Source organism: Molossus molossus, unplaced genomic scaffold (genome assembly GCF_014108415.1).
Source record: "Molossus molossus isolate mMolMol1 unplaced genomic scaffold, mMolMol1.p scaffold_m16_p_3, whole genome shotgun sequence".
Lineage (NCBI taxonomy): Eukaryota > Metazoa > Chordata > Mammalia > Chiroptera > Molossidae > Molossus > Molossus molossus.
Genome location: NW_023425366.1, coordinates 15,257,602 through 15,401,780, shown reverse-complemented (window position 1 = coordinate 15,401,780; position 144,179 = coordinate 15,257,602). Strand labels below are relative to the sequence as shown.

Sequence of the window (144,179 nt, the reverse complement as noted above, 5' to 3'; positions counted from 1 at the left end):
AAAGCATGTGTAAGGGAAAACTCTTCTGTTTTCCTTCTCTGCACCAACACTGATCTCCAGATATGTGTTTTTTTTCCCTCCACACCAAGTAATTCTCCAATTCTCTGTGAATGCCAACTAAGTGTCACATACTTCAGTTCAATTCTGACACTACCTGGAGTGATCCAGGGGTTAAGGGCTTAGTCCCCCAGGACTACCCCACCCCCCTTCAGATGCAGGCAAGTCCAGGTGGTCACCTGTGCCTCTGTCACACTGGCTGTAAATGGAAGGTTGCATAATTTGCTAGAATGACTCACAGAAGTCAGGAAAACAGTTTACTTCCTCGATTACCAGTGTGTTATAGAAGAACACAGCTTGGGAGCAGTCAGATGGGAGAGAAGCAGAGGGCAAGGTGTGGGGGAGGGGCTGGGCCTCCATGTGCTCAGGTGCACCCTCCCAGCACCCTCACCTGCTCACTGACGGGAAGCTCTCCATGCTCCTTCAGTTAGGGTTCTGAATGGAGACTTCATTACTATAGGTCAGAGTGATGAAGTCATTGACCGTAGTGATTAATTCAACCTCTCTCCTCTGCCTGGAGGCGGGGGGATTTTAGAAATGGGATCCTGCAAATTCATGGGCTGGAGACCACAGAAGTCCATCCATGAGCTGGCCTCTTATGGACTGAATGTTTGAGACCTGGAAAAATTCACATGTTGAAGCCCCAACCCCCAGTGCGGCTGTTTTTGGAGATGAAGCTTCTAAGGAAGTAATTAAGGTTAAATGAGGTCATAAAGGGTGGGGCTCGGATCTAATAGGATTAGAGTCCTTACAAGAAGAGGCACCAGGCTGCTCTCTCTCTCTCACTTGGAAGAGGTCACCTACAAGAAGAGAAACTGCCTTCCCTACACCTTGATCATGGACCTCTCAGCCTCCAGAACTGTGAGAGCAACACCTGTTGTTTAAACCACCAGGCTATGGCGGGCTATGGTATTTTGTTGTAGCAGCCCAAGCTGACTAATCCAACCACTCCACACACGACTTTCTTGATTCAATACTGTTTATACTGCTCAGTGAGGTCTGTTTTTAGTGAGTGAGTTGTGAATAAAATAATTCCATGTTACATTTTTTCAATATGTAAAAATTGATATACATCAGGAATTATTTTATATACGTTTCTACATAAAAGTATAAAATTAGTTTCATATTAAATAATGATATTTTATAAGGAATTATTTTTATTTATTTATTTATTTTTTTTATCCTCACCCGAGGACATTTTCCCATTTTTGGTTCAGATAGAGTGGGAGGAAGAGAGAGAGAGAGAAACATCGACGTGAAGGGACACATCGAGTGGCTGCCACCCGCACGACCAACCAGGGCCGGGGACAAACTGCAACCGAGGTACGTGCCCTTAGCGGGAACCGAACCCGGGTCTCTCCGGACCGCAGGCCGACGCTCCAACCGCTGAGCCAAACCGGCCAGGGCCTTATAAGGAATTATTTATGTTTTTCCTCTTCATGTCAATAAGAAAGCCACAAAACCTTGGATGGGATTGTCAGAAACTGGGAGAGGAGTTATTCACCAGAGACAGAGGTCCCCAGCACCCATGTGCTCCATACATGGTAACTGGTATTTTGACTTCTAACAGTGGAGTTCAGTTTTGCCTGTTTTTAATGACATGTCAGTAGCATTGTACAGCATGCGTTCTTTTGCATCGGACTTCTTTCCCTCGGCATTTTGTCAACGAGGTTCATTCCTGTCGCGTGCGTAGTTAGAGGTCGCTCACTTTCATTGTTTTAGTATTCCGTCCTGCCCCATTAAAATGCCCTGTCTGGGGCTCACTCTGCACAGCTATTGGTGTGTCCCATCCCAATGGGATTAAGCCTGTTCCCCAACCAACCCAGTGCCCAGGACGAGCCCGGGCAACATTTGCTGCCTGTGGCACGGCTGAGGGGTGGGGAATTCTACCGTTGAGGGTTTTCACTTAGAATTGTTTCTCCCGGAGTTTCAGCTTATTTTCTTGGCCACCATTTTGTTCTTTTATTGCCACGGCTGAATATTGTGTTAAAAACATTAAAAAAATTATTTCTCAGGTGTTGGGGGAGGACTGTGCTCTTGTTTCGCCAAGTTGGCCTTGTAACAGCATCTGTTTTTAGCCACAACAGAGGCAGGTGAGTGACATTGTGCAAATCAGCGACATTGTGCAAGTTGTTACAAGTTGTTACATTGTTACAAGTTGGCCTTGTAACAGCGTCTGTTTTTAGCCACAACAGAGGCAGGTGAGTGACATTGTGCAAATCAGTGACGTTGTGCAAATCAGCGACATTGTGGAACTCATTCTAGGGAACAAGCATGAGATGTTCATCATTTTGCCAGAAGGTGGTAGCAAAGTTACAGTCAGACTTTGGGTAAAAATGTGCAGCGTCAACACTCAATGAAAACTGAAAGAAAAAAAAGAACAAACAAACCAGGAAAACAATGAATGTCACCTGCTTATTACTTGATTTTTATCTAATGGTCCTGTTTTTAGAACTCAGTATTATTAAAAGAAAAAAAAACTATAAAATAAATATGATTGTTATCCCTTCATTTTGATAAAATGAACAATTATTAAGAAATTCTTTACGAGTCCAAGCCTCTTTATCAAACTGATTTTCTACCCCGTTAATACTACTGTCTATTGAATTAAGAGGTCAGAAATGACAAGTAAAATGAATGGTCAACTCACAAAGTGCACTGCATTCGGTACATTTGCCCAGTGGCATGCCATCTGGTGTTGTCTTACACCATTCAGCACATTCTCCAACAGGAAAACGCTGGGAGAGAGAACACCTATTGTGGCATAGTCGCTGTTTCGGAAAGGAAAAGAAAAAGAAGAGAATTGAGAAGGAACCTGCACGTGTCCTCCTCTCCCACACCCTGGGGCATGGACGCTGCAGGACAGGAGGGAGCAGCGTCTCCCGGGGGGCTGCATTCCTCCCAGCCTTTGGCAGGAGTGCACTTGGAAGGTCTCCTTTGGCCTGAAAATCCTGTAATTCTGTTTCCACTGAACAAAATTCCACAGACTCCTCTGGCAACAGGGCCTCAGTGTTCAATGTCTCACAAGTCCGACGGGATTCGTGGAAGTCCTCCACAGCGGTGTAGCCGTGGCGCACTTCCGAGCGTGTGCAGGGGCAAGGGGGTGCGGGCTGCGGGCTGCGGGGTGGAGGGCAGGGAGGAGAGAGCTGCCCTGCTCGGGGGACGCGTTAGACGGAGCTGGCAGCCGGCAGCCGGCCTGTTTAAAGGGAAGGACGGAGCCTCTGCACGTGCTACCAGGGTCTGCACACGCTTCGCCCTGGAGCTGCAGGCCTCCCCGAATCTGCACTGGGAGACTGCTGCCGGGGGTTTCAGACACGGTGGGAGTGCCCGGTGGTTAGTGCAGAGGCCACGTGTCCACCTTGGTGCATTCCGTGGACCAAACTCACCTTTCAAGACTCCAGCGTGTGTAGCACACTTTAGAATTCACCTGAATAGCATCCATGGTGCTTGCGTTCAGAAATGGCTTCATGTTTTACAAGAGATTTGCTTTGTTGGCTTGGAGAGTTAGTCTTCTTTATCACTGGGACACACGTAGGATTTAGAGTCGGGGGGCCTGATTTCAGTCGTTGGTTGCCACTCTTTTTTTTGGACATTTTTGCATTTATCTTCAGATAAAGCAGGAAGGAGAGAGGAGGGGAGAGAGAGAGAGAGAAACATCAATGTGAGAGGGACACATCGAGTGGCTGCCACCCACACAACCCCAGCCGGGGCTGGGGACAAACTGCATCCGAGGCACGTGCCCTTCGCGAGAACCGAACCCAGGACTCTCTGGTCCACAGGCCGACGCTCTAACTGCTGAGCCAAACTGGCTGGGGCTCGGTTGCCACTCTTTAGCAGCAGGACCTTTATCAAGTTGCTTAACTCCTCGCAGCCTCGGTTTGGTCACCTCTGGAAAGAGGATGAGGTTGAAGTGGAATGAGGTTGAAGTGGAATGAATATCTTCCTCTTATCTGAGCGTGCACAGTGAGCACTGTGTAAGGGGCTGTTCTCACTTTTCTGCTTCTGGGAGCTGAGGACAAGGTAGGAAGACAGGCAGTAATCAGACTCGTTCATCATGTGGGGCCACCAGCGTGTTCCCATGCGCACCAGTGTTCGCCAGCTTGTCCTCCGCGTCCGTGTTGGCTGGACTCCGTTTTACAGCCACCCAGGAGGAAGGTTCGAGAGGAGCCAGACGGGCAAAGACACGCGTGTGGCAGGTGGGCCCGTGGGAGCGGGGGACTGGCTCGGGGGGGTCCAGGGAGCCGCTGATGCTCAGCTTCAGCCAGTCGTGGCCATTTGGACAGGCAGGCCCAGAGGTGACAGATCTTACTTTTTCTTGACATCGATAATGAATTTTTTAAAACTAAGCATTATATAGGTTAAGAAACTACAAAAGCCAAAAAATTCCCCCAAATCTAACCACATTAGATCTTTTACGTGGCCCACGAACCACCAAATTTCAAATTCTGCAGCTGGTCCAAACCATCGCATCCGCACAGCCTCTGTGGACTCGGCACCCAGGTGCAGACAGGAGACTGCAGGAATGTTGGCTGTGGGGACAGAACTTGGGTGTGAGCCTCTAGAAATGGGCAGACTAAATAAAGAAGACTGTGGTGAGGGTAATAAAACAACAACAAAATCCTTGCCTTTTTTTTTTAAGGGTCCAAATGTCTAATATACACACAAGCTGATAGAGAACAAGGGTGGGGATTGGCCCCCAAATATGAAGAGCCCTAAGTAGAGGCAGTGGTTCTCCCGAAAGTTTTTAAGTTTTGCTGTGTCAACATTTCATAACTGCTACGACTCACCCGCAGGCAAGGGACAGGAAGTGTGTCCATGTCCCAGGGCACATTGGTACTTGCCCCCAAATTTCATTGTACAACTGCAAAGTTAAAGCTTGGGAAGACTCCTCAAAATAACAAAACAAACATTTTGGTCAAAGGAATGGATGTGTGGGGAGTGATTTAGTTTATAAGGATGTGCGCTATCTCAATGCCTAGTCATTCTGCTCCTCTTCAGTGAGTCACTGCACGTCCATCCAGTTCAGCCACTGTTTTGACTCCCACAGGTTAGAGACGGATTTCCGTGATAGAAAGTAAAGAGCGTCATGCAGGAAGGATCTGTTTTACTATCCGACACTGCAAAACATTACTGGATCTTAAAGTTCCCATGTCTTTAACCATCTGTATCTCTAGATTGTATTTACCACGTACTTTTGGTTCAGACACTTGAAGAAAAAAACGGTTTATTTGCATTTCAAATTCCTGGGTTCTGTCTTAGTTATGACTCAAATGTTCTGCTGATTGTCTTAAGACTGCTGTTTTATAACGATTTTCTGTCAGGATGCCAGCAATGTCGCAAAGGAAAGACAGATTGAGAAACCTTAGTCAAACTGAGGCAAACACAAGCGAACTTCACCCAAATGAGAAAGAACTCACAGTGTTCAGCGGGTGTCTCATCTGGCTGGTTTTTTGGTTTTGTTAAATGTCACTGCATAAACCAACATCTATTGACTGACTGTTGCACACCCTCTGTGAAGTGCCCTAGGGCTGGGGTGTAGGGATAAATTCAACACTCCCATCTTGCCCTCAACAAGGCTGAAATGCAGCCGTCGATACTTTCTTCTGAAGCTCGGTTGAAGTGGACAGACGGGCTGAGGGCTGCTGTGTCCCAGGCCACAGGGAGCATGTGGAAGTCCCTTCGAGGTACAAACCGGAAAGCGCAGCTCACTGAGGAAGCGGTGAAACACCACCAAGGTGCTCACAGTCTCAGGAAACCTGCAGCACCGCGTTGTGATCTTTGCCAAGACGTGTTAAAAAGGAAGTTTGTGTGTGTGCGTGTGTTTAATAGGCAAAGATAGAAAACGCCAGGGAAACAGACGCAAATTTTCTTTGGAAAATTTTAATTTCCATGTTTCCAGTTTTGACTACCTGGGTACAGCAATAGCTAAGTCACTGACGTCCTTGAATCAAAACAGGGCTCTTTGTCATCCATTCATTCATATCGTAGGCTGTTTCCAAGGGCCCCCTGTATGCGTAGCCGTGTGTCAGGTAGGTCCGGAGGGGTGCGGGGGAGGTGGGGGGTGATGCTCTCCTTCCCTTCAGAGGGTGGACGGTCAGGACCTCCAGTGGTGAACGGTTCCCTCGGGGAGCCCACTTCAGTAGCGCAGCCCCTTGGTGGCCTTGGTGGGGAGGTTGTCTACAAGGTGCAGAGCCATTTGGAACGAGAGGGGTTGTGTCTTTTAGGACCCGACCTGGTGGCTGGTTTCAGCTGTAAGAAGTAGGGTGTGAGGGAACGTTGGCTATGTGGCTCCCCGGGTTCAGCAGGAGATGTCAGAAAATTACTTAAATGACTCAATATAAAGAAGAGACGGGAACCCAGGCTTCTCCATCAAGTGTGGCTCACTTGCAGGAGGCTGGGGCAGGGGGAGGAGGAGCGGGGAGAAAAGCGGACGTAGAGGGTCAGAGCGGATGCAGGAGAACCGCCCGATCTCAGCCCGAAGGCCGAAAGGCGATGCGGAAGAGTCCAAGGCAAGTGGAACTGGCAGGAAAGCAAACCTCAAGGTAAGTGCCAGGGGATGAGCTGAAGAGGACGGAAGGGCTGTGGTCCAGTGCCCAGTAGGTTTAGAGCATCTCTCCTGGGAAAGACTCAAAGGGTTTTGTGATATTATGCAATTAATTTTTATCGTCTGCAACTCTGTGCTTTTTAATCTCTGCAGCCTCACCTCTGCCATCACCTTCTACCCCCCCCCATGGGAATCCCCCTCATTTCACCTGCGTCTGAGTCTTCCGAGCTCAGCTGAGTCTTCTGTTTGTGAGGTGGCAGTGTCTGACACAGTCAGTAGATGTCACTGTCGAATAGTGAAGGTGTCCACCTAACCACCGCTTAGGTCAGGAGCCTCAGGTCCCCTTGGATGGATTTGCTCCCCACGGGGTTGGCTGTGCAAAGTCTAGAATCTGTGCATAGCACTGACTTTGGACAGCGCTGTGGCCACCTCTCCGTTTCAGATAGGACATTGGAGACATGATTTGCGTGAGGTCTGTGATCGCCGCGCTCACCAGCCTCGGCGGCAGCACATTGCCTCATGCACTAAGAAGCCACAGTTGCCCTTCAAGGCCGACTCAATGGCATTTCATGGTATCTACCCCTGGCCCATTGCCCTCTGGACTTAGATCTTTAGGTTGTAGCCAAAATCTTAGCTCCGAGGATGGAGACAGGATCAGGCACCACGCGGCCCTGAGCGCAGGGGCCAGTCTGAATGTGCCTGTCACTTGATAGCAGACAGACACTCCTCACCAGAGACTCAGGACTCCAGGCGCCAGGAAGCAAGTTGAGGTCAGGGAGTTTGTTTTATCTACTGATTTGGAAAAATATTTAGCCTCCCTGGAACAGGGATGTGCATTCCGGGTGCCTGAAGCCATAAAGTTGGGCAAGTCCCATATCAGGTGCTTAAAACTTGTTATACAACTCGGTCTGATTTGGGTTGTAAGGCTGCAGAAGAACCAGGTCACTCCCTTGGTCCCAAAGTCCCCTCTGACGATTCTGAGGGCCCAACAATCAATAGCAACCACGATGATGATGATGATAGTATCCATTGCCCAGATTTGACCTACAGTTCAAGAAATACAGCTTTGGATGACCAGGAGCTGGAATTCGGCCCCAAGGGGCTTGTGCAACAATTTGGCTGACCCGCAAATGAAGACAAAGGTGCTGGACAGTGTGGATTAGAGTGAAAACATCTCCCAGCCTCGTGTTCCTTCCACAACTGGCTCCGCCAACCAGACAAGAAAAGCCTCATTTCTTGTAGTTTTCCGAAGAAGAGGCTGTTGCATGCCTCAGATAATTTTTATTCAAAGTTGTCTTAATCATATATCATTCTACTTAATTTTGCATGGTCTATGTGACTCTTCAAGAGCAAGAGCTTGAAACTTTGTTCTCTGGGAAAGTAAGACTTAAAATAGATCAGCGAACTCAAAACCAGTGTATGTCACATTTCCCGCATGATGAACAACACTCACGTTGTGTGTGTTCCTGTGCACAGGACTGTGGAAAGCACACGCTTCCAGCCTGTCGCTCCGCCGATTCCTTGGTCTTCTCATCTTCATGTTCCATCACAACAAAGTGCATTTTGCAGAACAATAATTTTGCAGACTCAGAAAGAAAGATCCCAGGCAAAGAAAATGGGAACTGGAGTTAAATGAGGGTGGGAAGTACCAGGGTGAATGGAGCTTAGCTGGGTTTTCATTGTAGGGTGACTCAGAGCCCTTAATGTATTAACGTGTAATGAGACATCGAAGAGGGGAACAATGTGCAAAGCAAAACACAAGACTATCCAAGAGCTCCCCAAACTTATCTACATAAACTTTTTCTCCTTGAGTATCTCATGGAATTCAGGCATTTAGGGAAATAATCACAACGGGCCTCAGGCTCTTCAAGTTGCAGGTAACAGAAACCAAGCAGTGGTTTAGGAGAAAGTGGGGGCCGTTTGCTCAGGTGCCGAGGCCGAAGGCAGGAGGACAGCCCGGAGCAGCCAGCAGCCGAGAACAGCACTGACTGTGCGCCGACCAGGCGCTGGCCCCGCTCAGCATGCTTCACACGCGTCGGTTCGTTCAGTCATCACAGCAGCCCCGTGAGTTAAGTACTATTATTATCTTCTTGTCACCAGTGTGGAAACTTAGGTTCAGAGAGGTTATTCCCACGGTTACCTAAGCAGTCTGACTCTCAGCCCACACTTGGAACCTCTATGTATTGTGTGTCTCCAGGGACTCAAATGCTGTCAAAGTTTTTTTTCTGTGTGACTCTTGTGTCCTTGGGCCTCTTTCATTCTCTTCAATCAGGTTTCCCCAGGAGATTAGGGAGCTGGCTCCTGCCTCTCAGTTTGCCCCCTCACCTCCTTCCCAGAAAACGGCTCCTCCCCCTTACTGTTCTATTTAAAACATTTTGGAGAAAGGCTATGATTAGCCCCTGACTTGAGGTCATGTGCCCACTCTTGGTGGGCAGGTGGGTGGGGCATTCTGATCAGCTCAGCTCACATGTCGCCAGGTGGCCAGGAGGAGAGAATAATGATTCGCTGCACTGACTATATCAATGTGGTCTTAATGGCTGATGGGAACCGTCTTCTGAAGCAAAGAAGGTGTGTTTTCCAGAAGAGGCCGTGGGCACCGATCTTCCAAACCCTGGCACGCCCTGGGATCTTTCAGGATTGAATGGGATGTGTATGGAGAGCGGCCACCATGGCTCCCTGCACTGCACTGGGCTGTGGATTCGTTGTGGCTACTCTTTTATTCATGTTGCAGAAGAGAAAGGCCTTCCTTGTAACAGGAGTGCTAACCTCAGGTGGAACAACTAGCTAGGTAGTGTGCTTCGTGTACAGTCGCAGAGTTAGAACAAGACATGACATGACCATCAGGCCAAGCTGAGTTCAAGCAAGACCAGGTCAGAAGTCCAGGGAACGGGGCAGCAAGCTCCAGAACTGTCATAGAGCACAGACATGCTCAGATGGAACAGGCCAGGAGTCAACACCCAGAGGTCCAGTCTAAGTGAGAGGTCGCAGGCAGGAGTCCAAACAGGCAGGAGGTCCAGCCCGAAGCGAGGTCTGGCTGGACCCGTGGCGCTGGAGTGCAGGAGCCCCGCTGGGTGAGGTCAGGGAGCAGTCCTCAGCTATAGAACAGGGAGACAGAGAACAATGCCTCGGATTCCAGATCCCGGGATGGACCACAGAGCCAGGTGATGCCAGAAGTCCCTCCAGGTCCTGAAAGTCAACACAAACAACACACTGATGTACTGCAACCAGCTGTACCAATGAGTTCCGGAGGTCAGCTCTGACTGTTTGCAGGAACGGGTGGTGGAACCCAATGGCTTCGGTTCCAACAGATGGACCTCTTCAGGTCGGTCTGCATTTCCGCCGGCGTTGTTCAGCGTCAGTGAGGTGCGAAGAGCCTCCTCTTGTGATGACGCACCAGGCGGATCCTCACCACCTTTGTTGTTGTGAGTTTCCTGCTGCTACTATAATGAATGACCGGAAACTCAGTGACTTAAGACACAGATTTATCATCTCACAGTTCTGGAGGTCAGAAGTCAAAGTTGGTCTCAGGGAGGATTCCTTTCCTTCCCCTTCTCAGCGTCTGGAGACCACCTCCTTCCATGGTTCACGGCCTCTTCCTCCCTCTCCAAAGGGGGCAGCCTGGCATCTTCCAGCCTCTCTCTAACTGATCATCCTGCTTTTCGTTTTATAAGGTCCTTGTGATTACACTGGACCCCACTCCCCTTCCAGATAGTCCAGGATAATCACCTCTTCTCAACGTCCTTAACTTAATCATACCTGCAAAGTCCCTTCTGCCATGTGAGGAAACACATTTACAGGTTTCAAGGTTTAGGTGTGAAAATTTTCGGGGGCCTGTTCATCTGCTTACCGTAGCTGTCATGTTCACCTTTGAACCCTCAGACAGCTATGGCTATTTGTCATATGCACACATCATGTCCACAATGCTTCCATTGGTCTGGTCCAGATAAGCCCCTGCCTGGGTACCTCCAGAGCTGCATGCCCTGGTGTATTGGCTCACGTGGAGGACGGGACTGGAAGGTACGTGCTGTCCCCCCAGGCGGGCTTCTGTAAGAGCTGTTGCATATGCTAGAGGCCTCAGGCATCCAGCGAGCTCTACCAACCATGGCGTTTTTTTCTACGAGGCGAAGACTTGCCCAGCAACCTCTGGTCCCTGGCTAGAAATGCAGACCGTGGAAGAGCAAATGGAATGAGTCGGTCTCCCCGGAAGAGCTCTCGCCCCTGTGCTCCAGGGAAAAATGCAGCATGTTCATCACAGCCTTGTTTGTAATGGCGCAAAACTGCACCCAACTAAAATTCCCTTCAGTAGTGCAATGGATAAATGGACTACACACAGGCCCTGCAGTGACCACCAGGAATGAACTAGAAGTGTGCACATTGTTCAGGAAGAACATTAAAATTTAATACTAAGTGAAAGCAATAGAATTACACTTTTTGTGTGCATAGGATGTAAAGGTGTAAAAGTGGGCTTGGGGTGACTGCTCCAGCCTCAGAATCGCAGACTCCACCTCTGGATGGGAGGGATGGAATTCATTGCACAGGCCACACGAACAGCAGCCCCACTGGGGAATCTCACTTTTGTAACAAAAAGAAAAAAAAAAAAAGAAAGGGAAGTGAATATGGCAAAATGGACATATTTGTTTTGGCTAAGTGGTAGGGACTATGTATATTTTGAAATATTTAATAATAAAGCAGTAATTAATTTAAAGAAATCTAAGCATAATACAGAGTGGTTATTTGGATAATTTAAAAAAGCAATTGTTTTATATAATGTTAAAAAGAAATTTGAAATAGTCCCTTTATGGCTCTGGCTGGTGTGGCTCAGTTGGGTTCCATTCCCGGTCAGGGCACATGCCGGGACTTCCAGCTCTATCCCCAGTAGGGGGCGCACAGGAGGCAGCTGAGTGATGTTTCTCTTCTCTCTTTTCGCTCTAAAAATCAATTGAAAAAAAAAAAGGAAGAAATAGTCCTATTATGAAGTCAAACTACATTACTGAGCTAATGAATGAGTTAGTTTTTCACTATACGTCAGTTAAACATTGATTTAGCACTCAAAGTTCAAGCTCTTCAATTATTATGTAATGAATAATTTGTCTTCTTGTCTTTTTAAACAGCATGGTCAGTGAAAATTTATTCTCTTGTTTTCCTTTTATACCAATGCCATTTGAAAAGGGGAGGAGAAGGGTTTATACCATCACTCATTCTTACTATAAACCTCTCTAGTTGAATAATTTCAGCATGAATTGCAGGGTAAATGTTCCTGAATTCCCCTCCCCCTCCCCCCAGGACTTATGCAACAAACATTAATGGTCTCTATGGGACTAGATGAAAACATATGCTAGGTAAAGTTTTCATAATGAATGCAGAATTATCTCTTCACAATGATTAATATTGAGTATCCAAATAATGATATGAGAATCCAACTTCACCAGGTCTATGTTTCTGCCTTATACAAAATGTTACAGGCAAGTGTAAAAGAAACTGCCATTTGGGAACTTAATTCAATCCTCCGGCCCATTCTTTTCTAGTCACCTAATACTTTGTCAGTCTTTATTCTGCAAGTACCATCTTGTACTATTTCTTCAGTCTTCTCATCTGCATGAGAAACCAGGCCCTATTATCTTTATTTATTCCTTTGATCAACCCTGTATGTAACCAATCTACCATGTCCGCTGCCATCCCTCACCTGCCCAGATACCCTTACTCCTAGGGTGCAGTCAGTCAGTGTGCTGGCTGCCTTTCCACAGGGAGAGCCTTGTTACCCCGGTCCCTGTGGGGATGCCTTCCTCTTTGCACTGCACTCTGATGGCCCCCTGGGCTGTCCCCAGGGGTGGACACTGTGTTTTCCCTGCTGAGCTCGGACTCCCTGCTCCGGCCATCACCGCTCTTCTCTCTTCTGGTGCAGAAGGTCTATCTTGTTCTTCCTCACCTGATCACTTTAGGACTGAATCGTTGGAGAAGGAAAGAGAAGGGCAGTGTAAGGAGGAGTGGGGAGAGAAGAGAGGGGGAGGGGGAGGAGAGGGGGAGGGGGAGGGTAGGAGAGGGGGAGGGGAGGAGAGGGGGAGGGGAGGAGAGGGGGAGGGGAGGAGGGAGGAGAGGGGGAGGAGAGGGGAGGGGGGAGGGAAAGGAGGAGGACTTATATGGACTTTTTAATAATGAAAGCCCCTAACCCTAACTCCACTAAATAAATGTTGAGCCGCTCGGCCCGTGTGGCTCAGTGGTTGAGCACTGACCCATGGACCAAGATGTTGCAGGTTCGATTCCTGGTCAGGGCACATGCCCGAGTTGCGGGCTTGATCTCTGATGGGGGCCATGCAGGAGGCAGCCAATTGATGTGTCTCTCTCATCAATGTTTCTATCTCTCCCTCTTCTTTCCTCTGCCCTAAAAATCAATAAAAACATATTTAAAAAAGTAAAATAAATGTTGAGCCACTTTTAGAAGTAGCGTTTTGAAAACCTGCTCCATTGTTGGCCTTCCGGGAGCTCCTTGTGTTCCTGCTCGGCTCTGGCTGTCAAGCTGTCGTAGGTGAGTCTGTTCCTTCCTCTGTGCAGTGCAGAGCACAGTCCCAAGGATGTGGGCTTCTCTCAGCCTCCTCTACCTTCCGAAGGCTGCAGTGCAGGAATCCGCTATGATTTACCTTCATTTTCTATTTTCAACAACCCCACTTCCACCCCTGTTCTCCCTTTTCTTTTTTCTTTTTTTAAATCTTTACTGTTGAATGTAGAATGTATTACAGATGTTCCACATTTTACCCCCATTGACCCCCTCCTCCCCACTCCCGCCCCCCTCCCGGCTTTTCCCACACTATTGTCTGTGTCCATTGGTTATGCATATAAGTTCTTTGGTTTATTTCTTCCCACCCCCCAACCCCTTTCCCTTTGAGGTTTGTCAGTCTAGCAATGAATTTGTGCTTCTTAATCCCTTCACCTTTTTCACCCATTCCCCCAACCCCCCTCCCATCTGACAACCAACAAAATGTTCTCTGTATCTGTGAGAATGTTTCTGTTCTGCCTGTTCATTTTGTTTGTAGATTCCATTGTTGATAGATATGTATTCATTGCCATTTTGTTTGTTCATACATTTTATCTTTTTCTTCAAAAAGACCCTTCATCATTTCATATAATAACGGTTTGGTGGTGATGAACTCCTTTAACTTTTTCTTGTCTGGGAAAGTCTTTATATGGCCATCGATTCTAAATGACAGCTTTGCAGGATAGAGTAATCTTGGTTGTAGGTTCTTGCTTTTCATCACTCTGAATATTTCTTGCCACTCCCTTCTGGCCTGCAAAGTTTCTTTTGAGAAATCAGCTGACAGCCTTTTGGGAACTCCCTTGTAGGTAACTAGCTGCCTTTCTCTTGCTGCTTTTAAGATTCTCTCTTTGTCTTGAATCTTTTGCATTTTGATGATGTGTCTTGGTGTGGGCCTCTTGGGGTTCATCTTGTTTGGGACTCTCTGTGCTTCCTGGACTTGGATGTCTGTTTCCTTCACCAAGTTAGGAAAGTTTTCTGCCATTATTGTTTCAAACAGGTTTTCGATTTCTTATTGTCACTCTTCTCCTTCTGGCAGCCCCAAGATGCGAATGTTGGCACGCTTGAAGTTGTCTCAGAGGCTCCTTACACTATGCTAATTTTTTTGGATTCTTTTTTCTTTTTGCTGTTCCGATTGTGTGTTTTTTGCTTCCTTATGTTCCAAATCAAAGGTTTGCTTCTTGGATTTATGTACTCTACTATAGAATCTGTGTAAATTATTCTTTATTTCAGTTAATGCCTCCCTCAATTCTGACTGTGCGTCCATAATTTCTGACTGGTCCTTTTATATGCTCTTGAGGCCCTCACTGAGTTCATTGAGCATCCTTATAAGCAGTATCTTGAACTCAGCATCTGTTAGGTTGCTTATCTCCATTTCGCTTAGTTCTTTTCCTGGGGTTTTGTTCTGTTCTTTCATTTGGGATCTGTTTCTTTGTCTCCTCATTTTGGCTGCCTCCCTATGTTTGTTTCAGTGTATTACTTAACGAGCAGTATGGGGCTCGCTGAGACCAGATGCTGCTCTTTGAAAGGATTTAGGAAAAACCTGAAGCAGGATCCAAGATGGGCCAATCCTATGGTTAAGCAAGTGGCAACAGCTTGGGTGGGCCTGAAAGTTGGGTGGGGCGGGGTGGGGCGGGGTGGGGCGGGGTGGGGCGGGGTGGGGCGGGGTGGGGCGGGGCCTCAGGGAGTCAGCAGGGCGGGGCTACCAGTGTGAGCCAGGTTGCTGGAGTCCCAGATATGGTGACTGTCTGCCGCCCCAGGGAAGGGCTCACCAAAGGAACAAAGGCCTCTGACAGCACGTTTGTCCCGGAGAAAGGCCCTCTCCAGCCCTCGCTCCAGTGCCAAACAGCTCAGTTCTTCCCTGTATGTCTCTGGCGCCCCTCGAGCTGCCTCCCCTCCAAGCTTAGAGGGAGAGAATCCGCTAAGTCCATGCGCGGGCCCTTTAAGGAGCTGCCTGGGGTTCCAGCCGCCTCAGCCTCCCTGAGCCTCAGTTCCCGCTGGTTTTTCCAGCCAGAAGTGATGGGGATTCTCTTCTTGGCACTGGAACCCTGAGCGGGGCACCTGGTGTGGGACGGGGACCCCTCAGTCCTCAGGGAGGACCTTCCCAGCCGAGGTGTACTCCTGATTTTTATCCGCCACTCGTGGGTGTGGGCCCAGCCCGTCCCCTCCGCCCTCCTACCAGTCTGGATGTGGCTGCTGCTTTAATTCCGTAGTTGTAGGACTTCCATTCAGCTCGGTGTCAGGCGGTTTTGAAGGATGGTTGTTCTGTAGTTTAGTTGTAACTTTGATGTGGTTGTGGGAGGACGCGATACCGCAGTTACCTACCTGCCATTTTGACCGAAAGTCCTTCCCTTTCTAAAGATGCCTGTCAGGAACAACGTGGGTTTCCTGGAATCAGAATTCTCAGGCTTGCCAAAGAGAAGTTCATATAGCAGTGAAGGCTTGTTGCTAGAATTTGTTTATTGGGGACTGTGACTGAATGTTATACATGTTTATTACTGAGTCTGGAACTCTTTTTCTGTAATTCTTTTTTGTTTATATGACTTGGCATTGTACCTGGCATGTAACAGGCCATCTGTATGTTTGCTGGATTGTTGCAAGTGATGCTGATGGATATTATACTCCACGACGTCTGAACACTTGAAGAGCTGAAACTAGAAAAACTGTCATCTTTAGTTTCCTGGCTGTTATTTGACTGAGTAGGGTGTTCCTTTGCTCTGGGGAACTAGTCGGGACAGGCCTTTCGCAATGAAAAGTGGAGCAAAGTCCCTCTCCTGGAACGGAGGGTTCGAGCCGAGGGTTTGTTGACTTGAGCACACAGGGCTGGTAGTGGGCAGCTGCCTCGCTGCCGTTATCTTTCCTGTAGCAGAGGAGGTTTCTCTAGGTCTAGGCTGTGATGTTTGCATATCCCTCCTCCAGACGCCGGAGCAATGTGTGTTCTTGCTCCCATATTGAGAGCAGAGACCCCGAAGAGTCTTGGACCACACAGGGGCCACAGCTTCTCTTCCCTTCGCCGGAGGAGAGACTGTGCCAAAGAACTGTGCTCGGAGCAAAGGGACCTGGTGGGAGTATGGCTGTATGGCTGATCCCACATGGTGTTATTAAAGATTGAATAGCCCACTTGGCAAACACACTGTGGAGAAATGTGTTCTGACGTCTTTTGGGGCTAAAGAACAATGCTGTAGTCCTCGTGGAAGCTAGAGTTTCCCCTGAAAGGAACAGACCGTCTGACCACCAGTTGTCCTGGAGAGAGGTCAGTCCTGGGGAAGGAGGTGGGAGCATTAGAGGTGGGGGAAGAGCATCCTGGATTCTCTGAGGCCTCGGGTCAGTGAGGGCTGGATGCTGACAAGTGGAGGTGTTCAGAAACCTCCAGTGCTGGGGGGGTGCCCTGGGCCATGTGCTCAAAAGGAAGGTGGGGAGGAATCCAGGACAAGGTGCGGGCTTTCAACCTCTTCTCTGTTTTACTTTTCTTCCAGGATTTTGGAAACACACACACACACACACACACACACACACACACACACACACACACAATTTAACTCACTAGAAGAAATGCTTGGAGCTCACAGGGTAAATTTTCATCGCCTGTAAAATGAGGAGAATAGGACCTACGCAGCACACAGGGTTGCTGTGTGGATTACGTGGGGTAACCCAGGTCCGAGGACTTGCAGCTGTGCTCATTAGATGTGAGTTTTCTTTACTTTCCATAGTGAGCTACTTTAGGAAGTATTTCCAGGGAAGCTTCTGTCTCACACTCTCAGACTTGCCTTGAGCGCTCCACTCCAACCAAACAAGCCAATTCTTTCTCCATAATGTTTTATTTTGATAAACATGCTTGTGTGTGTCCTGCTGGCTCACAGCAGTTAATTGTCTGGTTCTTCCAGCATAATTGTTAAAAAAAAAAAATGACATAAAAGAAAATGATAAAATGTCAAAGTGGAAAGAACTTCAGAGGTTAGTTTCACAACAGGGCTATGTTGGTTTTTCAGATGAGACATTTATGGGTTTATGGAACTATCCTCCCCATTACAGGACATTTAACATTTTGGGTTCTCTTAGTTTTTGTGGCAACCCAAATGTGACACTCCACACATTTCCAAATGTCCCTGGGGTGGGAGAAAATAATATTCTGTTGAGAACCACTAAAACCTTTATTTTCAAAATCAACCCATGACATTTTGCTCAATTAATATTTGACAAAGGAGGCAAGAGCATACAATGGAGTAAAGACAGCCTCTTTAGTAAATGGTGTTGGGGCCCTGGCCGGTTTTGCTCAGTGGTTAGAGCATCAGCCTGCGGTCTGGAGAGACCTGGGTTCAGTTTCCACTAAGGGCACGTACCTCGGTTGCAGTTTGTCCTCGGCCCTGGTTGGGTCGTGTGGGTGGCAACCACTGGATGTGTTCCTTTCAAGTCGATGTTTCTCTCGCTCTCCCTCCCACTCTATCTGAACAAAATATCGAAAAATGTGCTCGGGTGAGGATAAAAAAAATAAAAATAAATGGTGTTGGGAAAATTGGACAGGTACATGCAAAAAAAAAAATGAAACTAGATCACCAAATTACACCATACACAAGAATAAACTCAAAATGGATAAAAGACTTAAATGTAAGTCATGAAACCATAAAATCCTAGAAGAAAAGGTAGGCAGCAAAATCCCAGACATCAGATATAGCAGAATTTTCACTAGAAACATTACCTAGGGCAAGAGAAACAAAGGAAAAAATTAATAAATGGGACTACATCAAACTAACAACTTGCACAACAAAGAAACCAGCATCAAAATGAAAAGGGACCCCATTGTTTGGAGAACATATTTGCCGATGATATATCAGATAAAGGGTTAATTTCCAAAATATATAAAGTACTCATACAACTCAACAAAAGGAAGACAAACAATCCAATTAAAAAGTGGGAAGAGGACCTGAATGGACAATTCTCCAAACAGGACAGACAAATGGTCAGGAGACATGAAAAAATGCTCAACATCACTAATCATCAGAGAGATGCAAATTAAAACAACTATGAGGTATAACTTCACACCTGTCAGAATGGCTGCCATCAACAAATCATTAAACAACAAGTGCTGGCGAGGGTGTGGAGAAAAGGGGACTCTAATACACTGCTGGTGGGAATGCAGACTGGTGCAGCCACTATGGAAAACAATGTGGTATTTCCGTAAAAAATTAAAAATGAAACTGCTATGTGACCCACTGATCCCACTTCTAGGAATATATCCTAAGAAGCCTGAAACACAAATCAGAAAAAATATATGTACTCCTATGTTCATAGCAGCACTATTTACAACTGCTAAGATCTGGAGACAGCCCAAGTGTCCACCAGTAGACGAGTGGATAAAAAGCTGTGGTACATTTACACAACGGAGTACTATAGAGCTTTAAAAAAAGAAAGATCTCTTACCCTTTGAGACAGCATGGAGGGACCTGGAGAGTATTATGCTAAGTGAAATAAGCCAGTCAGAGAAGGACTAACATCACTTATTTGTGGAATATAATGAACAAAATCAGGTGACGAGCAAAATAGATCCAGAGACATGGATTTAGGGAACAGACTGACAAACATCAGAGGAAAGGAGGGTTGGGGGCTGGAAGAGATAAACCAAAGAACTTATATGCATATATGTATATATGCATAACCAATGGACACAGACAACAGTGTGGTGAAGGCAAGGGGCTGGGGAGGAGGGGAACAATGGGGGGGAACTAGGGAACTAGGGACATCTGTAATACTTTCAACAATAAAGATAAATTTAAAAAATAAAAGCACTGGGAAAAAAGCACACCAAAAACCTTCATTTTCACTCGTAGACATGTAGGTCATATGACTTACCAAAATTGCAGGGTAGAGAGCCAGAACAGAAACAAGGTCCCCTAACTCCTGCTGGTAAGTCTTATTATCCTCTTCACATGGATTGAGACGCTGAGGTTCAGAGTGGTTAAGGACGTGCCTACTTCACACAGTTTATAAATGGCAAAGCCCGTATCCAGCCACAGACCTGATTGGTTTCAAAGCCCACCCGTTGCATCCCTCCCACAATGCTCAGCAGCCAGCTCACATCCAGTTAGAAAATGAAGACCCTGCATGCCTGACACTTTCTGCAGGGAAGGGATAATCCACAGATGTCCTGATAGTTCTAAAATTTTCCAAGTTTTCTCTTATAAGGTATTATAAAAGGTGACATTTCAAAGTTAAAAGTAATGCAGAATGGGTTATTATTCACCCATGAATTGTGCAAAGAATTAAACTTGCACCGTCATGACCTGTCCCTGCTGCCCCAGGGTTTCGGGGCAGATGGAAGGGGCAAAGCAGCAGGAGACCGAGTCACCCCAAGGCATGCCAGTGTTCAGCGACACCCAGCTCACAGCGGTTGATGTTCTATTCACGTTGGGAGCAGCAGCTTGGTTCCAGAAAAATACCAGCCAGCAAGTTCAAGTTACGTAAGTAATTTGAATGATATTGCTTCTGTCATTTTGTTTGAATTTTAAAATTAGTTGTGGCTTTATAATTGAGTAAGTGCTATAAACCCAAAGATTTTTATCCCTCTAATTTTATGTTTGTTCACATCTAAGGAACGTTGCAGTCCAAAGTAATTTTTTTTTTTTTTTTTTGGTACATGCCCCTAGCGGGAACCGAACCCGGGACTCTCTGGTCCACAGGTCAATGCTCCAACTGCTGAGCCAAACCGGCCAGGGCCAGTCCAAAGTAATTTAAGATAACACTAGATGGTTTGTGAACGCTTTTCTTTTAAAATCTTTTATTTTATTGTTTAAATTAAAAGTGATCCTTTTAAGAAACAGTGCTATCAATGTTTTGGACCTTTTCTTTAGGAATTGCCTTATAGTGAGTACATTGCTTCGAAGATTGTCAGTAGTAGAAATCTTTCTCCTCCGGTCATGGATGTGTCAGTCATTGTAGCTGACGTTTTGTATCTGCCTGCCTGGCACCCATGAAGCCTTCTTTTGGTGACTGTCCCTCTGTTTTCCTTTCTCGAATGCAGGCTTTGGGGAGCAGCCTCTCAGAGCACCCCCCTAGCCTAGCGCTGGACAGGGGTCCAAATGATGTCAGTCAGCTTGCAGCAGAGTGAGACAGGGCTGAAAGCAGTTTCATCCTAGTGTGGAGGCAGAGGCTGTCTCTGACTCCCTCAGCCCTGACTCCCTGCGTCCCCCTGCATTCCGTCTTCCTCCGCAGCTGATCAGCCGCTGCTTCAATTCTGTGGGCTAATCCTTACCTTTCAACAGACCCCTTCGTTTTTTATTAATTTAGCCAGAGCTGGTTTCTGTTACCTGCCACCATGGATAGAGTCATAAGTGTGAAGCCTGATTAGTGATAAGGCCAGGAAGTTTTGTTTGGGGTTAACAAAGAAATGTGGAAATAAAGTCGTACGTGTAGACTTCACTGGGGCTGCTCAGCCGGCGGTCCCTTCCATAAACACGTACTGAAAGAAGTCGTGGGGACGAGAGGCCTCGAGGCCGGCGGGCTGTCCCCTCACGCACAGCCGGGTCACCTCGCGCGTGCTGCTTCCTCTTTCCCAGCTTCAGCTTTCTCACAGGTCAGTTGGGAATCATCCCAGTTTGTACCACATGGTATTGTAAAGATTAAATAAGGCCTGTAAAATATGTAGTAAACATTCAAGATACAGGATGGGGCAAAAGTAGATTTACAGTTGTTCATATGGACAATAACACAACACTTAATAAATAAGAATTTTGCCCTGACCGGTTTGGCTCAGCGGTTAGAGCGTCGGCCTCCGGACTGGAGAGTCCTGGGTTCGGTTCCCGCTAAGGGCTTGTACCTTGGTTGCAGTTTGTCGCCAGCCCCAGTCGGGGTCGTGGGTGGCAATCAGTTGATGTGTCTCTCTCACATCGATGTTTCTCTTTCTTCCCCCCTCTCTCCCTTCCGCTCTATCTGAAGATATATGCAAAAAATGTGAGGATAAAAAAAATAGGTGTTTGTTGGTGATCGCTACAGGAGTGGAGTGAGGTGGTCGGGTGGATGGGGGGCTGGGCTAAAAAAAAAAAAATTCAGCAATAAACTCTGTGGTTTACATACTTACAACTGTAAACCTACTTTTGTCCCACCCTGTATAAAGTAATATTTTGTTATTTTAATTTTGATATGTTCTGTGTGACAATCATTAAACTACATGCTGGGGATGCAAAAACAATAAGAGAAGAAAAGTTAAATCCACCCATAATTTTCCTGTAAAACATATTGACTTTTTAAAAAATTTAATTTTTTATTAATGAATTAATTTTTGTTACAGATGTTTCTCCTTTTTCCCACAAGACACCCTCCTCCCTAAAACATTGATTTTGAAGAAGTACATTGGCATTCTGCTTTGGGTGGAAAGCAAGGATAAGCCCCCGCAAGGAAATGCTTACTTAATAGTCGAGTGCAGATGAGAAGGGAAGAGAAATTAGTTGAAGAATGACAGATTGGAGATTAAAAAAATTTTTTTTCTTTATTAATTTTTCAGAGAGAGGAAGGGGGAGAGAGAGAGAGAGATAGAAACATCCATGAGAGAGAACATTGATTGGCCGCCTCCTGCATGCCCCCCACTGGGGATCGGGCCCACAACCTGGGCATGTGCCCTGACCGGGAATTGAACTGGTGACCTCTTGGTGTGTGGGTCGATGCTCAACCACTGAGCCACACCGGCTGGGCCAGATCAGAGATTTTAGAGTGAAAAGTAATGTAATATGATCCAGCCTGTGTAAAATGAGGGAACCGTGGCCATCTGTATTTTATTTCCAGTATCCTGTGTGGGACGACTGAGTAAGAAACAACATTTATGTTAGTTTACTTTATGCTTAGAAAGCAGACCCTTGACACATGATTTGGGGATTGGGTTGTACAGAGATTACTTCCTTGACATGAAAAGAGGAGAATGGGACATGGGCAACTCATGGCATATGGTGGCATCATGGCCACTCAAAATGATCACTCTGTGATATCAAGAAGTGAAGTGGGGTAGAGGGCCAGGTGTGGGGAGACCACGTGGCTATGGGACTTAGTTGTTATGGTGATGGCCGTGTTTGTAAAGAGCGTGGAGTCACTGGCTTCTTCTGAGGACCCTAGATGATACAGAAGAAATGAAAAGCTATGAATGTAGACGTGATACCCATAGGGAACCAAAGGCAACTTTGAAGGAACCTCCATCTCAATTGCAGTGTTGCCACAGCTGAGGGGGAAAGGGTGAAGGAGTTACAGGGCCAATGACGTCGCTGAAAACCGCTGGGCTTCTGACCCTCAGGTGAGGCACTGGTGGGGCTGGAGGGGAAGTGAGGCATGGTTTGAAGATATCTGGGCAGACATGAACAAGGCTAGAACTCTGAACCTGTAAATTCCCCTTCCTTAATTCCTTTGCTAGCAGGAAAAACCCCACCCGTCTCCAAGGGAACGCGCCTTCCTCTGCTAAAAGCCTTTTAAATGGGAACACCTGGCAATTGCCTCCCAAAGCTAATGTCACCACGTATTGCCTCTAGGCCCCTGATGGAGATGCACAAAGCCTGGTCCAGGAAAAGAGAGCTTAGACACATGTCCAAGATGTCGCTGACCGGTGCTGGCAAGAGTCTGAGGAGCACACGTGAGAGTAGATTCCAAAGGTGTTAGACCAAAAAGGACAGCATTTCAAGCTCTTCTGGCCTGAGTTTATTAACACTGAAGCACTCTTCCAGGATTCCAGATTTAATGTGTTGGCCTTGGTGTGTTCGATCGGCTAATCCACATCTGGACGCAGTCATGCTGTGGCAGAGTGTACTTTCCAGGGTGTTTGGAATATACATCCTATCCACAGGCTTAGTCCAAGTGCTATGTCAGTTCGCTCCTCGCTATCACAATACAGTTTGGAGGGATAGATCATCTTGATATCCCACTGTTGAGGAAGCATGCTAGCGGGACTGGCTCAGGAAGTAGCAAGCTCCTTCATGCCTTAGCAAGACACAGGTGTGCTGCAGGATGGACAACAAGCCCCGAGCAAGGTCAGGGCTTTGGCGTCTTGGTGAGTTTCTGGAGTATAGTGACCTGGGCACTTGGGGATATTCCTTCTAAAGTGAGAGATGTTTGTATTTTGCCGGCTCACCACTGAGAATGAGGTACAAAGCTTGGTGAGCCTGCTTGGATTTTGGAGGCATAGATACCCCATTTGGGCATACTGCTTTCACCCATTCACTAGGCAGCCCAGCGGGTGCCAGTTTTGAATGGGGCCTGCAATAAGAAATGGTTCTTGCCCTGGCCGGTTTGGCTCAGCGGTTGGAGCGTCGGCCTGCGTTCCGGAGAGACCCGGGTTCGGTTCCCGCTAAGGGCACGTACCTCGGTTGCGGTTTGTCCCTGGCCCTGGTTGGGTTGTGTGGGTGGCAACCACTCCATGTGTCCCTTTCACGTTGATGTTTCTCTCTCTCTCCCTCCTCCTCCCACTCTATCTGAACAAAATATCAAAAAATGTCCTCGGGTGAGGATAAAAAAAAAAAAAAAAGAAATGGTTCTTGTCCTGGCCAGTTTGGCTCAGCGGTTGAGCGTCGGCCTGCGGACCAGAGAGTCCCGGGTTTGGTTCCCACTCAGGGCACGTACCACAAAAAAAAAAAAAAAATTGCTTTTGCAGCAAGTCTCAGCTGTGATCCCAGCTGCCCTGTGACTTGAGTTTTATGACCCAGCAGAACCAACAGTAGGAGAACATTTCGTTGGGAAAAGAAATTCCAGTATTATAAAAATAAACATTTTATTTTCTCAATTTTGTAAAACAATGCATACTTAGTATAGAAATTTTAAGAATACAAATACGGAGAAAGAAGAAAATAAATCAACTATAATCCCACCACCCATATAACTGTGGATCTTATCTTGGGCACATCTTCCCAGTCTCTTATTTTTAATGCTTGTAAATACTTTCTTCAGAAAAGCAGATTGTATAGAACATAGAATTTTGTAATTTACATTTATCATGACATATATTGAACACTTCCCATCTTACTCATTCTTCAGTAACATTATTTTAAATACCTGTTTTGTGTTTTGTTGTGTGTATATTTTAGGATTTACTTAATCTCTTAGCTTTGGATATTTAGTTTGTTTTCACTTTCTAGCTTTGGTGACAGGTTTTGCTGATCAACACATCTTAATTTTTATTCTATTAAGTTAAAATCACAACCTAGAAAAGAAAGAAAACTGTTATCTGAAAAGTAATACTTTTTTTTTCCCCCCTCACCTGAGGACATTTTTCCATTTTTTGTTCAGATAGAGTGGGAGGGAGAGAGGAAGAGAGAGAGAAATATCGACATGAAAGGGACACATCGAGTGGCTGCCACCTGCATGACTCAACTAGGGCCGGGGACAAACTGCAACTGAGGTACATGCCCTTAGTGGGAACCGAACCCGGGTCTCTCTGGACCGCAGGCCGAAGCTCTAACTGCTGAGCCAAACTGGCCAGGGCAAAAAGTAATATATCTTTAAATAAAAAAATGCTAATGTGAAAAGAAATATATACATATACTTGTAACTGGGAGAAGGAGGGTGAAGCAGCTATCTGTCCTGACAATAATGTACAACTTCCTGAACTATTATACTTCTGTGATCGAGGTGATTCGTTTAGTGACATATCCTATCAGCATTGAGCAATGCCTGGAACAGAAGCACATGTAAAATCCACAGATTGTGTAGATTTCCTCTTGTGTTTTCCATAAAGTTCTGTGGTAGGCAGTTAGACAGACATGAGCAGAGCAAGGATGATGGGCCAGGTACAGAAGGTCACCAGGGTGGAAAACCCTGGGTCCTAGCAAAGGACAATTGTAGGGTGGACCTCACCCCAGAGTGACCTTTCCTCCCCTAACGTATGGCTGGTCATGCAGTTTGGAGCCCCTGACCTTTCCTCCCTGGAGATAACATCTAGGCCTCAGTTGTAGTTCAGCTCCAGGCCCAGAAAAGCAGCAAAACCAGACAAACGATGCCATGCTGACCTCAGGACCAGCTGCCTTGAATAATGACCCTCTGCCCTGATGGTGACCAATCAATCAGTGAAGACCCTGACCCTAAAAGGACACACCTGGAAAACTGCTGAATAGTCTATTGAGATCTTTCCCTGGGACCCCCCCTAAAATCTCCACCCTTAAAACCCTTAGGACGGAGGACTCACTGTATGCTCCCCGTCCTGGGAGTGTGCTCAAGCCGCTCCCCACCCCCAAGGTGGATCACCTGTGCGCGCCTCACTCCCCACCCCCAGGTGGATCACCTGTACGCGCCTCACTCCCCACCCCCAGGTGGATCACCTGTACGTGCCTCACTCCCCACCCCCAGGTGGATCACCTGTACCTGCCTCACTCCCCACCCCCAGGTGGATCACCTGTACCTGCCTCACTCCCCACCCCCAGGTGGATCACCTGTACGCGCCTCACTCCCCAGGGCCATTCCTTTACCTCTATAGCTTGTTTCCACAGCCCATTTCTTCTATGAATTACTTCTTCTACCTCTGCAGTTTTCCAAATAAATGTTTTCTTACAGTTTGTGTGTTGGCTCTGAATTCTTTCCTAGCTGGACTCAAGTACCGAGGTCGCTGAACCCAGGTCCGGTCGGACCCCACTGGTCTAACACCTGGTGTCATTCCCTCTGCCCCCAACACTTGGATTTCACTTCTGCACCCTTATGATCTTGTAGGATTAGGAAAACTGAAGAGAAAATGAGATATGATTTATAAATAAAATAAAGTTGCGGGAAAGTAAAATGTCTAAGAGATGAACTATTTTGCAAATGTAGAAAGTAGATCACAGCAGAGTTTGCAAAGGCAGAAATTAATTTAAGACATGACATTAAAAAAACAGCATCAGCCTGGCTGGTGTGGCTCAGTGGACTGAGCGTTGTCCCATAGACTGAGAGGTCCACTCTCCATTCCCTGCCTGGATTTTGGGCTCGATCCCCAGTAGGGGGCACGCGGGAGGCAGCCGATAGATGGTTCTCTCTCACATTGATGTTTCTATCTCCCCCTTCCTCTTTCTCTAAAAACAAAACAAAACAAAACAAACAAAAGAGCCCCTATAATCTTAAAAAACAGTATCAGAGTGGGAAGGAACATAGCATTTTTACTCTCATGAAAATTTAATGCCACAGATATTTTAATAAGCAGAAGGCCAGCAAGGGTCTGAATGTCATTTTTGTTTTTGTTAACCCTCACCTGAGGATATTTTTTCATTGATTTTTAGAGAGAGAGGAAGGGGCCTTCCGGTCAAGATGGAGGCAGGTAACTGCGGTATCGCGTCCTCCCACAACCACATCAAAGTCACAGCTAAACTACAGAACCACCATCCTTCAGAACCGCCTGACACGGAGCTGAATGGAAGTCCTACAGCTACGGAATTAAAGCAGCTGCATCGAGACTGGTAGGAGGGGCGGAGGGGACGGGCTGGTCCCACACCCACGTGTGGCGGATAAAATCAGGAGGACACCTCAGCTGGGAAGGTCCTTCCTGAGGACTGAGGGGTCCACGTCCCACACCAGGTGCTCCGCTCAGGGTCCCAGTGCCAGGAAGAGAATCCCCATCACTTCTGGCTGGAAAAACCAGCGGGAACTGAGGCTCAGGGAGGCTGAGGCGGCTGGAGCCCCAGGCAGCTCCCTAAAGGGCCCGCGCACGGACTTACTTGGACTCGCTCCCTCTAAGCTCGGAGGGGAGGCAGCTCGAGGGGCACCAGAGACATACAGGGAAGAACTGAGCTATTTGGCCTCGGGTCTCGGGCTGGAGGGGTAGCTTTATCTTGGACAGACGTGCTGTCAGAGGCCCTTGTTACTTTGGTGAGCCCTTCCCTGGGGCAGCAGACAGTCACCATATCTGGGGCTCCAGCTACCCAGCTTGCACTGTTGGCCTCGCCCTGGTGATTCCCTGAGGCCCTGCCCCACCCAACTTTCAGGCCCACCCAAGCTGTTTCCAAAGGCTTTACCATAGGATTGGCCTGTCTTGGATCCTGCTTCAGAGTTTCCTAAAATCTCTCAAACAAGCAGCATCTGGTCTCAGCAAGTCCCATACCTCTCGTTAAGTGGCCCAAGGCCTGGCACTAGAAGCAGCAGCCTTGGAGAAAAAGCCTTGGCTTTTTCTCCAAGCCCAGCACAAGAAGCAGCCATCTGCAGATCACTTTGTAGCTTATGCTGGGTGGCCCTGGATAAAACCAGGCAGTGGCTGACCTTGCCCCAGCGCCAGCACACCCAGTAGACAGCTTCAGACCACGTTGAAACACCACCACCCAACCACCTCCACAAGTGACACACTCAATGAGTGGACTCAGTGGGTACCGAGCCCTGCTGAAGTAAGTCTTGCTCTGTGTGGTGGGCCCCTACACAGCTGATTCTCCAAGGGAGTCAGAGGCCAGTGGCTAGTGGGCACAACCAGTCTTTACAGCTGATCAGCTGAGTAAATCCCTCACACTGACGTGCCAACAGCAATCAAGACTCAAATACAACAGAAGGGTATACAGTCCACACTAGGGGTGTACCTGGAGGGCCCAGCTGGGGTGATCAGGGAGACTGTGCCACTGGATACTATCACACCTACAACAACAGGCCATCCTATGAAGCCTAGGAGACATAGCAACTCTGCCTAATACAATCACAGGGAAGCAGCCAAAATGAGGAGAAAAAGAAACATGTCCCAAATGAAAGAAAAGAACAAAACTCCAGAAAAAGAACTAAACAAAATGGAGATAAGGAATCAGTCAGATGCAGAGTTCAAAACACAGGTTATAAGGTTGCTCAAGGAACTTGATGAGACATTCAAGGGACTTAGAGAGACCTTCAAGGAACTTAAGGAGACCTCCAAGGAACTTAGTGAGAACATCAACAACATAAAAAAGGACCAGTCAGAAATTAAGGATGCACTAACTGAAATAAAGAATAATTTACAGGGAATCAATAGTAGAGTAGGTAAAGCCAAGAAGCAAACCATCAATTTGGAATATAAGGAAGCAGAAAACACCCAAGAAGAACAGCAAAAAGGAAAAAAGAATAAAAAAAAAAAATGAGGATAATGTAAGGAGCCTCTGGGACAACTTCATGCATACCAACATTTGCATCATAGGGGTGCCTGAAGGAGAAGAGAGAGAGCAAGAAATTAAAAACCTATTTGAAACAATGATGACAGAAAACTTCCTTAACTTGGTAAAGGAAACAGACATACAAGTCTAGGAAGCACAGAGAACCCAAAGAGGTCCACACCAACACACATCATCATCAAAATGCCAAAGGTTAAATACAAAGAGAGAATCTTAAAAGCAGCAAGAGAAAAGCAGTCTGTTACATACAAAGGAGCTCCCATAAGACTGTCAGTTGATTTATCAAAAGAAACTTCTCAGGCCAGAAAGAAGAGCCAAGAAATATTCAAGGTGATGAAAAGCAACGACCTACAACCAAGATTACTCTATCCTGCAAAGCTATCATTTAGAATCGATAGACATATCAAAAGTTTCCCAGACAAGAAAAAGCTAAAGGAGTTCATCACCACCTAGCCAGTATTACATGAAATATTGAAGGGTCTTCTTGAAGGAGAAGAAGAACAAAAATATGAACAATAAAATGGCAATTAATACATATCTATCAATAATTGAATCTACAAACAAAATGAGCAAGCAGATCAGAAACAGACTCGTAGATACAGAGAACTTTTTGTTGGTTGCCAGATGGGTGGGGTCTGGGGGAATGGGTGAAAAAGATGAAGGAATTAAGAAGTACAAATTTGTTGTTAGACTCAAAGGGAAGGGGGAAGGGAGGGCGGGATGAGATAAACCAAAGGACTTCTATGCATATATGCATAACCAATGGACACTGACAACAGTGTGGGGAAGGCAGCAGGGGGGTGAGATTGGGGAGGAGGGGGTCAATGGGGAAAAAAGGGAGAAATATCTGTAATACATTCAACAATAAAGATGAGTTAAAAAAATAGAGAGAGAGGAAGGGAGGGAGGGAGAGAGAAACATTGATGTGAGAGAGACACATCAATTGGTTGCCTTCTGCATGACTCAGCCTGGGGCCAGGGATGGAGCTCGAGAGCTGCAGGCTGACTAACTGCTGAGCCAAACTGGCCAGGGCCTGACTGTCATTTTTTTTCTTTTTTTTCCTCACCTGAGGACATTTTTCCTTTTTTTTTTTTTTTGTTCAGATAGAGTGGGAGGGAGAGAGAGGAAGAGAGAGAGAGAGAGAGACAAAAACATTGACGTGAAAGGGACACATCGAATGGCTGCCTCCCGTACGACCCCAATCAGGGCCGGGGACGAATTGCCACCGAGGTACGTGCCCTTGACCAGAATCGAACCCGTGATTCATTGGTTCGCAGGCCGATGCTCTAACCCCTGAGCCAAACCGGCCAGGGCCTGACTGTCATTTTGATGGTAACAACAGGAAACAGTCAATGGTGTCACACCCTCACGTCCCTGGAGAATAAAATGAAATAGATGTGAAGCAAAAAATAGGTCTTTTCTGCCTGGAGTGGACATTTGTCCTTTTGTTTCTGGTCTTCCGAGAGTCCAATCCTTGTTCGGAATAGCACCCAGCTTTCGCTACAAGTCTCGATAGGGGGCAGCACCCATCTCTTACCTTGGAAGCCGACGGGGACATTTTGTCTTTTCCAGCCTGCACTCACAGTTAGGCCTTGACTTGCGCTCTGCACACTGGACACATCTCTCAGACTTGGGCTCTTCCGTGAGGGATCCTGTGACCCGAGGCCTGGCCCTTCCAGCTGTAGGTCCTTGCCAGGCCTGCCCCTCTGGAGTCCTTGGACTGTCTATTCCCTGGTCCTGGTTGGGAGTGCCCTCTCCTCTCAATTCGTTGAGCCTCCAACAGCCTTCCAGTGAAATCTATTTTTTTTTCTTTGCTGAAGAGAACCAGTTTAGTTTGGTTCCCCCAGAAGAGACCCTGAGAACGGAATTTGAATGCAGGTAGTTTGGGAGGCGCAGAGACATTGGTTAGGAAAGTGAGAAGTGAGATGGGGAAGTGAAGGGAGCTCATAAAGGTGCACATCACCGCTACCCCAGGGAGCTCTGCAAGGGAGCGCTGAGCAGCGCGGGGACAGGGTCTTAGAGCTGCTCACTCCGTCTCAGCTGGGACGCACGCTGGGACGTGTGTACGCCGATTCGGTGAGTCCGAGCCTCAGGCTGCTCCTGGGTGCTCACCGCCTGGCTCCTCTGGCTGGAGTCGGCACAGGCAGCTCGCTGCTCCTGCTCTGGGGAAGCCTCCCAAGGCGCGTGGGTGCCGGCAATGAGCTCTGCGTTGGAGCACACGGAGGTGGTAAGGCCCGGCGACACGGGCAAGGTGCTGACAGCATCTGCCACCCGGCCAGAGCCCGTTCCAGTTGCTTGAGAATCAGAACCAGGCTGGTCACTCCCAGGTCTATGATGCCAACATCGCCTGCCTCCCTGACAGGGCCTATCTTCCTAATAGTCTCAGCCACCCAGGTGCCCTGCCTCCAGATTCCTGGTTCTGGGCAAGAACAAGCAGGAGCTGGGGGCTGGCCAGGGAGTGGAGCGAGGAAGGACGGACCGGCTTTCACAGTGGGAAGCAGAGCACTGAGTCCCACCGATGTCATCCTGAATCGGGAAGGGTAGGGGCTGAGGAATCTGTGGGTTGGTGGGGGACCTGACAAATACTCATGGCGGCCATCGCTTTGGCATCTAAATTTTCATCTTCACTAGGGTCCCCACAGCCAAACCGGAAAATCAGCTTCCTGCCACAATGAATTCTCCTCATGTAACTAAAAAGGCCCTCACTCTTTCTCCCACGGAAGACCCGAATCACAGCAATGTGCTAACCCGGTTCTGGATCAGGTTTTCTTGTCGGGGTCCACTATTTCTCTGATCTGTGGGATCCACCTCAGCATTTCACGACTGACTGAACACTCAAAGTTATCCGTGCAACACACCAGAAATATGAGAATAAACAGAGAAAAAAGGGGAAATGGGTAAAATATATAAACATACAGGTCTAGAGTGAGGAGAGAAACAGGTGTGGAGGTTAGAACCCCATCTCTCTACTAATTCAGGAGGCTATAATCGGGTTGGGCGACTTCCCCACACCACGGCCCTGTTGTCTTTAGCTAGAATCTCAGCTTGTCAGTGCTCTTTACCCTCTGAGTTGACACAAAACCTTACATCCTTGGGGATCTGAGCAGCACCCTGGCTCTGATACATTGCCTGTGCCCCAGGGGTTCTGGTGGACACCGCTGCCTTCTTATCACTGGTATCGTCATGTGAGGAGGCACCTCATGGTAACCCCACGAGTAGTAATTTCCTTCCTGTTTCTTGCTCCTGCCGTGTTTCAGCATGCCTAGCTCCGCTTGATGGTCAGAATCGACACATCTAGACAACTTAGCACCAATTTAGGACTCACCCTTGTTTGAACAATGGCATCAATTTCTCTTTTTCTAAGTAAGTTTTTTTATCCTCACCCGAGGACATTTTTGCATCCATCTTCAGATAGAGCAGGAGGGGGAGAGAGAGGAAGAGAGAGAGAAACATCGATGTGAGAGAGTCACATCGACTGGTTGCCACCCACATAACCCCAACCGGGGCCAGGGACAAATGGCAACCGAGGCACATGCCCTTAGGGGGAACTGAACCTGGGTCTCTCTGGTCTGCGGGCCGACGCTCTAACCACTGAGCCAAACTGGCCAGGGCTCTAAGTAAGTTTTATGGGAATACAGTGATATTCCTTGATGGCTTGTCTATGACTGCTTTCATGCTGCAATGGCAGAGTAAGTACTTGAGACAGATACTGCATGGCCTTCAAAGTCTAAGGTATTTATTATCTGGCCCTTTACAGAAACAGTTTGCTAACTCCTGGGTTGGAGAACTTACTTGATAGTCAATAATTGCATGACCATTTCCGGGGGCTGTTTGGTCTGCCAACATCTGTTTAGACAACTGCAAATGCTGTCTCCACCTGATTAAACATCAAATCATTCACGGTCATTTCTCCAAGATTAATTTTATTTTCATTTCAGCTGAAATGGACATAAAAGTGAACATGTGTTAGGAGTCATTCTCTTTCCTCACATATATAACACATTTCCCGTCCGGCTGGTGTGGCTCAGTGGTTGGGCATCGACCCATGCACCAAGAGATCTCCGGTTCGATTCCTGTCAGGGCACATGCCCAGGTTGTAGGCCTGATCCCCAGTGGGGGGCATGCAGGAGGCGGTCAATTAATGTTCTCTCTCATTGATGTTTCTCTCTCTCTCTCCCTCTCACTCTCTCTTTCTATAAAATCAATAAAGGAAAAACAAACAAACCCAAAACAAAACAAAACACATTTCCCTCCATGTGGGTCAGATTGCTTTATTGACAATGATGACTTTACTGTCTGTAAAGGAGGAATGGAGGAAGGAGAGGCAGGCAGGTGGGTAGCATACAAAATTAAGGAGGCTCTCCCTGTCAGGGTAACACGAGCCTAAGCCCTTCCCTGGCACAACCTTGACAATGATGTCTCCCGCATTTTGTGTCCAAGGTGCCCAGCTTGCCTCACCCTAGTAACCATGGTTTCTCCTTTACCTCTGACTGTTAAGTACTGCATCTTCATCTCCAGCATCTCTAACATACTGTGTTCTTTCATTCCTGTTGGCACTGAAGAGATCATTTCCATTGCAGTGTTTCCCTAGCTGCGGTGAATGTGCGTCGTGCCGTCAGAACCTGCTTTAGGACAGAGGCCCTCAGCCCACCAGTTGCTGGGAAGTCGGTAGCTGGGGGCTGTCAGCCGAGTTGCTCTCCAGCATTGCATTCAATGGAAGAAAGCTACCCCATCCAAGATTACGCCCATCCCTGGGGTCAGTCTTCAAGGTGGAGCTGGGCACCTTGCTTCAAAATTAGGCATTCCAGCTCCCAAGCTCTTGGTGGGCTTGCACTGCAGTGCAACCTACCCCTCTGCCTATTTCTCCTGTCTTCACTCCCCACAGATGGTCATCATGAGCACATTTACCAATAAACTTCCTGCAGGGTGTGTTTCCCAGAACACTGTGACAGTGGGTGCAGGTGTGGGATGAGGAATCAGTTCCTGCAATGAGATTTTGGAGCAGGATCATCTGCCTGCTGACCGGCGTCACTGGTGGCACACTGGTCACCCTGGGCTTGCTGTAGTGATACATTCATTAATACACTCACTGCTGGTGCAATGGGATGCGGTACCTATGGAAAGGAACAGATTTTTGGATTGTGGAAAGGAATGCAGAGGTAGAAACAACACCAAAGGTGTTTGGAAAATTTGGTTGGAGTAGCAATTATACGAACTGGGGAACTGGGTGGCTCTTCCTGGGGGCAATGAATGAAATAGAATAAGACAATGCAAAAGGTGAGGGGTATTCATCACGAATAAAAGGCTAAATGTGAAAGACAGAGGACTTGTGGCAGCAGAGAAGTCGACTCCTGCAGCTGGAGGGCAGAAAAAGCAAAGGATGCAGCCCAGAGTGTGGTTATGAGAAGGCTGGTGCTCCAGGGGTGGCTGAACTCTCAACATTGTAAAGTCTGTGCACCGAGTTCAGGGCCCTAATAGGAAAATAGTGATGCCCTGTGTATGAAACGGGATGGGGAAATCTGGGCCAATGCTTCAGAAAATCTTGAATCCCCAAATTCCTCTGAGCCGCCTGAGCTTGCAGAGCACACTACTCCTTGCCTCTGGATGCAAGATGGTAAGAAGCCCCCTCAGGATCGACACCCATCTCATCCTGGCTAGCAGGCCAATAATTAGGGTTCAGTCACAATAAAATTCAGCCGTGGAAGTTGTGGGCCTGGGAAGGAAAGATAGGGGCTCTGGGAAGGCCTGTGGGGACTCACCAGCATGGTCCCAGCAGCTGGGAGGATGCGCACATGGAGCTGGATCCCGAGGGTGCTGAATAAAGGGAAGTTAGAACATAATTAAGGGGAGTTTCTCGTGGGTGCGTTCTTCCATGGCATGATGCGACACCTTTGGCAATGACCTTGGAGAATGATGGCTCTTGGAAATGTGGAGAAAGGGGAGGCCCACACTCAGTGCAATAAAAGTGACAACTGCTGTGGCAGACAGTGGAAAAATAGTTCAGAAGAGTAAGAAAGAGGCATGCTGGAGTGGACGCACAGTCTAAGGCCAGGAAGCCCACACGCTGATTATGGTCTGGGGAGAGCCCAGACGTTTGTCAATGTATTAGAGAATGCTCTGGTCATAGGGTACCGGAGTCACTGAGATTCTCATTGGTATTTATCCCTGTAGGACAGGCTGCTGCTAGCAATGCTGATCTAGAGCTGGGCTTCCTGATAACCAGGAGCTAACAGGATTCAAACAATAAAGACCAGCTGGTCCTTACTCTTCAGAAGCAATGAGGCTACAACATTGGAGTAGCATGGGGGTGAATGGGCCCGACCTCTAAGAAGGCTACAGAGTTGGTTAATAGAAAATGGGTAGGAGCCAGACAGATGGCAGGCAATAAGGGTATTGCTTAATTTATGCAATCAGGAGAAATCAAGGATAGATGATAAAAAGGCTGAATGCAGCCCAAAGCCATGATCCCTTGCTCAGTTTCTAGATCCGAGCCATTTTAAGTCCCAGGACCACTGAATTAAGGAGAGGCCATGTCTCCAGGAGGAAGAACCCTGGATACCATGGCAAATGTGCATGGTAACGATTCCTCTAGTCCTTTCCCAGGGAGGTTTATGGCCATTTACTAAGATAACTCATCATTGGAGAAAAGGGAACAGCCAAACATTTCAAGCCCTGTAGGACATAGAGCACAAGTTGACATTGCTCTCTGGGGACCCTGAGCATTTTTGTGGACCACATTTGTAGAGAGGTAAATGGGAGACCATGTAATAGTGTCCTCACTGGTCCACAGTGCGTCTGCTGGGTCCATAGACACACCAGTGAGAAAAGTCTTCAAAAGTCATTTCTGTATAACAGGAAACAACAAGAGGAAAATACATACCAAGGTTAAGGAGCCACAAACAGCCCTGGATGGCATGGCTCAATGGTTAGAGTCGGCCCATACACTGAAGGGTCGTGAGTTCAGTTCCCTGTCAAGAGCATGTGTCTGGGTTGCAGGTTTTATCCCTGTCGGGGAGGCAACCAATCTATGTGTCTCTCTCACATCAGTGTTTTTCTCTCCTCCTTCCCCGTCCCTTCCACTCTCTAAAAATCAATGAAAAATCCTCAGGTGAGGATTAACAAAAACAACCAACAGCCCGAATTACATATCGCAAGATAGTCCTCCTACCTTGATTAGGTTCAGAGGTATTGACCAAAAACTCAAAGGATGGCATAAAAACATATAAGTTTATTCATTCTTGTAAAAGAAGTCTGCAGGTCTATCATTGGGACTCAGACCCGACTTTTCTACTCCATCATCCTTAGCATGAAGGCTCTGTCCCCAAGGTCATTTTATGGTCTAATATGACGACTGCAGCCCAGCCATCATGTACAATTTGCAGGAAGGTAGAAGAGAAAGGGCCCAGGGCCTCCCTTTAAAGGGCCTTCCTGGCATATTTTTTAACCAACAGCTTCCACTTAACATTTGATTAGCCATCCTTAGTTTCACATGGCCATACTTAGTGTCAATAACTAATCAATATAGTTATTTTATTTATTTATTTTATCCTCACCCGAGGACATTTTTCTATTTTTTGTTCAGATAGAGTGGGAGGGAGAGAGAGGAAGAGAGAGAGAAAGAGAAACATCGATGTGAAAGGGACACATCGAGTGGCTGCCACCCGCACGACCCAACCAGGGCCGGGGACAAACTGCAACCGAGGTACGTGCCCTTAGTGGGAACTGAACCTGGATCTCTCTGGACCGCAGGCCGATGCTCTAACCGCTGAGCCAAACCGGTCATGGCTATATAGTTATTTTTTCATAGAGAAGATTGTTGCCTTAAATAAAATGGGTGCTGTTACTAAGGATAAAGGTGAGAATGGACACTGGATGGACAATTGGCCCTCTTTGTCACGGATTACTTCCGTGGTTCAGAAGCCCTATTCAGTAGACGCCCTCCAGCTCCACCAAGCCGGCAAAGGCTCAAAGCCACATGCCCTGTATTTTGTCTGCATCCTGCCTGAGCTTCTCTCCAGTCTCCACATGGAGGTGTGATCTTAGAGCCCATCACCTCAGTGCTCCCTGACTCTCCCAGGCTGGTTCAAGCCAGAAGAACCAAATCTTTCTCTGGGCTTGTCCTGCTTGATTTCAGTGTTTGGCTGGAGAGTCAGACCTCTTCCCTAGGTGACTCGAAACTCATCATTTTAGTGCAGTATTCTGTGGATGCTCTTATCAAAAAAAAAAAGAAAAAAAAAAAGACACAGTAGCAAAGGTGTGTAGAAAAGGTAACCCTTACATACTATGGGTGGGAATGTAAATGGGTCCAACTAATATGGAAAACACTGGCAGTTCCTCAAAAATTTAAAAATAGAACTAACATATGATCCAGCGACCCCACTCCGGGGTGTATATCCAAAGGAGATGAAGTCAGGATCTCAAAGAGGTATCTGTACTGCCCTGTGCATTACAGCATTACCCACAACAGCAAAGACATGCACACAACCTTTAAGTCCTTCAGTGAATGCACGGATGATGAAAATGTGGCACACACACAAAGGAATATTACAATGAATACACAGTGGAACGTCATCAGCCACGAAAAGAAGGAAATGCTGACATTTGGGACAACATGACAGAAACTGGAGGGTGTTGTGCGAAGTGAAATAAGCCAGACAGAGAAAGGCAAATATTGTATGGTATCACATATGTGGGGGAGAGAAAAAGCCGATTCCATAGAAACAGAATAAAATGGTGGCTGGCAGGTGCTGGGGGAAGGGAAACAGGAAGACGTAAGTCAAGGGCACAAACTTTCAGTTATAAGAAGTTCAGAGGATCAATTGCGCAACATGGTAACTATAGTTAACATGGTTCCGTCCACTTGACAGCTGTTGAGAGCAGATTTTAATCATTCTAACCCCACACACATAAAGGGCTAGCTATATGAGGTGATGTATGTGCTAATCATCTTGACTTTGGTAAATATTCTATAATGTATATCATACAAGTTGTATACTTTAAATATGTACAATTATATTTGTCAATATTCTTTAATAAATTTTGAAAAAAGATTATCATTTCTAAATACTAAACAAAAACCAAAGTAATAATATAAATTTTTTAAATAGTTAAGATCTATCCATGTCATTTCTGTGAAAATAAGGAGGAACATAATACAATTTCCATACTGACATAACAAGAAACACTCTTTTCCAATAACGTAGACCCGTCTACAGCATACATTAAAAACAAAGAGTCTTGCGGAGTAAAAGCGATGTGAAGAGAGCAAGGAAGGGAAGAAATGAAAACAAGACAAGAACCTTGCAGATTGATGCTGAAAGTTCCAAGAGCTGGGGATATGGTTAGTTAAAAAAGTTGTATCTGAGCTGAAAAACAAAACAGACCCAAAGTAATTCACTAGAATATGAATGATTTACATTTTGAGATAACTGATATACTTACATTCACTCGAATGTAGGAGATTGCCCAAGTAGAAAATGATTTCCATGTCATGTCTCTGGACTTCCAAGAGTCTGTGAAACAACAGATTTGGGTTAAAACAATCTTTATCACCCCCCCTCCCCCTGGCAGTACAGGGAAAAAGAAATAAAGGTTGAGAAGAATATTTTTTAGGATGGATGAAGAGGAAAAAAGAACATTTAATGTTGAAGGAGTTCGCAACAATGGAAAAATAACGTGGGGAATGGAGGCTGGGTGAGAAAAGTGAGCGGATTAAGCAGAGAGAAAACTCATGGACACAGACTGCAGTGTGGTGATCACCAGAGGGAGAGAGGGGTGTGGGGGAGGTCGAAGGGGTAAAGGGGGAAAATGGCGATGGAAGGAGACTTGACTGGGGGTGGAAACACAATACAATATGCACATGGTGTATTATAGAACTGTACACCTGAAACCTATATGATTTTTTAAACCAATTTCACCCCAATAAATTCAATAAACATGAAAAAATGTTAAAAAAGCAATGTTCATGGGTATTCTTTAAGAAGAAGTAGAAGAAGAAAAGACAAAATATATAGATAATAAAATGGGAATAAATACATACCTATTTAAAAAAAAAATAACAACAATGAAACAATTTTCTTTACTAATGTCAGGGTGAAATTTAATGTTAACAACATGATCATCAAAACTATGAGAGGACAAATGTGAAGAATTTTCCTGATGTTTTCCTCATGGCGTTCTATTCTATTTTAGTCTCGTGTATCAGCTATCCAAGATTTAATACCTAGTGGAATGCACTTGCTGGAAAGAAAGAAAAAATATATCTTCCAACATTGTACATGGTGGTAACAAAAGTTTTTCTCATCATCTTTAATTTATGTTCACAGCATTACAAAAAAGAATGCTCTGATTTTTTTTTTAATATGGAATTTTTTCCATTAGCAAGGAAATAATCAAGAATTAAGTATGAGTGATGATGTGCTGGTATATCAATGTGTTAAGATCTCAAAGTTGGTGTTTAGGATCTTTGGCTTCTTATATTGTTTGCATAATCAGAAATCCAAAATGATAATATTTAAATATTCTGAAATTTATTTTAAAGATTACACACACACACACACACATGAATTTATACAAATGTGCTAATTTTTATTTTGGATTTATCATTGATGAAATAAAATTTTAAATGCCTACTACATATATCATTCTTGAAGGAGGAAATGCAGGATTAAAAGAAAAATTTCTAGCCCTCATGGAGTTTATATTCTAATGGATTAATGATAGTTAATTTAGAGCACAAAGTGTTTAATGTTTTGATATAATAACACCAGGAAAATTATTTTTATAAGGTGTTTTTGAAATTGAATATATTTTTGTCCTGCTCAAATTTCTCTTAAACATAGCTCATTTGGCTCTTACAATACAATGGACTATCACAAAGATTTAAGTAGAACTTGGGTCAAATCATATCGCCAAGCGAACGAATGAATGTCTGTCTGGTATAACAGGTTTAAGCTGGAACGCCACAGTTCTTGATACACTGTGGCTGTTTCAAAGATTGAACTGAACAAGAGCATTAAGCCCTGGGCCTGGCATCTTTATAGCCTGTGTATTTAGTACATTAGGATACATTTTATTCTTTTTTTTTAATCCTCACCCGAGGACATTTTTCCATTTTTTGTTCAGATAGAGCGGGAGGGAGAGAGAGGAAGAGAGAGAGAGAGAAACATCGATGTGAAGGGACACATCGAGTGGCTGCCACCCGCACAACCAACCAGGGCCGGGGACAAACTGCAACCGAGGTACGTGCCCTTAGCGGGAACTGAACCCGGGTCTCTCTGTACCGCAGGCCGACGCTCCAACCGCTGAGCCAAACCGGCCAGGGCCATTTTATTCTTTTATCATTATTAATAATACCCTTGATCTAGAAATTAAATACTTTTCTTCCATTACAATCCTCTTTTGTTTCCATACAATCTGCATATTCCTCTCCTCATCCTCAAAGTCCTGCCCCTTTGCATAGCCACTTCTATTTTTTCCTATTTCTTAAAAAAATCCCTCTGAGCCCTGGCCGGTTTGGCTCAGCGGTTGGAGCGTCGGCCTGCGGTACAGAGACACCCAGGTTCGTTTCCCGCTAAGGGCACGTACCTCGGTTGTAGTTTGTCCCCGGCCCTGGTTGGTCATGCGGGTGGCAGCCACTCGATGTGTCCCTTTCACATCGATGTTTCTCTCTCTCTCTCTCTCTCCCTCCTGCTCTATCTGAACAAAGAATGAAAAAGTGTCTTCAGGTGAGGATAAAAAAAAAAAAAAAAATCCCTCTGATGTATCCCCGTCTCCTCTCGCTCCTTTTAGTTCTCTAAGGCTGGGGGCAGCCTAGTTTCTGAAGCCTTGCAGCTATGAAGGGAATCTCTGGGTGAGCAAGCCGGGCTCCTGCTGTCTTTGCAAACTACACAGAGACAGGAAAGAACATTGAACCACCTCTGGTCACCAGCTTGCCAGGAAATACCTGAGTGTGGGAATCCAGGGCTAATATCAAAGTACTTGCCAAGGTGGTTCCCCGGGGTAGCCGCTTTCACCAACCCAACATTATTCAATAAGATCTATTGTGACTGGCAATAGTTGATCCCAAACAAGGTACACATAGCCATATCATTTTGGGTTTTGAAGTCATTCCTTTACTTCATAGCATTTATTGAACACTTACTTGGTATAATACTCTTTAGCGGGCATTACAGGGACTATAATACCAAGCACTGCCATCTGGTCATTTCCCACTGCATTTGAAGTACTTTGCATCCACCATTTCTGATCCTTACTTCTGCAACATCAGGGGGATATAATTATCTTCATGTTAGAAGTAAGACAATTGAAGAAAGTGAAGAAACTGAGTCAAAGAGTCTAGGTGATAAGCTCCAGACATGTTTCGGAGGCTGCTAAATGCATGCTGTTTCCATGGAATACCTGCAAAGTCTGGATCCCCACCCAGACGCACCTCCCTGTAAATGGAAAGAAAATCAGGAGCTCTGTGGAAACTTGGTGGAGGAAAATGTTGCTGAGGCTTAGAGCCGTTAGTAAAGGCTTTAAGAACAGAGTAGGATCCAGGAGAGTAGAATTCAATGGCTGAGTATTTTGCCCAAAGGAAAATGTTCTAAACGTCCATTTTTTATGTGCCCTCTCAAATCCTTTCTGGAATAATGCAATGTACAACTAAATAAACCAATTGAGTATAGTCAATATTGGTGTGCATGAAGTTAAGGGTTTTGGGGAATGTAATTATCTACATTAAACAACTTGTCTATAAATCAAGTTGTGGCTTGTAAATCCCAGAAAACTTATGGTGATACTCAGGTTAAGTCACAGACCAGCTCTATAGTCACTAAAAGTCTTTCTAATGTTAGTTTGTCTCAGAACACCTCCATAGAAATGAGAAAAGGCCTGACCGATGGCAACCTAAGAGGGTAGTGATACAGAAACTAATCTGCCATCAGGAGATTGTTGGAGCTGTGTTTTTAAAAGCATCCCTCAAGATCGTATTTGACTACAGTTTCTGATGAAGTTGAATCATAAATTTAAGTAGAAAAACTTAATAATGTGATCACTATTATTTTTGTGCTGGCAAGAAATTGTAGATTTGTATAAAAAAAAAGAGGGGGGAGTCAATTAACAGAGTCCCTGCTAAGGAAAGCGAAGGCCTAGAGGCAAAGTTGTAATTTAATTCTTTGGTGTGCATTGATTTTCCTCCCATGTCTTGAAGGTTTCCTCTAAAACACCAACTGTCTGTTAAAAAATAAGATCTCGGCACTCATTAGATTACAGCAATGTTCTTGAATTATGTGTAATATTCTTTCATCTTTTCTGCCTCTAGGGGGAAGTGTGTTTTCAACAATTCTGTCCCTAGAAGCATCTTCTCACTGGGCTACAGGCTTCGCAGGGACATTCTCCAGGGAGAAGGTCATATGGACTATTACAACTGGTGGAGAAAACTTCTCTCTGATAGCATTTCTAACACATTTCAAAGAATCCCGTGTTAAGGTTCTTTATATAAAGCTATCTTTTCCTGGTAGCAGAGTGATAAATATAGGCACTGGTTTTATTGCACAGAGCTGAAAAACAAATAGTTGAGTACTTTATAGAAAATTTGCCACCTTATTTTAGCACCTTATAGTTAAAAAATATGGTTTGTGGATATTGATGAAAACATTTCTAAGTTCTAGAAAAAGGTATTCTATCATATCGTGTTTAGGGCCAACATTGTTTTAGGCTTTCTTTTTTTCAGAAGTAGTAATGTGTACTCACACATTCCATAAACTCGATTTTATCAAACTTTAAAAATAATTTTTATATCTGTGAATAAAACTAGCCCTTTTCAGTAATGTGGGTTACAGATATTTCCCCAGGTCTTCTTTCTTTTGGCTAATTTTATTTTGCAACATTCCCCCGTAACTTTCTTTTGTTTTCATTTGGCAATTGTAGTCTGAAAGAATGCACTCCATGAACAGGTTAGCAATTTTTTAAGTGTTAAAAAAAGTGCTTCCCCCCCCCCCCATTTCAGTATTTTACAGATTGGAAAGGAGCACTATTTAAAAATTGAATCTAACAGATGAGTTATTTCATTTTTTTTTCTTTTTCCTTCTTTCTGGTTTTGACTCATCTTCACGATTATAATGTTGCAAGAATTCTATTATAAAATATTAGTAATCTCACTGTGTTGTATATTCTGAAAACAACTTCATATGAAGTAAAATCTTGATATAAAGAATATTATTACTTAAAATAAAAGTTAGCTTTGTTCCTCTTACAGGGTGTAATAGGTGGGGCACACTTTATTTCTAATCCAATTCCACATGAAAACACTCTCAGGGGATGAAGAGTTATTAAATATGCCATTTATATTCTTTGGGCCTCAATCTTTCATCTAGAACGTGCTGGGTGTCAGGCTGGGTGACTTTTAAAGTCTTTCCAGCCTTAAGATTGAAAAAGTCCATTACAGTCATAATATTTACACCAACTTTCAGCTGCTTGGGAAAAATCTAATTTGATTGCAAGTAAACAAACTCATAATATTAAAATCTGTATAATTATATTACTTGCTGGGTCTTCCTATACTCTGATGTCTATTTTCATTGGAAAAACTTAAAAAAATCCTAATTTGTGTTCTTTGGAAAAATTTAAGGGGTGTTTTGCATTAGCAAGAGCAGTAACTGGCGTTTCTGGTTTTGCCGTCCAGTTCCGGGGCTCTGCCCTTCCACAGGCTGGTTTGTTCGTGCTCTTGAGTGACAAGCTGGAAGCTGAGAGCTCTAGTCCAAAGGCCACCGAGAGGTCGGTACTCACTCAAACGTAAACGCACTGCCCTGCGCATGACCCTCGGCACGGCTGGGCAGCGCCAGTGGGGGCGGGGGGGGGGGGGGGGGAGGCATTCACGCCCGGTGTCACTGAAATCCCAGACTCCAGAATAAGCCCATGCTCCACAGCAGGCAGAATCGTCTCGCCATTGGCCGGTGTTCCCCAGACGCAGGGCATAGCCGGCAGTAATAGGACACCCTGGTTCCTTGACGTTTCCTGGCAACCAGTTTAGAAATCCATGAAAACTCTTGGATTTAGCCATTGTTCTCTTCCTTCCTTCCGTCTTTCCTTCTTTATTTCCTTCCCCCCTTATTTCCCTTCTTACTCGCTCCACCCCTCCCTTCCTAGGAGTTCAGGGAGGATTTAATTGCAGCGAAGCACTAAGTTTCCATGTCCACTGTGTGTGTATTACCGTGTTAGTGGATTTAAATTTTGTACAGATAGATGCCTCTTTTGCTACTGGTTAGTAGCTCTAATTAAATAAATGAAAATTCTCACAGGTGTTAGACGCTCCTACATCAGGATCATAGTGCATAATCTGAAATTTAAATAACCTAGAAGATGAAAAGTTGCCCATAATTACATTTTCGGTTCCAGAAAGACCGATAGGGAGGGTGCAATTAACTGTGGCTAATGCAGATGCCTGAAGATGCCACATCTCTGGAAACCCCAATTTGCCTTTTCAAGGTCACGAATAAGAGCGAGAGCGATCTCGGCGTTTAAATAAGCAAGCAAGCAAGCAAGCAAGCAAGCAAGCAACCAAGCTTGCAGTGCCTGGGACGGGGCATCAGGGATATCAGTCGGCTTCAAGCTTCTGCCGAAAGAGGGCGTTAGTCTAAGACTAATACATATTTGTGGATACGACACGCAGTACTCAAATGAAAGACCCTTAAAAAAAACATTTTTAAACTTATTTTAATGTGAGGGACTTAGGTGTCAGAATTCTCCTGTCCAGTGTAGCACGTTCACATTGCAAATGACCTCAGTGTGTTACCACGTCCAGAGGGTCAAGTTCCATTCGGACCTGTCCTGCAGCGCCGCTCACTCCTCTGGCCACTGGCTTCTCCGCGGCCGTTTCCATCCTAGTCTCCACTGCGGTTGTGGCTGTGACCAGGGGCAGAACTGGGTCTCCGAGGCAAGACCTTTCTCTGCATTGCAGAACCCAGAGCAGAGAGTCTCGCGGGCTGCGGAGGAGAAGCGGTTGGATTTCCGAGCGCTCCGGTCGGAGTTGGAGCTTGCGCGGGACCCTCGGGGTAACGGTTTTGGGGGACGGTCTCTTTGTTTAGTTACCTGGTTTAGCAAACAATGCCTCGAAGACGCCTTGGAGATGCTTCTCGGACTGTTTCCCCACCTCCAGAAGCGGAACCGTTCTCTTGCCTTTGGGAGCAACAAGTTTCGCTTTCCTGCTCACAGTACACCGGAGAGAGTCCGTGCGTGGGGACGCCGGCATCCCCGCCACGCACTCCAGCGAGAACCCGCGCTGCCCAGAGGGAGGGGGCCGGCTCGGGGCTGCGGACGCGGGGTGCGACTAACGCCCAGGTTTAGCAAGGCATTCCAGGTCCGCTGATCGAGCCGCCTGCACAGGGTCCATGGTCCCCGTTCCCTTACCTTGCGCCAGGGGACAGGGAAGGTAGGGGGCCCGCCCAGAGTTTGCATGCCAGAAGAGAATGTGGCCGGAGTGAGAAAGAGGTGAGAATGAGCGGGACCTACAGATTTTTGCACCGAAACTACCAATTTCTAGAACCACCCCTTTCTCTAATCCTGTTGTTTATTTTTGCACGTTGTGTGTGTGTGCCTCTGCGCATTTCTGTACTTTCGAAAGCATTTTCTTTTTTAAAGCCCGATGCTAGAGAGAGCGCTCTGGTGCTGGGTCAAGGAGAGGCGGGGACCCCCGAGGCGGTGGGGGCTCCCGCGGATGCAGACGTGGGCGACTGCGGCTTTAAGGAAAAGACTGAGGGCTGGCGGGGAGTGGGGCTTAGGGGCAGAGGAGGGTTGGGAAGGGAAGGGGTGCGGGGAGGAGCCCTGATGTAAGAATGTTAATGAGAGGCTCCCCCAGCCCAGCCCCCACCACTCCCCACCCCCACCCCCCACCCGCTGAAACTACAAGCCCGGCCTCTGCGCGCCATGTGTGGTAACATGCTCCGTGGCTGCCACGCTATTTAAACGCCAGTTATGGATCCAGGAACCGGCGCGAATCAATGAGATCAAACGCGAGGGAGATGCACCGTCAATTACAAGCACTTGGACAAGTTTAACTTTTTCTTCTTTTACAAATACGCTTTCAAAAGCAACCTTAGCAACGCCCAAATAGAAGCCACCTCTAAGCAAAATAGTATATATAAAGGGAGGGCGGATATATATATATATGTATATATATATTTATAATAAGTATATATATAAATATTTACAGGCGTACAGGTTTACACCCGGTGAACTTTTTCTTCTTTTTCTTTTCTTTTTTTCTTTTTAAACGAGTAATATTGCAAAGAAGGACTCTTCTTCCTCTCTATCTTTTGGCGATTTAGCGAAGGGGGTATTTTATTTTCTTAGAGCGCCCAAGGGGGCGCAGGGACCTGGGAGAGAGGAGTGGGGAGGAAAGAGGAAGGGTGGGTGGGGGGCAGAGGGCGAGCCGGCGGCGAGGGCAGGCGCTTTCCTGCGGCACGATGCCGTCCCTGCTGGTGCTGACTTTCTCCGCGTGCGTCCTGCTTGGCTGGGCGTTGCTAGCCGGCAGCGCGGGTGGCGGTGGCGGCGGCGGGCGCCGGGAGAGAGAGACGCTGCCACCGCAGAAGATCGAGGTGCTGGTGCTGTTGCCCCAGGACGACTCATACCTGTTCTCCTTGGCCCGGGTGCGGCCGGCCATCGAATACGCGCTGCGCAGCGTGGAGGGCAACGGGACCGAGCAGCGTCTTCTGCCAGCCGGCACTCACTTTCAGGTGGCCTACGAAGACTCAGACTGCGGCAACCGCGCACTCTTCAGCCTGGTGGACCGCGTGGCAGCGGCGCGGGGCGCCAAGCCCGACCTCATCCTCGGGCCGGTGTGCGAATACGCGGCGGCGCCGGTGGCCCGGCTTGCGTCTCACTGGGACCTGCCCATGCTGTCGGCCGGGGCACTGGCCGCGGGCTTCCAGCACAAGGACACGGAATACTCGCACCTCACGCGCGTGTCGCCCGCGTATGCCAAGATGGGCGAGATGATGCTCGCCCTGTTCCGTCACCACCAGTGGAGCCGCGCCGCACTGGTCTACAGCGACGACAAGCTGGAGCGGAACTGCTACTTCACCCTCGAGGGGGTCCACGAGGTCTTCCAGGAGGAGGGTTTGCACACATCCGCTTACAGTTTCGATGACACCAAAGACTTGGACTTGGACGACATCGTGCGCTATATCCAGGCCAGTGAGCGAGGTGAGCAGGAGGGGGCCCGGGGTCCCTGAGGTAACCCAACTACTCTCCGCAGCTCTCCCTGCATACCCATGCCCTCCCTGCAGACCCCACTTCCCCGCCGTGGCACTAAGGACTCGGGGAGGGCGCGTGTGCGGGGACTCGCTCCGGTGCTCGCGGTCTGGCTGCCAGGACCTTTAATCATCGCCCATCGTTGTCACAGGGTGTGAGTAGAAGATCCCGGGGACTTGATGGAGCCTGGGGGAGGGGCGTCTGAGCCCTTAGCTCCGACAGGTGCTGTCAAACCACCTGGATTTTTTCTTCCTCGCTCCCCCTTCTCCCGAGCCTGACTAGCGACTAGGGGCGCACTCCGGGTGCCCTGCTCCAACTAGGATAAGAAAGCAGGCGGAGGCCAAAAGAACTTGTTGCCCAGTCTTTTCGCGACATGCACCCCTCCTAGTGGGGAAGCGTATGCGGACTCTACAGCCCGTGCGCTGCCACTTGGCTCGCTCAGGTCTCTGGTTTTCCTGGCTTCTCCTTCCACAGATCCCAGCTTTCTTTTAAAAGCTCATTTATCGCCCTTCTCATTCCTTCCATGGCCCGTCCGGCTTCTTATAAACGAGCTTCTGTGGTTTCCACCAAAAATGCCTTGCTGTGTCTGGACTCAGGGGACACTCACTACCCTTGGTGTGTTGGGCATCGCGGTCTCTAAAGCGCCGGGAGGGAGACTTTGCCCGAGCGTGCGCAGGAGAAGTAGGAGCTGAACCTTCTTTCCACGTGCTCTCCAAGTTTTTTCCGCGGGTTTGTGGGGGTTTGACTAAGCACCAAATTATGGCTACAGAGAGTAGAAGAAAAAGAGGGTGGTCGCGGATACACAATCTCAAAAGCCTCCACTGTGGCCCCTTTTACTGCAGAGTAGACTGCGGGGATGGGGGCTGAGATGGCAGCAAAACTCAGTCTCCCCCCTACTGGTGGCAGGTTTGGGGTGCAGAGCTGTGGGAATCCCGCCTCTGCTCCCACTTGCTCCCAGACTATAAATGGTGCAATCTCAGCAAAGCTCCCCACGATCCAGGGGCTGAGCCAGGTGCAGGGCTAGCCCACGACTTGGCACGGCTGGGCACCTGGGCGCTGGCTGTAAGAGACAGTGCAACCGGAGGCTGGAGGTATTAGGAACAGATGAAAGTGGGCAGAGGAGCAATGGAGGATGGCGCTGGGGCCACCTCCCTTCCCAATTTGGCTACCTAGAACTCTTAGTGAACGCACTCTTCAGAGCAAGGAGGTGGGAGGTGTTGACAGTGGGGATGCGTGGCCAACTTTTGAGCTTTTGAACTCCAGGCTGTCTGCTCCGAATCCCTGCCAGCCAAGCAGGCGGGGCGCGCCAGCTTTGCTGATTATGAAAAAGGGTACTTGTATCCAAGGGCTGCGGACTCGCCACGCCCGGCCGAGAAACCCACATCTACTTCTTACCTCCAGTCTCCAGGTTACTGCAGACCCCTGCAGACCTCGGGCGACTGTGGCCCCCGGAACCCGAATCTTGGGCTCTCCGCTTTCCAGGGCCGAGGGCCGGGATCTAGTTCTTGGAGACCTCCCAGGGCAAGCTGGGGGGGGGGGGGGCGGGGGCAGGGGAATGGGGGATGGAGGTGTGGTCCCCTACTAGCGAGATCCGAGGTCTGCCAAGTCTTCTGTGCAGCCGGCCGCTGCCCTGAAGGTCTCAATGCCGGTGGTGATCCCAGAGCACGTGGCCTGGGGATCTATGGCCCAGGGGACTCTGTCATTCCAGATTAGGGCAAACCATGGCCACCGGGCCCCTCAGCCTCACAAAGGGTGGTTGAGGCCAGGGAGCAGGGAGGGCAACAGTGCCCTGGTGGGCCTGGGGGTTCAGAGGGCTTGGACTATTTGCTGCTGCTGATTAGTTTTTAATGAGACAAGTCTCCCAGATGTACTCAGTCTCTGCTTTTTCCTTCTTTTTTTAAGTTTGAATTTAGTGGTGAAAGTTTGCTTGGCTGACCTGTATATTTTACAGGTTACAAAGATTACCATTCCCACTCTAAAGTGTATTTCCAACAGTGACTTGGCACATGTCCAGAAATACAAAATCGTTTCTCTCCTAAGTCCCCCACTCTCTCAAATTCCCTACCCTCAAGAGAGAAAGTTGCTTGATGACAAAGCTCTGTCCGGGGATCTTTTACCTTTTGCTAATCACCATAACTTTACCATAAGCAATTAATTGGTTAAATGGAGGTGGAGAGGTTCAGTAGAGTTTGATCTTCAGATCTTTTGTCTTGGCTCAGGCAATCACTGGAGAGGGAGCTTGGGCTGCTGCCAAACCTCCCTGCCTCAGGTTCCTCAGGTAAAGAGGGGGTGGTAGGGACATTCCCGTCTTAGGGATGCTGGGAGGAGTCAATGAGCTAACCATGAGAATGCACTGGGGCAGTGCCTCAATGCTCAGTAAACGTGAGGTTTTATTGTAGTGGTTATTAGTTCATATATATCATGATAACCATGTTTACTAGAAGGTGAGGCCCTGTCCTGGGGCAAAACCCCAGGGGGAGAAGCAGCTGCTTGGCCTGGGCAAGTCCCTTAGCTTCTCTGAGACTGAATTTCCTCCTCTGGAAAGCTGTGAGTTAGCCTGAGAATCAGGCCCCTTCAAATTGATGTTTGGTGGTTCTGACATGTGCTCACTCAAGTGTAAAAATATAACTGACTGTGTTTTTCTCTTTGAAAATTCCATATTAAACATTATAGAACTAGAGAGTCCTCCTCCCCATCTATGGAGATAGCATTTTAACATATTTTTTTGGACTTAAGTTCATCTTTAAAGTCAAATATTTAAATCTCTTAGAGGGCAAAAACTGACAATGCCATAATCTCAAATAATAACATGACTAAAGTTTCATTTGGCTACGTGCTATACTATAAAAAGAAAAACTAAGGGATATTAATTATTCTTTCATTTTAGGGGTTTACCATTGATGTCAATAATTAAAATTTTTTTCCTCTCATGTCTTTAGCCAACATATAATATCACTGAAATACATGCACCTGAGCATATATTATTTAAAGAAAGAGATCTTCATTTAAAATTGATTCAATTATACAGTCAATTAACTATTGACCTCAATATTCTATACTCAACAATAAATTTCTTTTTAAAAAGGCAAGTTTAGACAAAATTTTTCAAGCAATAAAAGCCTGCAGTTGTTTTGTCTATATAGCTTATAAAATACAGAACTAGAAGTATTGTGCACCCCTAACATTTGGTATGAAGAACTGTAGATTTATTCCATTAGTTATTAATAATATGCCATTAATCTGGACCTGCATACCAGTTATAGAGATAACATCATTTCATCAGTACAGAGTCATTTATTTTTAGAATTAGGCGGGGGGAAATGACCAAGTGGGTGATCAGCAGAATTTTTAAGCAAAGAACGCATGATAAGTGAAATAACACATAGTAGAAGCATTGTAGGCTGCCCTGTGGAAATTCTGAGAGCCTTTGGAGTAGATGGAGCTTTGTAACAACAAAAATAAAGGTGAAATCTCTATTTGGCAAATGAAACCTATTGCTATGTAGTATAGAAACAGCCAGAGAGAAATCCCTTTTCTTAAAAACATTTGTTTTCACGATAGTTATACAGCTATATAGTTTGAAAAGTCAGAAAATTACATTTTATTAGGAACAAGAGTTTCCTGTGTCCTACTTCCCATTTCTCACTTCCCAGAGGTAACTATTCTCAACTCTTGTAGCTGTTGCTGTACGTGTTTGATCTCATACCTCTAAATCACATATTACTTTTGGTTTTTTCAATTTTAGGTTTTATCTTTTGCCATCCCAGTGGAACATGCTGATTTAATTCTCTTCTACTCCCTGATAACCACACACTCAAGTTTTCCTTCCAATATGATTGCATTATAATTTTTGGCTAGCTCAGTAGTATTCAGTGTCTACATTATTATTATCTTCTAAACGCTCTTTGTAGCTGAGCCATACAATGACATTTCCTTTCTTTTCCTACTTGTTTTCCTTGGGGTTAAAAAAAAATCTGTTTTTGTTTGTTTGCTTAGTTTCCTATGGAATTATAACTAAAATATCTACCAATTTTATATTTTAAGTCTCCTGAGCTGTTCCAGTTTAGTTATTTTCTAAACATGCTACACAGTTGTAACTCTGGGTTCTTTCTTCAACATCCTCTTGCAACTCCCATCTCTCCAGCTAGATTCCTCTGTGTTCTTTCTTGCTTCATACTCTTGTTTTGGTGGAGTACATCCTCTAGGAGCTTTCTCAGAAAGGATGAATGAATGAGCTTTCACAGAAAGGATGAATGAGTCTAAAGTTTGAGACTTTCATGACTGAAAATTTCTTCGTCCTACCATTATATATAATTATAGAATTCTAGATCTGAAATTATTTTCCCTCAAAATTTGAAGGATTTTCTTTTCTTTTTCTTTTTACATTTATCTTTATTGTTGAATATATTACAGATGTCCCTTCTTTTTTCCTCCTTGACTTCCTCCTTCCCACCCCTGCCCCTACTCCTGCCTTCTCCACACTTCCGTCTGTGTCCATTGGTTATGCATATTTGCATATAAGTTCTTTGGTTTATCTCTTCTCCCCACTCCTCCCTCCTTCCCTTTGAGGTTTGTCAGTCTAACAACCAATTTGTAAGAAGGATTTTCTTTTAAATTCCAATGTTGCTGTTAGGAAGTCAGAGTTGATTCTGCTTTTTTATCTATTGTTTGTTGTATTTTTTTTCCTGGAAAATTTTAGACTATTTTTGTTGCTGCCATTGTTTTTACATCGCATTATGATGTATTTTATGCCAGTATTTTGCCTTCTGCACTCGAGGGTATTGAAGGGTAGGCCTCTTCAATCCAGAAACTTATGTCTTTTACTTCTGGGAAAATTTCTTAAATTATTTCTTTGGTAATTTTATCTCCTTCATTTTCTCTTTCTAGAATTTGTTTTATTTGGATGTTAGATCTCCCAGATTGATACCCTACTTTTCTTATTTCTTTTCTCCCATTTACCACCTGTCTTAAAAAAAATTCTTCTTACTTAGATTCTTTTTTTAACCACTTCCAGACTGATTATTGAGATTTGGTTTTTCATTTCTGCTATCATATTTTCAATTTGCAGCACATGGCACATCCTGCTTTGTTTCCACACAGTAACATCCCTTTTCCCTTCCAGGTTCAGAGTTAAATGAAAGATGGGTGCATGAGGCACATAGATAATATGAAAATACTGTTTTTATTATCGATAAAACCTATTGGAAGATGGATTTAGATCTGCTGCCAAAACAACTGCTTATTACTCTCCCTCAGAATTAGGCAGGTTTATCCACTAAATTATAGATCTGCTATTCAGCTGATGACCCCCCATCCAGGAGAAGCCCCTTACCACATGAGAAAAGTCACCCGTAATGTGTGTTCTCTGAAAGGAGATACATCTTGAAGAGGAGGGAAGAAAAGACTGAGCCCCATGTGCCCAGTTTTTTCTTCCAGACTCACCAATCAAACGATTCACCCCTTTTCCTCCTGGGAGCTGGGATAGAGAAAGGCAGATGAAGGCACAGAGAGAAATGAGTGTCACCTTATTAGAGGTTGCTCCAAGTGGAAACCTGAGACTGGGAAAGGTATGTATACCCCCAACTCAGCTATGCCACCTGGAATGTTTCGGGTTCTCTGAGTCCATTTCTATAGCTACCCCTTTGCACTTCTCTCTGCTGTTCTTAGACCGATTGAAAGAACGTGCTGCCGTAGTGAGAAGCCTCTTACAGAAGACACGGGGGAAATCAGGTGGTGGGGGTGACATGGGACACTGCCAGCTCTCTGGCAAGGTGGAGAGAATAGAGCAGAATGATGAAAAAAACTCTACCCAGAAACGTAGAATCACACCACCACCACCCTTTTTGGAATTTTAACAATTTGATCCCCCAAATTAGTATTTATATATTTAAATATACTTAAATACAACAGAAATGGTCTTAATTGACCTCTGCTTTAGCAGCTTACAGGATGAGCTGATGCCTTTTTTTTTTTTTTTTTTTATCCTCACCCGAGGACATTTTTCCATTTTTTGTACAGACAGAGTGGGAGGGAGAGAGAGGAAGAGAGAGAGAGGGAAACATCGATATGAAAGGGACACATTGAGTGGCTGCCACCCGCACGACCAACCAGGGCCGGGGACAAACTGCAACCAAGGTACATGCCCTTAGCGGGAACCAAACCCGGGTCTCTCTGGACCGCAGGCGGACGCTCTAACCGCTGAGCCAAACCGGCCAGGGCGAGCTGATACCTTTTCTCTAGAAATCTGATTGATGCTGGTGCGCGCTGGCAGGCAGACCTCTCATGCTTGTCCATATACCTTCCAGGCACTGTCCCCTAGTCCGTGTATGCCAGTTGTGCTTATTATTTTAAGTATAATGAGTTATGTAAACTGATGAAACGTGTGTAGGAAGAGAATGCTATTTTAATGAGAACTATTTTAACCTTCGGGTAGATTGGATAAAGGCAAGTGGCTAAAAACACTTGCTATTGAATTAGGCTCGAAAGAAACAACTATAAGAGACTAGGGATTATCCTACAAATCTAGAAGGATTCTGCACTCTGACTGCTTTGCCAGCATCTAGAAGTACTTGCTCCAACTTAAACTAAATCATAATGTGCACTATGGGTTTGTTTTATGCAAGAAAAACAATACCCTGCCCATGAACTTGGAAATCAAGGGTTCCTTTTGAGGGTTAAACCACACAACGGATGCAATCTAAAATAATCCAGTTCTGCTCAGATGGACACAATGCCACTTGGGTCACTCTTGCTCAATCCAAGTATGTACTGACATTAAAGAAAGAGTGTGTCTGTCAGAAGGAATTGGTCTTGATGGTGATGGGGACAAAGAGAAGAAGATGGGCCAGGCCTGTAAACATAGAAAAAGAAGTGATAGAGAGGGCAGTGTGGGGCAGAGCCCAGCCAGGACTCGGGGAAGCTTGTGCTCTGGCCCGAGGACCCAGCCTGTTGAGTCCTGGGCCAGGCATACATAGTTTAGATGGACGCTCAGGGTTATCAAGCCCTGCTGCATTTAGATGCCTGAATCATCCAACTGACTCACCTGATTCCGAGTTCATCCTCATTAACATCCCACTGCTTACAACTTTGCTCCCCAGTTGGCATGCCTAGGTACACGGTGACACCACATGTTCATACATTTTGGTCCTCATTGAATTGAAGTAGTCTGCATTTCAGATCATCTAAAAATATCTGAGTGAGGTTACTGGGGCTCTGTCCTCAAGCAACGACTCTACTATTTATGTGCTGACAGAATGAGGTTCTGTGTCTGGGGTTTAGAGGCAGACTCTGGACTAGGATTAATCGATAAAAAAATGACGAAGGTTTCCTAGCAGACAGTCTGCCCGGGTCTACTGGATCCCTCCTGGAGACGCCCCCTCTTGGAATCCACCATCTCCAAACGTGTCCAGCCTCAGCCCCTTATTGGCTCTTTTGTGGGGTGCTCTGGCTCTTCTTTTAATATCAGGAACTAGAATCATTGCTAAAATAAGGGTCTAAGTCATAATGAGTAACGAAGTGTTTCTTCGAAATCTTTCTTACTGAGGCACCTTGGAATTGGGCTATGTGTCCCAATGTATAACTGTATTTCTGGGCACAAACAACACCTACTCCCACAGTTACACTCTTTGCGAGTTTTGTATTGTTTACAAACAAATTCTCTGTGCGCTGAGCCTGGCCACGGAGCCCCTTTGCCATGAGGAATGTCAAAGTCATGATCTAACACTCTGAATGAAGGTTGCAGTAAACGAAATATCAACAAGCCCGAGCCCTCCGCGTGGGTTGCCAAGCAGCTTTGGCACAGCCTGAAGTTTGTTTTACGTCTTTCAGCACCCATACTTTCACAAAGAACATACACATCCCCGAGAGCTGGCACGCACGGTGATAACGCGGCTCTGGCATCCGGGCCTCTCCAGGTCTCCTCTGCGTGTGCAGCAAAACACAGTGGTCCTCGTCATGGAGACAAGGGTCAGCGACAGTGGTCAGATTTACTGGGTGATGCGCGGTCCCCACTTCTCTCCAGCCTGTTGAAGCTCCTAGGAGGCAGGCAACGATTCTACAGCCCTTAAAGCCTCCTGTATCCGATTGTGTGGATATAGCTGAGAGAAGGTGGGAGGGACCTGGCACCTTGTTAACTATTTCCTATATATGTTAGACAGCTTGGGAGAAATGTTTCAGAGTGAAGGCAGCAGAAAGCCCGTACCACTCACTGCGTCTTCTGGTTTGCCAAATGAAGGGTCTCCCTAAAACCATTCCGCTCGCTTTTTCAGGAAAATGTGTTTACAGCACATGGCACCCCTCACTGTCTTATATTGGGCAAATCTGGAGATTCATTTGAAGTATTTTTTTAAAACGTTATTTTGAAATCACTTTACATTTTTTGAAAAGATGTAAGAAATTATTAGAGAAACTAACCTCTGTTATAGACTTCACCCAGATTTTTACCTAGTGTTAACATTCTGCCACTTTTGCTTTATCATTCCAAATTTCTGCCTCCCCCCCTTTCTCCTTCCCACCCCTCCCCTGCCTTCCCCTCCCTTTTCTTTCTTCCCTTTCCCCCTTCAAATATATAAACATGTTCATCACACACAAACATCACTATCTTTTTATGAAGTATTTGAGAATAAGTACAGCCATTATACTCCTTGACCCTAAGTACTTAAGTGTGTTTCCGAAGAAAAAGGACATTCACTTATATGTCCACAGGAGAACTGTGAAAAGCAAGAACTTTAACACAAAGGCAATGCTATTAGCTGATTTACATTTCAAATTTCTCCAGTTATCTCAATAATGCCTTTTAGAGCAAAATTTTTATTATTATTTTTGAAGGTCCAGGATCCAACCCAGGATCACACATTGCATTGAGTTTCCTGTTCCTCTAAGTGTCTTTTAGTCTAGATTCTAGACTCTAGAACATTTCCTCAGCCTGTCTTTGTTTTTCATGAAACTGACCATTTCAAACAGCATAAGCCAACTCTTCTAGACTGTCCCCCAGCTGGACTGGCAGCTGCTTCTTCGGATGAGATTCAGGTCACCCATTTGACAGCTTTGGCCAGGGTGTGTTACATCAGGAGGCTCAGGAATCTGTTCCCATGGTTGGTGACACTGGCTTCCATCCCTTGATGATGGTGGCATCTGCTAGATTTCTCCACTGTGACGTTACTATTATCCCCCTTCATGATTAACATGTAATTTGTGAGGATACTCTAGGGCGCTGCAAGTACCCTGTTGCTTGTCAGCTGCCCCCCACTGTTTCAGCGTCCTTGCTGGGCTGTGAAGGGGTGTTTCATGTGTGTTGTGTGTTCCTCCCTCCCCAGTGGTGATCATGTGTGCGAGCAGCGACACCGTCCGGGCCATCATGCTGGCGGCGCACAGACACGGGATGACCAGCGGGGACTACGCCTTCTTCAACATCGAACTCTTCAACAGCTCCTCCTACGGTAACTCGGGTCCCCTTCCCGGCATGCGCTAGGCTGTCAGAGGGGTGCGGGGGAGCCAATGATGTGAGTCACCACCACAGATTGGATTTCCATAACAGGGCTTTTAGAAGTTTGGGATTCTGAACACGATCATGTCTTCTCCTAAGGTCTTGAGCTTTTCTTCTCTGGGAACCCAGCAAAAAGATAGCAGGTACCTGTGATGGCCAAGGACCTGTCTCCAAATGATCATAAATCCAGGTCTAAAGACCCTTCCCTAGTGTGTTTTCAGCTGCAGGTTGGCTAGGTGATGGACTGTTGGAATAATTTTGGTGACATTTGGGCAGCATTTTTAATAGGACGGAATAGACTAGAATGTATCAATGTAATAGAACCTGTCAAAGTCTGTCACATGTAGCTTAGGTGTTGTTTCATAAAACTTTTAGTAATATGACTGTGTGCTTATGTGTATTTATTTAAACATGTTACCCATGTACTTGTAATGGGCCACAGTGTGAAATAAATAACCATTATTGTAAACTGAGGCACAACAGTTTGAAAGTCTCTGCTCTTAGTCCCTCTTCATTGCAAATTGCTGCCCCTCAAGCTTCTCCCATATAGAAGTTCAGGAGCCATCAACATATGTGATCGAAAACATTTAATTTCTTAAAACACACCTGGGGAAGTTCCCAGGGTGCCTGTGATGGAGGGTGTTTGAGAAGGTCATCAAGATCACAGGCACAGCCCTGGCCGGTTTGGCTCAGCGGTTAAAGCGTCGGCCTGCGGTCCTGAGAGACTTGGGTTCGGTTCCCGCTAAGGGCGCGTACCTCGGTTGCAGTTTGTCCCCGGCTCTGGTCAGTCGTGCGGGTGGCAGCCACTCGATGTGTCCCTTCACGTCGATGTTTCTCTCCCTCTCTCTCTCCCCCCCACTGTACCTGAAAAAAAAATGTCCTCGGGTGAGGATTTAAAAAAAAAAAAAAAAAAAAGATCACAGGCACAAAACAGTTTCCCCAAACGTGGTCAGGGCTCTCTCTGAAGTAGACACTGTCGGCCACATTGCCAGTTGAGGGGAGCTGCGCCTGTCACACACGGCATGCTGATGCTGGGCTCCTCCCCCAGCTCGGCCCTTGAGATAGGCAGAATCTAATCCTTACGACACACACTGGTTACCTGCTCTGTTATCCTGGTTTACTTAAGCAATAGATCATTTTGCATAAACAGCCAGTGATGCATACTTCTCATGGGCATCAAGAAAAGTTGATGAAACAAAAGTAGTCACTGCTTCCTTGTAGGGGATAAAATTGGAGATTTGAGGCTTTCCGGATAAAGACCCGATGTTTCCTCCTTGCTGCCATGATTGTCTTCCCCCTTCTCTTTTCACAAGCAGAGTGGCATTTTCACTTCTTGACCCAAGGCCAGAATGTAACTGCCTTATTGGCTGCAGTATTGAGTTCATTGAGACAGTGGTAGAGACTGGTGGACAATGAAAATAGTTTAGTCTGAATTTTGCAAGTTGGCAACTGCAAACATAGAATTTGGAGGCAATGCACTTGGATGCGCATTATAAATGGGCAAATGCAATACAGACATCAGGTACCGGCCTTCCTCCCATCCACGGATAAAGCCTGTATTACTTCCCCTACTCATGCCAATACACGAGTAGTATGGAAAATGTGACAAATATAGAAACACAGAAAAGCACAGGGAAGAAAATAGGTGACCATAATTCTATCACCCAGAATTATGTATCAAAGTATCAAGTTACATTGATAATATTTAGATGTAGGTACATCTTGTCTATTTTACAAAATATATTTACAAAAATATTTTTAAATAAAATGATCACACTATTTATAGTATGGGTACACAGTGTTTTATAATGTTGACATACCATCTTTACTTTTTCTGTCTCCTATTTTAAAATATTTGTGTTGTTCCCAGCTTTTTGCTATAAGAATGAGGCTATATTGAGTTGCCTTGAGTGTACATACATGTGTGTGCATATACACACACATTTATTCTGTAAGATAAATTTCTAGAAGTAGCATTTCTGTGTCAAAGGTTATATATGCATTTAAGTTTTGATAGATATTGCCAAGTTGTCCTCTAGAGAGATTTACCAATTTACACGTTTGCAACTATGTGTGAGACTGTTTTCCTACACCTCTGTTACCTAACTTTTAAATTATTTTATTTACTTTAATTTTTTTCATGTCCATAAGAAAATATTTACATTTTCTTCATTTAAATTCTGCAACATTCTCGTTGAGTTCACTCCTAGATATTTTGTTTTCTGGTTGTTATCGTGATCATGATCTTTCCCCTTGCATTTTGTAACTGTAGTTGTTATATAGAAAAGCTATGATTTTTGTTTATTTATTTTGCAAGAATTCCACATATTAAATCTCCTGGTCCAATAGTTTTTATATCATTTCCAAATAATAACAAGTTTTCCCTTCATTCTGATAGTTACATCTTACTTCTTCTTTTCTCATTGCATTGACAAGAGCCTCCAGATAATGTCATATAACAACAGTGATACTTTCAATTTCTGACTTTTTGTCTTTAAGTACGTAGACATATATATGACTTATTGGTGATTTTGGGACAACTTTTAAAATTTATTTTTCTGATTCTTGAAACATTACATACTTATACAGCGTATAGTGGGCTTTTATACAACCTACAAAGAAGCTTTGGTGTTTCTGATTAGATTCCCTTCCTTTTCCCTTTTATAGCCTCATTGCTCAGGTTTTGAGCTGAGGTGTCTGTCTGCTTGAGAGGCTGTGCCATGCACTAGCTCTTGGCACATTGATGTAACCCTGTCTTCCCACGCAAGGCTTAGTTTCATCTAATGACAACAATAATAATAGTACTTACCTCATGGCATCTGGCTGAGTAATCAATGAAATGGTGTATGTGAGATACATAGCAAACTTCTTGAATATTTAATAAGTGTTAAGTATATTTATTATTACTCTTAGTTTGATCATTATACATGGAACTTTAAAAATAAGTTAAGTTTGTACATTTTTCTGCGGTATAGTTTCATAGATTGATTTAGGCCATACATTGTTATCAAATTAAGCAACTTTGATCTAATACATTCTAAGGACCTGGTGCATTGGGAATTATATCTGCATGCAAATACCCAAGACTCTCAATAGTGATTTAAACAAATGTAGAGTTTTATTTTCTCACCTGTAAGAAGTCCAGAGGTGGGCAGTCCTGAGCAGGGATAATGGTTCCATCATGTCACCAGGGATCCAACCTTCTGTTTTTCTGCTCCCTCCCTCCATCTCTTTTTTTTTTGGTCAATCCTTATCTGAAGATATTTTCCCACTGATATTTAGTTACAGTGAAAGGGAAGGAGACACATTGATTGGTTGCCTCCTGCATGGCCTGACCAGGGCTAGGGATCAAACCTGCAACCCAGGTACGTTCCCTTGATCAGGAATTGACCCTATGACCCTTCAGTCCACAGGCTGATGCCCCAACTGCTGAGCCAACCTGCCAGGGCTCCCTCAGTCTTAGTGAATGGCATCCAACCTCAGTGGCACAAGATGGCAGCTAGGGCTCCAAGGATCATGTCGTAATCCCAGGCAAGACAAAGAGGGGAAGGTAGAGGGGCAAAAAGAGATCCTCTCAGTTGACTTAATTCTGTTTGAGGAGCTCTCTGGAAGCTCCACTCACTAACTTCTGCTTACATATCATTGCCTACATATCATTGTGTGGGTGGGGCAAGAATGTGCTTTTAGCTGAACTCACTGCTACCCCAAATCCATTTAGGAATCTGGGAAGAAAACAATAGATGTAGAGAGAGGACACTGTCCGTGTTTGCCCCAGACCCTGAAGCACCTCTCCTCCTCCGAGCAGAGGCAGTAACAGAACCTATGGCAGGCAGAGTGACCTAGAGCAAGGTTCTGGTCCATCATTAGTGAAGGGCCTGTTCCAAGACTTTGTGCCCTAAAAATCAGATACGTGTTTATGCAAAGTTCTTCAACATCCTTCTCTCCCTGTGCTTACTCATACCAAACTTTGTACCCACTCTAGAAAAAGGTCTATTTCAATGACTTGATATTGGATTTAAAAAAACATTTTGATAGTGTGTTCATATTCACTGATTACTAGCTTGTTTGATCTTGATGAGCTCTCAAAAATATTTTCATATCTGCCCAAATGATCTGATCACAGGAGTTCAGAATAGATTATGGGGGAATTGAAGTGATGAAAAATAAAATTGAAAGGGCATAGTTAAGAAAGTCTAGAGAGACGATGATATATGGAGAGTTTTTATTAGCACCTGTGGGCATTCTCATTCATTGGCATCGTTTTCTTTGGATGTAAGTTAGGTGGAAAGTTATCTGGGCAAGACTGTCTGGGATTGTTAAGAACTTTCCTGCTTCCCGAGTGCACGAATAGAGGGCACCAACTTAGGTGAGGATGGAAGGATAGTACAGCCATCCGATACTCATAAATCATTTGACTCATTAAAAGTGGAAAAGTAGCTCTGGCCAGTTTGGCTCAGTGGTTAGAGTGTCGGCCTGCGGTCCACAGAGACCCGGGTTCAGTTCCTGCTAAGGGCATGTACCTCGGTTGCAGTTTGTCCCCCGCCCCTGGTTGGGTTGTGTGCGTGGCAACCACTCGATGTGTCCCTTTCACGTCGATGTTTCTCTCTCGCTCCCTCCCACTCTATCTGAACAACAACAACAAAAAGGAAAAATGTCCTCAGGTGAGGATAAAAAAAAAAAAAGTAGAAAAAAGTAGAAAAGTAGCAGAAACACTGACCAGAGATGGGATTTATTATGTTTTTCTCTAAAAGTGATATATGCACATTAAAGTCAGTTTGGGACAATGACAAAAGGAAAAGAACTCTGACACAATCTTTCAACTGTAACAGTTATTAAACCACATTTAGACACTTTCCCTTCCTATCTTTCTTCCTGTTACTTTTGTTTTTAACATGGTTTGCCGTCCTGCTGCATTTGCAGTTTTAGGTCTGAAATCCTCCAGACTCTGGTGAGCTGCGCAGGGAGCGGGCACGGCACCCGGGTTTGGAGTCTGGCTCCCTTGTGGCTACCGCTTCTGTCATTTATTAGCTGAGTGACTTGAGCCTCATCTCCTTGAGCCTCAGTTTCCTCATCTGTGAGATGGGGATCATACTTAAATCCAGCTCACAGAGTTTTTCTGAGGATTACATGATGAAATGGTATAGGCAACGCTGTTCATAGTGGCATCACCTAGTAAGTGGTGCTGTTACTGCCGGTAGGAGTAACTGGACCAACCTCGCTTATGACAAGCACGTACTACCTGGACATTCGGAGAGGGTAGGACGTGGCTTTCTCTCACGTAAATGGCCACCAGAGGGTAAGAGCCATGCACAGTACTGTGCAGCCAGCCCAGATGAACTTGGGGCACTTATTTCTTTGACGTCCTCTGTGATGTCTCAGCTAGTCACTCAGCCCACAGTCATCGAAGGCCTACAGTGTGCTGGGTCGCTGGTAGGTAGTGAGGACCACAGGAGGACAGTTGTCCCAGCCCCGTGGAGGTGCTCTCCTCCAGGTCACTGTGACCTCCTCGGGCCTGCCGCTAAAGCACTGCTGTCCCAAGGAACTTCCTGCCACCTGGCTGTGTCCTCTCCTGTGTGGAAATGTAGCCGGTGCACCTGAGACACTGAACTCTCAGTTGTATTGCCTTTCAGTTAATTTCAGTTTAATTAGTCACACCTGTGGCTGGTGAGGCCCGCACTGGACAGCACAGCTCTGGAACATTCCACACCGTTTCCACCATTTCCTTCTGGAAACCCCGCTTTGCCCGGCTGGGTGGCTCAGCATTCTGCTGGTTCTCCGTGAGCTCCTCTGCCTCCTCCTGCTCCTGCCCACTCACAGCACGTCCCCCAATGTCTGCGCCCAAGCCCGCGCCTGGCACACGGGCTCGTCCCTGCAGCCAGCCCTGGCTCTAGCGAGGCCGAAGGGAAGGGCGGGCAGCGCTCCGCTGGCCCCGCCCTGTCCAGACCACTCTCTCCCACGGGAGATGTCACTGGGGCGCTCTGCCGTCAGTCCCCTTGGAGGGACTGTGACTCTAACTGAGATCATTGCGACTTCCACGTCCACTCCTCCATCCGACTGCTCTTCCCTCTGCTGACAACCGTCTCCTTCCTCTTCGCATCCAGGGGACGCGCTCTCGGACGCCCCTCACTCCCCGCCTCCCGTGGAGGCTCAGATTCCTCCTGCGTGGTCTCTGCTTTCGTCCGCGGGGGCTCTCCTCTTCTTATGATGAAAATGCAGAAAATAATTATTATTGAAAATTTCCTAGAGTCGGAAAGACACCCAACAGACAAAAGGAAAGGAAAGGAAACTTGCCCATGATTCTAACCACGCGAAGGACCATTTTTAATTTGGGGGGTGTGTGTCACTTCCACATTTAACCTGTCGTAACCTCTTGCCTGGATGACTGTGGCTGGGGGCCTCGGTGTCTCCCCCTCTAATCCGTTGCTATTTCCTAGGGCATGACTCTGATCACATCACTCTTCTGTTCCACTCGTCAGTCCCCAGAGGCACCCAGTCGTCTCCTGAATTAAGTTTGTCCCACTGATGGGGCGTCACGCCAGGCTGACCTCTGCTTTCCTGGTGCCCAGCAGCCCGGTGTGGGAGATGTCACTGACACGTTCGAATGAGAAACACCCACCAAAGCAGAAGTCATAGCCTCAGTTACGTTGGGGACAGACACCTATTTACTTTGGCTTAAATTTATTATACACTATTGTTTCCATTCTGTTTTTTCTCAAAAACAAAACTTCAAAGTTATTATCTTTTAGATTATGATAGACACATTTATTGTCTTGGATTTCATTTCTTTAAAGAAAACATGTTTCCCATTTTAATGACTGAGATCGTTGCTGTCTCCCGTTCCGTGGGTTTTCTCTAATTACACAGCATAGCACATGGGGTTAAGTATTCCCAGGAGAGAACTCTTTCCTAGAGCTGAGATGCTCCCACCCTCTTTGCCTAAGAAACATCGCTCTTGCTGAACCTGGAGACCGCGAATTAATAAAGAAGGAATCAATCAACATTGATTGCATGCTTATGAGAAATGGGTTCCTCCACGGGATGAAGACGTCCTGGACGTTCTCAGACTGGGGTCTTCCTGACAGAGCGTTTCGGCCCCTTCCCAAAGGCCTGGGAGTCTGTCCCGAGCACGCAGCTGGGTCCGCCCTGGCCTGGTAGGGACACGCAGCTTGCTGTCTGTCCGAGCACAACCCTAGTGGCTGCTGGCTCAGGCCGAGGCCCCTCCAGCTTTGGGAGGATTCATGTGGGAGGAGGAAGACTTTGTCTGGTTCTGGTCGGTGGCTTGAAATGTAATCCGTGCTCACTTAGGACAGATGTAGCCCTGAATGCATTTTGTTAGCTCCGTCTTATTTCTCCTTGAACAGCTTGCTGCCCACTGGGTGTCACGCGCATTTGCACCTTAGCGTGGGCCTTAGGCTCCGCCACACATGCCTTTCCTCCCCTCTCCTCCCGTTGAAGTCCTGCTCACACCTTCGGACCCGGCTGGGGTCTCCTCCTCACAGGACCCTTCCTTCCTCGGAGCTGGCTGCCTCTTCCTCTCCACGGAGCGAGCTGCGTCTTCGCATCCCCGCCCGCCCAGGACGCTGTTACCTGTAATAACGTCGGCGGTTACACATCTGTCTCGAAATCCTTCCCTTGAAGGTGGTGGAGGCTGCTCAAGACGCTTGTGATGTCCACCGCGGTGGCTCCCACAGACCTCTGAGCATAGTTCAGTTAATCCCTGTTTGTCTGACTTAAGCTGTGATAGAAATTCCAAGGCCACCAGCTCTCTTTCTGTACCAGCCGAGAGAGGGCCGTGGAGCCCTGGCCTCGCACTCCAGAACCATCCTCACGCTCAGCCGCTGCTGCAGGCGTCGACCGTGGCCTGGGGCTCAGAGCGGACAAATGACTTTGGTGTCGGACTCCAGGGGTTGAATTCCTTGTATTTGCAGCTCTCCAGGGATCATAATGACAGGTCATCGAAATAACAGCTTATTGTCAAAAGTTAGAGGTCCACATTTTCTTCTGGGGCACCAAAGGCCACATATTTTCTAAAAAATGAAATAATAAAGAGTGATGATTTTTATCCATTAATTTGCCCTTGCTTTTGTGAAGGGAGGGCTGTGAAGCAGAGAGGTCCCCAGCTTCTCATGCCTCAGTTTCCTCATCTGTAAAATAGAGACAATAGTTGTATTCATACCACTGGGTCTTGTGAGGGTTAAGTGAGTTTCTAACTATGAAGTGTTCAATGAATAGAGATTATTTATTATATATATTATGTATTATATTAGCAATGTTCATTTCATTACCATTGACGCACTGATGAACACTGTCCAATAAATAGTGCAATGACGTTGCCAATACTAGAGATCTAAGCCCTCCCATTTACCTAAGTTATGTCTCACTCTGAAGAGGTCCCAGAAGTATTTCAGGAACCGATCATCTTAAGCATGTTTGTTTGAACAGTGCCAACGTCATCACACGTGTGCACACCCAGTCCTGCTGCCACACCTGCATCCCCTCAGGTTTATTGCCCGAAAGCAACATCTTGGGGGACCTCCACAGTTGATCGTAGGGATTAGAAACTGAGTGTGAACGAGAATGAACGGAACTTACTTCTCCCTCCTGCAGCACTGCAATTCCTGGGGCCGAACGTGACAGGCACGTGGTCATTATAAGGTCATTACCACCACAGTGATTTACTTCTCCCACATGTCCAGGGAACACATGTCCAAAGGGCCTTCTTCTCCTTTGAGGATCTTGACCGTTGTCACATTACACGCAAGTGCAAAGCGATGACAATACCTCCTGCCCCTGCTACCAAGAGGAACACGTGGAGACACGTTGCAGTTGAGCAGGGAGAATGGCCCCTTTATGGCGACTGGCTTGGATGATAAATATTTTTCTTTCTCCCATAGGAGATGGCTCGTGGAAGAGAGGAGACAAACACGACTTTGAAGCTAAGCAGGCATACTCATCCCTCCAAACAATCACTCTACTGAGGACAGTGAAACCCGAGTTTGAGAAGTTTTCCATGGAGGTGAAAAGTTCTGTGGAGAAACAAGGGCTCAATGAGGAGGATTACGTAAGTGCCTGATTAGGGGCCTAGGCCTTCAGCTTCTGAAAACAGTCTTCTAATTAAATCAGAGGTGACAAAGTGTCCCATTCTGAGCCATTCAGAAATTCCTAGGTTCGTGTCTGAATGTCACTGTGCTGTGTGTGTGTGTGTGTGTGTGTGTGTGTGTGTGTTTCTGGCCAGCGCTCCCCCCTCCCTTCCCCAGCACACCCCCTTCACCCCCACCCTGCACTTTGGCTTTTCCAACTGCTGCAGGAAGGCAAATTGCTTTTTGTGGGCACTTGCGGTAATGCCGAGCAGATGTCTGTAGACTTCCATCACTTAGCCGGCTAGGAGCGTGTTGGGGGAGACGATGGATGAAGGAGTGCCAAAGTTTTGCATACCTAATTTTTCCGAAGCTTGGTGGCAGGAGATATTTCGGGTTTTGGAAGACTCTCTCTTCTGGCAGTCTGTCTCAGCTCTACGGCGAGTCTGCTCCTGTCTTGTGGCTGTGTCGTTGCCCCTTTGGCTGCAAGCTGTTTCCTACCCAAGTCGTCCAGCGCTTCCCACTCAATTAGTGCTGTTGTTACTGAGGCATTTTCCAAGAGTGGACCGGAGTCAGCGGGTTAGGCCAGGCTGTGCATGAAGCAGAGGGACTCATCGCGCTGGTGGCACTGAAGACGGCGGACCTCCACGTGTGGTGCCCTTGTTTGGCTGTCACTGGCACACGTTGCTGGGTGCCCCTCACCCCTCCATGCCACTCCTGTTGCAGAGCAGGGTGAGCAGTGGGTCCTCAGGCTGGCGGGGTAGATGTGCTGCTTTTTACAACTGTTCGCTCCACAGTGTCCGGAACAGAATAGGAACACCTTCTTTTTTATTGTTTTTCTTTATTTTTTTCCATTGCCATTTATCACCCCCCATACCCTTTTTAATTTTTCAAAAATTTATTTATTTAATTCTTCAATTTCAGTTTACTTTTGGTATTATTTCGTGTTGGTTTCACGTGTATAGCATAGTGGTTAGACAATCACGTACTTTACAAAGTGTCCCCCCGATATTTCCAGTACCCACCTGGCACGTAGACGTACTGATTGCAATATTATTAACTCTATTCCCTGTGCTGTACTTTACATCCCTGTGACTGTTCTGTGTCTATGGATTTTTTTGTTTCGTCCCTTCACCTTTTTCATCCAGCCACCCCTCTGACAGCTGTCAATCTGTTCTCTGCATCTGTGAGTCTGTTTCTATTTTGTTTGTTTATTTTGTTCATTGGATTCCACATATAAGTGAAATCATATGGTATCTGTCTTTCTCTGACTGGCCTATTTCACTTAGCATAATGCTAACCACCAATTTGTACTTCTTATCCCTTCACCGCTTTCACCCAGTCCCCAAACCCCCTCCCCTCTGGCAATCACCGGTCCGGTTTCTGTGGGAGCACCTTCATAATGACAGATGGCTGTATGGCTTGGATGGTCCCTGCCCAAGGTAGACAGTGACCAACTTCACAAGAGATGGTCACTTCCAGATAGGGCCTCTCCCAGCTTTGTTCCTTGAAGTACCACAGGGTACAGGCCTTGGCTTCAGACAGACCTCCATTCAGAGCCTGAATCTAGCACTTCCTTGCTGTGTGATCTGGGGAAAATTACTCAGTCTCTCTGATCCATATTATTTCTCCCTGCTAGGAGGATTATAGATACTTTATCTGAAGCATTTAGCATTGTCCCTGTCAAAAGTTGGAACTCAATAAATGATGCTTCTTTTATACTATCGTTATAATATTATACCTGTCTTTATAGGAATTTGCTGTTAAGTGACATACATATTTACTAATATCTTAAATGTTGTGTATTATACATACATTATTTGAAATACCTTTTGACTTTCTAGATTAGCACTGTCCAGTCTGTGCAATGTGATCCAGAAGTGTTATTTAAAGTGTCCTAGTAGCCACATTTAGAAAAATTAAAAGAACCAGGTGAAATTAATTTTAATAAAACACTTTATTTAACTCATACATAAAAATGTTATTTTAACATTTAACCAATGCAAAAGTTATGATGAGACTGTATATTTTTTTTATTGCACAAAGTCTTTGAAATTCAGTGTGCATTTCACCCCTACAGTGTCTCTGCAGTTCAAGGGCTCAGCAGCCATAGTGGCTACTCTACTGGACAGTGTGCTCGGAATTATGACAGGAGTAGCCCGACTGTAACAGAGCCCAAGTTTAAGGAAACCTATGGTAGTATTGTCATCATCCAAATCCTTTGCCCAGGAAGGCGGAAGAACAGAGGGCACTCAGCCTCCTCTAGAAGTGCTGTCTAAGGTGGTCTGGGCCAGGCTGAAAACATCCAAGTCTTTTACCTATGCCACTGTATTATTTTACTTTACCAGGTTTATATTAATTTTATGGCTTAAAAGCTCAGCAACGGTGTCATTTTTGTCTGGCACTTCTGGAGGTTTAAGTACAGGTAATCCCGTATAGATTGTCCTACAGAATGATACTCATTGGGCAGAAGTCATTCCAACACACTATGGGGTCATTCTTTTTGGTTATTAGTTTTTCTGTATTCAGAATATTAAGTCTTATCCAGTCTAAGGAAAATCTCATTGGGGAGATATACCTACTACAAAGATCCATATACATTCCAAACCAAGTGCTTTAGAGATTATTGGTAGTTGTAGACTACAATACTGTTTCTCTCTGAAGGTGAGATCATCTACAACTGACGTTATAAATAAAAAAATAAAAATGATACTTTTCAGTAGAAATTAGAGCTCATTGTAATTAGTTATTACCGTTCTGAAGATGTGTCTGTCTTCACATCTATGCCTGTGTTACTCAGGCTCTTTGAGTGGCAGTTGCTGGCATTTTTCAGGTCAGTGTGGACAGGGGGTTGTGGTGCCCACTGTGGGAGAGGGAGACCTGGGCGCCCAGGGACCGGGAGCTAGTGTGGCTGGAACTCCCACGTGCGACACCTGCGTCAGAGGCAGCAGGAGATGCTCAACAAACTAGCGAGACGTGGTGGTCTTCACTCTGGGGCTCAGCTCTTCCCTAGGTCCTTCTGCATCTCTAATTTGTACTCATCTGCCCACTTAGAACTCCAGTTCGTGACACCCACTGTGGGCTCTTAGGCCCCGGCTCTGGATCTCACATCCAGAAACTTCGACGGACTCCGATTAGTTCTAAAATTTACCGTGCAGTTCCTAAACAACCACAAGGCCTATGAACAGGGACAAATTTGTTTCTTTTCAAGTCTTCTAAGTATGCTTAATTAAAAGCATACTTAAGTATATTAAATGAAATGAAGTATTTAGTAATAATAGCTTAAGTTTATTGGCTGCTTTCTATGTGCCAAGCATACGGGAAGGGAATGCAGAATAAACTTGGATGGACCTGGCTAGGGCCCCAATACAGTACTGAGTATAAGCAGTGATGGTGGGAATCCCTGCTATGTTCTTAACTGTAATATGAAGAACATAGAACAGATTGTATAACTGTTCATCCCACCAAGTAGGCATGATGTTTCCTGTGGGGATTTTGGGAGAGCTTTTATGAGATTATGGAAGTTCCCTTTTATTCCTCGTTGGTGAAGTTGTGTTTTGGCAAAATTACACCTTTTATTAGGATAACTGAAACAAAGCACAGTAAACATCACAGTTTTTATAGTGCAGGTTGAGAGAAGGCTTTGGACACAGGATTCTATTGCAGGCATTATAACTTGCATTATATCCCTGGCTCTGTGTCATATGTGTTAGTATCGCATCCATCATATTAGCATGTTGGCAGCATGTGTTCTCAAAATGCAAAAATTTGAAACTTTAAAATATTTATAAGTCTGTATTGAAACATTGGAAGGATGGAGAGTGGCTATGACTTTAAAAATAATTATTCTATATTTTTAACTTACCAAATTTTTATGGTTAATAACATTTTGTTTTCATAAAGTTGATTTTCTCTCCCTTCCTCCCTTTCTCCTCCCTCCATCTCCACTTCTTAGCCTTTTAAATATTGATGTTTTAATTGAGATAATTTCAGATTTACATGCTATTTTAAGATGCAATACAGAGACATTGCTGTTTACGAGCTCAGTTTCCCCCACTGGTCACAATTTGGAAAATTATATGTAAGATCACAAATGGATATTGATACTGACACAATGCACTGATCTTATTCAGATTTCCTCAAATTTATTGGTGTGTGTGTGTGTGTGTGTGTGTGTGTATGTGTGTTTATGTATTAAGTTCTATGTAATTTTATCACCTGTGTAGGTTGGGGTATTTGAATTTTATCAGACAACTTTTCTATATCTATTGTGATAATCAGATATTTTTTTCCTTACTTTGTTATAGTGTAGTTTGCTGTATTACTAGTTTTTTTATTTTTTCTAGTTTTATTGAGATATAATTGACATATAATATTGTATAAATTACCACAATTTATTGAAGTGATTACCACAATTACTTTAGTTAGCATTTATCACCTCACAGTTACAACATTTTTTTTCTTGTGATGAAACTTTTAAGATTTTTTCTCTTAGCAGGTTTCAAAGGCACAGTGTTGTTAATTATAGTCATCATACTGTGCACTACATCTCCAGAACTTATTCATCTTATAAATGTCAGTCTATATCTTTTGATCACCTGCACTACTAGATTTTTCTAATTTTAATAATCTCTGCACTCCTGGAATAACTCTGGTCTTTCTGTACCTCAAGACCATGGGCCTCTCTATTTCCCAGGCCATACTTTGGAGAATATAATTATGTCGAACCTGTAAAAGTTTGCCTAGGTGGAGCTTCCCAGGCTGGGTTGTCCCAAGGGCTCTTGCAGCCTGTAGACTGGTGTCTCTGGTCACATTTCTCCTCTGGTTCCACTCGTCTCTGAGGGGTGGTTGGGTGGTGCCTGTGTGTGGTGTGACTCCTTAGGGCTGGGCTGTCACTGGGGCTGTATGTACTGGGTGGTCTAGTTATTACTACATGTATCTCATGACAGTTTCTCCACCATTTCTATGGGTAATATGATAATATTTTTAAAAATGATCTTTGTACTCTTACTAGTGAACTAGGTGGGAACCAATTCCATTTGATACATTGTTTAAAAAAAAATTTTTTTTTTCGTTATTGATTTTGAGAGAGAAGAAGGGAGAGGGAGAGAGCGATAGAAACATTGATGAGAGAGAACATTGATCAGCCGCCTCCTGCATGCTCCCCACTGGGGATCAGGCCCACAACCTGGGCATGTGTCCTGACTGGGAATTGAACCAGTGACCTCTTGGTGCAGGGTTGACGCACAGCCACTGAGTCACACCGGCTGGGCGATGCATTATGTTTTAATAGGGCCCAATGGCCACCACTGGAGGCAGTATGGCCTAGTGGTTAAATAGACAGGCTTGGGGTTTCATAAACCTGACTCTGCCTCTTACTATTCTTATCTTGGGCACATTTGAAAAATTCTGTGCCTCAGTTTACTGGCTGTAAAATTGGGATAATAACTTTTTAACTGGGAAGGTTGTTGAAAGAAATCGTGAATTATATATACAGATAATATTTAATACAATGCCAGGCCCTTAGTAAATATTCACTGGCTGGTAGCTCTTATTTCTTTTATTGCTGTTTTGTATACTCCGAATCCATGGACATGGTGTTCTTGCGTGCCTAATGTCCCTAGGGCGCCCACTCGCACTTCGGATCATAACTTAGACACTGTTCTCAAGATAGTCTTTCCTGACTCTCCAGACCACCTCCTGGCCCTCTGCCCCTCCCACCATAGCCTTTCCGGTTCTAATCACACCCACGTGCATGGGGTTCCTAAGGAACTGGGGCCTTTTCTACCAGACTGTAAACTCCGTGAGAGCAGAAACACGTCCATTCCTGCTCACTTTTGCATTCCCTTCTTGTGTGCTTGGCACATAGGGAGCAGCCAATACAAGTAAGCTATTATGACTACGCTCATTGTTTTCATTATTATTGAACCACAGGACGTAGACCACAATCCCCTTCTTGAATGGTGGTGGAAACTGAGGCCCAGGGAGGCAAGGTGACTTTCCCAAATGTGGCTCGTTATACTGCAATCAGGACAACGACGTTGGTGGTGACGGAGTCCTGTGCCTGGACCTTAGCCGGCACACGAAGCTAGGAGTTCAGTTTCACCTAGACTGGGACAGATGGTGTTTGGGGGGTAGTAATGAGTTTTCACAATGGGGTTTTTTTTTTTTTTTTTTTTATCCTCACCCGAGGACATTTTTCCATTTTTCCATTTTTTGTTCAGATAGAGCGGGAGGGAGAGAGAGGAAGAGAGAGAGAGAGAGACATCGATGTGATAGGGACACATCGAGTGGCTGCCACCCTCACGACCAACCAGGGCCGGGGACAAACTGCAACCGAGGTACATGCCCTTAGCGGGAACCGAACCCGGGTCTCTCTGTACTGCAGGCCGACGCTCCAACCGCTGAGCCAAACTGGCCAGGGCACAATGGGGGTTTTTAAGACCCTCTGGGGGGTCATCAGAAATCTGAAGTTAGAATTAAAACCCCACTGGAGAAGCCCTCAGGAATCAGTGGGGCACTCAGCGTGGCTCAGATGGTGTTTGCTAACTGCCTGCCAGGCTTCCCTGGTGGATCTCATTGGGTGGCCCACACATGCAGGGGCTCTGTGTCGCTCAAGGGGATCTTAACGGAGGTGTTTGGCTTCTGCCACGCGAGCGGTTCCAATGCTAGAGCACGGGTGTTTCAGAACGCGCTGTGCGGTGGCCAAGCCAAGATTAGTTGCATCCCCTGACTCCTGGTTCAGTGACTTTCTGTTTCCACTACGTCAGTCTGACCCTCTTAATAACAATGTGCCCAATGTGGGGGTAAACCCATGACCCGGAGATTAAGTGTCTCAGGCCGTCCATGTGAGCCTGGCAGGCAACACAGGCTGAAGTATGCCCTTCCCTTCTTTGTACCCTGTCTGTCCAAATACACGCTCTTAAGATATCAGCTTCTCTTGACTCTTTCACACACATGACGAGTCTGGCGAGGCCTCTCTCTCCTCTCCATCTGCAGTGACCTGTTTTCTCCTCAAGTGGAAACCCCCGTTCCCAGCTCAACAGATGCAGTTTATTGAGTGCTCCCGGGAGCAGGGCTGTGAGTTTGATCCTGGACCATGCAGTGTGGTCCCATCTGGGGTGGGATGCTCATGACCTGAAAATACTTGAGCAGGTACGCAAACAGCCATGGCCCTGAGCTCTGCAGCCCACAGAGCTGCAGTCCTGTGCTGGCATGGGCCCAGAGCACGGGGCACCTCCGCGTGAAGCGCTCTGACAGACTGGCACTCACAGGGGTCTGCACGGTTTATTTTGTAGCAGACCAGCTGTGGCACCTGTGTGAAAATATCCGTGTTCCCGTAGAAACGACACTGAACATAGTGGAGTGGATTCACTTCAGTAGGAAGCTACTTCCAATTTCATCTAAGTTTGCATGACCTCTTTACGTGGATGAGGGTTTCTTGACTCAGGGGGCATTAATTCTTTATAGTAATGCACAAAATTTTGTGTGTAAGTGCACATGTGTATGTCTCTGGAGAGAGGAGCCAACAAGCCAACACCCCTCATCCGATTCAGTGTCGCAAAAAGGTGAGAAACGTTGAACTAGGCCACGGCTGGTCAACATGCCGTTCACCCAGTCAGTGCCTCAAGCCTGGTTTCTTCACGTGGATAGGATACAAACTATGCGTGTGGGGTTGCACTGAGGAAGTATTTTGATATTTTATTGAGTATTCAGTCAGGTATTCAGGTAGTGGAAAGATGATTTTCCCTTAGCATTTAGATGTTATTGCTGAATTGTTTTGCAGCTTTTCTTGATGCCCTTCTGATTATTTATCTCTTCCATGTTACTTTCTTTTTATCTATCTCTAGAAGCCTTTCATATTTTCTCTGCGTAGTTGATTGTATCAGTCAGGAAAATAGAGTCTACACCAGGTAATTCAACAGAAGAAATTTAATAGGAAAGACTGACTCGAAGGTGTAGGGAGAGCTGAAATGCAGATAGAGGAGGAAGGCGAGCCAGAGATGAGCCGTAGCACAAGGCCGTGAGCACGACCAGAGCTGGGAGGAACAGGGAGAGAGTTTACCAGGGTCCAAGAGGTAGGCTCTCATGGGAGCTAGAAGCATGGAAGAACCAGCCTCTGCTGGAGATGCTACCTAAGGCAAAGAGAGAGGGAGAAATACCCTGCCTCCCCCTTTCTCCTGGCTCTCCCGCCAATGCTCCTGAATGTCTGAACCAACCAGAAGGCAGCTGATGGGGAAAAGCCGCAGGGAGGGCCCTCCTCCTCCGACGCAGAACAGAGCGAGGCAGGCGTAGGGAGGGGCGAACTGGAGATCAATAGGCAGACATCTGGCACACTGGTGTCCTGAAAGTCAACAGCGGTGTGTCTCGATGTGGGTCTTTTAAAGTCTTTGTACTGTGCACTCTGCTCTTCGTGGAAATCTAGAACTTGGGTGTTGGCTGTCTTCGGTTAATTCTTTAATTTTCTCTCCTATTTCCCAAGTCTGCCTTTTTCTTTTCCTTTCTGAGAAATTGCCTCACTTTTATCTTCCGACCTGTCTTGAATTTTTAATTTCTGCTATTATATTTTTAATTTCCAAGAGCTCTCTCTTATTCTCTGAGTGTTCTCTTTATAAAGAATAACACCCGGCCTTGTTTCTTAGATCCAGTGTCTTATTTTTCTGAGTATACCCTTTCATTAGTTCTAGAATATACTTCTTTTACATTTAACTTACCTGAAGTTGGGATTCATCTTGTAATTGGTGGGCTGTCATAATTTTTCTTTCTAAGGGGTTTCTTATAATTGTTGGTACTGTACATTTGTTGAGATAAGGTGTTTTTTTTTTTAAGTTTTCTTTTACTTCCTGCATTGCTCATTTTTTTCAAGTTCTTTTAAAAATTAATAATGTCTTTCTTGTTCATATTACAAGCTTTTCTTTCTTTTTTTTTTTTAATCCTCACCCGAGGATATTTTTTCCATTTTTTTGTACAGATAGAGTGGGAGGGAGGGAGAGGAAGGGAGAGAGAGAGAGAAACATCGACGTGAAGGGACACATCGAGTGGCTGCCACCCGCACGACCAACCAAGGCCGGGGACAAACTGCAACCAAAGTACGTGCCCTTAGCGGGAACCGAACCCGGGTCTCTCCGGACCACAGGCTGACGCTCTAACCGCTGAGCCAAACTGGCCAGGGCACAAGCTTTTCTTAAACTGTTGGTAATCCATAGCTGTCTGTTGAGCCATTAAAAGCCATTAACAAGCTCTCCAGAATGTGCATGGAACTCACCCGGTGGTGGACTTTATAGTAGGGCAATAAGGGGTCAATGTGGCTTTTTTCAAAGAGCTATTCCAAATATGATTGAAGGTTGTTTCTCTTAGGCTGGTCAGCTCTCTAACAAATTATCATCCAAACCCCCTTTTTAAAAAAAATTTTTTTTTCCCTTTATTGATTGACTTTTAGAGAGAGAGGAAGGGAAAGAGAGAGAGAGAGATAGAAACATCAATGAGAGAGAACATTGATTGGCTGCCTCCTGCATGCCCCCCACTGGTGATCGGGCCCCCAACCTGGGCGTGTGCCCTGACCAGGAATCCAACCGGCGACCTCTTGGTGCAGGGGTCGATGCTCAACCACTGAGCCACACCGGCCGGACGAAACCTCTTCTTGAGAGTCACACATTCTGGGAGCAGCCCTACATCCGGGGACAGGCCGTCTCACCTCTAGGACTGCACTGTTCACTTAAACCTCTGTGTCCAGTTTTCTGCTTCACCAGGTCTGCAGCTGTGCCCGACACCCACCCATCCAGACCTTGACGTCAACATCTTCAGACGATAAATCTCTCTTCTGTCCGGGTGGGAAGGGGCAGCTTCTCTCTGTAAGGTTTGGGGGTGGAGGGGCATTTAAGTGCTCCTTACACAGATTTCCAACTAATCCTGCTGTATTCAAGCCCCCAGCCCCCTGCCTCTCCACCTCCAGAGGTAACTAGTATCTCCATATCCAGAGCCTCTGGACCAGAAGCCCTGGCTCCCTGCTGGAGTTCCCTGCTGTGTGAACACGTTGGTTTAGTTTCTCAGGTCGACTGAGTTGGTGACTCCTTTCCAACCTCCAAAATTTTTCAACTTGTAAGTTTACACCTTCAAATATTTATTTATTGTTGTTTTTTTTATAAAATCAGATTTATTGGGGTGACATTGGTTATGTTATACATTCTACAAGTTTCAAGTGTACAGTTCCATAATATATTATCTGTATATTGCATTGTGTACCCACCACCCGAAGTCTAGTACCCTCCTGTCACCATATATTTGGCCCCCTTTACCTTCTTCTTCTTCTTTTTTTTTATCCGAGGACATTTTTCCATTTTTTGTTCAGATAGAGTGGAAGAGAGAGAGAGAGGAAGAGAGAGAGAAACATCGACATGAAAGGGACACATCGAGTGGCTGCCACCCGCACGACCCAACCAGGGCCGGGGACGAACTGCAACCGAGGTACATGCCCTTAGCGGGAACCGAACCCGGGTCTCTCCGGACCACAGGCCGGTGCTCTAACCGCTGAGCCAAACTGGCCAGGGCTACCTTCTTCTTCTTCTTTTTTCTTTTTTATCCTCACCCAAGGACATTTTTCCATTTTTTGTTCAGATAGAGTGGGAGGGAGAGAGAGGAAGAGAGAAACATCGACGTGAAAGGGACACATCGAGTGGTTGCCACCTGCATGACCCAACCAGGGCCGGGGACAAACTGCAACCGAGGTACGTGCCCTTAGCGGGAACCGAACCCGGGTCTCTCCGGACCGCAGGCTGGTGCTCTAACCGCTGAGCCAAACCGGCCAGGGCCCCCTTTACCTTCTTTATCCCCCTACTCCTCTTCCCCTCTGTAACCACTATACTGTTGTCTGTGTCTATGAAAGTGTTTTGTTTGTTCATTTGTTGCATTCTGTTTTATATCCCGCATATAAGTGAAATCATATGGTTCTGGTCCTTTTCCTTCTGACTTATTTTGCTTAGCATGATGCTCTCAGGTCCATGTTGTCACAAATGGCAGTATTTGGTCCCTTCCTATGGCTGAGTGGCAGGGAATGTATGTTTAAAAGGTTGTGCTTTACCAGAAGTCTCTCTCGATTGTTGAATCTCAATACCATGCAAGTGTTCAGAGGCGACGGTGCCATCTTTTGTGGGTGGTGGTAGTGGAGGAGGGGATCTTGTTATATTAAAAGCAAAGAAGGAAGGGGAAAGAGAGCGTTTTTGAGAGAGGGAGCCAGCATGCTTCTTGTGGGCCAGAATGCTCTAGGTCCTTTAGAAATTCCCTTTCTGCTAGTTTCCCTTCCAGTGGCTACTTTTTCTTGGTTTACCTGCTCAGCATTTACTTTTGTACTCTCACAGACACCCTGACTTCTGTGATTCTTTAAAAGTAATTGCACACAGGCAACGTATATTAACAATAATACATACTCCCTAAGAAAAGGGTGGTCCTTTTACAGGTTTGTCAAACTGGTGTACGAAGACTTTATTTTACTTCTGTCCAGGACTAAACTGCTTCCTCCAATAAAGCTCTTATGCCAGTTTCATTAGAAAAATAGAATATATACATATATATATAAATATATATATAAATATATAAACATCATCTAGGAATCCTGTTACCTGTGCAGGTTTTAAAGTAGATTTTTAAAAAGCCAAGTTGAGCCCTGGCCGGTTTGGCTCAGCAGTTGGAGCATTGGCCTGTGGACCATGGAGTCCCGGGTTCGGTTCCCGCTAGGGGCACGTACCAAAAAAAAAGCATAAAAGCCAAGTTGACTCAGTTGTATAGTTAAAAAATGGAACACTTACATAGAAATGATTAGGACTGTTTGTGTCCTGGCAGGTTATTTGTAACTTATCACAATGCGCTGGTAGAAATTTCACACCCTTTCTAGAATCTATTAGGACTCTTTTATTGTAAAAAAAAAAATACTTCAGAAAAAAGTTGAAAACCATTGGAAGACATAAATGTTAAGAGAGTGACCCGATGGGGCTCCGTTACCTTGTGATGCAGAGACCACCTCTCTTTTTGAAATTTTTTTATCCTTACCCAAGGACATTTTTGCATTTACCTTCAGATAGAGTGGGAGGAAGAGAGGGAGGAAAAGAGAGAGAGAAACATAGGTGTGAGAGATGCATCAACGGGCTGCCACCCACACGACCCCAACAGGGGCCAGGGACAAACTGCAACCGAGGTACGTGCCCTTTGTGGGAACTGAACCCGTGACCTTCTGGTCCGCGGGCTGACGCACTGACTGCTGAGCCAAACTGGCCAGGGTGAGACCACCTCTTCTGAAGAGGCCCCACGTCCTAGGAATCTCCCAGGGAGCAGGGAGCATCAGCATAGAGCCAAAGGCAACCCAGCTGCTAGGAGCTTCGGGCAAGAGGGCAGAGCTCCTGACCTTGGACGGGCACAGTGGCCTTGGGCTGAGAAGGCCCTTGGCAGGGCCCCTTTATTTGTAGGGCTTCCTCCGAGATCTGGGCCACCACCTGCAGGGGCTCTCCCAATCCCAGGTTTCTGTTACTAGTTGAAAGTGTTTTTCTAATTTTAGTCTTAATTTAGGGGCTGTAAGTATTTCATTGTCATTATCTGAGTATGGACTTGGTTCATCCTCTGTTGAAAGATCACAGTGAAACAATCATCAAACACCCTCCCCTCCCACTTTAAGGAGAATTTTATTACAATAAATATTCTGCTTCTTGTGACATTACATCAGAAAACTCTTTTGGAAATTTTCATTACTCCAGCTTTAAAATACAAAGGACCAACTTTTCTTCAGCTCCCAAACTGGTCACCATTCTATGGCTTGTAACTGTTTGTATATGCAAAACTCACCTTTGTGTACACAAAGTAACTAATCGCTGTGATTTTCTGTCCAGTTTGCGTTTGCAAGTCTACAGCTGCAAGTGTAGTTTTGTAGACACAAAATTAGAGCCTAGTTTTGAAGAGTGGATCAGAAGCGTTTTTTGTTTTGTTTGTTTTTTGTTTTAGTATTTCTCCGGTTAATCTCAGAGGTGACTTTTTGTTGTTATTGTGGTTAGAGAAAGGTGTTTTAGTTATAAAGAATGTGTAGAGTCCATTTTTTAATGAAATAATGCGCATCCTTAGTTCTTTAGCTTGCAAATTTCGTTTTATACTTCTTAATGCCACCTCTGTTCTTGTCGGGGGGTAGAACCTGGTAAATGCTGTTTTTATTTCTAACCAGGTATTCTGAGCAGGGGGTGATTTTATAACCTTGGATATTTGCTCGTTTGAGGTTAGCGGGCCACCCATAGCTTGTTTTTTCTCCTTATTTAAAAGTCGAAAATTTAACTAATTAAACAAATACTCTGGCAGTGTTCAGGGCACAGCGGTATTGTCAGGAGGGCGGGGCGTATCCGGCATCCCCTCTCTCCCGGGCTCCCTCTGCACCTCCTGCGAGGTGGGAGACCGGGGAGCAGGCGATTTGAACAGAGGCAGGTTTAATACATCATTGTTTAGATAGGCCAGACATTACATTTCAGAAAGTCCAAAATGTTGAAAAACAACACTCTCATTTCCTTCAATGAGGGGAAGGCCCAGCAGTCAAGCTGTCTGAACCAGCTTGTGCTTTGACACTGGAGTTGCACAGAAGCCGTGTGGGAGGTGACATCAGTTGAAAAATTATCAGATCACCAATAACATCTGGGCCAGACACGTCACCCCCTCTTGTCTTACATATATCATTTAATTGGTACTGTATGCTCTTACTGAAAATTTAAAAAGTTAGTTATTCAGCAAAACAAATGAAAGAAGAAAAGAATGCAGCAGATAAAGGCCGTCTGCCCCACTGCTGGGGAGACTGTGCACAGGCAGGCTTTGTGTCGGCCAGAGCCCCATCAGAATAGCAGACTCCCCTCCGCTCCCCTCCCCCTTTGCCCTCACCCCCTTTCTTTAAAGCCAGCCGGAGAATAATTTGTCCAAAATGAAAAGGCTCTTTCAGGCCCTGGAGAGCTTTGCTAATTGTATTAGAAAGAATAAAAGCAAACCACAAGTTGACGTTTAACAACAGAAAAATAATGAGTTCACATGCCGACATATTAATAAGATTAGTTTTATTAGGAAAATGTAATCAGGCGGCCGGCACTGCCAGAGGGGTGACTTATTAAAAGCCATTCGTTTCGTCTGGCCAAAGAAATATCAGTTGGCTTTCAAACATTTAAATAAAGATGTACTGAATCCTAAAAAACAAACAAACAAACAAACAAACAAACAAAAAACCAAAAAAACACATACACACCAAAAAAATCACCTTCATTTTCTTGAAATAAAAGAGAAAACAGCTTTAAAATTTTTATTCCTGTAACTTTCAAATAGCTTTATTTGTGCTAAATTATAACACTAAGAAAACTTGGAAATCTCCTTTTGTTTGATGATACATCAGTATCCATTGCTTGTGATTTCCACATCTTGGGTGTGGATTGATTCATTGCAGAAATGTAGTGAACTGGTCTAATCTGAAAATGTTCTGGGAAGAACCATCGTGTCTATGAAAAATGACTTTTCCAAGCAATAGGCTCCACTTTGACCTTTCAAAAGACCATCACTGTGGGTTTTTTGCCCATCATGTGCGGTGATGTAATTTCAGTTGGAAAGACATTTTGCAGTGATGGTGACACTATGCTCAGCTATGCATGACTAAAATAGCCATGCAGTATGGAAGTACATTTCACAATGCAAAGGCTGAGCTGTTCTACTCCCCCCGTATGGCCACTGCAGGAGGGGAAGGGCGTTTCAGCACATTTGGCCAAATTCTTTACAATGGAAACACAGATGGATTTCTTTTTAGAATAGTCAGGTCACTTAAAATATGGACTGCTGACACAGTACCAGTTCGGCCTAATAATTGTACCCATTACTGTACGTGAAGAAGCTTGAGGCCAAATTATAAAGGGTGGAAGCTCAGATTTCTTTCCTTCCTGCCTTTCTCCCCCTTTCCCACGCGTCTGTGCTCCCCAGGCTTCAGGGTCTCAGCATCCCCCGTTCTCCTTGGTGAGGAAATCATTTACACAAAGACATCAGGGGTCCAGCAGATTAGCTTCACCTGAGACCGCATTTAAATGAGGATCTGGAGAAGGCAAGCTTAAAGTAAACAAATCCGAAGGTGCTATTTTGCTGTCAGGTGGAGTAGAGTCTCTCAAACGCCAGGATTTATTGTTTCTCCAGGAGAGCTTTGCTCAGGACCCCCATGGCTGGAGCAGTAGGGTACTTTCAGAACTTAAACTCCCTGACAGGAAGGGCTGCGTTTTACCAGTAGGGCTGCAACAGAGGCACTCTGAATTGCACATAATTTGACAGGCACCAGAAGGGAATGCCCATGTGTTCAGCCTTCCAGCTTGGAAGAGGGGAGGCCGGCAGGCCCCTGCCAGCTCCGTTGGCCACCGCACTAACAGAGGACTCTGGTGTTTGATGCTGACAGCAGCCACAGATTTTTAAAGTTTTAGGGCAGAGTTCTGGTTCATGAGGCCTGGCCATTGATGCTGCTATCCGTGTGGGTGGATGTGGCAGAGGAGCCCGAGGCAGTGGTTCAATAAATATTAATTGATGGGCATTAAAACAATCGATGACCCCGGGGCATGCCACCTTGTGTGCCAGAGACTTTAATCTGTGAAATGGAGAAAACCACACTGAGTTGCTCTTGGAAGTTATGAAAAATGATTGTAAAGGGGTTTATAAGCTTAAGCGCTTTGAGCGATAGTGTCCAAAGAAAACAGCCCCAGTAGCCGGGAGCAGAACATCCCTGTGGCCTGCAAGCAGTGTACAGTAGCAGTTTTAAATGACATCCTATCTGGGCTCCAGCCAATGGCAAAAAGAGAGGAACTAGAGTAATATATTGCTGGGGATTCAGCCCCTTTCCCAGTTAAGAAATTTGAAAGTAGCTCAAGCTTAGGACATTATTTTGGATTAGTCTTTATCTTCTGATTTTCCCCCTTCCTGGAGTGAAAGCTGCTACATTTTGTAAAGTTCTAAAAATCTCACTCCCACAGGCTGTGATATAAATGTAGAGAGGAGGTGAGCAGAGGATTTTTTTAGTGTGTGTGTCTGATAAAAAAGTTGACAATTGACCTAAATTTGGGGACCTGAATGAACTATTTGCTTTACCCAGTCATCTCTATGTGGGATGACGACTATATCACTGAAGTCAGTTGCATTTGTGCCCTGTCCACCGGACCTTAAGGAGATTTAATTTATTGGTAAACAGTCCTGAGTCAGATGGCCCCCCAATTTGCCCACTGTTGCCCTACAAATTACATTCATTTCAATTTTAGGCCATTTTTTTTTCTTTTCTGTACTCAGCAGTGACACATATTTATAGTAACCTTGCATATATATTTATGCAAGAATAACTTGGGTAGACCAGATATCAGACATGGTTCATAGGCCCTCTAGGTGCATGTGTGTTTCGGTTGACTCCTTGACCCCATGCATTGCCGTGCAGGTAGTAAGGCCTGCAGATGGTTGTTGATCAAACCTGTACTCATTTCCCTGTGCACCCACCAAGTCCCTCCTTTAGGCCTGGCATTGTACCAGGTCCTGTGAGGAGAGTCCACCCCCGTGTGGGTGTCTCTTGAAGGATGGGGTGAGAAGAGATGGGTACAGGAGAGCCTCCTAAGTGAGGCAAATAGGGAATCCAAGCTTAGAAGTAGGACTGCATTAGACATGTTTAGGGGCTAGAAAAACTGCCTGGTTCAAGTGGAGGGATTCTGTAGAGGAGTAGTTTGGGAAGGGCCCCCTCTTTTTTGAAATCTGCTCCTCTCTTGGCTGCTAAGATACCGCCGTCTCCAAGCTCCCGGCCTACACTGCTAGTCTCCTCTCATGACTCTTCTTTTCCACTTGCTCCACAAATATTAGTGTTTCCCAAGGTTCTTCCCTTGGCCCTTTTCTCTCCAAACACTATTTCTGGGCAGCACATCCACTCGCCTGGGTGGGATTTTCATCCCTGTGTGGATAACACCTAAATTTATATCTCCAACGCCACCCTCTCTGAGTGGTAGGCCCCTGCTTCCATTTCCCCACTGGCCTTTCTGCCAGAACAACACTGTATCTACCCTGTCTCATCCTCCTGTTGGGACCTGCTCCATCTGAGCTCCGCTGGACCAAGCACAGAGAGAGGATGCAAGTCTGAGCTCAAAGAACTTGTTCTGCACACGGCCGGAAGTAGGAAGTAGGAGATTGTCATCAGAAGAGATTTTCAAGGGTTGTGCAGGTAGAGCAGTTCCAGGTGATGATACAGTCCAGGGTCTCGCTACTCAAAGGGTGGCCCATGGACCAGTCGAATTAGCATCACCAGGGAAACAGAAGAAATCAGGAACCTTAGCGCCCCATCCTTTAGACCTACTGAATCAGAGTCTGCATTTGAATAAGATTCCCAGGTGAGCTGTGTGGTCTAGGGTATGTGTGTGAGAGAGTGAGTTGACAAAACTGAGTGGAGATGAAATTCATCGAATAATGGTGGTCAGGGAACCAAGAGGCTATGGTGCTGAATGAATGGAGAATGCCCAGGGATGTTGAAATGGCCCAGTGTGAATGCAACAATGTGGGTGGAGAGGAAGAATGTGAGCTGACTGCCAACCTCCTTAATGCATTCATTATGCCCTGGGACTGAGGGTCCTCGCATGAGATTACAGTGATATTTCACACAGAATTTTTGACGTCTCAGCTCTCTGAGAACAGAGTCTCTGATTAGGATTTTTCCATATCTCAGCCCTTAATAAATATAGCACGTCCTTAAATGATGATGACTTGACATTATGAGCATTAGGCTCAAAGAGATTAAGCCTTTTCTTCCCCTGCTTTTATGTCAATGTACAACAATTTCTTTTTTTTAAAGCAACCCTGGAGCTGACTTTTACAATCGGGTATTCAATATTACCTTTTTCTTTCCTTTGATTTAATTTTCTTAAAAGTCAATTAAAAATGTGTCTGCTAGGGCAAACTTTCTCATTTTTTTTTTCTCTCTCCCGATAACATCTTGACAATCTTATACATGTTGGAGACGTCATATTAGGCCTTGAATGAAGAGGCTGTTCATCTAGGTATGCTATCCCTGGGTTTGAGTTTAGTCTGTAAGGAGTTGCCTGGCTTGATAAACAAACTAACACTGAGGGCAAAGTTGCTGGTTTGGGTTCTAGTTGTAGCTCCGTTCTTACTATCTCTGTGACGTGGAGTGAACGAGGCAACTGTTGTGGGCTCCACTTTCTCGTTTACACAATATGCTGGCTGGACTATATGAGTTCCAAATTCCCTTATGTTGTGAACTTTTGTGATTCTGTAATTCTTTTGGGCTGCTATGAGATGCCTGTGAGGTTAAAGTAATACATCTCCCTAAGACATGTACCTAGGGATTTCTTTTGTATTGTAGTCAATGTATCTATGAAGCTCAGTGTCATTCTACCTGTAAAACATTGGGACTACCTCCATGATAATCCTGATACATCTGCATCTAGAATACTCTGCATAGTTTTGATAACTTTCTTAAGAGAAACCAGTCTCCTTACATTAGTCGAGCATGTTGGCCCTAAAAGTTTTCAAAAAAGAATGTGGTATCTTTTAATTGCCTAAGGGAGTGAAACAATTTTCTTATGAAGTAGGCCCAAAAAGATCAATCTCTTCAAAATGTGTAAGATGTAGCATGATTAAACCTGTAAAGAGAATGGGGTATTTCTTGAAATTTGAAGACTTAACTGAATTCTCAAACTGTAGACCTAAAGGGAGACTTTCACGATAATTACAAGGAATGCCTATTTTTCCTCGTAGTTAGTAAGCATATGAAACTCATTACTTGCATAGTTTCCAAAAGCTGTCTTAAATGGGTTCCAGAATGATTTAGATCAGGTCATTATGATGGATCCCAAATGGGATGGAGAGCATGTTGATCGCTTGGTGTGATGCCCTATTCTTTAGGGTGATATTTTAGATCTTTAAAAAAAAAAGTATTAAAAATTATTGGTTTTCTTTTAGGGTGATATTTTATATCTTTAAAAAAAAGTATTAAAAATTATTGGTTTAAAGTGAAAAATGGATTAAATGATAGAAAACACAAAACTGGACAAAATATGAATGCTGACTTTATTATTATGTATTTTCATATGTTCCAATAGCACTGACTGTGCAAAGGTTTCACAGTTTTCCAGGTGTTTGTTATTCATTTAGGGAATTAATTAATAGACAAAACATTTGTTATAGATATTTTAAGTATATACAAAAATAGAGAGCGCAATATAGTGTAAGTCCATGTCCCTGCCACTCAGCTTCAACAATTTTCAACTCAGTCTTATTTGATCTATAACCTTTCCCCCACCATTCCCCTACTCCCAGAACTAATTTTGACGCAAATCCAAGGCATCCTCATTTCCTCTGTAAATATTGTAGTGTATCTAAAAGATAAGGCTCTTTATTATTTTATTAAAATAAAATTTACGTTAGGCCGATGTGGCTCAGTGGTTGAGCATTGACCCATGCACCAAGAGGTTGCTGGTTCGATTCCCAGGCAGGACACATGCCCAGGTTGTGGGCCTGATCCCTAGTGGGTGACATGCAGGAGGCAGCCAATTGATGTTCTCTCTCATCAATGTTTCTGTCTCTCTCTCTCTCTCTCTTCCTGTCTCTCTAAAATCAATGATGGAAAAAAAAATTTAAATAAAATTTATGTGCAGTGAAATCCATAGCTCATAATTGTACAACTTGATCTGCTTTGATCAATGTATGTTGATGCAACTACCACTCAAATCAAGACATAGATTCGCATGACCACACAGTTCCCTCATGTCCCTTTCCAGTCAGTTCCCACCCTAGCGAGCCACTACTCTTTAAAAGAAAAAAATTTTTTTCTTCATTGATTTTAGAGAGAGAGGAAGGGAGAGGAAGAGAGAGATAGACACATTGATGAGAGAGAACAACGATTGGCCGCCTCCTGCATGCCTCCCACTGGGGATTTGGCCCACAACCCGGGCATATGCCCTGACTGGGAATCAAACCAACCACCTCTTGGTGCATGGGTTGATACCCAACCACTGAGCCACACTAGCTGGATGCCTCTACTCTTCTTCTTCTTCTTCTTCTTTTTTTTAACTTATCTTTATTGTTGAATGTATTACAGATATTTCTCCCTTTTTTCTCCATTGACCCCCTCCTCCCCAATCCTTCCCCCCTCCTGCCTTCCCCACACTATTGTTAGTTATGCATACATGCATAAAAGTTCTTTGGTTTATCTCTTCCCGCCCTTCCTCTACCATTCCCTTTGAGGTTCATCAGTCTAACAACAAATTTGTACTTCTTAATTCCTTCATCTTTTTCACCCATTCCCCCAGACCCCACCCATCTGGCAACCAACAAAAAGTTCTTTGTATCTATGAGTCTGTTTCTGTTCTGCTTGCTCATTTTGTTTGTAGATTCAATTGTTGATAGATAAGTGTTAATTGCCTTTTTATTGTTCATATTTTTGTTTTTCTTCTCCTTCAAGAAGACCTTTCAACATTTCATATGATACTGGTTTTGTGGTGATGAACTCCTTTAGCTTTTTCTTGTCTGGGAAACTCTTGATATGTCCATTGATTCTGAATGATAGCTTTGCAGGATAGAGTACCTTGAATATCTTTTGCCAGTCCTTTCTGGCCTGCAAAGTTTCTTTTGAGAAATCAGCTGACAGTCTTATGGGAGCTCCTTTGTAGGTAACAGACTGCTTTTCTCTTGCTGCTTTTAAGATTCTCTGTTTGTTTTTAACATTTTGCATTTTGATAATGATATGTCTTGGTGTGGACCTCTTTGGGTTCATCTTGTTTGGGACTCTCTGTGCTCCCTGACTTGTATGTCTGTTTTCTTCACCAAGTTAGGGAAGTTTTGTCATTATTGTTTCAAATAGGTTTTCAATTTCTTGCCCTCTCTCTTCTCCTTCTGGCACTCCCATGATGTGAATGTTGGAATGCTTGAAGTTGTCCCAGAGGCTCCTTACACTATCCTCATTTTTTTGGATTCTTTTTTCTTTTTGCTGTTCTGATTGGGTGTTTTTTGCTTCCTTATATTCCAAATCGATGGTTTGCTTCTTGGCTTTACCTACCCTACAATTGATTCCCTGTAAATTATTCTTTATTTTGGTTAGTGCATCCTTAATTTCTGACTGGTCCTTTTTTATGTTGTTGATGTTCTCACTAAGTTTTTTGAAGCGCTCACTAAGTTCCTTGAGCAGCCTTATAACCAGTGTTTTGAACTCTGGATCTGACTGATTACTTATCTCCATTTTGTTTAGTTCTTTTCCTGGAGTTTTGTTCTTTTTGTTCATTTGGGACATGTTTCTTTATCTCCTAATTTTGGCTGTTTCCCTGTGATTGTTTCTATGTATTAGGCAGAGTTGCTATGTCTCCTAGGCTTTGTAGGGTGGCCTATTGTTGTAGGTGTCCTGTAGGATCCAGTAACACAGCCGCCCTAATCACCCCAGCTGGGCCCTCCAGGTGCACCCCGAGTGTGGACTGTACACCCTTCTGTTGTATTTGGGTTGATTGTTGTTGGGACGTCAATAGTGGGGATTTACTCAGGCTGATCAGCTGCAAGGACTGGCTGTGCCCACTAGCCACTGGTCTCTGACTCCCTTGGAGGATCAACTGTGCAGGGGCCAACCACACAGAGCAAGACTTACTTCATCAGGGCTCTGGTACACACTGAGTTCACTCATTGAGAATGTCACTTGTGGAGGTGGTTGGGTGGTGGTGTTTCTATGTGGTCTGAAGCTGTTCACTGAGTGTGCTGGCTCTGGGGCAAGGTCAGCCACTGCCTGTGTTCTATCCGGGGCCACCTAGCATAAGCTACAAAGCAGTGGTTCTCAACCTTCCTAATGTCGCAACCCTTTAATACAGTTCCTCATGTTGTATGTGGGTGTATTTGCATGTGGGAGGATCCACCTGGAGATGGACAGAGGAGCGGTGTCTTGGTTCCTAAGACCATTGGAAATATGTGTTTTCTGATGGTCTTAGGCGACGCCTGTGAAACGGTCGTTTGACCCCCAAAGGGGTTGTGACCCACAGGTTTAGAACCACTGCTACAAAGTGATCTCCAGATAGCTGCTTCTTGTGCTGGGCTTGGAGGTGTTCAGGAAGAGCCAAGTTGTGAACCAAGGCTGGCTGCTTCTAGTGCTGGGCCTGGGGCCATTTGACGAGACGTATGAGACTTGCTGAGACCAGATGCTGCTTGTTTGAGAGATTTTAGAAAACTCTGAAGCAGGATCCAAGACAGGCCAATCCTATGTAAAGTCTTTGGAAACAGCTTGGGTGGGCCCAAAAGTTGGGTGGGGTAGGGCCTCAGGGAATCACCAGGGCAGGATGAACAGTGTGAGCTGGGTTGCTGGAGTCCCAGATATGTTGGTTGTTTGCCACCCCAGGGAAGGGCTCATCAAAGGAACAAAGGCTTCCACGACCTCCACCTGCACGTCTGTCTGAGAGAAAGCTGCCTCTCCAGCCTTTGTCCTGAGGCCAAACAGCTCAGTTCTTCCCTGTATGTCGCTGGTGCCCCTCAAGCTGCCTCCTCTTTGAGCTCAGAGGGGGTGAGTTTGAGTAAGTCCATGTGTGGGCCCTTTAAGGAGCTTCCTGGGGCTCTAGCAGCCTCAGTTCCTGCAGGTTTTTACAGCCAGAAGTTTTGGGGACTTCTCTTCCTGGCACTGGAACCCTGAGCTGGGTGCCTGGTGTGGGACAGGGACCCCTCACTCCTCAGGGAGGACCTTCCCAGCCGAGGTGTCCTCCTGATTTTTATCCGCCACACGTGGGTGTGGGCCCAGCCCGTCCCCTCCGCCCTCCTACCAGTCTCCATGTGGCTGCTGCTTTAATTCTGTAGTCATAGGACTTCCATTCAGCTCACTGTCAGGCGGTTCTGAAGGATGGTTGTGTTGTAGTTTAGTTGTCATTTTGATGTGGTTGTGGGGGTAGGCAATACCACATTTATCTATGCCACCATCTTGACCGGAAGTCTACTCTTCTTTTTCCCCCAGCTTTATTGAGGTATATATAACAAATAAAATTGTGTAAATTTAAGGTGTGCAGCATAATGATCTATGTTATGAATATGTTGTGAAATGATCACCACAATAAAGTTAGTTTTGGTGGTGGTGGTGAGAACATTTAAGATTTACTATCTTAGCAAATTACAAGTATACAAAACAGTATAGTAAACCAAAGTCACCATGCTGTACATTAATTAAATCCCCAGAATTTACTCATCTAATAACGGAGAGTTTATACCCTTTCACCCATATCTCCCCATTCCCCCCATTGTCAGTCCCTGGCAACCACCATTCAATGCTGATTCTATGTGTTTGACTATTTTAGATTCCACTGTAAGTGAGGTCATACAGTATTTGTCTTTCTCTGTCTGATTTATTTCACTTAGCATAATGCCCACCAGATTCATCCAGACTGTCACAACTGGCAGGATTTTTTCATTTTAATGGCTGGATAATATTCCATTGTCTGTATATTGTATATACATATGCATATTATATACACATATAAGTATATAATATATGTGTATATTATATATTATATATGTGTACATTTTCTTTATTCATTTTCTTTATCCATTCATCTGTTGATGGACACAGGTCGTTTCCACGTCTTGGCTATTATGAATATTGCTGCGATAAACATGGGGTGCAGATATCTCTTTGAGATACTGATTTCATTTTCTTCAGATATATACCCAGACGTGGGATTGCTGGATCATATGGTAGTTCTATTTTTAATCTTTGGAGGAAGTTTCATACTGTTTTCTATAATAGTTGTACCAATTTATATTCTTACCAATAGTGCACAAGTTTTCCTTTTTCCACATCTTCACCAATACTTGTTATCTCCCTCTCTTTCTCTTTTGGATAATAGTCATTCTAACAGGTGTGAAGTGATATCTCATTGTGGTTTTGACTTACATTTCCCTGATGATTAGTAATGTTGAGCACCTTTTAATGTACCTGTTGGACATCTGTAAGTCCTTCTTGGAAACAAATGTCTGTTCAGATCTTTTACTCATTTTGTTAATAAGATTGTTTTTATTTTTGCTATTGAGTTGTATGAGTTCCTTATATATTTTGGATATTGACCCCTTATCAGATATAAGCTTGCAAATATTTTCTCCCATTCCATAGGTTGCCTTTTTATTTTGTTGATGGTTCCCTTGCTGTGAAGAAGCCTTTTAGTTTGATGTAGTCCCATCTGTTTATTGTTGTTTTTGTTGCTTGTGCTTTTGGTGCCATGTCCAAAAAAAATTATTGAGAAGACCAGTGTCAAGGAACTTTTCCTCTATGCTTTTTTTTCCTAATAATTTTACGGTTTCGGGTCTTACATGTTAAGTCTTTAATCCATTTTGAATTAATTTTTGTGAGTGGTATAAATGTTCCATTTCATTCTTTTGCATGTGGCTATCCATTTTTCCCAGTTCCCATTATTGAAGAGAAGATGCTTTCTCCATTGTGTATTTTTGGTTTTCTTGTCAAAGATTAGATGACTATATTGATGTGGGTTTATTTCTGGGTTCTTGATTCTGTCCTACTGGTCTACTTACCTGTTTTTATGCCAGCATCATACTGTTTTGATTACTACAACTTTGTAACACAGTTTGAAATCACAAAATGTGATGCCTTCAACTTTGTTCTTCTTTCACAATATTGCTTTGGTTATTCAGGCTCTTTTGTGGTTCCATACACATTTTAGAAATTTTTTTGTTTTATTTAATAAAAAAATACCACTGGAATTTTGATAGAAATTGCATTGAATCTGTGGATTGTTTGAGGTAGTACTGGTGTCTTATCAATATCAATTCTTCTAATCCAAGATCTTGGCATATTGCTACTATTTATCTGTGTCTTCAATTTCTTTCATCAATGTCTTATAGTCTTCAGTGTACAGATCATTCACTTCTTTTTTTAAAAATTTATTTCTAAGTATTTTATTATTTTTGATGTAAACACTCTTTTTATTTCTATTACCATATTTGTTGTGCCCATTCTTAAATTCATATACCACATACTGTATGAGTGGAATCATTTAGTATCTATTCTTGTGTCTGGTTTCTTTTACTCCATGTACTGCTTTTGTGATTTTGCATGGTATTACATGTATTAAATATTCATCTTCTTCTCTTTTTAAATTGCTGAGTAATAGTTCGTTGTATAAATATACCATAGTTTGCTTATTTAATTTTCTATTGATGGACTTTCCCCTCCGCCCCCAGTTTCGGACTATTATGACTAAAGCTGCAATAAACAGTCTGGTATGTCTCAGAGTGGACATATGTTTTCATTTCTGTTGTTTGTGTGAATACCTAGGAATGGAATTGCTGGGTCGTGGCATAGAGGTGTGCTTTATAAGAAACTGCCAAAGTAGTATTGTTCTACATTCCCACCAGCAATGAAAGAGAGTTATAGTTGTTCTGCAATCTCATCTACATTTGGTGGTGTCAGCTTTTTAATGTTAGTGATTCTAATGGATGTAAAATGGTATCTCATTGTGCTTTCAATTATATTCCCCTGGTGACTAGTGATCTTTTAGCCGTCTTTTCATGTGCTTGTCAGCTACTTCACTTCTATGGTCCTCTACTGAAGAATTTTACCATTTAAGAAACATTTTTTCTTTATTGATTTTGAAGAGTGAGGAAGGGAGGGGGAGAGATAGAAACATCGATGAGAGAGAACATCGATTGGCCGCCTCCTGCATGCCCCCACTGGGGTTTTGGCCCACAACCTGGGCATGTGCCCTGACGGGGAATCAGACCAGTGACGTCTTGGTGCAGGGTCGATGCTCAACCACTGAGCCACTCTGGCCGGTCGTGTTTGCAGTTCTGTGTGTGGCAGTCCTGCATAGCTGTGGTTAAATTTATTGATAATTTTATGTCTTTTGATACTGTTGTAAATAGAATAAAAATTCATTTTCCAGTTGTTTGTTGGTAGTATATAGAGATACTATTGTATATTGATTTTGTATTGTTTTTTAGATAGGGATATTTATTACTGATATATCTTTAAGATCATGGGCTCCCATCTGCTATTAAGCCTATCTAATGAATATTTCTATTTTCAATATACATTTTAGTCCTCGAATATCCATCCACTTGTTCTTCTTTATAACTTTCATTTCTCTGCTAAGATTTCCCATGTAGTCATTCTGTTTGGCTGTCTTTTCCTTTAAGTCCTTGAACACATTTACAGTAGCTGCTTCAAAGTCCGTATCTGCTAATACCAATGTCTGGGTCATCTCAGGGTCACTTTCCGTCACGATTTTCCTTGACTCTAGTTTGCCTCCTCTGTTCCTGCATGGCCAGTTCTTTTTAAAAATTTTGATTTTATACTGGATGTTGTGGATGATATTTTATAGAGATCGTATTCATTTATGTTCCTCTGAGGAGTGAATTTTGTTCTAGCAGGCAGTTTGACCGACTAACCACTTCGAATTTTTGGAAACATGCTTTTTTTTTTTTTAAAAAAAAGGAAGTGGTTCTGTTTTGGTTTGCTTTTCATCTTAGGATGAATCCTTAGTTTTTGGACAAAGTCTTTACTTCTAAAGTGTAGCCGAAATAGAGTCTTACTGGGAAGCCCAGGTAATTCCCAAGTTGCTCTAACCTGGTGGCTTCCAGCTCCAAGCCTTCGTGGGCCGAGGGCAGCTGTTCAGAAGTTCCTCAGCTTCTCGTCTTCCAGCTGTTGCTTTTACTGGACACCTTGGTGTCTACCCTGTGCATGGACGATTTAGGAACTGACCAAAGACAACAGAGGTTTATGCACGGAGTCGGGCAGACCTGTCTCTGCGGCGCTGCTCTCCCTGGGATTTACTTCCTCCGAGTATTACTGTCGGCTCTGAACTGCAGGGCGAGGAGGCCTGTGACGTTCTGCTGGAGCTCTGGCTGCGCAGGCCTCCTGGGTCAGGAGGACACTCAGAAGAAAAGCCATTTACGTTCAGTCCTCATGTGATACGGTCCTTTATTTCAAAGGTCAAATCTCCACTTTCTACCTGCTTTTGGCACTTTCCAGTGCCTTCAAATAGTTCTTTTTTTTTTTTTTGAGATTAAAAAATGTTTATTTTTTTAAGCCATCAAGTTTTAGAATTCTTATTTTTTGCGTTTTTTCCTTTATTGTTGAGAATATTACAGATGCCCTCCCCTCCCTTTTTCCCCATTGCCCCTTCCTCCCAGTTCCCACCGCACCCCAGGCCTTTGGCACCCCATTGTCTGTGTCCACAGGCCATGCATACATGCGTATAAAGTCTTTGGTTAATCTCTTCCCAGGCCGCTCCTCCCTTCCCTCTGAGATTCCTCAGTCTGTTCATGCCTTTGGTTCTCTGTTGTTCATCCTTCAAATAGTTCTTTTAAAAATAATTTGTCCAAGTATATAATTTTTTGGGAGAGGCTAAATTGATGCAGACTGCCACAACTAGAACTTTCTTTTAAAAAAATAGCTATAGCCCTGGCCAGTTTGTTCAGTGGTTAGAGCATCGGCCTGCAGTCCAGAGAGACCCGAGTTTGGTTCCCTCTAAGGGCACGTACCTCGGTTGCAGTTTGTCTCTGGCCCTGGTTGGGTCGTGTAGGTGGCAACCACTCGATGTGTCCCCTTCACATCGATGTTTCTCTCTCTCTCTCTTCCTTCTACTCTATCTGAACAAAATATCAAAAAAAATGTCCTCAGGTGAGAATAAAAAAAATAGCTATAATACTTTTATCAGATCTGAAAATTAATTTCATCAATACAGTGTTCAAAATTTAAGGAATTTAAGTTTCTTGTGAGGGAGAAGATATTTAGTTTTGTTTTATTTGTTTTCTTGGTAGCAAACTTGTGTAAAGATTTAAAAAAAACAACGTTCGCTCATTCTCGGCTGTAAACTCTTGATTCTGTTGTTAGTTTCAGTCTGAGCAGCCTGCATTGGTGCTGAACCTTAGAAGTCTTCCCCTTAGCAGCTGCCGCCCCAGTTTCCATGGCAACCTCAGCTTTGCGGGACCGTGAAGCGGCCTCTGAGATGTTAAAATGGACATATGCTCTGTTAATTTTTTTTTTTAAATCCTCACCTGAGGATATTTTTGCATTTATCTTCAGATAGAGCAGGAGGAAGAGAGAGAGAGAAACATTGACATGAGAGAGACACATCGAGTGGTCGCCACCCACACGACCCCAACTGGGGCTGGGACAAACTGCAACCGAGGTACGTGCCCCTAGCGGGAACCGAACCCGGGTCTCTCTGGTCTGCAGGCCCACGCTCTAACCGCTGAGCCAAACCGACCAGGGCTGCTCTGTTAATTTTATTAGAGGGGAATCTCTCAAGTCCTTTCACCCCATTTTAAGGGTAGCTGTAAGACACTTTGCGATGTCTTCCCCCAGGTTACAGGACATTAGTGGTGGCATGTACAAGAGAGGAAGACGACAGGCTGGGGCCAGACACAGTTGGGGTGAGGAGGTTTAGGGAAGGCTTCAGTGAGACAGGGGCTCACAACAGGTGGTTGGGAGGAAGCAGAGGACACACGGAAAGGAGAGGAAAGAGAACTTAATAAAGGCACTATTACAAAGGTGTGGAAAGTCACCAAAAGATGGCAGAGAACCTCAGGCCTGCAGGAGTGGGACGCTGATAGCACCCCTTGATCCAAAGGGGCAAGAAGAAGGAGGGGTTACTAGAACCTACGAGGCCTACAGCACTTGGGGAGAACCGTCCGTGGCATCTGGTGGAGTGAAGCCCCTGACATCCTGACCTTTATCTCTTGCCCTCTCATCTCCTGCTGGATCCAACCAGAAGCCAGCAGACAAGGGACCCTGTTGATAGTGTCCATGGATGTCAACCTAACAGGGCACAGAGGAACCTGGAGAAGGGTGGAAGGTAGATCTGGAGGGGTCATCTGAGAATATCCAGTGAAGTTGGATAGGAGTTTGCTTTGGATGAGACCAAGTCCCTGAGGGGGAGCTTTCTAAGCTCAGGGGCCAATGTGCAAAGGTGCCTCATGCTCCACTGGGAGAATTCAAGAGCTGTTGTAAGGAGCAAGGCACAGAGTTCACTCAGGGGTAAGGCTGATGATGGAGAGTGTTCTTCACCATCCTGAAGCACTTACACTGAATATTTTAGCTGTTGAGAACCCTGGAAGTCAGCAGTAGAAAAGCTGGATGAGGAGATGCAGAAAGATCAGCAGCCAAGGGAAGGAAGCATTTTATGAAGGGAGGAGGTCCCAGCTCGTGTTCTGTCAGCACGGAAGAAGAAAGATGATCTAGAAACACACAAGTCTGGTGTCAGCACTGTGCAGGCAGCACCGTGCACTCTCCAGTTGTCATGGAGGCTGGTGGACTGTTCATTGTCACAGCCCTACGTATAGAGAATCACACTAAGTTACTATCACATTCAGCATATTTCTGTTACCAAGGTAGTTAATTGTAGAAGCGTTTCCATCAAAGGTGTTTATATTAAAAGAGTTTTAATTTTTATTTATTTTTTTAAATATGTTTTTTAAAATTGATTTTTTAGAGAGAGGAAGGAAGAGAGAGAGAGAGAAACATCGATGTGAGAGAGAACCATCCACCGGCTGCCTCATCCATGCCCCGCACTGGGGATTGAGCTTCCAACCAGGGCATGTGCCCTGACCAGGAATGGAACTGGGACCTCTCAGTCCATGGGACAATGCTCAGTCCACTGAAACACAACAACGGGGCTATAGTAAAAGAGTTTTGATATTTGGAGGGAAAAAACAACTATTAAAAATCAGGAATATATGCTCATACGAAACATCCTTTTCCTCCCTGATGAGACAGGGTACATGAGGTTTTGCTGCATTTATTATTGTTTATCAAGGTGATTATTATCGTCAAGAATCAAGACCCTACAGAATAAAGACCCTCCAAAACTAAGCTCATCATATTTCATGTTGAGTGCTAGTGAGAAGCATTACGTCAGTAGATCTTTTATCATCTGGTTGCTGAGGTGCTCAGAGCAGACTGGTCTCTGAAGCAGGACCCTCCCTCTTCACATCTGGCTTGTTTGGAGGCTCTTTTGGCACAGTCGGCTGTTTTACTCATCCCTGGAGCAGGGTCTACCTGAGCTGAGTCCCGACTTATCAGAAATCCGGATTCTCTTGACCTGAGTTATGCTGTATTGGCTGCTGGCTTACAGATTTGCTTCAGAGACGAGTGACAATTAGCTTGTTCCCTCATGTCCCCTCTCCTCCTTCTTCTGCAGGTGTGGGTTCTGTTCCACCATCACCCTGAAGTGCATTATCAGTCTTCATATTCTCTTTTGTAGACTCTTGTTGGTCTTTATAGCCTAAATATTCAACTTGTAGAGCTACCCAAGTTTTGGCCAGTTGAAAACAAAAAATAGAGCACAACACTGTTTTCCAACATTAGCTGGCTGAACATATGTGTCAACAGGATAAATGACATTACCAGGCAAACCTGGTTTGAACCCCTACTTAAGAACTTGCCCACCTAACATTTTCTGAAGTTTTGACTCCATCCACTGACCAAGTTCTCTCTCTCTGTGAGGATGTTAGTCGGTCTCTCTCACAGGATAATGACAGTGCCCAGCTATGAAAATCTTGTAAGTACTAAATGCAATGGAACTGAAGTTCTATTTAGGTCAGCTCCTAGGATGTAGGAGATGCTCAGTAAAGATGAGCTATTATAATTATCACCTGGAAGGAAAGAGAACTGCTTGTAAACCTGTTTAATCAGTATTCTGGCATTTCTAGAACATTTGTTACCATTTTAAGGAATGCTGCTGCTCTAGGAATAGAACTTGGGGAACTCTGAGTTAAGAATTGAACAAAATTAGGCTGCTGACTGTTCACAGCGAGAGAATAAATCATTAATGCTAGAACTAGACTGGATCTTAGCTCAGCCTTTACCACACCTTGAAATTACCAGTAGCCATACTTCAAGCTATAGGATCTGAGTTCGTTGGTCAGTCAAGGGCATTGCTACAGGGGCAGCGCAGAGCCCGGGATGGAGACAGTCATTTGGGCAAGTTGGGGCAAACTCCCACCCAAGTGAGTCATCTTCAGTCAGGGGCAAGGAATCTGCCAGATGGTGTGAAGATGCTTTGGCCAAGCACAGAGCTGGGCCCTGCTGCCCCCCTGACCTGCTGCCTGGCTGTTAGTAAGACCCTTGTCCTTTGCATTGCCTCAGAGTCACCAGGCTAAGGAAGAAGATTTTCAACTTCACCCTTGTCAAGGCTGAAAGAAGTCAGCAAGTGGTCAGGGAGGACTCCATGCAGGCAGGCCCCGTGTAGAAGGACACACATTCAGGTGTCTGTTAGTAAGGGTGAGAACCCTCTTACTCTTGTTGAGGAGGTTGTGATATCACCTGATTTATGGAGTTCCTGCTCTTATTCTAAATTGTAGATTTTTAATTTTATGATTCAAAAGAAAATGGAATGAGAACAAACAGTACAGTATTTATATTTTCGTTGTATGGAGGTCACTTGCACTGTGTTCATCAAAAGCATAATGGTCTTTAACTTTCGGCTACCCATGCTGCATGCCCAGGACGTGTCATTCTGCTGGCCACCATCTCCGGGCCTAGGAGGGGACGACAAGGTCCACTTCCAGGATCTGACTACTAATTAGGCAAGATGCTACTGCCATTGTTCCCACAGTGATTGGGAAAGGCAGGACCTGAAGCTCTCTCTCCTTACCTTCCTGCCATCAACATTTCCCTCCCCCCATCTTCTCTTCGGCTGAATGGGAGGTCAGGGGTCATGCCTTTTCAAAAGACTCTTGGGATACGCTGCCCAACACTCCTCACTTTCCTTATTTGCATTGGGACCCATTGTTTTGAGGGAAGGAAGATGGGGCCACCTTGTGATATGCTTGAATCCTGGGAATATCACAAGCAAGACGCTGGGGCAGCCTCGCCTTGCCTTGGTAGCTTTCTCAGATACCCAGACGACCTGGGAGGGAGATTACTGCCATGCTATCCACTCTCACTTTACAGACCAGCGGAGACAGGCAGCCTTCTTTGCTTGCTTGTCTGGAACACAAGCACTGAGGAATTCCTCTATAAATTTGCCTCCCCAAAGAGAAATGAGAAAGACGCCTCTCCTGTCACAGATAGGAGCCACGTCACGAATGGCAACTCTTTGTGCTCAGTTAAAAAACAGCAAGGTTTCTATTTAGCTTTTCCCATGATAGATGAGAAGAAACAAACACACGTCATAAATAGAGATGGCTGACACGTGCAATCAGAGAGGGAGGCCCAAGGCAAAAACGGCACTCTTCTGTTTGGCATACCCGCCGCTGGCCAGCTGCAGAGGGAAAGTCCAGAGAGTTGAGGTGAAGTGATGGGAGAGTTAATGCCAACATGCTGCCTTGTTCTGGCAAAGTTCCCAGGGTGCGTGGAAGATGGTGCGTGGTTTCCATCTTGTCTGAATGACACACAGCACAGATATTGATCACCCTGGGGCTTGTCCCTCCTTGTGGTCCACTTTCCAACCACCTTGGGTGGGGTCCATCTACGTGTCCTCATGGAGCTGTGACACTGTTTGGTTGAGACTGTAGATCCCCAGGGCTCATGAATTGTATTGTTCTCTCAACTCTGCTTGTTCAGCATCTAGCAAGGGGAAAGGCTGCATTTAAGAGTTTAATGAAGACTTATGGCTACTGACAGCAAGGAAGAGCTTTTTGGCCAAACAAGATGCTAAATACTAGAGGAAGTCTGTCCAAAGAGGCAAATCCTAATCCCTGCCCTCAGTAACAATAGTACAATGTGTCAGTCAGGACTTCGAGGTCCAGGTGTTGTTGTGACAGAGGCAGGGGACAGACCAGATGCCTTTGTTCCCTTTTAGCCTGGAGGTTCAGGGGAAAGTGTTCCAAAGGCAACTTAATACTCTGGGTATTTTTCTCCCTTATTTTTTTTTTAAATTTGCACTTCTAATTTTCAGTGTCTGTAATGTGCTAACGGGCTTTCCTCCCATTTAAAAACACGTGTGGATGTGAGAATGTTCTCCTCAAGAAAAGAAGGTCTCTAGGGTTTTGCTTCTGGCTCGAGGTCCTATGAGGTAGGTGTTATGAAACCTCCTCCGCAGCAGGCTGGGGTGCCAGCAAACCTCAGTGGGGGTCAGCAGCTCTCCTGCTAATTTTGGCAGGAGAGGGAGACACTCAGTTACTTTAAAAGGAAAGGAAGTAAGCTGTGATCCATTTGCAAATCAAGACAGAATGAATTTTCAGACCCGGTCACATGTTCAGAACCAATCTATTCTCTTCTACCATTAAACCTGCTAGGACAAAAGTGATCCAAGTTCATGTTTCCCAGCAGATAACTGTTCTTTCCATGCTGGGTGTAGAGGGGGCAGCTCACATGGCCTATCAAGAAGGAAGGGGAAGAACCAGATGAGAAGTGTTGCTGGGGACACGTACGGTGCTCAGGTGCTAACAGTAGCTTGGTGGCCTTGGGTAGTATTTTGAGGAGTGAAGAGGAGAGGGAAGAGGTGGACAAGTGATGCCCAGCAGCTGGTACTTGCAGTTGAAGCAGGGGCTATCCTAGGCTCCCCAGGAACAAGCAATATGAAGGGAACCCTCAGGTAAAGAGTGCAGGACGACTGAGGGCCAGCAATGCTTTTGTGGTCTTCGAAGTAAGGGGAGCATTAGACCAGAGCTTTTCTGAGGCACCTTACATCTTCCATATTCCACGCTTCTGTGACTTCCCTCTGTAGCAGGGTGATGTTTATACAATCATCAAAGAGAAGAAAGAGCTTTTGAAAAATACTTTTTAGTGGCTTGAGAATTGAGTTCCACAGCTAAAGTTCACTTACTAAAACGAATTAACTCGTCAGAATGCATACTTTCTCAGGCCACGATGACTTCGTGATCTAAGTGAAAATTTCATATTCCTTTGGAAAATTGAATTAGCATAGTCGAATCAGCAGAAAATTATCTTTGACTAGTAGATGTTATTTCTCCACATTCTGCTTCGCCTAAGAAAATAATGACTCTGAGACTTGAGCTTGGTGGCTAAGAGCAGGAGCCAGTCTATTTGCTGTCACAGTCCCAGGGATTGTTTTGGGTGTTTTCCGTGAACTCATTCACTCAATCCCCAGAAGAGCTCTGTGCGATGGGTAGGTACTAACCCCCCATTAAACCAATGAGGAAATTGAAGACCAGAGCGATTAAGCAATGTGTCAGGGCTAGGATTAGCTGCGGGGTCCAGCAGCCGACTCAGAGCTCTCCTGTGAACCAGCACTCTCTTCCACCCTCCACCCGTCTTGGAGGGTCAGTGCAATTGACCAGCTTGGGCTGCACCCATCATACTTGGGCCAAAGTAAGGGCTGAACATTGTGGAAGTAAAAGGGAACTACTTGGGGTGTCAAAGCATGAACAAGGAGTTTTCGTTGAGTGTAAACTGAGTCAGTAAGATATGTTACACCAGTAAACTGATGGATACTGCTACTAGAAATTAGAAGCTAACCAGGATCTCTAGGTTTATAGTTCTCTATCTCTGGACAATAACAACAACAAAAACTAACAGTGAATACTGACTTTGTCAGGCATCTTTTACATCTGTTGTTTGTTTAAAGCTAACAGCACCCTCCCTAAGATAGGTATTACTATTTCCCTCATTTTCCAAATGGGGACACAGAAACACAGCTAGGCATTGGCAGAGCTGGGTAGTGAGCCCAGGCTCTTTTAACCATCATTCTAACCTGCCTTTCAGCAGTAGGCTTGGGCAAATCAGAAATATTTGCTTCTGGGACACAAACAGGACTTACTGGGACTTTGGGGTGGGATGAGGCTAAGTAGAACCGGTTGTTGAGCTGTGTCTTCTGTGAATGTCTTTATATTTGAACTAGGAGTAGGCAGAGAACACCTTCACAAATCCTCACTGTGGTCTTCCGTGGAATGCCTAATTCATTCTGCTGCACGGTATTCCAGTCTTCACACTGTCACCTGAAATAAGAAGGCTTGGTTTGTTTTTGTATTTTTGTACAGATTTTGTAAGCTACTCGCTGTTTCAGGATTGTATATGTTCATTTCGTGTTCAATGACTGTTACAATGGGATTAAGTGGGGTATTAGAACTTACCAAATGGTGCTCATAGAAGGAAATAAGGCTCAAAGAGATTTAAGTGAATTCCCCAAGTTCACATGAAGCTGTAAGTTTTTGAGGCCAAGGACGACCTTACTTGAGCCAGGACTCAACTGGGGTAAACCAATGGTCCAGGCCTGTTTCCATTCTGTCCTCAGAGCTTGGCAGGAGAGGAGCTAGGGAGTGCCCAGATGCACTGAAACCACTCAGAACACAAATCAGAAAGAGAAATGAAGACTTTATTGCTGATAGAATGGAGAACCTCAATGCTGGGCAGGCAGAAGGGGCCAGACCCGTTCCTCTTGCATCCTTAGCGTTCTGGTAGGCATTCAGTAGTATCTGAGCATGAATGAGTGGATCCCCACTGCTCTTTTAGTCATCTTCCACCTCGGAGCTTGGAGAGTCAGAGAGGCTGTTGAAGATGGAGAAAACCTCAAGGGGGAGGTTGGACTCAAGGTGACTTGAGGTAGAGAGCAATGCGGGAAGAAGGAGGGCACGTGTGCCGAGGGAACTGTGGGCAAAGGCTGATGTACCTGGAATACTCAACCTAGTCAACAGGTACAGTGTTTTTTTTTTTGTTTGTTTGTTTTGTTTTTTTACTTCTGTAATATCTTGTCTGCTTTCCAAATTCCCAAATTGGGGAAAGGTTTTCCTCACTAAGCCAGTGCCAAGACAATCATGTCATGATTCCTCTTAGCTACTCCTCTGTCCACTTCGGCCATGCTTATGGGCCTGGAGTCTAACGTTTTAATCATTTTGATTTGCTGACATTATTCCTCAACTTGAGTCCTTTGGTGTTTGATCCCACCCAACTGGAGTTTCTTTTCCAGGTTAACATGTTTGTTGAAGGGTTCCATGATGCCATTCTCCTCTACGTCCTGGCTTTGCATGAAGTACTCAGAGCTGGTTATAGCAAGAAGGATGGAGGGAAAATTATCCAGCAGACTTGGAACAGAACATTTGAAGGTAAGGATTCGGTCTGTAAGGTGACGACCCTTTGAAGCTCATCAAGCTGCTGCTTTGCTGGTTCTGTTTTTCTCTTCCAGCTGTGGGGCGGTGCCTTTCTCAGCTGTAAAGTAAGGATAGGCAGTCAAGATCAACCCAGCCCACAGGCTTGCTGTGAAAATTCAATGAGATAAAGCATGTGCAAGTTTTTTGAATGAGTCCCACTAAAATGGGAAGTTGCTTATCTCCTTCTGATTGTTGGGTAACAACTTCATGTCTCTTAAAACTAAATGAATCACCAGTCTCATTCACAACAAATAATCAGTTTATGAGGAGTTCTGTAGTCAGTTTTAAAAGGAAAAATTCCAGGTATACATTTCTCTGTTCATACCTGAGTGGTTTGAGATGATGCGCAGGTCCAGTGAGCCCTCTGCTTTTATTTTATTTTTTTAAATGGTGATTATTAGCTGTGGCTTTCTTAAGGACAGAAAAGTAAGTATAAGAACAACAACCAAAAAATGGCCCGTCATCTCTCTCATCACTCAAGCAAACCTCTGTTGACATTTAAAAATTATACAAGAATAAGACTATTCTTGGCTGGAAATTTTAAACAGTACAAGAATGTACAAAATGAAAAGTGGAAGTTTTCCTCCCCACCCTAGTTCCCTCTTCCCAATGTGATCACTATGAACAGTTCCCCATGATTAGGTCTAAAAATATTTTGTGTCTTCTGCCAGCATATACGCATTTGAATTATATCTTATCTTAAAAAATTTATTCAATGGAGCCATACCATGAATGCCATTCTTCATCATAGCTTTTTTTACTTGCATGTCAAGCATTTTCCATATGAGCACTCATGGGTGCAGCACATTTTCAACAATAGTTCCATAGTTTTCCACCATTTGGCTGTACAAGAACTTCTCTAACCAATTTCCTAGTGATGGACACTTTATAGTTGTTTATAGTGTTTGCTGTTAAGCATCTTCCGTGTCTTGATGAATTTTTGTGAGTACATGGAACAGAGATATTCCTAGTTGTGAGATATCTGGGTCCAAAAGTATGTTGGTGACTTTTAAAGTACGTTAGATATTGCCAAAGATCTTCCAGAGAGATCTACTAGCCTCTGTTCTTGCCAACAGTATATAGAGCACTGGTTTCCTCTGACCTCAACAGCACTCAAAAAAAATTAACATGAGCCCTGCAGATATCAACTTTTCATTCATTCATTCATTCATTCATTCATTCATCAAATAGTCTTGAGCACCTACCTACTGTGTTCCAGGCACTGTTCAAGGTGCTGAGGATTTAGCAGTGAACTAAAGACATTCCCTGCAATCATATGAGCTTCCGTGGTAGTTGGAGGTGGGGAGGGGTGCTGGTGATAAACAAATAAATACACCATTTCAGGGGCTATAAAATATAGCAGGATTGGGAGATAGAAAGTGTTGGATGGGACTGCTAATTTAAATAGAGTGATCAGGAGACAGTCTCTCCGATAAGTGGCAGTTGAGTAGAGACCTGAAGGAGTGAAAGAAATCATGTTTAGGAGAGAACATTCCAGAGGGAGCAGCAAATGCAGAGACCTTGACTATATCTGGTGGGAGAGTCCTGAGCGCCCCCGGACGAGCGAGGAGGCGAAGCAGAGCTCATGGGAGGCAGTGTGATAAGAGCTCAAGTCAGGGAGATAGTGGGGGCTAGATCCCATGGACCTGGGGACTGTACCAAGGACTTTATGAAATGAAATAGAAAGTCACCAGAGGGTTTGAGGGACATGTTCTATCTTGAGTCTCTAAAGGGGGTCCTTATGGGGACAATGTGGAAAATAAACTGTAGTATGCCAATGGGTATCACATGAGAACCACTGACAGAGTACAGACCACTGGACCAGGAGACCTGTATCCCAGCCACTGACCCCACCTTCAGTCCCTTGGGTTTCCCTCATCACCTGCATGGTGGGGGTTGGGCTAGTTGATGACTGCCAAGGGTCCTTTCACTTCTGTATCATGCTAACTCTTTGAATCCTTTAGTGCATTGGGGTTATGCCTCTATTTATTTGCAATCCAACTAATGAAATTTTCAATAATGGGAACAAGTACTTCCAAGTCTGGATTTGAGGCATACTTTTTTTTTTTTTTTCCAGTTGGCACTCCTACCCACTCTGCTGTCTCGTTCTGTTCTCAGTTAGTAGAAGAGGTAGGGCAATACCGAGGGGTCACGTTCCATCCAGAATTGTCTGGGCCGTAGCTGTAGTGACAACGGGTAGATTTCATTTCTCCTTGGCGGTTTTTGTAGATGCCACATCTTATTCAAAACGAGAGTGACACCTGCGTAACTTTGAACAGATTATGGTACGTGAACAAACAAGCCTCCAGGGTTGTCTTGCTCAACCTCTGATTGCTTCAGCCGGGGAGCTGGAGTCAAGTAGGATAATTCAGGGGGCATATTAGGACAGAGTCAAATTTTCCAGAAATTGTGCCCAATACACTGAGCAATGGGTGTGTGTGGACACAGTCTTGGTAGGCCACATGCTGTTCCTAGCTATTCCTCACTGTGTGGTGTGGTCATTTGTTCTTGGTCTTCTGAGGGAGGTTGTTAAGGGAAGGGTAGGTGCCCACAGTGGCTGGAACTCAGTTTTGTTTAGAGAGCATGGACTAAATTTCCCCATAGGCTGTCTTAATCTTCCATTCTCTTTTCAAATCCTCACCTGAGGATATTTTTCCATTGATCTTCAGACAAAGTGGGAGGGAGGGAAGGAGAGAGAGAGAGCAAAAGAGAGAGAAACATCGATGTGAGAGAGACATATAGATTGGTTGCCCCTCTCACGACCCCACCCAGGGCCAGGGACTGAACCATAACCAAGGTACATGCCCTTGACCGGAATCGAACCCACAACTCTTTGGTCCTCAGGCCGATCCTCTAACCACTGAGCCAAACTAGCCAGGGCTGGATCTTCCGTTCCAAGACCAGGTCCACACAGGCAATAGGAAATGAGTTATAAAACAATCAACTGTATGCTTCAGCTTAGACTCAGAATCTCATTTGTCCAAATGTGAAGACAATTGAAGCCAAGGTAAATTTCCATTCTATTTGCTAAACAACGATCAAGCTGAGGGCAGCCCCCAAAAGAACTCTAAGAAAAACGCTAACCTTTCTAAAATTAAAAACAATTTTAATTTTAATGGTCACCATAAGTGACCATTAAGTTCTCAAGGGAAAAATACTCTGGATGTTATTCGACAAATTTAGATTTTATTACCGAGAAACCTATGACCAGGTCTCAGCATGGCCTGGGAAGAAGCTGAATTTCCTCCCTGTGTGAGAGGTCAGAGCGACAAGGTAAATAGGACTGTGGCTCAAACCTGGAGATCCACTACAGGTCAACAGGAACGAGGGTGGAGTCTCACTGCTTATGTGCAGGAAAATTCTGTCAGCCTGGCCGTCGCACCTTATGTGCAACACTCTCAGGTGAAGTCTCACTTGCTAATCGGCCACCCCGAGGGTTCTCACCTCATTTCTTGGCAGAATTGTAATAGCTCAAAGTGTAATGAGGTCTTGGATTACTAGGGCCACCTTGTCTTGTAAAATACTCTGAAAAACACAGAACTCACCATCAAAACCCTTCTGGACAGAATAAAAAAAGGTTTTGGATAACCAGTACGTTTGGCGATGAATATGTTTTTTAAAAGTGGCATCACTTAAAAGTTGTATAGGCTGTCAAGGATAAACAGGTTTGGGGCTAGGTGTATCCTTTGTAACCAGTCTATATTAAGAAGACAAAACATCCGGATGAATGGTAGCTCCATTTTGTTTCTGGCAAAGTAGACCAAAGTCTGGAAAAATCGGCGGGCCTTCAAACCACAGCCCAAGGACAGTAAACCCAAATACTGGCCCTCTCCAAACCACACTCAAGGATGGAACTTTCCCCTGGGATCCCTTTTCCCAGACATTCATTTCACTTCCGGAGAGAACCAGATCAATGGAAACTCCAATTAAGAATTACCCTGAACTCTACTACAGTTTGAAATGAAAGGAAACAAATAGACTTAGAATGTAGCTGACATCTGCACTCTGTTATTCGGTTAATGAAAATTACAATATCGACATTTAATGTCAACTAATGATACACATTTGCTTTTGCTGACTAGCTGCTGTAAGCCACCATTGCTAGCCAAAGCGAGTAAGTCGTTTGTGTGGGCACTCGGGCCCCTCGGTTCCAGCCATTCTCCTTGCTCCCTTCCATGCATGTGGACCATCTCCCAGAAACCTCATGGCCACTCTGCTTCCTTCTGGCTTCTGTGCCTTTGTACATACGAACAAAGTTAGCCTTTCTGCTTCAAACACTCCCACTCTCCGATGGCGTCTGATCCAAACCGCAGACTTCATCAGGGCTCCTGTGACAGGCCTGCTTTCTCCCCGAGTCCTCCCGAGGGCGTGAGCACCGCCATGCCCTGGTCCAGATTTCAGGCATAGCGACAGCGGGGATAACGCCAGGAGACAACCACTTCTCTCAACCCTGCGTGGAAGGGGCTCTACCTGTTTCATTTTCTCAGCAGCCTCTTGGCAGGGAGGTGCCATTATGACTCTCATAGTGTTGGAGACTGAGGCTCAGAGGGCAAAGTCCTTGCTCGAGGTCACAGAAGTGGTAAATGTGAAAGCTGGGATTCAGCCCTTCAGATTCCACCACCACCAAGCGAAATCCCCCGTCATGGCTGCCCCCCTTCTGAGCTGAGAATATGTCCAGTTCACCTTGGCCACAGCAGCATTAGAGTCAACACTAATAATCACCTAGAAAACATGTGGATAAACAATAAATGATGTATTGTGTCTATATGAGATAATGAATACTAACTAGACTTATGGTGGTAATCATTTCATAATATATGTAAATCAAAACTTTATGCTGTACACTTGAAGGTCAAACAGTGGCATATGTCAATTATATCTTGATAAAACTAGGAAAAACTGCCCCCAGACAGAAACAAAACAATGAGCAAACACAGTGGGATGAAGAATAGCTCTGTGAGCCCTGAGGCAGGCCCTCTGCCCGCCTGTGCACCTAAGGAGCCCAGAGCGAGGCACGTGCAGAGTCCTGGGCCTGCAACGGGCTTCCTCTCATAATGTTCGTCTAGTGATGACGTGGACCCATGACAAGTCTAGGAATGAACCCCCTCTGCTTGTCCCTTGCGCAGTTTGTGTTTGGTTTAAATGGGTAGAAAGCTCTGGGATAAGGGTGTTGCTTTCAGGATTCGCCTTAATCTTCTTCTTCCCTTTTTTTTTTTTTAAAACATATTTCTCAAAGAAGGTCATTTATTTCTTTTTCTTTTCATTTTTAACTGGAGAAATGTTAAGAATTTAGGAATGCAGACACAGATGAAATTACAATGTCTTCCCAAAGGCCAACAAAAGCGCTCCGCGTCTGATGAGATTCCCTGTGGCATGAGTTTGTTTAAAAAATCCTGTCAACCCGTTTTCTCGTTTTCGTTGGCCAACTGCCGTATTTGAAGTAACTAACGTGGGGCTCTGCTCCTGCCGTCCTCTAGGCATCGCCGGACAGGTGTCCATAGACACCAACGGAGACCGCTACGGGGACTTCTCCGTGATTGCCATGACTGACGCGGACGCAGGCACCCAGGAGGTGAGTGAGCTCCCCAGGCTCCTGCTTGTCAACACTCCGAGGAGTGCGTCTGTCCTGGTGTCCGGGCAGCGGTCCCCACGGCAGCCTCCAAATGCAAACGAGCCCAGCACCCGGGATTTTCCACGTAGCGGGGACTCACTTCGGTTGAGGGCCTCAGGGAAGGTTTCAGGAAAGGGTCCCGTGTTTATCCCAAGTGCAGAAATCCTACCTTTCAAGTGGCCACGAGTCCCCCCTCTGTCCTAAGATGCAGGATCATTACCGAGAGAAGTGAAGTGACACTGCTTATTTTTTCCCTTAAAATTGGAATTTGCTCCGGTGGGGGTTACAAGCTGCATATGCATTCATACTTCAGCAGGTGGTGGGGTTTCAGGCAGCAGCGTGACGAGGGAAGAGTGTTCTGGATGCAAAGACTTGTCTCTGACACTCATGGGGTCTGAGCTCCCTGCCTCGGCTCCTGGGCTGTTCCGTGGAAACCCTGTTATCTTTCTCCATCTCATACGACTATTGTGAGCACCAGATGAAATGAAACCTAGTGAAGTACTATACCAACTTTAACGGATAAGTCCATAAATCAAGATGACACAAATATGCAGGGTTGCAGGTCACATATGCTACACGGACCGGTCTGGGCCTCTGGACATTCTAGCCTCTCCTCTGTAAGCGATGGGCAGTCGTTGTCCATCCTAGGGTCGTGGTGAGGGTTAGGAGTGCAAGTGTGTAAAGATGTGTGCATTCTCAGTACATGCCAGTGAGTGATATATTTCAGCGATTATCCGGAATTCTTTTCACGGTGACAGGAAGTGGCCTGTGAGAACTCACTGCGCCTCCTTCAAGACAGAAGGCAGGGGGTGTCACAGGCCACCCGGAGCATGTTGGTGCCCAGGCAAAAGAGAAACAGATCCCAAAAGCCAGGTGGGAGCTGCTGCTAGATCAGGGTTCGGGTAGCTGATGAAACAGTCATTTAAACCTGAAACTGAAAGAGAACCTTGGACTGAGCACGGAAGAATACTGATTTTTCAGGAACTGGAGGAACCAAATGAGAAAGAGTTCCGCCTGGAAATGGGGGAGCAAATAGGTCAGTTCATCAGCCAGGAGACTGTAATCCCCGCAGTCAGGATGGGGAACAGCCCTCCTACCAGCGCAGGCTGAGGCAGGAAGTCCCTGAACATACTCTTCCTTCAGCGTTTTAATTACACGCGGAGCTGACCGCGTGGCGGGAGGCCATGCACCTGTGATACCTTCACCCGAGGGCCGGGCGCACCCTGATCTCCCTCACACAGCCCCGAAAGGACCGTGGGCCGTGTGAATGGCTGACCACACGGGCTGCTGGGTGGAGCAGAAGCCTCGTACCAGCGAGGGAAAAGCCGTGAATCCCGGGGTTATTGTTTTCTGTGTAACCAGCCCCTTTTCTCGCCTGGAGGAGCCACAGTTCTCCCTAAGTGATGCTCACGGGAGCCTGTACAACCTGCCTTACCAAGTCCTCCGAGACACACCGGTACAGTCAGAGGGCACCACAGGGGAGCCCGCCCGAACCTCCTTCGGAAACAGGTCACTTTGACCTCTCAGCCTGTATGTTTGCTTTTTGCCTTTATATAGGTTATTGGCGATTACTTTGGAAAAGAAGGTCGTTTTGAAATGCGGCCCAACGTCAAATACCCGTGGGGGCCTTTAAAGCTGAGAATCGATGAAACCAGAATGGTGGAGCACACAAGCAGCCCTCCTTGCAAATCATGTAAGTTCAGAGCCTTAATTCGCTGAGTTTCCTCATCAAGGCTGACCGCACAGTGTGAGTTGGAAAGATGTTTCCCAGGACCTCATGTTCTGTGTGTCCTTCTTCTGATGGGGTAAAACCCACGGAACAAGCCACAAACTGGTGTCCCGTCTTCATCAGAAGCTTCTAGGTCTTTCTTCTCATCCATCCTTTTCCAAACTGGCAAAAGGCTTCTCCCTACTTTTACATCTTTTACTATAATCTTACAATAAGCAAACTTTGAAAATCACAATGAGACTTGCTGCGAGAGGCGAATAAGGGAATGACACACCCTCTCAGAGAAAGTCCGAATGTCAAGTAGTAGCTGTCACCCACTTGTTCATCTTGTAGCAGGTCTCATTGTGATTTTCACAGTCTGTAGCTTCCTCCGACCCCTCAGAACCAAACAGATGATGTCTCTTAAACACCTACAAATGTACAGACTGGCTAATGAGTGTCAACTCTGTTATTTATGAACAGCCTTGTCACAAATACAGAAGCAAGTGGATGTTGTTATAAGGAGCTTACGCATAGGAAAATTGTTGGAAATCGTTGCTTTGGAAAGACCCGTTTTTATACGCTAGCGAGGGAGAACGAAGCTAATATCAGTCTTTTATGCTGATATTAATATATGCGTGCACACTGCTTTGGGGAAAGAGCCTTCAACCGGTGGGGTATTTATGTGTGTGCTATAATTACAGGAGGGAGTAAGGCAGAGTAAAGAACACTGTTTCTGGAGTTATTTGGCCTAAATTTGAAGCCCCACCCTTGTCACTTTGTGACCCCAAGGGCCTTCCTGAACTTCTTTCAGCCTCAGTTTTCCCACATGTAAAATGAAGGGACTCTACCCAGCTCTCAGGACTATTTTGAGAGTTAAATAAGATGATACATTGAAGGCTGTGCCCTGAACTCTTTATAGACAAGACAGCGATTCATCATTTTTACAAAATAACTGGGACACCACTGAACTCGATTGTTTAGAAATGTTACATTTTCACAAAGCTATACAGGACATTTTGATATGCAACTCTGGCCTTGGTGAGAAAACATCTAAAAACAGAACAGGAACCCAATGAATTTGTCATCAAGTTTTCCAGCACTTTGATGCGCCCCCCACCGTCTGTGAAAGTAAGACGTGCGGGTCAGTGCCACATCCCTTCCAGTTGTCCTCTGACTATACACCCGAACAACTGTGGACAGATCTGAAACCTCTGTTTCTGTTTTCCTCAGGCCCCCTTGAACCGGCTTTATTCCCACTGTGCTCACTGACTTGTAGCAGTGTGATTGCTCGTCTAGTATTTTCTTAAACGCATCTTAGGAAAAAATGCAGGATCCCCTAGAAATCTTAAAAAGCAGGGAAAATGTGCCTCAAGTGGAACACTGAGAAACACCTTCCAATGGATGAAACCTTTCAATGCATGAAAAGTTAGGATGAGGCATTTCTAACTAGCCGTTTCTCAAAAGGAACTCTGGTGATCTATGTTTTTTCTTCTCAAGCAGGTGGCCTAGAAGAATCAGCGGTGACAGGAATTGTTGTGGGCGCCTTACTAGGAGCTGGCTTGCTAATGGCTTTCTACTTTTTCAGGTTAGGACTTCATTATAGGTTTTAAAAATCTACTCTGCTTTATTATGGCCTTTGTCCCTTGCCTTTGCATGATCCTTCTGTGACTTGCCCATATCTTGCTCTTACTCCAAAAGCATGGCGATTAGAAGAACAAAGCCATCTTTTGGTGGGACCCCTGGTTTGGTGGTTGGTCAGTGGGCTAGCACGCTAGGGAGAGGCGCGGGAGTTTCTATTGCATTTCCTGTGGGCCACAGAGCTGCTACTACCCTTTGGTGACAAATATTCTGACCCGAATTCCTATCACCCACTAAATGTGTAAGTGGAGAAGGAATCTGGACAAAGGGGAAATAGGTTACCTCATTCTCAGGCTTTCTCCAGTTCAGAAATAGGTGCCTGAGTTCACCTTCTGAAGAAGGGGCGGTCGCTTCGAGCAGTCCGTGTGAGCAGTCCGTGCTCTCCGGCCGGGCTGTGCTCCATATTTGGAGAACCCACGCACTTAGTTACCACTGTGGTTAAGCCCTAAGGCTTGAAACATTGTAATATTTCCCTGTGTCCAGGATACCGACAGTTTCACACCAGGAGGGCGGTCCATTCCTTTGTGATCTTTGGTGGTTGAGTTTGTGGCTCATTCTTAAGTCATTAGACCACACTTGATTCATTTCTGCGTGGAAATGTAATTCTGGGTGTATGTGCCTCTTTGTGGGAACAATTGTATTCCTGTTCCTTTGGTCACAGTACATGTAATCTGATCCTTATCTAGGGCATATCTCGGGAGTTGGGGAGAGCTTCTGTGGCAGAATAGACAAGAATGCACCCACCAGGCGCCCAGGGAAGAAGGGGGAGGCTTGTTCTATGGCATTTGGGAAAGCAGGCCAATTTTCCTCCTTGAATAGGGGCACAGCGCCTTGGGGTATGCTACTTTAATCTCTGACCAGGGTTTCATATTCTGTCACTTCTCATTTATCAGCCCAAACCCAGATGTCCCCTGAGGGCATTCTTTGTAAGAGAAACCATAGTATTTTGCAGCCAAGTGAGGTTTTATTACTACATTCACTTTCCCTTTACCCAGGAAGAAATACAGAATAACCATTGAGAGACGAAACCAGCAAGAAGAAAGTAACGTTGGAAAACATCGGGAGTTGCGGGAAGATTCCATCAGATCCCATTTTTCGGTGGCTTAAAAGGAAGGCCTTTCTTTCGGCCTGAGATTCCTTGAGGAGATTGATGGGATAAAAGACATGAATGGAACAGAAGGGGTGCTCTTGAAGAACTCACTCTTTTAAGCATTTAGTCATTTCATTGTAAAATTTCTTTAGAAGCTCAGGAACTATTATTAATCATCATATGCCTTCCAGCCTTTCATCTCATGACAAATATCAGAATACAATGTCACTCTGTTAATCATTCACACTGTTTCAAGGGCATATGATTCGATTTATGTTTTGAGAATTGGATGTCTCCCTATCTTGATGGCTTTTGGGGGCATGTCACACAAGGCTATAAAATGTGGTTTTCTTAAATGAAATGTTTTATAGCGAGAATAAAATCATTTTTACAAGTAGAATATTCTTAGAAGGAATTTGACACCCGGGAAGAGGAGCACGTAAGAAACATCTCAAGGTTGGAAATACGCCGCTCCTTTGTCTGGTGCCGGCCAGCCGAGGAGGAGAGGACAGCCCCGCGCTGCGCGTACATCCAGGCCCTGGCTTCCTACCTGGAGAAAGGATCCCTGTCTCCTCCTGTGTCTCCTCCTGTGTCTCGTAAAAGCTGCTCTGGACAGTTGTAACTGTTACCGAGATAAGAAGATTTATGCAAGAAAAGCAAAGCTAAAATGTTTCATTTTTTTTAAAATGTAAAAAAAAGGCCTATTTCACACTAACATTTTATTTTTAAGTATTTTAATCTTATATTTTGCTATTAGAAAATGTGTCTATTTTTTCATTTTGAAGATTAAATTTCACGTATATTTGAAAAGCATGGGTAAAGTGTACAGCAAAGTGACAGTGCCGGAAGATGCTTCTCTGTTTCTCTCTGTCACCCTCTTCCCCGGGCCACACCCCAGTGCCCACGGCTGCTTTAATTACAGAGACCTAGAGATGCATTCAGATCACAGGCTCTGCACGAGTACATTAATTCACCTGCTTTAAATGCAAGTTGTTTTGGGGACAGATCCCTTCCAATTCTGGCCAAGGGATGAGTTTCAGAATCAAGGGTGAAATTTACTCGAATTAAGTAGGATTTGATAAGGGGCGGCAGCTTTTTTTCCTCAAGAAGAACTTCATGGGAGAGTTGGAATTTGACATAGAAATGATAAATTAAAATGTCATACATGACATTTTACCAAAATCCACAGTGATGATTTGGGGTAAGAGGGGGAATGTTAAGTAGTTACTATATTCCCTTTCAGTTAATTCCATAGAGTTTGTAGTTATCCTCTAATAACCCATATAACAGTGGGTGGGGACAGAAGGAATTTGGACAAAGTTGAACAAGTATTTACTGAAATCTACTCTTTACCCAGTACTCTGTACACAGGTTTAAGTTCAGGCTGTCACTTTGATTTATGGGTCGTGGAGAAATGGATGGTGAGGGAGGAACAGGACATTCCTGGATCAGCACAGCATCTTGTAATTATGTCACTTGGTCATTGATAACATTTTGAGCATCTGGAAATGAGTTTTAGACATTATCTTAATATCTATAAAAGACCGTGTGTAGGGAGGTAACTAGTGGAGTTTGAGCAGTCCCTCGCAGTGGTGGAGGTCACAGTTCGCACAGGTAGCTGCAGGGGCAGGTGAGTGAGAGCTGTCTTGGAAGCTGGCCTGAGCTTGCTTCCGAGAGGAGTCGGCCCGTCTCTCCTCCTTCAGCTGGTCAAAGTAAACAGATTCTTTCTGGCTGAGGCACATTTGCCCTTAGGGTTTAAAAACCGTATGCAGGCAGCTGGAGAACACGATAAAAGAATTAAAGATGACCAACGGAAACAACTAGGTTGTAGTTCTCCATGTTGGGTGCAGTGGAAAAAGTACTGAATTCAAAAAATATGGAAGAGGAAGGCAAGAAAGGCAAGCTCTAGAAATTCCAACGTAGGAAGAGAGTTTGGGAAGTCAAGTCCCGAGAAGCAAAGCGTCGAACAGCTCAGGACTCCTCAAAGTGGAAAGAGAATGGAAGGTTTGCCTCCATTTTATTTTTATGAATCGAGAACTTTCCTTCTAATTTTTATTTTTCAGTGATCTTTTTCATATATTTTATGAAAATATAGTGTGTTTGTAAAAATTTTTTAAAATTTCGAGCCTATGTACTTATTTCAGGGGCAAAACACTCTACCTGGTTGTAGTCTTTGGGTATAAACATTCCCAACCTTTCTATAATCTACATAGGAGCCCATTAACTCTAATGTTTTTAAAGCAAATATATTGTCTTTCCACTTTAGGTAGAGAAATAGTTCTAAACTTAGTATTATTATATCCCCAGATAAAATTGTAAAAATAAGTGAGAATTTAGTCTTTTAAAAATGGCAGAACAAATCATGAGGTTTCTCGTATGTAAATACTATTCTCTTTCAATCTTAAAGCAGTTCCAGGGTTCTTAAGATTGATGGCTTATGTCTGTTGTCTATTCTTTCTTCCTTGAAATCATCATATGAGTCACCAAAACTCTCTTAGGTTTTGAAAACTCTATTCAGTTGGAGACCTTTGCTAAAAGTGTAGGTGTTTGGCCTGAGGTCACCCTGGGTTCAGACCTGTGGAGATTATAATTTCGGAGTTTAGTTCCTAACTGCTAAGCAACATCTTTGACAACTAGTCATTTATATTCCGCCAGTAGCCACATATCACACATAAAATAAATAAGGTTCTAGCTGTTCAATCATTGTATACACTTTTACCCTGAAGTCCAGGGAGTTCAGGTTTAAAAAGAGATCCATGTCAGCTGGCCAAACCTCAGCGGGCATTGATACTGGTCCAAATATACGATGCTTTTCGTATATATTCTTGGAGCCGGAAATAAGAATAGGTTTTATGCTCATCATTGCCACTTTCTCAGATTTTTTCCCCCTCAGAAATAAAAGCCTTCTCCAGATAGTCACTCTACCCAGAAAACACTTTCTGTATAGAGTGCATATCTTCCCCCAGACTGACCACAGGTTCCACGAGGAAGCCCCTGTACACACTGCATTTTTCGGAAGAACCAGTAGCGTGTCCTTTCCTGAACCGTAGACATGGTTCCGCAAGCTTCAGAACAGTTCTTGATATTTCAGAAGCAATGCTTAATGGAGGGAGGGGAGACATGGCTGGAAATAAATTCCTGAAATTCAAAGACTCTATGTCCAGACACCACGCCCTATTTATAGAGTTCTAGGGTCACACACTTCTTCAAGCACAGTGCCCCCTTCCCCCCACTTCCCCACTTTCCTTCTGGCTGCCGCTGACTTTGCGAGGGCAAAGTGCCCACCTGATGGCCGCTGGGCAGCTCTTGTACGGTGGCAGGAATTCAGCAAGTGGGTTCCAGAGGCATCTCCTTCTTGTGAGTGAGTGAGCGAGTCTGCAGTAGCTATTTGTGGAAGTCTCTTTAGGAGCATGGATAGATATTACGCCACCCTTATTAAGGGAGTGTCTATAAACTGAAAGGCACGTGTACCTATGTTTCTTGAGACACAAAGAACTTAGATGCTGAGTGGGTGCATTCGTAACACCAAACACCAACCACAATTCGGCTCCTGGATCCGCGTTCCACGGGTTTGTTTAGTTGTAGCCTGTGGTCCAGGGCTTCATGAGGAAGCTGATAATGGACTGAACGTCTTCCATGGAGAAAGTGAAGTTGCCTAAAAACATGACATGTGCTTTTGGGCAGTGTGGCAGAGGAGACAAGGAGATGGTGCTGTTCAGGAGATCTGTTTTTTTTCCAGTAGATCGTTGGAAGTACGGAACAACCAATAACAGTCCTTCTTCAACAGCCAGACTCAGCAAGAAGCTTGGGCCACACCCAACCTGAAGAATCAGGAGCTTGATTCTCCCAAAGGAACAGAAGAAGACATAGCAAGCTGCTATGTCTTTCCCGCCCTTCCTCCCCTACCCCCACGCACCATCCATCACGGCTCCAGAGATGCATCAGCGTCTTCTTGCCCATGCAGGCAGGAACTTGCAGTGGGACCTCCGCACTTCCTCAGAGGGGAAGAAGACAACACAGCGCTGGCTATGAGAATGTAGCTGGCTGGTGGTCGAACCCTTACGTTAACTTGACCACACACGCTCTTGGGCAGTTCAAGCCTGTGCGGCGCGTAGACTCCAGTAAGCCTGGCTTTGGCTTTCGGCATGTCAATCTCTCAAAGAGCTCTCGCAGGCGCACCCCACAGCTAGACTAGGATTAAAAGGACTTTCAAAAGGTGCAGGATTGGAGTTTGTTCAAATTTCTTATTAACCACTAATGTTAATTCACACCAAAGGCAAAGCAATTCTAAACCAGCTGATGTTGTTAATGTTCATGTCGTAAGCTACTTCAAACACAGGGGGAGGGTTTCAGTGGGAGCTGAGTCTCAGAAGTAAAAATCCATATGTTATACTAGCTCTTTGATGTAGCAGGTGTGGGATGATTTCTAGGGAGCGATCTAAACCAGCAGAATTAAGACTTAGCAAAAAATGCTGCATGCTCTGATTCACGTGTTTAAAGACCTAAATTTCTATGCAGCAAGGAATAAAGGGCCCATTCACCAAGGGTAAGTCACAACATAACCTACCAAATTGTTTTTTATTTGCAAGGAGAACAAAACTGTCATAGTCATCGGGCAGAGAAGGTTGAGGAAGGAAATTTTGGATTTTGAAGCAGGATGTCCTATTTATTATTCAATACCAAATCTGAACATGTCCAATGTGGTGTGTCTTACTACAAAATACCCATGAGGTGCCCTAGACAGTCTGGAGAGGCTGTGAGGTTGCAGAGCTTTTATCTGGGTCCTGAGAATCCGAGCTTTGTGCTCTGTGCGTGGTGGATAGGCGAAACCAGGAGGGCACGGTCTAGACCCTGTGGGGACGACCTCTGCAGCACTTGTCTACTGGGCTGTATTAGTCATTGTTAATTTAAATGCAGGACTACCAGACAATACAAACCTACCACGAGTCCGGTAGAAAAGTAAAAGCAAAAGCTGCATAAGCTACATACAGTTTATTATTCTAATGTGTAAGTAGAACTATCTGCATATAATGTGATTTAATTTATTTGTTGTGTTGTGTAGAAATGAGAATTAATGACTGTGGATATAACCCCTGTTTTGTATAATATATTTTATTGCTGGTGCAAACTGGTCATTTCAAGTACCTACTTCATTCGGTGTTTGGATATCAATGTGTATGTGTTCTTGTAAACGTTTCTATTCAGCAAGAATGCTACATGCTCACAGTATAACAATGTGTTCTCATTAAAAAAATACATCCCACAGAAAGTGTTTCCTGTTTGTCATTGAACCACCATACACTGCCCATCTCCATATTCTCTGAGCACTTTCTGTTCTCCTAGCAGGAGTTTAAGTAAAAGGTCAATTAGTGGATGTTAGGAACGTTATTGTTTGAGTGGTACCTATGAAAGAACTCAAAAATTTCTGCCCAGCAGAGGGAAATGTGCAGAAATAAGAAACTAATATTAAAATGAGGGGCAACCTTGAATTGGCAGGTAAGAAAAGAAATCTTCATGAATAATATCATCTTGAGTCTCTATACCTTGAGAACACCACACTCACACAGTTGGCCTCATGGACTCAGGATGTCCCCGACCCACTTTGATGAGGTCCTAAGTTAGTTTCCCACCCTGAAGGGCACCATACTAAGCAGACTCACCAGCTTCAAGCATCTCCAGTTGCCGCTGAGTGGTAAAAAGTTGCTTCACTCTCTGGCAAGTTACTCATGGTTTATTGTAAGCCCCAGAAACACATAGCACCGCCCACGGTCAGTGGGGTCTCCTGAGAACACAATAGCCACTCACAGTGGGTGCAGGCATTTGAGAAGGTTCCGCAGCAGGGTGCTGACTTGGGGGTTGGGTGGGGAGTGGGGAGTGGGCATGGGGCTCTGTAGGAATGAAGGGTGGGCCAGGAAACCTCCAGAAAGCACAGGATGTCTCAGTCCATTTGGGTTGCGACAAGAATGCCACAGACCAGGGTGATTCACAGCAGACATGTACTTCTCACGGTTCTGGAGGAGTTGCTTCCTGACTTGTAGATGCTGTGTCCTCACATGGCGTGTCGTGTGTGTGTGTGTGTGTGTGTGTGTAGGGTGGGGGGAGGAGAGATCCTAACAGAGCAGGGCCCGACCTTTATGACCTCATTTAACCTGAATTACTTCCGTAGAAGTCCTATCTCCAAATACAGCCACACTGGAGGTTTAGGCTTCAACATAAGAATTTTAGGGCAACACAAACATTTAGTCCGTAACACAGAGCATTCCCACTACTTTTCCTTATTGCCTTGGGGACCAGGGCTTCCTTGAATCTTTCCACCCCAAGTCTTACCTCCTTTTCCCTCCTGAACTTCTCCACACACACCCGACATCCCATGATGGGCCAAAGATGCCTCATGACTGTGGCTAGTGAGGTGTGTGTCCCTTGGAGGAGCCCTAGGGAGCTCCAAACACCATTGATTTCGGGCCCCACCCTAACCCTAAATCATGGGCTTCTGGGGTTGACTTAAATAGCAACTACTATTGGATTGGGAGAGGGACCAGTGTCTGTGTGTCTTTAAAAAAATAGCAATTTAATGACCCATCTATTAGCACCAAACTAGAACCAAGAAAAATAATTCCTTTTGCAGGCTTTGTGCATCCCTGCCCCTCACTGCATAAGGAGGACACGCTGGAGCCAGACTCCCCGGTTTACAGCCTGGCTCTGCCGCTTGCGGCTGTGCGACCAGGTGGCAATGGGGGTAATCATAGGCCCAGCCTCACCGGCTGCTGCGAGCACTTCAAACGCAGCCACAGTGAAGCAGTCAATGCAGTAATGGCTGTACCCTCCTGTTTCCCTGGAAAAGGAGACAGAACCCTCAGCTGACCACTTTTGAGAACTTTGAAGACAATCTGGCTTGATGACAAGCAGTCCTGCCCTTTTGGAGGAGGACGTGAGAGGCAATGAGGAGGAAGAGGTCCCTTTTCTGTACACTGTCCCCATTGCAAAGGGTCCGGACAAGGGCTCAGACGGGGACAGTATTGGCCATTTTGCTGCTGAAGCTCAGAGGGCCAGAGCAGGTTCATTCCAATCTGCTTTCTCTGGGAAGCGGAGGAGCCGCAGCCGGACCGGTGTCACGCCTGCTGCACACACCTGTCTCTGCCCCGGCTGAGAGGGACCTAAGAATTGCTCCCTGGACTTATCCCCTGGGAAAACGACGCTAGCAGCTGTGACCCTTCAGAGCTGCGCCTGCTCCCACAACATAAAGGACCCTCCCGTGTCCTCTCCAGGGCTGCCCTCTCTCAGGTCTCCTTGAGAATGCTGGGATTTGTCTCAGTGCAACAGTGGCACCTCATACGTGTGTTAGTGGGCGGGGCATTCCCCAGTGTAGACCACTGGGGATTCTTTTTGTTCTTTTAATCTTCAGCAGAGGATATTTTTCCATTGATTTTCAGATGAAGTGGGATGCAGGCAGGGAGAGAGAGAGACATTGATGAGAGAGAGAGAGAGAGAGAGAGATAGAGACAGAGAGAGAGAAAGAGAGATTGATGTGAGAGAGACACATCGATTGGTTGCCTCCTCCACGACCCTGACCAGGGCTGGGGATTGAATTGCAACCAAGGTAAGTGCCCTTGACTGGAATTGAACCCGTGACTCTTTGGTCCATGGGCCAATGCTAAAACTGCTGAGCCAAACCAGCCAGGGCCCAAAGTGGGTTCTTATTGCACTGCTACTGCTGTGCGCCAGGATGGTGGGACTGACCGCAGCAAAGCCACGGAGTTCCTGGTACTCATGGGAGCCTTCTCCTCCCCGGCCTGGAGGCCCCAGAGACCAGACAGAGAAAAACCACTCTTCGAAAAGGGCCTCCAGCAGCCGAACAAGGGTCTGGTTAGTAGATCTGAGAGGCTGCAGTCCGGGCCCGGCACCCCCGCCCCACATCTGGTACCCACCGGCAGGGGTGGACCGCCTCTGTGGGAAGCTCGAACAACCAGCTGTGCATGGACGAGCCGGGTTCTCCTGGCAGGAGTGTCCTGAGTGATGTCAAAGCATCTTTTGTTTTCAGGCAAAAATCCAGCGAGACTATATCTGAACAGAACCTGCGACCTGATATTTTAACTGAACACCAGTTTATGACTATTTTCAGCATTTCATTCAGAAGGAAAACAAAGAATGAGCATGAGTACACGCCTTCTCCATTCAACACTGTAGCTACTTACTGAGAGCCCTCTGTGTGCCAAGACTGGGCTGAGCACCGTGTGTTCATTCATTTAACCTGTATGGGTACCCCCCTGTCACCCCTATGCAGTAGGACCATTCTCATTCTCTTCGCTTTTGAGGTGTGTAAACCAAGGCACAGAGAGGTTAAGTAACTTGCCCAAGGGCTCCCAGCTTCTAAGTGACAGAGCTGGGGTTTGAAGTCAGGCTGCTGGCTCTGGACAACGACCGGGCCGAACTGCCAACCCGGTAGAGGGTGTTTCCTTCCAGTCTTCTCTAAGTAGACCTGGCTTCCTTTCCATCACCTTCCACCTCCAGTCAGATTCCCACCAACCTGCCCCCTTTCCCTGGCACTGACAAGGCCTTTCTCACCTTCCCCCGAAACGGGCAGAGAGCCGCCTCCTAACTTCGTATTTCGGAGTGCTCCTCCTTGACTCATTTTTCTCACCACTGCCACGTCGGTCTCCCTAAAATATGGCTTTGATAATGTCAGTGGCTTCTCCTGACTCCCACTCCTCACAGATCAGATTTCACAGTCTGTGCCTGGTGTTCACAGCCCTCCACTCTTTATCTTGCTTTATTAATGTATTATTCACCATTCCTTTTCTTCAGGCAGACTGTGCTGAATCGGACTGATTCAGATTGGGTTACTCACCACCCACTCTGATTCCCTGCACTTTCCTGCTGCCTGGAAATCTTGCCTCCTGGGGGGCCATCCTCAATCTGCAGCTCCCATCCTGGTTTCTCTGTCTCGTCCCTGTCCCCCCAGCCCCAGATGAGCTCTACCTTATTCGGTGGTGTTCGGTGGGGTTATGAATGGCAGCTCTGAAGATGCATTTTGTTCATCAAGCCAGTGTTTAGAAAAGGAAAAAGGAATTTGAGTGACTTTGGATGGGGCAAATACTCTCCAGTTTGCCAGAAGCCGTGCACTCCCAGGCTCTTGCATCCAGCTTTCTTCACTGATTCCAGCCAGGGCTTCGGGGCTTGCAAACTCTGCCCTAAGTTAATGGAAAATCAGGTAGAGCTCACCTGATTTATCCTCTTAACGCCGTAACTTCCCAGCTGCTGGGCTTCAAAGGATCCCCTGACACTTTATTTATGTATTTTTGTTTTGTATTTGTTTCAGGTGTACAGCATAGTGGTTGGACAACTATACAACTCACGAAATGCTCCCCAAGACCTGACCCCACGCACAGTTATTACAATATTTTTTACCATATTCCCTATGCTGTCCTCTACATTCCCGTGACTGTTCTGTAACTTCTTACTCCCTTCACCTTTTCACCCCGCCCCCAGCCCCTCCCCTCGGCAACCCTGAGCTTGTTCACTGTATCTGAGTCTGTTTCTGTTTTGTTTGGTCATTTTGTTTTTTAGATTTCACATACAAGTGAAATCATTTGTTATTTATCTTCTTCTGTTTGTCTTATTTCACTTAGCATAATACCTTCTAGGTTCATCCATGCTGTGGCAAATGGTAATATTTTGTTATTTTTTTAAGGCCAAGTAATATTCCATTGTATATAGGTACCAGATCGTCTTTATCCAATTGATGGGTACTTGGGTTGCTTCTGTATATCTTGGCTACTGTAAATAACACTTTAACGAATATAGAGGTGCATTTTCTTTGGAATTAGTGTTCTGAGTTTCTTTAAATATATTCCCCAAAGTAGAACCACTGGGTCCCAAGGCAGTGCCATTTAAAATTTTTTGAGGTAATTCCATACTGTTTTCCACCGTGGCTGCACCAATCTGCATTCCCACCAACAGTGCACAAGGGTTCCCTTTTTTCTGTATCTTCCTCAACACCGGTTGTTTGTTGATTTTTTTGATGATAGCCATCCTGTCAGGTGTGAGGCAGTATCTCATTGTGGTTTTAGTTGCATTTCTCTGATGATTAGTGACATTGAGCATCTTTTCATATGTCTGTTGGCCATCTGTAAGTCCCCTTGAACTCCCTGACAGTTCAGAGCTATCTCTGTCCCTTTAGCTTGCCAAAGAATAAGTAATTCTAAATTAAAATAGTTCCAGATCTGGAAGAGGGTGTCAATGGGGGAAAAAAGAGAAACATCTGTAACAAAAATAAATTAATACAAAAAAAAAAAAAGTTCCTACACCAGGGGAGTTATTCACCCCCTAAACTCCACCTAATTTTTGTAATGTTAATACTCCATGAAGTTTCTGCTTTGACATTTTTCTTAAAATTGAAATATTCTTAAATGGCTTCTAATAAGGACTCTTGAGCTTAAATCCCTGTTTTCCCTATTTACTAGCTGTGGAACCTCAGCAAATCTTACCGAGCCTCAGTTTCCTCCTTTGTACAATCAGGAAAAAGAAAGAACTGCTTTGTAGCGTTTTCGAGAGGCTGGGGGATGGGAAGGGGTACTGTCAGGGGGAGCCTTCCTCAGCACCTCAAGTTCTTAGGTCCTGTTGTTGAGCCTGGTCCTAATGAGGCCCCTTTGGGAGATATGTATCTTTTTTCTTTTAATCCTCATCCAAGAATATGTTTTTACTGATTTTAGAGAGAGGAAGGGAGAGAGAGAAACATCAGTGTGATGTTTCTGCCCGAGCGGACTGGGGATCAAACCCACAGCCCTTTGGTGTGCGGGATGACCCGGCCAGGGCGATAGGCATCTTTTTAATCCTTATCCTCATTTCATGGACAAGGACACCGGGGCACACACCCACTTGTGGGTGCGAAGCTCCTGGCGCAGAGCGATGAGAACAGCTCCCGTCGGTGGCGGGGACGCCCCGCCAGACGCTGGTCTAGGCCCGTTCCTGGTGCAGTCCCCACCGCAGCGCCCGAGGAAGCACCCTGATGGGCTCGGAGACGAGGAAGCACCCTGATGGGCTCGGAGACGAGGAAGCACCCTGATGGGCTCGCAGACAAGGAAGCACTCTGATGGGCTCGCAGACGCAGAGTGCTTAAGCGCTCGCCCTGGCCCCCAAAGAAGGTAACGAGAGTCAGGCGTGAAAGAGACGGAGCACGCACCCCGAGATGGAGCTGCCCACACCCGGATCCTCAGAGACCTCCCGCCCTGTCCCTCCACCACCTCCGCTCATCACACATCAGCCGCGGAACTGAGACTGTAGCTCCCAGCTTCCCAGACACCATCTGCAGACTGGTGTCAACCCGGGAGTTGTATCAGTTTGTGCTGAAATAAGGACAATGAGGACAATAACAGGCAAAGGTCACAAACACAAATTGATTCAATGTTTAAAGCACTGGCTATTTTTTTTTTCTCGATTATAATGTGATTTTGTGTCTGGATTGTGAAAATACACTTTCTATGATTAAACAGTAGCGATACTAGTGAGTGGCTGTTTTCTCTTGTGTCTTTACTTGACAAAATAAATAGTTGGCAAAAATGGTTGAAATTCATGAAACCCGTCCATCTGGGCACCTTGTGTTGGTTTGTTGTCTGATGCAGCCGACGTGTTGTCGCTGTGTAATCACTGTAATGTGGGAACATAGCTGGTCTCCGGGCCAGCCTACCCCCCCTTTGTATCCTAGTGGCTTAGAGGTGTCTGCGGGCGGATTCTTTGAAGGGCCCTGCAAAACCCGTGTCCCAGGGAAAACTAGTTTCCCTTTGTCCTCTTTAAGAGACACCTCACATTCTGACTTGTCAAGTGATGAACGAGTCAGTTTCAAACCCGAGCTGGTGGCAATGCAAACAGCCCAGACCACCGCTCCCCCTAAACCTCTCATAGCTGCCCCCGACAACCAGCCTGCAGTGTGGGGCCTCAGCCACGTCCTAGCAGCTCTTACAGCAAAACAGGCCCCCACTTGCCATCTTATAATAATAATCTCAGCGATAACATCGCCACAGCTCCTCAGAGACGTCTACTGAGTGTATCCTTTATGCCCAAACCTTGCACATTAGTGTGGATACTTTTGTTAGAGTTTATTCTCATTTCTACCCATCAAAGAGCCTATGTCTTCTCATTCAAGAAAGGTTTGGCCCAAAGCCTTTCTTAGATTTTATTTAAGATTAATTGGCCCTTGCCAGGTAGCTCAGTTGCCTTGTCCCGATACGCCAGGGTTATGGGTTTGATCCCTGGTCAGGACACATACAAGAATCAACCAATGAATGCATAAATAAGTGGAACAACAAATCATCTGCGCTCTCTCCCTCTCTCTCTCTCTCTCTAAAATCAATAAAATTAAAAAAAATTGCCATTCTCTGGTCATTTCTGTCATGTAAAAGAAATCAAACTCACTGGTGATGTGCTGAAGCTGGCTAGTTGTAGCTTGTGAGAACAATTTATTCCACTTTCAGAAACTTTGTGAGCTGGTTGGTAAACAAAGCCATTCTTTAAAATGAAATGATCTAAACATACAATTAAATAAATTTCAGTAAAAACAAAGGTAATAAATACTCAAAACATACTTTTCTAATTATCTCGCCATTTTTTTTTTACTATTACTTTTGCACTTGAGTTTATTTATATCTACTCCGTCTGTACGTATCCATACAGAAATACGAAATAACAGTGTGCTGTTATCTATCTCTTCCTGGCTCCGCATTCAGTGACAACACACCGCTAGCTCGCAATCGGCCATCGTGCAGGTATTTACACCCCAGAAATCAACCAATGCCACACACCAGGGTGCTCTCCCTTCAGCGGCCTGCTTGTTAAAGGCTCACCAGCACACCACTGTTTACCAGGTGAACCAGCACTCAGTCCCTCAGTGACCTCTCTTTCACTGATAAGGAAATTGATGTTCTGAGAAATTTAATGACGTGTTCCAAGTCTCCCAGCTGATAACCAGTAAACCCAGGACTAGTGCTCCAGGCACAGTGCTGCTGTTATGCTACAGAATGCAGGCCTGCCTGTTGGGGTGAACGTCCCAGCTTAATCATGGCCCTGGAGAAATTCAGCCCTGCGCACCTGCGGAGAGATCAAAAGTTCTGATTCCTGCAACAGAAACCCTTAAAACACAAAAATGCTTTTATGGCGCCAGCTAGCATTCCCGAATGATCTCGCAGGAAGCCCTCAGTATATCAGGGAGGCTGGTGCATGCATTGCACGTTGCGCGGTGGGAAGGATGAGAATCACGAACAGTCTGACAATTGGAAGCTTCGCTGTTGAATATTTTAGACGCCCCCGCTCCTCCTAAATGTATAGCTTCCACGCCACACACCGTGTATTCATACTTGGCCTCCATAGGTAAGTTGGAAATATGATAAAAATATAGAAATAAAAATTCAATGAGAAACAATGGCTATATAATAGGACTTCCAAGTAAGACTTCATTCCATATCCATTTGGGTAACAGTATCTCTTGGGACATTCTTCATGTTATAGTCATGATGTAGAACCAATCCACGCACACTCATAGTAGAGCACAGGAATTCTACAGGCGTCTCCAGAACGTAATTCCCTAAACAGATGGAGAATCCAGCATCGGCCTCCGTCCGTTTCGGAAACCATTTGTGCGGATGCTGTAAACTCTCAGAGAACCACCACTATCTTTTAAAAATCTCTTATGGAGCAAGCAGTGTTTATTAATATACTTAATTTTATTCCATAAAATTAATAAAATAACTGTAGTCACTGATAATAAATTAATGGCTTGCCTCATCTTTTCAGGATGTTGTCTAACTGGCCCAGCTGCTGCCCTCGGAGGCCTGGAGTTTCTCTCTCCCCTCTGGCCGAGCATGCTCAGTGCTTCCCCAGGCCCGGGCCCATACTTCGGTAATGGTATTTCTGACTCAACATTTGACTCTTAATTTCACCCCCAGCCTCCCATCACCCACACTTTATCTTTTTTTTTTTTTTTTTTTCATCTTAGGAACTCAGGTACATTGCAAATGTTTCCCTTGACAACCACAATATGTGGCGTTAATAATAGAATTTGTCTACATGCAATGTTATGCTACTTAAAAATGGACAGGGAATGTTCTCCATGCCAAGCCACAGACTTGGGTACTCAAATTGCAAGTATCCCCTGAGATTTTTTTTAAGTATGAGTGATGCTTTCTGACATATAAACGAAGGACTGTGACTAGGCAAGAAATGGAGACAGTGTACCCAGTGGCCCTCATGAAGGGTTGGGGTCATTTAGTTGTTACCATGATTCTTTTCTTCACTATGATTACATCCAAACATAGGACCGAGTGTAGGAAGCGTACGCTACTGTTTAACACAGAACTTTCAGCGAAGAGAAGATCTGGCTGAGTAACCTCGACAGATGTCCCACTGCTATGCTCATGTATTGTGTAGGAGACAGAGTTCAGGCCTGCCCTGTCTCAGGCAAAGCGACTCTCGGATCCCTTCACGACACTGGTGAGCAGAATTCCTGATGCCACTTGCACTTCTCACCCTTTGCTTGGGAAGCCCACCGGTGGGTCCCAAAGGCTTCGTTCCTTAAACCCCTTTCGAACATGTACAGGAGACATTCCTGCAGCCTACTTAGGAAACTATTTCTTGAGGAACAGTCATCACATTTCTGAAAAATTATGGTGGCAGCTGATCCAAAATCTTGGCCTTGAACTCCAGCCAATGTTTTCTTGACTCCAAAGTGTCCTGCCAAAACAAAGTAATTGCACAGCTGACAGGACCTCTCTTGTTACCTCTTAGGAATGACCATAATTTACAGCCCACAATGCCAATGGGGGTCTCCCAGTGAACACACAGTTGCTCTGGGTGCATGTCAGTGAGTCATCTCAGGGCTGATGACCTTCTCGTATTTACCTTCTCAGGAAAACACGGAGTTCCTTGTTTGGGGAGAGTAAATGTCACTGATAAGGAGCTGTTTTTACTGTAACCGTGGGTTCCTTTTGGCCTTCCAGGTGTCTGCTGGTTTCCTGACAGGACTCTTTGGTGCCATATCCTGAGACCTCCAGTTCTCCCAGCTGCTGGTCCCAGACTCAAGGTGGCCATGGCCAAAGCGGTCACTGTGGAGATTTGTTCAAGGAGAGACATCATATTTGGCTTTCAAAACAGGCAGGCTCTCTCCTTCTAAAAGGTATATGTGTTTAATTTTTCTGAAAGATCATTCTGGGCTTGACTGCTCATGTTAAGGCAAGGAAGGTTCAGGATCATCTGGGCTGTAGATGCCAGACTCTAGAAGCCTTGAAATGGGGAAGTCAGGGGGATGTAGCTTCAACTTTGTGAAGCTGCATGAGAAGACAAGGCACTGAAGGCTCCTGAGTGACCAAATGCTCCCAAGCTGGAAGACGCTGAGTGTCTTCAGGGCCTGTTATTGTACCTAAGAGGCTTCCGTGTCCTCTGCTTTCTGAGATAAACATGCCCAGAAGAAGCACTGAAGAAAGTTCATTATGTTCATTGTTAGGATCAGCCAATGGGAAGAAAGATCTGCGGGCTTGTTTCAACCAGGAGGCTAGAAGTCACACAAGGTAACCCAGGAGAGAGACATAATTATAGTAAATTTTCTCTAAAATACTCATTCTCTGTTCCTGCATGGCTGTTAAAACTCAAGTCCTGGTTTCTGTAAACTGGCAAACTCCCCACCCACTTTGTACCCAGGGCGGGGGCCCTTTGGCTCATGCTATTACCGCTCTGGAGTGCATTCAGTTCCTTCCGCATTCTGGGCCCTGGGAGCTTTCCCTAATTTTTGGTGAGCCCAGCTCTGCATTTATAGGAATGCTTGTTACATATGTGTAGTATGTCTAGCTGTCTTGGAGTGGGCTGTTTCCAGGGAATCATGTCTTCCATCCTGCCAGAAGTGAAGTTTTGGCAATCTGATAAAAAGGTAATTAGAAGAGATCAATAATGGATGGCTTTTCTTACCCTTAGTAGGAAGGGTCAGGCATTGGCAAAGTCCTGAATCAGGGCGTTGGAGGTGAGGTGAGTTTCTGTATGGGGTGATCTCTATTACTCCTGGAAATAGCTTTTGTTTAAAAAAATTTTTTTTATTGATTTATAGAGAGAAAGGAAGGGAGAGGGCACTGAGAGGACAACACTGATTGGCTGTCTCCTGCACACCCTGTACTGGGGATCAAGCCTGCAACCTGGGCCCTGACCTCGAATCTAACAGGCAACCTCCTGCTCCTTGTGCACGGGATGACACCTGACCAACTGAGCCACACTGGCCAGGGCTGGAAAGGAATTTTTAATGGGACATCAGCTGAATTTGGCTGCAGGGCTCTTGGGTCTGCTGCCTGACTGAGTCTGTAAACTTCCTTCGGTCATATTTTCCACCTGGGGAATGGAGGCCTCTATTCATGCCTGTGGTCCATACTAGCTTCTGCTTCTTAGGCTCTGACCGAGTGCCTAGCCCTGTTTTCAGTACTTTGCTATCCTGTGACTTCTCTCTGAGTGCACATTTTGAAAAACTGCCTTGCTTCAACCTGAAGAACCATGAATATCCACCCTTAGATGGCTCACCTGATCCCCAGCTGTACCCGCAGCCCAATCCACTCTTGTGTTTTAGCTCCTAGGATGTAGTACTTTCTCCTAGTCTTTTCTCGAGCACGGAGAGAAGCAAATCATTGTGAAGATTCTGCGTTGTCAGTTCAGGCAGTATAGAGTCTAAGAAGGAGAGAGCAGGTGGGCCGAGCTATCAAACCCTGTTGATCTATGAAGACATCAAGAATTGAGGAGAACAGAAGTTAGCAAAAGGAAAGTCATGCATGAGCCTCTTCAATGCCTTTTGTATTCCAAAGTTATTGTCTCATTTTTACTCCACAGACTCAGTAGTTCCCAAGTTACTGGTGAGGACATCAAGTCCAGGCCCCTTGAAACTCTCTGCACTCTGGCTGCTGTCCATCTTCCTGTTATGTCTTTCACCCAATCTCTCCCAAAGTTAATGGCCAATAAGGGAATTGGAAATGTCTTTTTAAAAAATTGTGGCCAAAAACTACATAACATAACATTTACCATCTTAGCTATTTTGAAGCATGCAATTCAGTAGTGTTACTAGATCTCCAGAACTTTTTAATCTTGCAAATCTGAAACTCTATACCCACTAAACAACGACTCTCTCTGGCCCCCTCCCTTAGCCCCTGGTAACCACCATTCTTCTTTCTATTTTTATGACTTAGACCACTTGATACCTCATATAGGTGAAATCATACAGTATTTTTATTTTTTTTTGGTGACTGGCTAATTTCACTTAGCATAATGTTGTCAAGGTTCATCCATGTTGTAGCATGTGACAAATTTCCTTCCTTTTTAAGGCTGAATAATATTCTACTCTATGTAGATATCATATTTTGTTTTTATAGTCATCTGTTGATGAACATTTGGGTTGCTTCTGTCTCTTGGCTATTGTTAATAGTGCTGCTGTGAACATGGGTATGCAAATCTCTCTTTGAGACTTTGCTTTCCATTGCTTTGGGTGTATACCCAGAAGTGGAATTGCTGGGTCATCTGGTAGTTCTATTTTAAATGTCTTGAGGAACCTCCCTACTGTTTTCCATAGCTCCTGCACCACTTCACATTCCCACCAACACAGTGCAAGGGTTCCAGTTCCTCCACATCCTTGCCAACACTTGTTATTTTCTGTTTTTCTTTATAGTATTCATCCTGATGGGTAGGAGGTGGCAATATCTTTGTTATACTTCTTCATAAGATCCCTGGAACTAGGAATGTTTTGAAAATATCTATTCAGTCAACCCTTGGAGGCTCAGTTAATTTTCAATGGCAGATGGGGATTCAAATGATCTTCAAAATTCAAAGAGTGGTAACAAATTAAGAGTTTCCAGAACATTCATGTTTGCTTTATATCCAAAATTATCACTCAGTTAATGTCCACCACCCAGTCGCACCTGGTTTCATGACATAGATTTTATGGAGTTCTACTTACAAGCCTTCGGTGTGTTTTCCTAGCCATGGAAAGACCATTTCATCTTGGCTTCTGCTTTTCTTCTGTGAGCTCATGCTGGAGTCACTGTGTTGCATCTTTTATATGCTTGGACTAGACTAGAACTACAGGAGTCCATTCCCTTTGGGTTCTAAGTCTTGGTCTCGCCTCAAGCTGCGGTGGTTGGCTTCATTTGGAGGTCAGAAAGGTCACCTTGGCTTTAAGTAATGACCACCAGTGACATATCATTTTCACTGCAAATGACTTTCTTGTTTATCAACTTTTATTTGCAGTTGATGTTGGATCAGAATCTTGGGTATTTAGCTTGGCAGCCTGTGTTCCTGTCAGCATCATGCCATTCCCAAAGAGGGTATCTTATGGTGCCTTTCAGCCTGGTGTGCCTCTCCTCTCTCATGGCCCTAAAACAAGAAATCCTAGTTCTTACATTCCCTTTGACGTCCTTATTATGTCTTGAGTTACAGCCCTGCAACCATTCAACATAGCAAAGTCCGTGGCAAGGGGAGAATTTACAACTCACAATCAGTGAATATTTTATTTTACTGGGAGATAGCTTGAAGGCAACACAGTGTGCCAACCTATGCCTGACTATACACTATTAAACATTTTTGTCCAATACAACTGAATGCTTCTGACCTTGAAACTCATTGGCTGCTGCTGTTTTACAGAGAAGTTGGTTTGGAACTATGGTACATTTTGATCACGTGATGAGGGTGGTAGTTCTCAAAATCACAAACCCTGCTGAGGCAACAGTAGGTGCCCTCTACATACACACACTTGAAAATACCTTGCAAAAATGCTCTCACTATAATTGACAAAGTGAAAGCACTTTAAACAACAGTTTAAGGAAGAAGTAATATGGAAAGAAAATGCTTCCTTCATGACCAAAAGTATGGTGATCATAAACCAGAAATCGTAAAGAGAAATTCAATGGCAGAGAAGAGACATGGAAGGAAACTGGTTCTTTGAAGATTCTGATGATCCATCTGCAGCCAGTGCTCCAAGGACTTCTTGTTAGTAACACCATGATTACTGAAGCCAGCTGAGTGAGGATTTTCTGTTATTTGCAGCCCAGAGCATCTGAAACCATGAAGCCATGTGTAGGGTTTTGTCTTTAACTTATGAACAAAGGGAAGCTGCTAAGAGATTTTAACAGGAATATGACATAATCAGATGTGGGATGAAAAAAGATGGTCTAATCTAGTTTCTGTGCATGGAGATGAGGTTGTAGGGGTTTAAGGATGGATGTGGGGGTAAGCATAGAAGAAGACTAAGTTTGAGGTGGAAGATTATGAGGTACATCTTGGACATATTGAGTGTAACTTGCCTTTAAGTTTCCTTAGTGGAGATGCCAAATGAGCAGTGAAATATATGAAATGTGGAAATAAGATCTTGTTCAGAGATAAATGTAGGAGTCATGGATATATATAGCTAATTGAAGCCATGAATATAGATGGATGGATCTGGGGTGAATCCTTGAGGAACTTTAATATTTAATGACAGGATAGAAGAGGATGAGCCTCCAAAGGAGACAGAATGAGAGGCAATGCAGAGGGTTTGAACACCCTAAAATCAGTCCAGGGATTTCAGCTTACAAACCAATGGGAGATTCCTCAAAAGATTAAAAAAAAAAAAAAAAGCAATCTAGCAATTCCACTTCCGGGTACTTACCTGAAAAAGATGAAAACAATAATTTGAAAAGATATATGCACCCCCATGTTCATTGCAGCATTGTTTACAATAGCCAAGATATGGAAGCATTGTAGGTGTCCACCGAGGGATGACTGAATAAAGAAGGTATAGTTCATATAAACAATGTAATACTTGCCATTTGTAACAACATGGATGGACCCAGAGAATACTATGTTAAGTAAAATAAGTCAGACAGAGGAAGACAATATCATATAATTTCACTTATATGTGGAATTTAAAAAATAAAACTAACAAACAAAATGAAACAGAAACAAACTCAAAGCTACAGAGAACAGACTATCGGTTGCCAGAAGGGAGGGGAGAAGGGAATGGGTAGGAAAGGAAAGGGAGTTAAGAAGTCCAAACTTCCAGTTATAAAACAAGTCACGGGGATGTGATGTATGGCAGAGGGAACATAGTCAGTGACATCATAATAACTATGTACAGTGACAGATGGTTACTAGGCTTTTAATGATTACTTCCTAAGGCATATAAATGTTGAATCAGTATGTTTTACATCTAAGACTAATATAATATTGTATGTCCACTATAATTAAAAATAAATTAATAAAAATCGTAGGATAAAGGATTAGACTTCTCAGAATTCTACTACTTCTAAGATCCTTGATTCTAACATAATTCTGATTGTTCCATATTGTGGCATCAATGATAAACAGTGTTGAGTCTTTTTCTGAATCCTGCCAATCTCAAATAATCCCTCTGCCTTTGAACTCATGGTGTATTTTATACGTACTCGTCTAACAGTACAACCTACCTTGCATTGTGTTCGTTTGCGACGACATCTCATTTTTCTCACTAGACTAGGTATTCTTAGCAGCCAGGAATTATGTCTTATTTATTTCTATATCTCTGTCCTCAAACTGTTCTCCCTAATTAGCAAGGTGATTTGAATATAATTGAACAACAATACATTCTCTGGTGAATGAGTATTTGGTAAGTAATTAAAAATATGGAGTGAAATTGCTAAAAAGTTTTTAGGTGAATTCTTGAACATGAACTGGAAAGTCTGACTGGACTGGAAGGTAAATACCCATCCTTCAGGATGGGTGTTAAGGGGCACAGAACATTCCTCTGAAGTCTTCTACCTAAAGAGCACCCAGCTATCGAAGGTCCTGGGATCACTCCCAATCGCTGGCTTACAGATTTCTGATTCAATCTAATGATAAAAACACAGAAGATAAAATAATCCTTACCAGGCTTTCTAATGCCAAAGGTGATGATTTTCTTCTCTCACATGGTACTTCCAGGTAGTCCAATGCTGCGTTTGTCCAAGGCAGGCTTCCAGACGGGTTTAGTACCAGGTCGTATAACCTGCAAGACAGTCAGTGTTGTCAGCCTAGCCTTACTCTAGTCCAGTTGTGTGGCTCTGTTTTTAACTAATGTCCACATAAAACAACACATTTAATAATCAGCTGAGTTCATTACAAAATCTAGAAGTTGGTAAAAAAAGAATTGGTCCATTATTATGGGGCAGTTACGTAAAGCACAGACCGGAAGATGAAACGAAGCCTGTATTTATCGGTACTTCCTATTTGCTAGAATCTTTACCATTGTCATTGCATTTGACAAGAAGCATAAAGGCCTATGCACATCTGTTTTCTGGTTTTACCAATATGTTTTACATAATTAAGAATTTTGAATATTATCAGACCATTTATAATCATCAATTTAAAATAAAAAAGAAATGATTTCCAATCCCAGGTTTTTAAGAAATTTAGATGGACTTTTCTGCTTTCAATGATCCAACAATCCCTCAAAAGTCTCCCCTTTCTTAAACCAGCAACCATTAAGTTACGCTTAAACCCAAACTAAGTACTATTTAACACAGGGGACAAAAAGCCAGATAGGTCTGGTTTTTGGTATCAGTAGTGTCTTTGTTGTGGAAAGATATCAGTTTTCAAGTTTTCACTACACTGTACAGACCTGTATATCTCAGGCAACTTTACAGCCCAAACCCCACTCCTTGGGGACTTACAGCAACTTGTAAATCCATGAGGAATTTTTCAGCAAAGTTCTATTTCTTAGTTTATTCATGGATTAGACTTGTAAGAGTAGATTCATTCTAAGGCTCTAATGAGCAGGCTTTTTTTTTTCACACTGAAAAGAACACTTGCTTCTCTTTTTCCAACATTCGGCTTATGATGGTTTTAGAATTTATGTTCTCAGTTATATACTCCATTGACTTTGAAATCTTAGAAAATACTCACCATGGTTCTTCCCAGCATCCAGAACGGTTCAAAGCCTTTCTTTATGTAGCAGTAGAAAATGGAGGCCCACAGAACGATTTCACACGAGTTTGTTGCTCTGGTTTCCTTCTAAGAACATTGGCGCTGCTCTTCCCACTGACCAGAGTCATGACAGCGGTCTAATAACTGAGCAACGTCTGTTATTAGGGGTGGAGGACATGAAGAGAAATTCCACGCTAAGTTTCTTCGAGTTGGGCTGAGGGTTTCTTTTTCCTTTCACTGGGAAAGAGTTGAGCTAGATTTAAGAAAACTAGATGTCTTCAGAATGAACTCTATGAAACCAAACTGGCAGATACCAACACCCCCGCTGCTCACCTGGCTGGGTGTGCCAGCTTCGTGCTCTGTGGCTGCGGAGTCATTTCATGTCATCGACGTCTCTGGGGCTATCAGTGTGGGCTTTTTCAACGTTCTATTTAAGCTAATTTCCTTTTACTCTTCAATGCTTGCTAATTTCTGTTTCATGATTTCCAAACTTCATTCCCTTCTGCTTCACCTCAGTTCAGATGCATTGTAAGGGTATCTATCTTCCTTTTGGGCCATAGGACATAAAATCTTTGAGCTGAAAGGTCCCTCCCCTCAGAGTTTACCCACTAGGTTGTCCTCATTTTACCGATGAGAAAAATGAGGCACAGAGAGGGGAAGGGAATCGCTGGTCATAATTTAATGGGATTTGTCTTAGATCTTAGCTCTTCTGAGTAGTGATTCAGCTACTTGCTTAAAGAGGCAATAGACTCCAAAGCAGAGATCAGAACAAAGGCACATGTCTGAGCTGTGTGTTTCCTCCCCGAACAACCCTGTATTAGCTTTCTGTGTCTTAAAACAATATGCACTTGCCATTTCGCTGTTATATACTATATTCTATAATATGTGTATATTCTACTTCACATTCTATACTGTATATCTTACTATTTCTGAAGGTCAGGAATCTGATCAAGGCTTAGCTGGATTCTCTGGATTCAGGCTGCAATAAGCAAAATACCAGCCAGGATATGTTCTCATCTGGGGGCCCAAGTGGAGAAGTATCCTCTTCCAAGCTCTCGTAGATTGTTGGCAGAATTTATTTCCTTGTAGCTGTGGGACTGAGGCTTTTGGCTTCCTCCTGGCTGTTGGCTGGAGGCTGTCCTCAGCTTCTAGAGCTGTCCTCACTTCCTTGACATGTGGGCCTTCTAACATGGCCATTGACTTCTTCAAAGCCAGCAAGCGAGAAAGGCTCTAGCAAGACAGTCTTATATAACTCAACATGACCAAGGAGAGACTGCGTCGCTGTTGCCACATTCTATTGGTTAGAAGCAACTCACAAGTAGCACTCAAAGGTATGACTACTAGAAGGTTAGGGTCACTGGAGGTCACCTTAGGGTCTGTCCACTACAACCCCAAAGATGTGATTTGCACAGGAATACATACAGTCCAGGCAAACAATATTTTCACTGTGCATCACTGTCAATTTGCAAACATATTTCTAGTGGTGTGTCTCCAAGCTCTATCCTCTCTTATTCAATGATTTTTATCCTTTTTATCAATGTCTTCATGAAGATACAAAAGTTAAGTTTTTTAAATTTATGAGTGACTAAGATCAGAATGTTAGCAAATAATTTGGATGACATAATTAGGTTCCATCTTTATTTCCATGTTATTATAATGAGGAATAACATGTTTGATTTATATTGAAATTAATTTTGTATTTAAATTTCCTTCTATGTGACCTTCTTTTCTGCCAGAGGTGTCCATTAGCCTTGAGGAAAATGGGGATTTTTGCAGCAAGAATGTACGGGCAAAGGCAATGCTGAATTTAAAACTTCAAAAATGTAAGGTTTGACTCCACAGACTGACACCATTTTGAAAGTCAGGCTTTGGTGAGAGAAAACAGAATTTCTAAACTTCTTTAGTTTCCAGTAACATTTTTGATCACTGAGTTTTAATAAAAATAACAGGGCAGAGGGAACTTAGGTATGATGCTACAGAAGAAGCCTCTGACATTAAGGAAGGAAAGCAAGCTACCCTTGTGATCTTCGAAGGCTGTGGGAAGGAGAAAGGAGCCAGAGTAGGACATGGAGGTCGGATGGTAGGACCCTCAAGGACCTCATTCCAGGCCAACAATGCAAGGGCTGCAGAAATACCAAGACAGGTATATCCAGTCATATTGGGGTGATTGGCCCATTTCCTTAGAGGTAGCTTGAGGTAACCTGCCAAATCTGAAACTGGTCTCACAATGGGCTGGGCAGCCATAATTTCAATATGGTGCATCACTGACAGAGGGGCAGCCTGACAGACGGGCCCAAGGCACCACTTCTAGCCTCCTGTGATCTGTTTGTGTCATTCTTAGAGCCCAGAACTTCTCCACATGGAGATGCTGAGAGGACTTAGCATGAAGGGTAAAAAAAATCCCCCATTCTTTTGTGTTCCAGGACAGGACTTATTGCAAAGAACCACTCTCCCCAGATGCTCTAGCTAAGACTCTGATGTCACCTGGAGTACCTGCAATAAAGACAGACACACACCCTCTAAATTCCCATTTTTGCCTCATAAATGACTACCTGAACTGCTTTTGTCTATTGATCAATGAGAACAAAATGCTTGTTAGTCAAACTTGAGTTAGAGTTAGGACTCTCCTTCCCCCTGGTCTCTGAACTTTGGCTCACCCTCGACCTGAGCCAGCATACAACCTTTCTTAAGAACAGGCTGACCTCAGGGTGAAATATTCTCTGATCTATTCCTCCATCACACCACCCTTTCATCCCATGTCCCACCCCCATTCATGTTGGCCTTGTTGACTCCTCTCTGCGAGATACTTGCAGATAGTCCAGTCCAGGTGTCCTCCCTATTGCAATAGTCCCTCATCCTACTGCAATAGCCCTGCCCTGTTTTGCAACAGTCCTTTCGCAGAAAGTCTCTCCTTACTAAGTTCAGGTTCATTGTTATTTGACAAAAGCATGCAGTGAATTTGTGACCAGAGGCAAATGACCAGGGCCACAGATCCAGCTGGATGCCAGGTGATGACCCAAGGCTCAGAGGGGGGCCACTGACATCTCAGAGGTGAGACCTGACACATTGCTCCATCGACCATTGAGAACCAGAGAATTCCACCTGGATTTGGGGACTTTTCCCGTCATCATGAGGCCTCATGACGTCCTCCTTCAGCAAGTCAACATTTTGGAGAAGAGGGGCCAGTACTCCGAAGGACTAACAATTTACTAAAAGAATCAACTCAGTTTTTTCTGGCTTAAAGGTCTTTTTTGAACGAGACACCATTGCTAGAAAATTAATTTTTTTTCTTGCTACCCAGCAGGGTCTTAGGAGGGTGATTAGCTCTGTTACCAAAAACTTACAAAAGCCACAGTTTTTTTTTTTTTTTAGCACAACTGACAATAGCGTGTGCCGCTCTGTGACCAGCTACCCTAAAATCATGAACCAAGTACAAGGTGATGTTCCACAGCAGCAGATGTACGATCTTGCCTTTCAGCTAAAGAACATGCAAGCGTAAGATGTGGCTATTTGGGTTAGGAACAGCATGGCAGCGTGTAGGAGGGAGAAACTAGGGGTTGTGTGAGTCAGGAATTTTTTTGGTTGCAACATACAGAAACCCAACTGGAATTAGGCAAAAGGGCAGAAAGGGAATTTACTGGCTCTTGGAATCCAAGAACAACCAGCCTGGGGGCAGAAGGAAGGGAGCCTGCAGGTCTTCAGGGTAGATGGGGCAAGGGACACCACGCCCCGGGCTCTCTCCATTCCAGTCCCAGGCTTCTCTCTGGGTGGCACGCTCCCCTCGGGTCTTCTCACACCACAGGCTGCCCTCTGCACCAGACAGGGTTATGGCCCTTAGATGCTGGGAACCTCACCTCTTCTACCCTTTGCTGCCAGACTTGAGAGAAGCTCAGACAAAGTCTGTGGAAGAATTCTGGTCAGAAAGCTGGTAAGGGCTCTCCTGTGGCCAGTGAAATAGAATCATGTGCAAAGGGACAAGTCTCAAAATAGCCATCTAAATGTGCTTAGGGGGCGGGGGTGGAGGAGAGGGCCACTGCAAAATTGTAAGAGGTGAAGTGAGTTTCTGATAAATAACCCCTGTAGTCCAAGTCTGATTGCGTGATCAGTGTTGTTAATATAGTCAGTGGGAGAACGCGTCTTTCGGAGAAGCTGACGTGGCAGGAGCCTAGGTCTGTGGACGCAGGGTTTCGGGGTCAGCGGTCAGCACACCTAGAGGCTGGGGTTTGTTATGAGGTCACGCTGATCGGAGATCGCAGATCAGATGAAGGGCGTTTTGAGGACGCAAGAAGGCTGCTGGGCTAACTCGAGCCAGTTCATATTATTGCTGATGTAACTATCTCATGGATCTCCTGAAAGCACTGGAGGTCTCGGCTGGACAGGAGAGGGCCGGGGACACAGCAGCTGTCACCAGCTGTTCCTACTCCTTACGGACTAACACATAGAAGCTTCAGAGCAACAGACTGATTCCACGCAAGGACTTCCTCGTAATGAAAAGTGTCCCAGGGTGGATGGGCGCCTGTGATGAAGCAGTGAGGTAACACTATCTGGCAGCACAGGGTTCTGTCATTCACTCCTTCATCCCTTCACTCATCAGCAAATCTTTATTCATTAACAGATGGCACGAGCAAATAGACAATTCGTTCTACAAGCGTAGCTCATCAATGCACTCCCTAGGCCTGGCCCGGGGTACCAGCCCTGTATTACTATTTGTTAAGTGAATGACAGAATGTATGAACGAGTGAAGGGGCACGGTCACTGTGCTGGCTACTAAAGAGGACCATCTGATAACACTGACGACTCTCTCCAGGCCCTGATGGGTGTATGCACAAGTTGCTTGCAAAGGACAGAGCGGGGTCCTGGGCTCACAGGAAGGCTGGCAGAGTTGGAGGAATGGGAGAGACCTTCCCAGAGGGAGAAAGAGTGCAGTAAGGGAAAAGAGGCAGAGCTAGTAGGGTCTCCTGTCCTGGGTTGCTCCATGCCTGATGGAAGCCTCCCGGCAGGCCTCAGGGTGCCTTGGTTCTGTCCCTTCCATTTCTACACTGCACTTCCCATTTCTGCCCCAACAGATGTGCAGGAGTGGTGAGGGGCAGCCAGGAAACTCTGGATGTGCTGTGGAGGGCACAGGCCTAGGGCCCCCAAGTGCTCTCGCGGCCTCAGAAGAAGCCTTCCCCCCCTCCTTCCTTGGAGCATGTGTGTTCTCTCCCCCACCCCCTCCCTCATCCAGCCTGTCTCCTTTCCCCACTGTGATGTGATGTGATGTAATATATACTCGGGATCATAAAGGACCAAGTTAATCTCTTACTCATTCAGGGTTCATCTGCATTTTCACGAGGGAGAACGCGTTCAGCCAAGGCAATGACATCCTCAATGGGAAATGTTGAGTCTCTGCAATAAAAGTGGGAGGATTTAGAAAATTTACGATAAGGAGTCACTACTTTACTCCCACCTTCAATAGTTTTTTCACACTACGGGTCGTGGATCGGGAGATCAATGCTGTGGGTTGCAGCCAGCATTTTAAAAAGAGTGAAATCGAACTGAATTAAATGGCAGAGATGAAAATATCAGACTTCATAGCATGTCCTAAAGACAAGTTATGTTTCGCAAAACATGTTTCAGGTAAATACATATGTGTGTGCAAATAATGTAAAATATATTTTTGCTGTGGGTTGTAGTAAAAATAAAAGTTTGAAAAATACTGTCTTAAATTTACCTTTTAGAAAAGTACAATTTGATTTAGCCTAAATGAGTTGGCATTTTCTTAGAACGGGGACAACCTTGGCTAGTTCAGCTTGCCTTCTGGTGGGTTCCAAGCAGAATATTTGGAATTTTTTCTATATCCTATATCGGAGGAGTGGAAGTGTCTCAGTTTTCCAAGTCCTCTCAGGAAATGAAACCAAACGAAGTACTAACAATTGTTTCCTGCCTACCTAAGCACATGCTTTCTGCCTGAGATCCCCAGGGGCCATTATAAGGGATGAAACCTTGACTCGAGTTTCTAGTTGCCTATGAGGATTCGAGTAATTCATAACGCCTATCTGTCACCCAGCAGAGTACGTGAATTTCCTATTGAACTTTTCCATTTGTGGAAGGCAGAAGGACCAACATGACTTGTTTAAATGAAACGAGGTCACTGTTTAAATAATGAATCCCGAGGAAGAAAAGTTCCACCCACAACTAGTATTGCAAAGCATTCCTCTGTTCCCAAGGGCAAGGTGAGCCCTTGAGCCGGTGGCCCCAGGTGATGGGAGCAGAAGAACACACAGAAGTGTTTTTAATGATCACCCCATTTTTAGGGTAAATGTAATGAAAACGATAGTATGTAGAAATAATAATAATAGTAATAATAATAATAATAATTATTATCATTATTGGCCAGAAAGCCTCCCGAGCTCTGAAGGGTTGCGTGGAGAACCCCATCTTACGAGTCAAGAAGATGACTGAAAACGCCAGTCTATTTGCTTGAAGGGGAAGGAGGTCTCGCTGGCAAATCAGAGGGATACGTTGGAGAGTTTCTGCCCCAGGGAAACCACCCAGAATTGTAAACCGGCTGTTTATGTGATAAAATATACTCAGAGTCTATGCCACCCAGATGGAAAAAAAATAAACCCACAATTTTGGCCAAATTGATAATGAGTAATGATTAGCAAAATGTTCTTTTTCTTGGCTAGACTCCCAGGGGAGAGACTTTCTTTCTCCAGGTGGCTTAAAGAGGAGCTTGCTTCTGTGTGCTCCATGTCCCAGGGGCGAAGGCAGAGCCCCTGCCTGTCCTGCAGGTGAGAGTCCCTGTCCCAGGATGCCTTGAGGGGTCAGGCTACCTCCCACTCAAATCCTGGCCATTTAAAAAGTGAAACTCTAAGAAGCAGTGGGCCAGTGAGCAATTCCTCTCACTTGGTTACCTTAATGATGTAATCAACCAAGAGCTTCAAAACATGGCCTAAGGCTTCCTCCCTGAAATCCCACATCACATTAGCCCAACTAAATACAATATGCTGGAAGAAGTCACCTCTAGGCCTGATCCGTGATAAGTTTTAGGACGAAAGCTGTCACTCAACAGTCATAACGGGGTGAAGGCTGGGACCATCAAGTGTTAGTAGCATTTCTCTCACATTTGGCCCCATGAAATTCAGACTTTTTCACAGTTAAATAAGTTAGTGTCTGTAAAAAAAGCAATGACTTAAAAGGGACAAGCAGGGTCCCAGCTACTAGTATTTTAGGGAGGTACAGACCACATGATCATCCACAGGAGGCGAGATTGTGCCCTTGACGTTGCTGACTGAGACGTGGCAACATGATCTCTTCAAAGAGAGGTTGGCTTAGGAATGAATGGCCCGTCTCAGATTCTTGCAAAGTTACAGGAATTGTACCAAAAAGGATCCAAGTTTCACTGGAAATGGCTTATGGAGAGAGAAGTGTGTTTAGAGAGACAGTTGAAGAAAATTCAGTAAATACTATGAAATGTAAACTAAGCCAAAGAGGCTGGAGCCTCCCATGGATGCCTGGAAGGAGCCTTTTCCAAGCAGAATTCTGGTGGGAATGTGACTGGATTCCTGCTTTCATCACTTGCAGCCGAACGTGTGCACTTCTCCGTGTGAGCTGGGCGTGTAGATACCTAGCATCCTCCTGTCCCTCCATACCGCTTAGCAGAACGCAAGAGTGTCCCAGGTCAAGGTGGGAAGGAAGGAAAAATGAAAGGGAAGGAAAAGAAAAAATAAAGGGGGGAAAGTGGAAGAAAGAGAATGAAAGAAAGAGAGAGAGAAAGGAAAATAGAAGGAGAGACAGGTCTCACCAGAGCCTGGAGAACAGGATGCAGACAGAAACAGAGGCAGACTCCGTTCACCCTGCTTCCCAGTCAGGCCGTGGCCAGGACTCCCGTCTGCTTCCTTGTCTTGGGAGCAGGCAGGATCTTGTCTGTCTGGGCCTGAGATATGGCCAGGAATGAGGTTCTAGAATGAGCAGTACCCACAAGGCGCCCTAGAAGGCCCCGGTCAGGAAAAGCGAGTCTTAGAGCTGTAAGAGAAAGAGAAAACGAGGAGAGAATGAGCGGCCCCCAGGCATCATTTGGGAAAGAAGAAAGCAAGTGAGTTTATTCCAGATACACAGCAATACGTTGCAGGTTGTGCAAACGAATAGTAGATACATGAGGGTGGTCTTGGCACAGAGTAGTTGTTTAGTAGTCACTGGGGGCGGTCTGATAACCGAACCTGGGGTGGGTAGGGAAGCAGGTGCTAGAAGACTTAAGGGAATAAAGATTTGGAAACATATTCGGAAGCATTTATGTTTCAAATTGATGTGTCGGTTATAGATTTCTCTCTCTCTCTCTGTCTCTCTCTCTCTCTTATTTGATGAAGTAGGTCTTCTGAGGATCTTGTTGGCAACATGTTTTCTGTTCCACTGTGGTCAGTGTGTGGACCACCTCCTCATCCAAGACCCCCAAGTACTTTCTTCTTGTGAATTGTAGCTCATCTTCCTGCGGCCATCACTGCTTCGGTAAGGGACCACTTCCCCCCTTCCTGCCCATGTCCACCGCCACCGTCACTCAGCAGGGGCTGGGCCGCCGTGTGCAATGTGTACGACTGCTGCCGCTTGCCAGTGCTCATGGAGGACCTAGGCTTCTTCCCCTGCACCCCGCTTCTGCTTTCCGCCACCCCCGTCTCACTGTGAGGAGCTGCGGGCGACCGTGACGGGGACGGAAGGGAAGGAGGGAGAGTCCTCGCGACCACCCTCTGAAGTCCCGAGCTGGAACTCGGGGTGCTCCAATTTCAAAAGCGAGTTGAAAGCGGCGATGCGATTTCACGGCACTATTAGTGTAGTGCTGCATTTCAGGCTCGAAACCAGTTAAGGAAGCATCTGGCGGTTGGCTCAGAATCTAACCACAATGTTTCTATGGCAAATTGGCTATTAATTTGCCAATAATCAACTTAGAAATGACTTTGAAAATCAAGACATATTCACCGAGAACTAATGAAACTGAATATGGTCTAACAATTTCATATTTTGCACCGAACTCAGATGGATCTCACTCGTCTGAATTAGGGCCTTCAAATAAAGTATATTGAATGCATCCTATTCCAACAGCCTTGCCCTCATTACAGGCCGATTTGCCCACAGGGAAAGAGGCAATAAAGTCTGATACTCTGGTGGTACTAACACCTTCTGGATGTTTATAGAAGGAGCAACCTTGGGCCAAGTGAACAAGAAGAGAGGAAGTTCCCGAACCACTTGCAAAGGGTTGAGGCCGCAGAGCAGATGTCTCTGGGCTGCCCAGACGTCTGCCACATGGCCAGCAGTGCTGCCGCTGCCGAAACCCCAAGTCTACAACTCAGGGTGGTCTGGAAGTAGAGGATTGTTTTCCTGAGAGTGGTTTCAAGAATGTAGCTCCTCACCTAATAAAAGGAATGTGCAATGATTAACTGGGTCTAATATTAGCATCTGCAAAATAAAGAGCAATTGGGCCTGCTATGAAAGAGAACAAACCTTGCACGCACCCGCTGCCAGGTAAAATCTGTTCTTTTTCAGTCGTAAATCTTTCTTGGACGCCGAAGAAAAATTTCACTTCCGTCAGAAACACTGGGTGGACCAAAGAGAAAGAACATGCTGTTTTGGAGATGAAAGCATCTTGAGTTTAAAGCTCTTGGTGTCTTTTCTGCCTGGTTTTGCTGGCTTCCTTCGGATGGTGTCCTTGACCTTGCTATGCCTTGCATTGTTTTTTATAGGATAAAGCAACTGTAGAGCAAGGTCAGCCTGTGCCATTTGCTTCAAATTTTAGCATTAGTCAGAGAACTAGCATTTGACATTGAATCTCACTGTGCTCCAGGGAGGACCCTTGGTTAAACTTCCCTGAACTCCAAGCCCTTAATAATTATGAAGAATACATCAATAGACTTTAGGGTGTTCCTAAACTCAAGAACACCATGAATTGAGATGCAGAAGTTAAATGGACTTGTTTACCAAATAAGGTTACCATTCTTGCTAAACCAGAGATTCAAATTAGTAGTATCCACCTTACTTATATGTACCTTCGTGAAATCCTTTGATGAAGGCAATGATTCTCAAAGTAGGGTCCTGACAATATTAGCATCACCTGAGACCTTGCTAGAAAAGTACATCTGAAGACCCTTCCCCAGACTTACTGGGCCAGCAATTCGTGTTTCAGCAAGCCCCCCAAGTGCTTCTGATACACACTAAAGTTTGGGAACCACTGATGTCGTAAACATTGTCCCCATACAGTTGGTTACATGCCATCATATCTTGGATCTTTAAAGTCTCCTATAGCTAAAACTTTCAGTGCTGAATCCTAGATTTCCAAGGATCCTTAGCAACATGCATGCAGTAAGCAGCCAATGATGTTCCCTGCAGATGCTGAGTTTCTGAGATAGTGGCCATCTTTCACTTTTCTCCCTTCTTCCCCTCCTCTCTCCCTTCTTCCCTTCCTCCCTCCCTCTCTTCCTTCCCCCTCCCTTCTTTTTATGTCTGCCCTACATCACTTTAGAGAAAATCCTCTTTCCCTTTACACATAGTTAGATGGGACTGACAATCAAGTGGATTCTATCTCACCTGCCACTTGGTAGCCACTTAACCCATGCTGGCCAATCAAAGTGTTCCACTCCCTGGACACTGTGATTGGTCCTGCGGTTCTAGCAGGGCCTCTGAGAATCTTTGGGGTTGGGGAGATCAGTATGAACTCTATGAAGGAGAGATTCTCCCTATCCCTGACTTTGTGAGCACCAAGAAACCAGGTGAACTTGGAACTTCTGGGAGGCACATTTGCTTCCCCGTAAAGACAGTCTGCCTGGGAATGAAGCCAGCTCAGAGGAAAGCAAAATCAAGCATTGATGGAGGAGAGGGCGGGGAGCTGATGTCATCTTTTGAAGCTATAGATTCACCCTACCTTGAAGCCAGAGTCTACTCTCTCCTTGGATTTCATATTCAAGTCAACATTCCTTGTGAATACCTTAAGCTAGGATCCTGGGAACCTTCATATTAATGATTCTTTTTCTATTGTAAAAGTAAGAAATACACATACAAAAAATGTGAAGTAAGTAGAACTATGACACGTAGAAAGTTCAAGTCCCTTGTGATCACCCATACTTCCCTGAAAATCACTATGTATAGTTTTGTGCCTATTCTTTTAGATTTTTCTATCAACATACTAATGAAATGGGATGTTAATTGAGAATGTTTTGATATCTCAGTTTTGCTAGAGTCCCATAAAATTAAGAGT

The 144,179-nt window shown here is 45.1% G+C and overlaps 1 protein-coding gene across 2 annotated transcripts; it reads left to right on the top strand.

The window, feature by feature from the left end:
- Positions 1-45,600: 45,600 nt before the first annotated feature.
- NPR3 (natriuretic peptide receptor 3) lies at positions 45,601-111,743 on the top strand. 2 transcript variants are annotated; one of them, XM_036279550.1, is made up of 8 exons: positions 45,601-46,351; positions 55,714-55,836; positions 64,778-64,944; positions 100,810-100,945; positions 106,468-106,562; positions 108,159-108,294; positions 109,813-109,897; positions 110,946-111,743. In XM_036279550.1, the coding sequence occupies exons 1-8, from the start codon at positions 45,613-45,615 to the stop codon at positions 111,055-111,057; spliced, it is 1,593 nt and encodes a 530-aa protein (XP_036135443.1). In that variant the 5' UTR covers positions 45,601-45,612; the 3' UTR covers positions 111,058-111,743. The 2 variants fall into 2 exon arrangements, with proteins under 2 accessions (XP_036135443.1, XP_036135442.1); XM_036279549.1 differs by having other exon boundaries at positions 109,810-109,897.
- Positions 111,744-144,179: the final 32,436 nt, after the last annotated feature.

Bases quoted from the DNA above. Each gene is read 5' to 3' on its own strand.
- NPR3 (XM_036279549.1), top strand. From the start codon at position 45,613: ATGCCGTCCCTGCTGGTGCTGACTTTCTCCGCGTGCGTCCTGCTTGGC. The intron at 46,352-55,713 runs GTGAGCAGGAGG...CTCCCTCCCCAG, and splicing joins TATCCAGGCCAGTGAGCGAG to TGGTGATCATGTGTGCGAGC. The intron at 64,945-100,809 runs GTAAGTGCCTGA...TTTCTTTTCCAG, and splicing joins GGCTCAATGAGGAGGATTAC to GTTAACATGTTTGTTGAAGG.